Below are 121,896 nucleotides of genomic sequence, written 5' to 3' on the forward strand. Positions count from 1 at the left end.
CGAAGTTCGATTCCTGGGTGTGGTAAAAAAATTATATACTTTTAAAATTATTATTAAAAGATATACTAAAAACTAATGGAATGTTATATATAAATATCTGGTAAAAAGATAAAAGTCATGATTTAAAACCAGTTAAAAAAGAATTTTTTTTTGTTTTTGGAGTTGTTTTTTTTTTTTTTTAATTTCGATAAGACATGTATTAAAGACCTATACAAGCTCTTCCGAAGCTATCTATCAAATCTCAAAGCTTCGGTAGAGCTTCGGTAATTATAGAGGGTCAAACTTTTATAACGTTCTCATTTTTCATTGCCCAATAACCTTACTAAAGTTTAAAAGAAACTGAAATTTAGCTTTTGTAATACCTTAACCGTAGCTGAAATGTTAGTAGGGTGGGTTTTTGGGTTTTCTCAAAAAAAAAAAAAAAAAAAAATCAAAAATCGAATGGCTTTTATCGAGTGTCGTTTTTGTTCATCTTGTTAGCCTTTTCCACAAACTTTATTCAAAATTTAATCACATTTATTTCTTATCATCTGTAGATAAGGATATTTTATATTACAATTTAAAAAAAATGAAGATGAAAGAAGAATTTTGTACCTTAATTCTACATAATGATATTAGGTCTGTTAAATAAATCTGATCCGCACAGAAAAGAACAGAAAAACAGGAAAGATCCGAAAAGTTCAGGTTAGTGTGTTCCATGAAGGAAAATCTTGCCCTAAACTGTTCTACAAAGTGGCATTTTGTGGTCCATGAAGTTTTCCAGCACAGTTTAGTTCATTTTTTACTGCTCCTACTTTTGAGGTAGAGCAAATGAGTGAGAAGTGTCAAGCAGAATCTGATTTGTTTTTTTCTGACAAAAGTTACAATAAAATGAATTCAAAATAATGGAAATTTCTTTAGAATTTTCTTAACAAACAAAATTGAAATTGTAAACAAATATTCTAATTAATTATAATTTATTGGAATGAAGTCATAAAGAAATTTATTTTAATTTTAAGTTTCAAAACTGATAGATAGCAGCCAACCCTCTAAAACAGGAAGGTGTACTTTTCTATTTATTGCCTACAGTTTTAAAATTCTTTGCTGGAGAAATTCCTCTCCGCACCTCTAACGCTTCCAACTTTGTTTTGGAAAATCTTTCACAAGTTGCATGTCCTGTTAAGGGGTTCGGCATTATTTCAAAAGCGTGATAAAATTGAAAATTTTCATTTTATAAAGGGTTTTTTTACTGCCAGATGTAATCACGAAGCAGATCACGTCTCATTTGTAATATTTTTCTAAAATTTTATAAAATCACTATTTTTGAAAGTAAAGGAGGCCAAAACTCTTCAGTATCAATTTAATTAAACATTCTTTTTGGTAGCAAAGTGATATTGAAACCGATATGACAAAGCACTAAACAAAGAATAATACAACAAAATGATTCAACAGAGTATGAAGTGTTTTTTTCAAAAAAGTTAGTTTAACTCTTAACAGTTGATCTAACTTATTTTTATCGTCCTTACAAGTTACAACAGTATAGAAGTACAAAAGCAAACGAACAAAAAACTTTTTCTATCGTGTCAAAAAGCTAAACTCTATTCAAGCTCAAGTAGGTATTTGGTAAACTATTCCATTTCCCCTCTGTCCTTCTCACAAACTATTTATAAGCTAATGGACTTTGTAAATCTTACAATTTACTCAACCAATAACAATACAAAAACTTCCATCAGAGTATAAAGAGTGTACTATAAGTACTTGCTTGATAATCTTAACATCTCTTCACCACAAGAAGGTAACTTTCTTTTATACTCTTCTTCTTCTTCTTTTTGTAGGTATGTAGAAGGAAAAGATTTTCCAGTTTAGTCAAGCATGAAAATTACCTAATCGAGCGCATCCTCTTGGTCAAAGAATTGCAATCCAAAAGGATAGAGAAACTTATATACGTATAGAAGAAGTATTATATTGAGTTTATGTGCTAATACAGGTGAAACAGAGCAGAAAAATGTTTTCTCCCATTTAAAGAAGCTAACACACAGGCGAGGAGATGCCATCTGTTGTCGTCGTATTGGTCGTCGTTGTCGTGGGAATCGCAATAGCAATCGCAATATACAATATAGTTTCGCAGGACATTTATCTTCGAATCTTAAATCTAAATCGATACGTGAGCTTGTTGACGTTTTTGACATCTCATTTACCCTACTGCTTTTGATGTTAAAGTTAAATCTTTAATTCCTAATAAATCTCTATATAGTCTCATCTTATCGTAAATAGTGAAGTTGAAAGGTGAATTTCTCCATTTTAGTTCTACAGTTTTTCAACAAAAAAAAAGTAGTTGTCTGTAAAAATTATTTAAAAATTATTTTTTTGTCAACTTATTTGTGAAAAACATTATAAGATATTAAATCTTATTAAAGTACTTATTACCTAAGCTAAAGATTAAGACCTTACATATTTATATCTGTATGTTTTGTAGAAAAACGGAATAATTTTTTGAATCCAATCATAATTTACAAAAATACCGTTTTTTCTTTTCCCATTATATCATTTTTTTTATGAAAAAAGCGAAAAAATCACTTCCATCACCCAAAAATCTATTTTTTTATATGACCACCTATAATAAGTTTTATATCAGCTGAAAGCTCAAAATCATCAGTCATATCTGTATGAAATCTACAAAAAGAGCTAAAAATGTTTGAACCCAATCAATTTTCATCAAAAATAGCAAGAAAATCAAAATAAAGTCCATTTTTTATATGACAACCTATAATAAATTTTATATCATCTAAAAGCTATTTACCTCAGCTTTAATATGATCCTTCAATAATATCTGTACGATGCCTGCCTACATAAGAAGTAAGAATTTTGTAAAGCCAACCAAGTCGAAATTTCAAACTGAGATTACGGTACTTCCTACACTGGTGTGGTTGGTCATCGGCAACAGATCTCCACAGGTGTTTTGTGGTATTTTTGAAGATTTTAAATTTAAAATTGTGTAGCTTGTAGTGAATATACCGTTGTGTGATACATTAAATGAAAGGTAACATTATCAATAATCTAGATCAAAAGAAGTGTCGTGTAAAAACCGTTATCTCAAAATTGTAAAAACGAAATTGATGGAAATTTTGTACAAACAAAAATATAGTCCTGCTTGTTATCCATCTATAGTATAAATTTCATTTATTTATTTGTTAAAAAAAAAAAAAAATTAAAACAAAAAAAAAAACTATTAAAAACAGTTAACAAACTTGGGACAAAAAAACTTGTTCTTTCCGTTATTCAATCAAAAATCATTTTTTAATTCCAATTTTTTGCACAAACATGCACAAAATTCAAAAAATTGCAAAAAATAAAAAAACACAAAAGAACCCCTAAAAACCACCACTTTGTCAAAGGTCTACCTCATATTTAAGTTTTAAAAAACCATTCATAACTTGGTTTTGAAATTATTTAGAATTTTTCAATACGTTTCAGCTTAACAATTAATTTATCTATTGATTTAAAAAAAATTCAAGTTTCAACAACGTCACGTTTAGAAAATAGTTCTTTTTTTTAATGATTTTAGGGCCAATTTATTGAGCCTCCATTAAATTTTGAAATTTATCGTTTTAGTTAACAGCGTCGTTAAACTATTGACGCCTTTAAGGGGTAATAACACCTTGGAAACCACGAAATCGAGCGTCATTTTCATTAGCCTATAAAACAAAGAAGAAATATTATTTTCTTTTGGTGTTTGTCTAGTTTGATTAAGTATATTAATAGGTAACAGAATGGGCTAATGTTAAATTTTTAAATGATGTGAAATTTTTTAAATGGCGGTGTAGTTCAGGATGATAGTAAAATCCTGTGCTCCCATCGGGCGACCAACTAACTCCTACAGTTTTTAACCGATTGGGCTGAAATTTTGTGTGGAGCTTAAAAATACTATTCTCTAGTGAAGTACGTTTGAAATATTAATTTTTAAAGAAATGGCATTAGTTTGAAAAAATTATTTCATTCCAAAAACAAAATTCGTTGAAAAAAAGACCATAAAATCGTTAAATTTTAATATTTCAAAAAAATCCTACGTACTTCACTAGAAAATAGTATTTTTAAGCTCCACACAAAATTTCAGCTCAATCGGTTAAAAACTGTAGGAGTTAGTTGGTCGCCCGATGGGAGCACAGGATTTTACTACCATCCTGAACTACACCGCCATTTAAAAAATTTCACATCATTAAAAAATTTAACATTAGCCCATTCTGTTACCTATTAATATACTTAATCAAACTAGACAAACACCAAAAGAAAATAATATTTCTTCTTTGTTTTATACGGTGATGAATATGACGCTCGATTTCATGGTTTACAAGGTGTTATTACCCCTTAAGTATACGTCATTAAAAATTCATTTAATTCACTCTACTTTAGTTAAGGTCTTTTCTTTTAATGGAAACTTTAAATTTAAAACTCCATTAAAAATATCCTAGGGATTTTTTAGTTTTTGAAGTATAAAACTGTCAAAAGCAGAAATTTGTCAAATCAAATCTTTTTAAATTTGAAGATTTGAGGGAAGAAAAATCAATACAAATAAAATGCACGACTGGTGCCGCACGTACTTGCTCTTGTAGTTCAAAGTATCTATATCTTAAATAACTATTGGAAATTAAAGATTTTCGTCAAATTAAAAAAAAAAAATAAAAGTAAAAAAATTCCATTTAAAATTTTTTTTTCAAAACTTTTTTAAATTTTTTTTTACAATTTACACTTCAAAATGACAAGAAATATTTGTCTTCAAATTTGGAAAAAAACTGACTTAGCGTTCGATGAAGTATACAAAATATATCAATTTTGCAGAAAACGGCAACGCCATACTTCCGTTCTCCGAAATTTTTGTGCAAAACTAAAAACGCAGTTTTGTTAGAATCACTAAGACTGTAACGAACCCCAAATTTAATCGAAATCGTTAGAGCCGTTTTCGAGAAAATTGCAATGAGTCATTAACGATACACGGGAAGAGCCGACATTAGCCATTTAAAAAAATAAATTATCATATTTCCACTATCCGTATTTTTTGAGAAAAACTAAAAACGCAGTTATATTAGATATACGTACAGCATTACTTGTGCCAAATTTAATCAAAATCGTTAGAGCCGTTTTCGAGAAAATTGCAATACCTCGAAAAGTTTGTATGGGAGGTATACGTTCTAGGCGAGATATTAAAAAACAAAAAAAAACCAACCTTGGAAATTACGAAAAAACTATCTGTACCAAATTTCATGAAAATCTACCGAACACAGACCGACGGACGTCATGACGAAACCCACTTTTTTGGACTTCTCGATTATCGTAATGTTAGTTTTGATTAAAACCTCGAAATTTTTTTTTGACACGAAACCAATACTTGCCCTATAGAGCAAGTAAAAACATAAGAGCTATGGCCCGTAAGTATTTTGGAGCCGTAAAACGCCAGGCTAAAGCACACAGAAGAGAGTAACGATATATCATCAGTGGTAACCAAAGACTGTTACAATTGCAATGTTTTGGGATGATAACATTATGCAGCATCTCAACCCTGATTAGTTTTACCTCGTGATTCTTTTAAAGTGGAGAAAATTATCTAGTTTTTTGATAGATCTATTACTATATGTGCTTCTTCTGTACTCGGCGAAGTAGATGAGAAAAATCTTAAATGAAGTGTTGTCTATTTAACCCTCATACGTCATACACATAGAAAAAGGGACGTGGGCATTTTAAATTGTAACTTATTTATGGAAGAAATACCTATGTATGTCTCTACAAAAATATTCTATTCTGGACTGTTATAAATAACTACAAAATTTTTGTTTTTGTTTTAATGATTTCTTAGCTTATTTCACGAACAATTTTTTTTCAAAAAAAATAATAATCAAATAATATTATATGAAAAGACATTTGACGCTAACGGAGAGTGAATAAATAGAAATCCTTTTTTAAACCTCCATTTGCTCTAAAAATCCCTCTTAAAAGGTCGAATTCGGCTTTTTTAACTAAAAAGACTTTTAAATTTAATGCTCAATTAGTTAATGATGTCAAACTTCAAAAAAATCCTTAACAGAGACGAATTTTGTTTTTAATTTTAAAATTCCCATTTTTAATGGCGATTTAAGTTTAATGGAGAGTCAATAAATTGGGTCTTAATGATAGTTTCTTTTATTTAATGATTGAATTTTTCAAAATCCTTTTATTCACCTTAAGGTTATTTTATTACCTTTTAAATAAGCTATAGAAGATTTTTGTATCTGCTAAAAGTTTCAGGCAGAACTGGAGAAAATGGCGGCATTTTTTGTAGATGCTGCAATGGTTCATCGATTTATACGACGTTATCACGTCAAAAATAGTTCCGTGCATTCCACGGTCACGTTTAGAGCAATCTGCTGTCACGTACAGACAAAGCAGTCTCGTTTAGAGTAATTTCCTTAGATTTTTTTTTTGTCGAAGACATCTTTCAGCTTCACTAAACACAAAAAATGAACTCTCTTCTTGCTTTATAATAAAAACAAAGAAACGACACGTACAGACAGCAAATTCAAATAAGAAATTGTATAAATGTCTCAGAGTTAATGACTTAGCAAATTTATAAAATTTATTGTTGTATTACTTAGAGAACTATTCTAAGCTTAAGCTTATGGTGCATATTTTTTTAATTAACTAATTTGAACTGTCACGTACAAAAAAAAACTTCCGTTCCTCTGTAAAATGTGATTAAACAATTTATCTAAATCTTATATTCAGTGATTTTATAAACTTGACTTATTTCTTAAATACCATAAACAGAGTACCTTATCTGAATTTATGAAAATATTTCACATCATAAGCTTTTCAATAATCTGTGTGTTGGTACTTACATTCATTACCTTTCAAAATTTCAAGGTTATTACCTTGTTTATATTCAAGAACATCAGTTCAGACCCTTAGGGCAGCTTACCTAACCGTGGTGTCCTGATTGTGGTTAAGGAAAAACAACTCCTTTCTACTTTCACATTGTACGCGTTGCTACAAGTCTAAAATCTCTCCTCTAGAAGAAAATGTAAACCGAAAATTCACTGTGAAAGCCTAAAGACAACATAAAATATCCTTCCATTGACAAAACACGTCTTATCTTATCAGTAACATGCCCCATCCGCTGTATAATTTTAAGTGAAGTAGGTGTATCCTTTTTCACATCATCACATGAATGTCATATAGCGAGAGGAGGAAAAGAGAAACAACATTTAACCATCACTTTAAACGCGAAGTAAAAAAAAAAAAAAACATATCAAATCTACTTAAATGGTAATTTGTATCGAGGACACGTTTTTCCTCTTCTCTATTTGATGCTCTGATGTTCACCTGGCGTGTAACTTAGCATGAAGTTTATACTAAATAAAAGGTGAGTAGGTCTTCGTTTTGAAGACATATTTATGTGAGAAGAGCGAAGGGTGTGAGAAGCCCCTTTTGTGCCAGGTGAATATAAACAAAAACAAGTGAGGTAAAATAATAGTATTTTGTGCGTTTTGCTTGCTTACACAAAAATTCAATTTAATGAGTGAATTTTGTTAAGTCTCTCATTTAAATCAAGAAACAAACGAAACATCTCCAAATGCGTTGGAAGGAGTATTTCTGTTGTCGTCAGAAGGTCGTTGGAGTAATACCGATGTTGTTTGTGTCGTGTCGGAGTCCTTGCGTTTTAAGGCTAAAATTGAATTTTCTTGGATCTTTTATATACATTCTGGGTCTCTATAAAATAGGTCATTCGAATTATTTCGAGTAATTGGTTCCAGAATCATGTTAAAAACTAAATTTTTTGAGTTAGAGAGAGGAATTTCTCCAGGACAGAATTTCAACATGGTATACCTACCGTAGAATTAAAGCCGAAAACTCTTTTTACTTCAAATGTTTGAATTATCGAGCCCTTTCCCGACTCAGGACAACACGACTTTGTACACCCCGACCGTGCCAAACCGTTTCATGGGTGCTTATGCCAATGGAGCACGAAAAAAGCAGAATAAAGCAAAGCTTCTTGAACTCTGCAAACGACAGATGGTCAGCTCTTGAAACCTGTCGTGTTTCAAGAAATCTGTGGCCGACCATTTCTAAGAACAAAACTGAAACCATACTTAAGCTAACCAGGCCTCAGTTGTCCCTATTGATTGGTATCCTTACAGGTCACAACTCAATGGGAACCCACATGAGTAGAATATGGGTATTGTCTCATCAGACTTATGTAGAGGGTGTTAAGACGAAGAGGCGGAGGAGGGCTCATACCACTTCCTTTGTGAATGCCCCAGTTTAGCAAAAAGTAGGAAAACAACTCTCGGAGATTACTTCTTCGATGAGTTAGATGACGTCTCGTCCTTGCCACTGAAAAACGTAATGAAATTTATCCAAATTTCAGGATGGTTTAGGGAGGCCCCTAACACTAATCCCAACACCTAATTCCCAATAAACCCTTCCCTTACCCATCCTCACTCCTGCCCACCCTAACCCTGGGGATCACAATGGATCCATCGAGATCCGAATAGGATAACTCGACTTGTCGGGTTATCACCCCGTTCAACCTAACCTAACCTAACACCCCGACTCACGACAGCCCGATTCAACTCATAGCCCGACTCAAGATAACCCGACTCATCGCAACTCGACTCAGGTCTAGTTCTTACCTGAGTCGAGTTGCGATGAGTCGGGTTATCTTGAGTCGGGCTATGGGTTGAATCGGGCTGTCGCACAGTGGAACGAGTGTATGGGAAAAACGGCAAAATTAATATCTTGGGAATAAAATAAGAAATTCAGCCAAATATGCTTGAAATGACATGACATGTCGTGAGTCGGGGTATACAAAGTCGTGTTGTCCTGAGTCGGGCTCTCTTAAAACTCTTTCCGCCATACCAATTTTTTCATGGTCACTGTGGCGTATGTGTAACTTTTATTTGAAAGCATTTATTGCTATTAAAGATCAAGCCAATAAAGTTGTACAGCTGACAAGTTCCTCTGATTTTAAACAATAAAATATTTGAGAGTTACACCGCTATACCTTATTAAACCCAGACAGAACCAAGGTATCACATTAAGAAAAAATCTTGCATTACAAATTTTTTTTAGGTAGTAGATACAAACAATTTCCCATTAAAAGCCTGTCAAAAATGTAAGCATTAAAAACACACAATCAAATTAATGAATATTTTTTTGATGCGATATTTAAGATTTCGGCACTTGTTTGAGAAGATTTTCCAAACCAAATTGAAATAAATATAATCACGTGAAACCTAGAGTTGACCATTGTGGTATGAGAGCTTGTTTAAAATTCTTAAAAACAGTCGTCGGGCGTAAGAACCTGAAAATATAAAAACAAATTTTTGTTATTTTCTCGTTGATCGATTCGTTGATAAAAAAAAGATAACATCAATAGCTTTTATATGCATACATAGCTGCCAACAAAATATCTCAACTTATCTAAGCTTCATGTTAAATTCAATTAATTTCAATTACTTACGTCTGAATGAATGAATTTCATTATAAAACTGAAAGCGCATGCAATCATTTCATCAGAATATAAAATTAAAATATGAATTTTAATTATTATACTACATTCTACATGGAACAGGATAGAAGAGGATAAAGCATTTCTAAATCCAAACACAACTTTTATTCCCGAAATCATTTTCAAACATCCATTTTTTTTTTGTTGAAAATTTCATATAAATATTAAATTTTTTAATTACGAGTATAACTACTGTGCTTACATTAAATTTTTAATGAGTCTAATTATTCAATATAAATGCTTATATGCTCGGGGTTATTAAATTAAAAAAATTAATGATTTTATTGAAATACAAATACGAGTAAATATCAATTATATAGTATTTTTCGATTTAAGTATGGAATTTCTCTTAAACTATCAACATTTTGTAAAGAAACTTTTTGTCATTAATCAGACAAAAGACAAAAATAAAAACGTTAGTAATAAATAAATAAAAAAATAAGTAAAAGTGATGAAAAGCGGAAACATTTAGTCACGCAAAAATCATTCCATGCTCACTTTACTACAATTTTATATTCAAGATTATCTCTATCCCATTTACTATGATGTCCTTGTTACAAACAAAAAGCCATCTCTCATCTTTTTTTTACAGGCAAATGGATGGATGGATGGAGGAACGTTCTTCGTCGTTATACTACTGACTTATATCCGTACGTACTTGTACATCAATCATCAATTCAAAACATTCAAATCAATATACTCCAAGATGCGATAGCGAAAATACGATAAAAATTATTTCAAAACAGGAGCGGACTTATGTATGTGAGTGGTAAGGCGCATCCAATTATTTGAAAGGGGCGCTTTTTATAAAATTGAAAAAGCCACAAATAAAAAACCTGGAAATTAATCGAAAATCGAGTTTCTATACTTTGCATTATCCAGTTAGCAGAATCTCATCTAAAAACTCTCCAAAGTTTGATGATCGGTGAATTGCCTGGAGAAATTAGTTAGAAAGGTGCAGAATACATTGAGACTATATAGCAGGTATTGGATTGGTAGACCACACTTCTACACATTTCTACTCTTTGTTCAAAACATGGGCCTTAAAAAAACTGACAAAAATTAAAATCAATCCGGCCCTGCTTTATCACAGAACCACTTCGTCCTAGTTCGTAGTTCCTGATGTTTTTTCTTCAATTTCAAAATATTTACATCCCTAAGCTGCTGATAAAGAGGAGGTGGCAGTGGCAGCATAAGGTTTGGGTTGTGGAGTTTCTGACAGCAAGTTCACATAATATTGACGCCTTATCCATTTTTCGAATGTGGATCAGATTGAAATCGAGAGAGTTACGTGATCAATTTGTCACTACGCACCATCCTTTGAGATGTCGATTGAAGGAGCAAGGAAGCTAGAATTTGAACTTTTTGCTGTTTTACTTTTCTATAGACGAGGGAATGAAAATGAAATTAAAAAAAAAAGAGGGGGTATATGTATAGAAGAGGAAAAAAGCAAAACGAGATCTTTTCTGTTTGACTGCTCTTTGTTCACGTATTTTATTTTTATTTTTATTTTTTTTTTTTTTCTGTTCACTTTCTTTTATTTTCATTTAAAATGCTGTCATGTCATGAACGATTTCAATGGATTCAGTAAAGCTTGCAACAATTGCATACCTTCTTTGTAGCTCACTGATTCTATATATAAGAAGATGATATGTATTTAACATTTTTGATATCTATGTACTTATATAGATATATGAATACATAATGTAAAATAAGTTAAGGGAAATAGAGAGAGAGAGAGAGAATAAAAAATGATTTGGCAAAGAAATTGAAAATGTCATTGTGTCAAATTTAATATTGAATGATTTTCTTCTTCTCTTAAACGAACGCACTTACACAAGCTGTGATTGATTTATGCTTTTAGTTTGGAGAGATAAAGCATTTTGTATCTGTAAAATGGAATATCTACCATCATGGCCTTTATGGGGAGAAGATGTTAATATAATATGATTGTTGGTTGGATATAATTTGAGAAATCAGATATCGGAGTCTTGGAATAAAATATAGAAGCAAAACTATTTAAGTGATACACATATTTTTTTTAAAGGGGAGTTCAGTTTTGTGATGTTATTTGACATCAATATGGGTCATAAGGATAGGTTGGTTATAATCTGGGTTGGACCTTTCTTTCATATTGGCTTGCCAAACAATTTAGTATTAACAGCTGGTTGTCCCATTTTTTTAAATAATTTTGTAATACCTAGTTTTTGTTGGCAGAAACATCAATCTTAAGATGAGAGCAAAAGCAAATATAAGTACATATACACTATGCATAGTAAAAAAAAATAATACTTGGTAATATTGAGTTATGTTATATAAGATGTATAATGATACAATCATTAGGAGAAAAATTATTTGTATATAAAAAATATTCCAATAAAAACGTACGTATACGCCATAGTGTACAACTTATATTAGTGTAGATTGTAAATTATTTCTATGTGAACAAGGCTTAAGACAGCAGTTTTTATATTTTTAATTATTTATGTGGTTACACTAACGTGAAAGCTATAATAAACTTAAAATATATTTCTTTTGGGGTTTTGTATATTAGAGTTACATAGTAGAAACAGAGCAGAGATGTTTCGTTTTCAAATCATGAGAAATCAGTAAAAAAAATATTTGACAAAAAAAAAACTTTAAGAAGAAATGTTCGGAAAATTGAAAATTTCGAGATTTAAACAGATTTTCTTGCGAACCTACCACTGCTTTTTTTTAATTTCGCAGAAAAAGTTTGACACCTACGAGGCAAAAACTCAAAAACCCGTACACAGATATCAATATTCAGTATTCTTTCCAAGAAATGTTCTTCTTTTCATCTTCTGAGGGTTTTAATTTTAAGTCAGTTTGCTGTACCAGAAAAAAAACAACATCAAATTTAATAGAGTTGAAAAAGTCTTTTGAAAAGTTTGCAGTATGTCTTGGATATTTATCCTTTTGGGAGATCCATCGAAAAGGAATATTAATCTTGGCATACGGCAGCATGAAAATCTGCAATATGTTTCTGACGTAAAAATGGATAGTAATAATTGTTCTTTTTATTCAAAAAAATGTTCGCAGTCCATAACAAGAAAAATACGCCCATTTATTTAATACTATTGTGACTATATTACCATTTAGTCTTAATCAATAAGTGTAATTTTCTTTTTTTTATTATTAATTACCTATTTTCAAACACTTATTAAGTTTTTCTCAACCATATAATCTATGTATTTAAATGAACTAATTCACACAAATATTTTGAAAAATACGATGATTCCTAAAATATTATACTACTATAATATATAGCGACTATTTATCATATACACTTTACAACCTCGATGCATCTGAACACTTTTTATTTCGTCGGAATCTGCCATATTTTCAAAGGATACAGACTTAAATTTCTTGGTAACTACATGCTCTCAGCTCCTAAACATCCTAAATAATGTGAATTGCTATAGTAATCTTTGTCTTTATTTAGAAGCTGCACTCAAATATCGCTACCTCATTTTAAATGAATTTTCTTAAACGAATTAACTCTTAAGCTTAATATTTTTTAATGTCACTTTTTTAACGTGACAGACAAACTAATTTTTATATACCAGCTAAAGCCATGTTTTTGTTAATCACTTTTCATGAAAATAAAATCATATATCTATTTATCATTAGGAAAAAAAATATTTTGTACATATATAATTAATTATTCCAACAAAAAGTACGTATACACCGTAGTGTACAACATTTCCTTATAAGTAATTCTTAACGAGACTTTTTTTAGTGAATAGCTTCTATTAAAAATTTATATTTATATCAATGTCGTTCTAATAACGCAAAAGATAAGTAAAACTAGATTTCGGACCCGAAAGTTGATTTATAAATCTTTTTTTACCATATTTGTTCATAGACTACTTCTTAACCCTATACGGAAGCAAAGATAACAATAAAAAGTTTGTTCCCTTAGTGCCAATTTCAATGTTAGGTTACGTTAGTCAGTTAGTAAGTATCGTCGCTTTTACGGCAAAGTGACACAAGTCCAATTCGATGATTTTCAAGAGAGTCTTTTAAAGTATTCAGAAACATAGGGTGTTTTTTGAAAATTGATAACTCCACTATTTTATATGGTTCTTCCTTCACACGTGCTTTTAAGTTTATGACAGTACCTCTAATGTGCTTTCAAAATAAATTATTCCATACAAAATTGTCTTGACTTGATTTTATTTTTAAATTTAAATTTTATTTGTTTCTAAGCAATTCGAGTTCAAAGATAAAATTTTACACTTGAAATGCTTGTTTTGTATAATTGTTTGCATAATAACATATTTTTTGTTGCAATTTACATAAAATGTATGTAGCTGCTCTAATTATATCTAATTTGTATTTTTTTATGATATAATGTTTTGTTATTAGTATTGTTTCTTTTGTTTTTTTTTAACACATGAGATTGTTTTTTATTTAAGGCCAGTGAACACTAAATCTTAATATTAACCATTTTATTTCAATTTTAATATTAATATTTTTTTTTTTTGTATTTATATACAGGGTGTTTTTTTTCTAACTAAAAGCAAGGTTTCATTTCTTTATATTTTGATTATAAAAATTCTCTTTTAGTGCACTATTTATAACTACATAATATAAATATAAACTCTGCTAGGAACAACTACTCATATGAGGTTTAATATTATAAATATTATTAATTATTAAACAGTACTTCAAAAGGTGTATAGTTAAGAAAGAACTTTGCTGTAGTTAGTTTGAAAATTGGTTTGAACATTTTAAAAAGGAAAATGTATTGGCGCGTATGTACAGCAGTGATATCCTTCTTCTGACGACATACGTCGACGACGGAACACTATGTTTTCTTAAAGTTCTTATTATCATATTAAGCTCTTTTTTTGTAAAAACTATTTTTCAATTATTAATGTAAAATGTTGTTTCTGTTTTTTTTTACAAGTATAACACAGCAACACCCTGTATTTCATTAGCTTTTAGTTAGGAAGAAAAGTGTAGATAAGGTAAATCGTTTGAAAAATTGTGTATTAGAACTAAGTTCTAACATTTGAATACTAGATGTTATTAGAAATCTTAAAAGTTTTGTTATTGGTTTTGATAAATTACGGAGAAACAATTTTAGTTGAAAAAAAAGAAGAATTTTATGCAATATGAAATAAAATATAAAAAAAAACACAATAAACTTTAAAGAACAATCCTTTTTGTTTTATGAAAGTTTGAATTTTGTGGAAAATGAAATTTTTAACATTACCAAATCGTGACTATGATGAAATAGAACCCCACAGGCGGATCACTAGTGTGAAGCAGATACGTGGGATAGTTATGATCCCCTCGACATCGAGATCATAACAGCGCCGAGCAAAGGAAGAAGAAGACTATGATCAAATAGAAGATTTTTTGCTCAATAATATTTCTTGTATCGCCTTAGATGGGTTGCAACATAACTTACCATGGTATAGATAAAAGCAGATTTTAACTATGTTTTTGTCTTAACACAGCACTTAACTCAGTCAAATTTTGCACAGTAAACAACAACAAATGATTGCTAAGGATAAACAAAAGTACTAGTTTGTTGTATTATCATGCGCAAAACATTTTAACAAGATCAAAATAATTGATCTATAAAAAAAAATTATTAAAATTCGCACTTGAACTTAAATTACATTCAATCGCTCTACTTCAAATAAAAAGAATTTTCATTATTTTTTTTAATTAAGCTTTCATTTCATAGGATTCTTTGTTCTCTAGAAATAAATTCCGAGGGAGATTCACGATCGTACACAAAATTCCGAGGGAAACACAATTCCCCTGGAGATGGAGTCATTCGAGGGGAATTCACAATATTCTCGGTATCGAAATGAGGGAAACTCCAAACCCTTGCATTTATAACATTTCGTATTTAAATTTTTTTTATACATATGTAAGTCAATAAAAAAGTGATTTTAAATTTTGCCGGGGGCGTTTTTTTTATGGACTCTGCTCGATTTTGTAGAATTATATTGGTAAACCTACTTTTTGTCCCAGGTAATAATTTATCGGTGTATATTTAATTTATAAAATAATTGCCAAGACTGGTGTTCCCCGCTCTCAACTTTCATTTATTTTTTTATTTAAATATTTGAAGTTATACATTCATTTGGGCATCATTAAGTATAAGTATCTCGAATTTTCTTACGATTTCATTCGAGCGAGGAGTAAGCGGGTAGCCTAATTGGGGTTCGTCTTTAATGCGGTTTGTTTTTAATAACGTAAAAAGCTGATTATTTTTGCACAGTGAATAACGAATATGAGGGTTGTTAACCGCTATAAATGTTTAAATAATAATTTTTTGACTTTTTCTTAATTGTACAGGAAATTAAATCACAATTTTAATATTTATCATTATCATTTTCAAAGCAAAGATTAAGCGCCCTATTATGACTCGCGAGTCGAACGTTCGAATCAAGTCGAACGATTTGGGAAACACTCATATTGTGTATACCGAATAGAAAACTACGACAATACACCCGAAATTCAGTCAAAATAAAGAAAACGATTAAAAAATATAACTTTTAAAACGCTTAATGGCTTGTTAAAGGATCAATAACTTTGATTCGACAAATTTTTTTTAGCGAATCGCGAGTCATAATAGGGCCCTTAAAGAAAGTTGATGATGGCATTTACATGATATAACAGTATTACTAAAATACATCGGCAGTAAAATTGGTAATAAACGAAAATATTAAGCTTACGTTTTCATACTTGGAGCGACAAGACATGCATGTGAGCAGATATCGATGGAAAGTTCTTAGATTCCGTAAAAATGGTAAATAGCGATAAAGTTTAATTCTTAAAATGTTTGAAAAACGCAAGAGTTTGATATTCTTGTAGAAAGTTATAATGTCTTGAGAAATATAAAAGAAAGCAACCCAAAATTTAAGGGGAAAAAGGACTGTCCATAAATACATGATAATAAAATAAAAACATAAAATTGTAGAATATTTTATGTGACTTTCATTATTTTTTTGATAAAATCTTTTGTAAACAAAGTTTTCTTTTTTTTTTCATTTTTGTTGTTTAACTTTAATAAATTTTTAAACATTAAAAGCATAAATTATATAACTAATTTTGTATGTTATAAAATATTCTTAGGTTTTTAATACTAAATTTTACTAAGCAGCAATTAAAAAAGTGTACATTGGGTGTTTTGTTCATTGTGATTTTGATCTTTTCTTGATGTTTGTAAATTGTTGTTTTTTTTTTTTTTTTTTTTTTCGTTTTAGAAAAAAACACAAATGGATCCACAACATCTTTTTTTTTTAGTTTGCTGCCAATTATTTTATACTTAAAGAGATTTTCCTAAGGGAAAATTAGGTTCACAAAAATATGTAAATATAAATAATAACTTGTGTTTTTGTGTGTATGTGTTTTGTTTTGTATCGAAGGCTTAATTTGAAAGAAATTTCGGAATATGAAAGCAAAAACTTAAAATTAATTTTAACTTAATAGATAATTGGATTGGGATCTCGCGGTTTGCGTGAATACTTTAGGCCCACCGAATCACTAATTTCATCGATGACTTGTAAGGCGTAATCTAGCTGCTCTTTGGTGTGAGCCGCAGATAAGCAAAAGCGAATGCGTCCTTCCATGATTGGAGTGGCTGGAAACCCAACTCCAACAACAGCTACTTTGCGGAAAGTGAGAGTACGAACTACAGCTCTATAATAGAAACATTAAGTTAAAATATGCTCATTAAATTTAAGCTATCATGTACTTACCCAATTTTGGAGAAAAGATAGACCAACATTGGTACAACTGGCGAATCTTCATGCCCATAGGTGATGACACCCATTTGGGCCAGTCGTCGTCGGAAATAACGAGTATTCCGAGCCAGTTGCTCAATTTTTCTACGACCAATATCTGAACCATCTTCTCCCATAATCATTTTCATTGAAGTCATAATCTGTTGTGCTATTGGTGGGGACATTGAACTAGCATAGCAGTGGGCATGACTGTGCACTCGGATAAAATCAATTAGTTTCTGAAAAAAAGATTAAAGAAGTTAATTTTTTTTTGTTCAGTTAAATTAATTTAGGATTTGATAACAAATGGCAAAAAATTCTACTAAAAGGCACTAAGTCAATCTTGAATAATTTTAAACAAGTTACCAAAACCGTGTTTAATTCAACGAAAAAACAATTTTTTTTCGAGAGTAAGAGAAATTTATATAATTTATTCTTGCGCTTTTGAATGAGGAAATCAGATTTCCATATTGAATGAATTTTTCTGGCACTGATATTTGCATATTTTTGGTATACACTTAATTGCTGAATATGCTGCTAAATATTATATCTTGGAATTATTATTAAAGCTATTCCATGAGTTGAAATATTGCCTTATCTGAGACCAAGAATATAGAAACAAAAATGAACATTAAGTTAGTTCGTAAGAAGAAGCAGTTTTCCATGCTTGAGCAATTACACAATTGCATCTTATTTACGTAGAAAAAAATGATGCAATTTTTTTTTTCAAAAGAGGGGTTGTCCGATAAACAACTTTATTGAGCTACTTACTAAGTGCTTTGACAAATCTAAAATTTGATAGGGCTTTTCAATATCTAGGTTCTAGGACAACAAAAATTAACTTGATTACTTCAAGCTCTATTCTACAGTACAACTTGAATTTACAGGTGAAATTGTGTTACAGAACATACACCAGGAATATGAGCAAAACCTTCAAGAAATTGGAATCACTCTTCTTTGGACCTTGGAAAATTTGCGTTCTGTAAGTCAATAATCTAGTGCGTAGCGCTTAAACGATAGGTCTCGGAGCATTTATTAGTGTTTGGATGCAACATATTGCTCATTTACTTGAACACTTTCATAATTCAAAAAACTTATTTTTTTTTTTTTCAGGAAACGAGTTTTAAATTTAGCATCGTTCTAGTAAAAAGTTAGTTTCAAAAGTGCTCCTCCGTCAGTTTTTAAAGCTAAGAAATGGCTTTCTGCAGGATTAAAGATTACATTATTCCAATAACTTCTGCATCAATAACTCAAAAATTCGTGATTTTCAAGTAAATGAGCGATATGTTTTCTGTTCAATTTAAACGAAGTTTTTAGGAATTTATTTCATTAGCTGTGTTTTATTTTCCTCGTGATCCAGATCAGACCATGAATTTATTTGCGAAACAATAACAAAACAAATTTTGTTGTAAAGCTAATAAAAACAATGATCTGATCTGGATCACGAGGAAAATAAAACACAGCTATTATCACACTAGAGCGGGGTTATAAAAACTCAATACAAATAAGTGCATTAAATATTTTGTTCATAATATTCTTCTAATTTCTTTTATTTTTGACTATGTTTTAATAGTTGAAATAACTAATGAATGCACTTGTTTTTTTTTATTTTATCTACATAGTTTAAATTATTTATTTATTGGTAGGTATCGTTTGACGTTTTTCTATTAAAAATACATTGGCTCATATGCAAAAAGAATGAGCTTAGGGGCTAGTTATGGTTATCATTGGTTTTCGTCATTGAAATCAATCATTGGAATTTCAGTTTTCCTGGTTGAAATCCAGCCGATAAATTTTATCTGACAGAAATGTATCAGTGAAACTGTGTAAAATTGAGGCAAAAATTCGAAATGGAACGATTCGTTTCATTTTTTGATGTTATGAATCAGCTGTTCAGGGAAATAATTTTCCGGCCGTGAAAAAAAAAAAAAACACATTTATGCCAAATAATAACTATTCAATTAAACTTTTTTTTCTCATAAAAAATTATTTGTACGATTTCCAATCGATCAATACATAATTTGCATTTCTAATCAAAAGGCAACACAGTAAAATATCATAGGCACTTATCTCTATATTTATTAAATAATAAAAAAAAAAAATATGTTTGATTACTAAAAACATAATCTTCACAAAACAAAATTACTTTGAAAGTTCAAAATAGCTAACTAGTTAATTTCTACCTTTAGTAGAATTTTTTGCAAGTAAATTCAACTATAAGTATTTGAAAAGCCAGGCAATTAAGCGGGGAAGGCAGTTAAGCGAAAGGTACTTAAAAGATGAATTTTATATGAAAAAATCCTTAAAATTTTGGTTCTAAAAAAAACAAAGGTACTTATGCGGGTTAGGCACTTAAGCGAGAGGCACTTATCCGGGTTTTACTGTACATCTCAAGAAAATGTACTGAAAAGTGAAATTTTTATTGCATACGATGATCCATTGATAAAAAAAAACTTCAGAATCAAAAAAAAAAAAAACTAATTTTTTTTGGTTTGGTATTCCGCAATTTGGACAGTTCTAAGAAACGCTATAAACATGGGCAAAAATAGAAGCATACACTGAAAATGCTTTTTCATTATGCACAATTGCGAAGATTTCACGTGAGTCGAAAGAAAATAATAAAATTGTTCAATGCGTTCCTATGTAGCCATTTATATCGTGAGCCTTGGTAATGCCAGATAACAATAACATATTATTTTCATAAAGTTTGACATTTTTTAATAGAATCTCGGTTGTAATTACATATTCTAATAAGTGCGCTATTTTGATTTTTTTAAGCCTTGGAAAAATAGACAGAATTTGGATTGAAATGGCCCCACACTGGGACCACCAACTTTCAAATGCAAAAAAGAATCATTAAAATCGGTGCAACCAGTCAAAAGTTCTAAGGTTACAAACAAACAAAAAGTACAGACGAATTGAGGACCGCCTCCTTTATGGAAGTACCCCACGGAGGCTCTAAACGTTCTCTTACACCTCTTACCCATAGACCTTCATATTAAATACCAGGTCTCTTGTAGCGTTTTAAGGCTAAAAGAAACAGGTAGTTGGAAGGCAAAATCTTTTGGTCACAGTGACACAACAAATTTAATACCATCGGATATGCTTCTGGTACCCACGGACTACTGCACCCCTATTTTGAATACTGTAATGAATTGCAAGGTCAGCTTCCCGTCGAGATCAGACTGGGAAGAGGGCATTGTGACGAGAGACTTCGACACCTGCATTTTCACTGATGGCTCAAAAATGGATTGTGGGGTCGGTTCGGGTGTCTACTATGAATCCCTCAATATCACAAAATCCTTTCGACTACCAAACTTTGCCAGTGTTTTCCAAGCGGAATTGCTGGCAATTAAAGAAGCTTGCAAATTACTTAGAGTATATCCAAATCAAAACCAAAATATAGCTATACTAACAGATAGTCAGGCAGCTATAAAAGCAATTGCTTCGGTCACGACATCCTCCAAATTGGTTCAGCAGTGCAGAGAGGAACTCTCATTGCTGAGTGGAAGCCTCACAATCACTCTCGTCTGGATCCCAGGTCACAGTGGTTTTGAAGGCAATGAAAAGGCGGATGAACTGGCCAGGCAAGGATCAGCCCTTCATGAGTCACTAGCAGAAATAGTTAACATTCCCATAGGAGTCATGAAGGGCGATATCTTATAACTTTAAACGAGCTAAAATTGTTTATATATATATATATACAGGGTGTCCCACAGTCACCGCCCCAAATGAAAACCATGGATTCCTGAGATCATTTTAAGTCGAAAAACTTAAGAGGTAATTTTCTCGTTTTCGTCCCGTTTTCGAGTTACCACGGTTTTTATGATTTTTGTTCTCTTGTCCTTTAACTGGCCTTATCTTTGCCAAACTACGTTTGATTTGAAAGATTTTTTTTACAACCAATCAAGAATTTATTACAGTTTAAGTTTGTCTCAATACTTTTTTTCTGCGGACAACCGTTTCACCACAATTTTGCATCAAACACAATTTTCTTCGTTTTTTAAGTTGTTTTTTACACTTTCAAATCATTTAAGTCAAAAAAACACGTTAATGAGTATTAATTTTTTGTGCTTTTTATTAAAGCTCAGTTTATTTCCATAAAAAAAAAAATTTTATTTCATAAAAAAGGCTACTGAAAGTAATTAAAAAAAAAACATAAACAAACTGAGTGAATAAAAAAAAAATAATTTATAAATAAAAAATTAATTTAAATGAATTAAAAACTTTTTCTGAGCTATTGTGGTTAAGAAGAACAAATAGATAAAGCTCAGAAAAAGTTTTTAATTCATTTAAATTAATTTTTTATTTATAAATAATTTTTTTTTTATTCACTCAGTTTGTTTATGTTTTTTTTAATTACTTTCAGTAGCCTTTTTTATGAAATAAAAGTTATTTTTTTTATGGAAATAAACTGGGCTTTAATAAAAACCACAAAAAATTAATACTCATTAACGTGTTTTTTTGACTTAAATGATATGAAAGTGTAAAAAAACAAGTTAAAAAACGAAGAAAATTGTGTTTGATGCAAAATTGTGGTGAAACGGTTGTCCGCAGAAAAAACAGTTTTGAGACAAACTTAAACTGTAATAAATTCTTGATTGGTTGTAAAAAAAATCTTTCAAATCAAACGTAGTTTGGCAAAGATAAGGCCAGTTAAAGGACAAGAGAACAAAAATCATAAAAACCGTGGTAACTCGAAAACGGGACGAAAACGAGAAAATTACCTCTTAAGTTTTTCGACTTAAAATGACCTCAGGAATCCATGGTTTTCATTTGGGGCGGTGACTGTGGGACACCCTGTATATATATAAATATATATAAAATTGGGATCTCGGAAACGGCTCTAACGATTTCGATGAAATTTTCAGGGTTTGTTCATCTAAGCGAGTAAAAAATTTTGGAAGTATTTTTGGAAAAATCCGCCCACTGCCACGCCCACTTTTTTAACATATAAGTTTTTTCAGAAACGGCTCTAACGATTTCGATGAAATTTTCAGGGTTTGTTTATCTTAGCGAGTCAAAAGTTTTGCAAGTTTTTTTTTGGAAAAATCCGCCCACTGCCACGCCCACTTTTTTAACATATAAGTTTTTTCAGTAACGGCTCTAACGATTTCGATGAAATTTTCAGGGTTTGTTTATCTTAGCGAGTCAAAAGTTTTGCAAGTTTTTTTTGGAAAATCCGCCCACTGCCACGCCCACTTTTTTAACATACATATAAGTTTTTTCAGAAACGGCTCTAACGATTTCGATGAAATTTTCAGGGTTTGTTTATCTTAGCGAGTCAAAAGTTTTGGAAGTTTTTTTTGGAAAAATCCGCCCACTGCCACGCCCACTTTTTTAACATATAAGTTTTTTCAGAAACGGCTCTAACGATTTCGATGAAATTTTCAGGGTTTGTTCATCTAAGCGAGTAAAAAATTTTGGAAGTATTTTTGGAAAAATCCGCCCACTGCCACGCCCACTTTTTTAACATATAAGTTTTTTCAGAAACGGCTCTAACGATTTCGATGAAATTTTCAGGGTTTGTTTATCTTAGCGAGTCAAAAGTTTTGCAAGTTTTTTTTTGGAAAAATCCGCCCACTGCCACGCCCACTTTTTTAACATATCGCACCCCCGGTGGAACAACGACGTAAGTGCAAATTTTGAATTTTCTGAGTTAAGTATGCCATAGTTTCAAGAAAAGGTATTTCCTTCCGATGAAACAAAGACCCAATTGAAAATGTTCTATTTGAATCCAGGGGGCAGAAATTCCTTTGGACCGTTACATTGTTTTCAAACGTTTTCAAAATGTTTAATCGAGTTTTCTGAAGAATCAACATTTTTGCACTTACGTCGTTGTACCACCGGAGGTGCGATATAAGTTTTTTCAGTAACGGCTCTAACGATTTCGATGAAATTTTCAGGGTTTGTTTATCTTAGCGAGTCAAAAGTTTTGCAAGTTTTTTTTGGAAAATCCGCCCACTGCCACGCCCACTTTTTTAACATACATATAAGTTTTTTCAGAAACGGCTCTAACGATTTCGATGAAATTTTCAGGGTTTGTTTATCTTAGCGAGTCAAAAGTTTTGGAAGTTTTTTTTGGAAAAATCCGCCCACTGCCACGCCCACTTTTTTAACATATAAGTTTTTTCAGAAACGGCTCTAACGATTTCGATGAAATTTTCAGGGTTTGTTTATCTTAGCGAGTCAAAAGTTTTGGAAGTTTTTTTTGGAAAATCCGCCCACTGCCACGCCCACTTTTTTAACATATAAGTTTTTTCAGAACGGCTCTAACGATTTCGATGAAATTTTCAGGGTTTGTTTATCTTAGCGAGTCAAAAGTTTTGGAAGTTTTTTTTGGAAAAATCCGCCCACTGCCACGCCCACTTTTTTAACATATAAGTTTTTTCGGGAACGGCTCTAACGATTTCGATGAAATTTTCAGAGTTTGTTTATCTAAGTGAGTAAAAAGTTTTTAAGTACTTTTGGAAAAATCCGCCCACTGCCACGCCCACTTTTTTAACATGGAATTTTTTTTTTGGTAACCACTTTAAGGATTTCGATGAAATTTTCGGAGTTTGTTTATCTAAGTGAGTAAAAAGTTTGGAAGTATTTTTGGAAAAATCCGCCCACCTCCACGCCCACTTTTTTAACATGGAATTTTTTTTGGTAACAACTTTAAGGATTTCGATGAAATTTTAAGGGTTTGGTCCCCTAGCCGAATAAAATGTTTTGGAAGTACTTTTAGAAACATCCGCCCACAGCTACGCTTATTTTTCTCACATATTAGTTTTTTGGTAATTGCTTTAAAGATTTCGATAAAATTTTGAGGGTTTTTTCGTCTAGGCAAATACAACATTTTGAAAGTATTTTCTCTTACATTAGTTTTTTTTCGCGGAGACAGATTCAACGATTTCAATAAAATTTTGAAGGATGGTTCCATATTTTACGCATTGTTCTTTTTCTTTTTGTTACAATAACTAAACAAAAATTTTTAGATCATGACTTTTTTGATCATGTATTGAAACTTTTAAGTAATTTGTTAATTAGGTATCACACATTACCTTTGTCTTACGTTTTTCTTTTGATTAAATGCAACTATTGTTAACGTATAAAAATAAAATAACTCACAACAAGCCGACAAGGCTAAACTTGAAAAAAAGATTAACTTTATGTACACTATCCAAAACTTTCTGACCCGTAAATTAAAATTTGAACAAAAAGGGATCTCATTGCTGTAGGCATTTTCGATAATGCAGATTCCTGTAACCCTTCTATCCATTGCTGATCGTCGTATGTGTATTCAAACGTAAATAAACTGGATTATAAAGTGGGAATGTGGTGTTTTGTAACCCGCGAAAAAACTGGTCATTGCAAACTCAAACCCACTCCAAAAAATTGCTGTTTACATTTGACTTTTTTCACTGAAAGTTATGACATTTAAAGATACCGAGCAAAGCTCGGTCACCCAGGTACTCTTCTTAAAATACCTAACAAAAGCTAACAATAGGTGGCACAACTTGACTAGCTGCGTCATATCCAGAAAAATCTGGCCCACCTATAATAAATCCAAAACATATGACCTAATCTCTAGACCCAGAAAAGATATTAGCAGAATCCTTGCGGTGTGCACAGGACATTGGCCGATAGGGGAACATGCAGCAAAGTTGGGTCGCAGCTGCTTGGAAGAGCAAGAAAAAGAAACGGTCTTCCATTTCCTATGTCAATGTCCCGCCCTTGCTGGGAATAGAGCACTCTCTCTGGGGAGTGAATTCTTTAATGTCATAGATAACATCTCAGAATCAAAGATCAAAGATTTGATCTCGTTCCTAAATGCAACAAAGTGGATTTAGGACTGCCTAACACTTGTTTTTCCCTCTTTTAAAACCAATTAAAAAATGTATTTCAAATAAATCCAATTATCACTCACAGGTTTCATAAGTTTTGGTATCAAAACGGCGCATCCTGCGCTAATTGGGTCAATCAAACACGGTTTGCCTTGACCGCCATCTCTACCTACCTACCTATATTAAAACATGCATGATTTGTGTACATTTTCGAGTGATATTATTGCAACTTCTTGGCTGACGGCAAAAGCCAATGCTATATTTTGTGTTTAAGTATGCATAATGTAACTCAATATTTTGTTTTCAATAAAATCACACTACTACTACTACTTATTGCAACTTCTCATTTTGACAAGAGTACATCAATAAAATCCCTACAACATTTTGCGATGAAGCGCCATCCTTTGCCACTATGAAATGCTAGTATAACCAAGTGATGAATTTACCAAAGATCGTCTAAAACCAGTTGTGCCAGAAAACATCGATGCTGTCCACTATCTTTTAATGAATGTCATGTGACATTCTGTTTGATTGAGACAAGTAACACAAGCGCTTTAAAAAAATTGCATGAACAATTGAAAAATTATTCTAATTAGGTCCCGCATGATTGACAATTGCGGTGTTAAAAAAATACAATCACGTTCATACACAAAATGTTTACCAAAAACGTGACTGGTGACAAACTATTGATCAATTCGTTAATTGCGTTGAAAACGGTTTTATTGAGCTGAATAGGCGATCGAAGGTTTCAAAAGCCATGTTTTGTCGGTGTCTCAAACGGAATGAAAAAAAAAAATTTCAACAAATGGTTCCAACACATGCAAAAGTGTATTGATCAATAAGGAATATATGTATTTATTTTTAAAAAACTATTAATTTATTATCTTGGATGCCTCGCTCAAAAAAAAAAAGAAAATAAACAAAGAAACAACGAATTCACGATTTCACGATCTCAATCGTGATCATACGAATTTGGTATTTAACAACAAATTCGTGAAGCAACAATTTTTTTCTTATTGAAATTGAAAAACTTTTTTTGAGCTTCGGCTCCGAAATTTGGTTAAAATCGATTATATTTTAGAAGTATGCATATTAAAAAGATGGCCGAAACGCACTTTTGAACTACGCAACTGAGAAAAAAAATTTGAAAAAAATAAATTTAGATAGTTTTTCACAACCACATTAAAAGTTTAAATAACTAACCTTAGATCCAGCAATATAACCACCAGCACTGCCAAAGCTCTTTGTAAATGTTCCCATCAATATATCCACATCTTTTGGATCGGCACCATAGTAATCGACAATTCCACGACCATTCGGTCCCATAGCACCAACACTATGTGCCTCATCCAAATACAAATACGCCTTGTACTTCTTTTTCAATGCAATAATTTCCGGCAGTCGCACAATAGATCCTTCCATACTGAAAACTCCTTCAACAATAATCATAATTTTAGTCCATGGCTTGCCTGTTTTTGGATTGCCATTAACAACATTATGACGCAACACACGCTCCAAATCTTTCATGTTATTATGTTTGAATACTTTTGTAGTGGCTCCCGACAAACGAATGCCAAGAATAATCGATGCATGATTCTTCTCATCACTCACCACCAAACACCCAGGTGCAAGTAGTGATGGCAGATTGAGTGAATTCGTTGCGAATCCCATTCCAAATACAATAGCATCTTCGGCACCGATGAATTTTGCCGTCAATTTTTCAAGTTCCACATGCAAGTAGGTAGTTCCTAATTCTCGACGGGAACTGCCTAGAGCCAAACCGTCTGTTCTGCAACGCTCTGCAGACTGATCGGCACATGGACCTTCGGCCGCTGCAAATCCCAAATAGTTATAAGATCCCAGGTTAAGACATTTTGTTTGTGTTCCAGTGAACTCAAATGTCCAACCGTAGTCTTTGGTTATTCGGTCTTTTAAAGTGACTTCTGCTCCTGGGACACTAACAATTGGACGATTCCAGCAATCTCGAACTCTTCGATAGACGTATCGCGAATAGAAACTCTCAAAGGCATCGTATAGCGTTACATAGCCCTGAAAAAATTAAGTACAATCAGTTTAAGTATTTCAAAGCTTAAGTTGCTTCTTACTATCATCTTCATCTTCTTCTTCTTACCTCTCGATTTTCTTCTTTAGCTATTTTGGGGGCACACATCAATTGATTGATGTAGCCCAATATCATAAGCAGGTAAAAGCCAAGATATGTTAGGCAGGCTGTGTGTAGTGGGACCTCTTCGAAGGAGGTTTTGCTTCGATAAGGATCATCATAGAATCCTATTTCTCCTTTGCTCTGTTGTGTGTTTTCCTCTTTATTGTATACTTTTCCGTTTGGAACAGTCTGGGTAATAGCAATCGACGACGGCGTTTTACTCTTGACATTCCCATTTGTGATAGCAAAATTCTAAAAAAATATAAAAAAAGAAATAAGAAAGTGAGTGGAACGTGTCTTCTTAATTGAAATTAATTAAATTATTTGTACTTTGAACTCGCAATTGTCTAGGAGACAAAAATTCCTAATAACAACAATAACGGTTGTTGTCAACACCCGGAACCTCTTTATTGCAATACAATAGAGAGGAGAACAAACTGAATTGAATTCATTCCCTTTTGAGAAATATTTTTAGCTCTGCGTACGCGCAAGTTGACAAAGAATAAGGTAAGACAGTTGATTTGTTAAGATTAATAAAAAAAAATAAAAATCTAGTCCGCGCGATCAGAATGATTTGTGTATGATGATGGCAAATGAGGTTGTGGGTAAGTGGCAACAACGGGCGGAGCAGCAGCACACATGTCTCTCAAAAAATATTATCTCCTCGTGCAGTTTATTTTTATCAACCACACCACAAATGAATCTAATAAACTTGCATTCTTGTTTTATAAATATAAACACACAAACAGAATGTTTGTACGAGTACAAGTAAAGAAAAATTTATGACAAGCTAAAGATTACGTAGAAGCCAACACACAACGACCTGCTATAGCTATAGCAAGCAAATTGTGAGTCGATTTTTCAGAGAGATTAGAGATATGAAGACGCCAGCGATTAAAAAAACATTACGTCACAACTCACAACCAATGTCAAGGCTAACGAAAAGTGATTAAAAAATTGTGGAGGCGCGCCTCTTGTGTTATTTAATTTTTGCCATTGAACTTTGGCAAGGAAATGGAATGCATTCAGTGAGTCGTAGAAAATGATTGATTATGGAAATACTTAGTTTAAAATTTGAGAATAATTTAAATTACACTAGTTTACAAAAAAATGTTGTTTTTTTAATGATTTCAGCACATAGAACTCGAAAATAGCATCAAAAATTTTATCGATAGTTTTTTAGAGATAGAATATAACATTAGTTTAAAATGACTTGAACAAAAGAATAATTTAAACCTGGGCTAAGATGATTCCGTAAGGTGAAATTTATATAAATAAGGAAATTAAAATGGTTTATCTCCTAAATTTTGAAAAAAAAAGCACAATATAATTTTAAAAGTTTTATGCGAAAAGCCTATTATAGTAAAATAAAGTGAGCATAAAATAATTTTTAATAACATCGATTATAAGAAGTAAAAGCAGAAAACTTTTATTTTTTTATTTTTTAGCTCATATCTTCGGCACAGCACCAAAACCGCGAATCTGCATTTTTGGACATTTTCACTTTAATGTGTAATTTTACTTGTTATCGGTCCCTCTATTCACTGCGTCGATCCCAATCCTCCATCTGTTGCCTAGAAGTCTAAAATATAAATTTTTGTTGCACGAGTTTCCATAAGATTGCATGTGTTTCCAAAACTTTAAAGCCGTTTTTCTCAAAACTAAAATTTAGCAGATTCGTGGTTTTGGCTTTGTGCCCACGATATCATAGACAGTGTCCACATTATGTTGATATCACAAATCAAAACGCTTGAATAACAATATGTTGCAGACCTGAACGCAGCCCGGTTGAAATCGGTAAGGAACAAAGATTGTAATAATGAGTGCGTAATTATTTCAATTGTTGACAGTGAAATGCCAAAGTGAAATGTGAAAGTGAAATGGCAGTTGAATTCAAAAATAAACCTTCCAGATATTCAACATCAAATACATACAAAATTAAATTAAAGTATTTTCAGGAACTTTGAGGGTTTATTATGTATAGTTTACGCCTATTAAGTAACGATGTCTTCTAAGCAAGTGATAAGAACTATTAAACTATCGAATATTGCTTAGTATTCATTTTTTATAGTTCTGCTGATAATCAAATTACGTTAGTCGTTTGTAATAAAACGATACAAAAATGACTCGCTCTGGACACCAAAATTGAGGCTTAAGTAAAGAAATTATCATGTAGGGTAGAAGAGAGCGTAGAAAACTGCGAAGTTTAATTTCTTATTTAATACAGATTGGTTTCTAGAGCATGTCGTTTTCTTGCCGTTTAGAAGTTTAAAATAACTACTTAAAGCCCGATTAGGATTACAACTACATAATATTAAAATAAAAGTCACAAAAAAGAAATAATTTTTTACTTGCGATATAGGTACTATATAGTCTAAGAGCCAGCGACCTAAAGTTTGCAGGTAATTGCTTAGTATTCACCCCTATGAAATATGTTTAAGGACATCCCCAGGCATGTTACTGCAAAAAAAAAAGTCTCGTGAGACGTGGCAAAAACGGTCTGCCAAGCACTTGAATGTGAAAAAAATTTTAAATTAAGAACTCGACCTTAAATCAAAAAAAAAAATATTTAAAGAGAACGGCAACACTTACAAAACTAAACGATACCTTTTTTTAAAGGTAAAAAGTTATACTACTTTTTGGTTTTTATATAAATGTTTTTTGATGAATAGTTTTTGAAACAAAAAATTTCAAACACAAAATTTTGAAAAAAAATTCAAAAAAAGTTCAAACAGTTTTTTTTTTTCATAAAATTTACCCAATCAAGTATTATTTTTTTTTTGTTTTAATTTCTCTTATATATTTTGAGTCAAACACCGAAAACTAAAAGTCAAAATCTCTTTTACTTTTCGAGAAAACTGAAAATTACCAAACCTTCTATTTTTTCACCAACGCCAAAATTACGGCTATTAATTATGTCTTTCAGAAAGGAAGTAAGATGTTCACGGGTTTTATTGCAGGAATCGTTCAATGGGTTATAAAAAAGATAAAACCGCGGAGTGCTATTAAATGAGAGGGTGGGAACTGGAGATAGGGGTGCAAAAGCCCCCTTTTTGGTTTTTTCAATATATCTCGTAAACAAAGCATAATTTTGAGATATTGTTCTTAATAAATTTTGTAGAGAATAAAATTTCCTATAATAATAATGTTTTTTAAAAATTTATAAAAAAAATTTCCTTACCAAAACAGTCAAAACAAACAAAAAAAAAATCAAACAAAATCAATTTTTTTCGTTTTTTTGCTTTTTTGGTTGTGTCTCTTATTTGGGCTGAGATAGACATTAACATTGCTCTAATAAAACATAGAAGAGTAAATTTTCTTTGAAATGCTGGTCTCATCAAATTTTTTCATTGAAAATTAACCAAAATATGCCCATTTGAACCTATCTTTTTTTCGCAGATTCAGTTTTTCTCAAGTAAAAAAGAAAAATTTGAGGGGAAAGTACTATAACTTAGCAACCAAGAATTGATAGCGGTTTTTTGTAGAAGGGTTAAATACAATCATTTTTTACTATGGGAGGGGGTGTCTATCTTCCCCCGTTTAGGCGGAAGGGGTTATTAAAAAAAAGAAAAATACTTAAAATCAAAAAAATTTATTAAAAAACAACGGTAACACTTACAGTTATGAACGATACTTTTTTCGAAAGCTAAAATTATACACTAAATTTAAATTTTTAAGTTAAGTTATTTAAACCGACTATTTCGAAATAAACGATTTCAAAGTCAAAACTTTAGAAAAAAAAGTTTAAAAAACACGTTGATTACTATTTTAAGAATGACTTTGGGTTTCAATACGAAGTTTATCCATAAAGTAAACAGCATCAATTGATTTCTTATCAAAAACTGAAAATCATTATGTTCCTATGCCTTCTTGTTTTCCTTAAAAAATTAAAAAATGCAAAAACTACTTTCTTTACCAGGCTCATTCATTTATTTTGAAAACAATTGATTTAAATAACTTAACTTAAAAAATTTAAATTAAGTGTATAATTTTAGCTTTTGAAAAAAGTATCGTTCATAACTGTAAGTGTTACCGTTGTTTTTTAATAAATTTTTTTGATTTTAAGTATTTTTCTTTTTTTTAATAACCCCTTCCGCCTAAACGGGGGAAGATAGACACCCCCTCCCATAGTAAAAAATGATTGTATTTAACCCTTCTACAAAAAACCGCTATCAATTCTTGGTTGCTAAGTTATAGTACTTTCCCCTCAAATTTTTCTTTTTTACTTGAGAAAAACTGAATCTGCGAAAAAAAGATAGGTTCAAATGGGCATATTTTGGTTAATTTTCAATGAAAAAATTTGATGAGACCAGCATTTCAAAGAAAATTTACTCTTCTATGTTTTATTAGAGCAATGTTAATGTCTATCTCAGCCCAAATAAGAGACACAACCAAAAAAGCAAAAAAACGAAAAAAATTGATTTTGTTTGATTTTTTTTTTGTTTGTTTTGACTGTTTTGGTAAGGAAATTTTTTTTATAAATTTTTAAAAAACATTATTATTATAGGAAATTTTATTCTCTACAAAATTTATTAAGAACAATATCTCAAAATTATGCTTTGTTTACGAGATATATTGAAAAAACCAAAAAGGGGGCTTTTGCACCCCTATCTCCAGTTCCCACCCTCTCATTTAATAGCACTCCGCGGTTTTATCTTTTTTATAACCCATTGAACGATTCCTGCAATAAAACCCGTGAACATCTTACTTCCTTTCTGAAAGACATAATTAATAGCCGTAATTTTGGCGTTGGTGAAAAAATAGAAGGTTTGGTAATTTTCAGTTTTCTCGAAAAGTAAAAGAGATTTTGACTTTTAGTTTTCGGTGTTTGACTCAAAATATATAAGAGAAATTAAAACAAAAAAAAAATAATACTTGATTGGGTAAATTTTATGAAAAAAAAAAACTGTTTGAACTTTTTTTGAATTTTTTTTCAAAATTTTGTGTTTGAAATTTTTTGTTTCAAAAACTATTCATCAAAAAACATTTATATAAAAACCAAAAAGTAGTATAACTTTTTACCTTTAAAAAAAGGTATCGTTTAGTTTTGTAAGTGTTGCCGTTCTCTTTAAATATTTTTTTTTTGATTTAAGGTCGAGTTCTTAATTTAAAATTTTTTTCACATTCAAGTGCTTGGCAGACCGTTTTTGCCACGTCTCACGAGACTTTTTTTTTTGCAGTAACATGCCTGGGGATGTCCTTAAACATATTTCATAGGGGTGAATACTAAGCAATTACCTGCAAACTTTAGGTCGCTGGCTCTCGGTCTAATAGGGCAAGTTTAGGATTCGTAAAAAAAATCGAACTCGAGATAACAATTTTACGATGATGGAGAATGCCAAAAAAGTGGGTCCGGCAATTCTGTCTGTCTGTCCGTCTGTCTGTCTGTCTGTATGTACCTAGAGCTACAGCCTAAACTATTCGAGTGATTTTGTTCAAACTTGGTAGTTAACAGTTTTGGGTGATTCCCTAGAGGACAAATTCAAATTTTTTTTTAGGACCAAAACTAACGGTACCTGTCATATAACGGAAATAGAAAAGTTAATTTTTTTCAAAAACGGCTCTAACGATTTTGATTTAAATTTTTGAGTGTAGTATTACACATAAGAGCCAACTTTCGAAATAAAAAAAAAATATTTTTTTTACCGTTATTAACGGTACCTGTCAGAACGGTTTTTTTTATTTATGAATATCTCGTTCATATCAAAATTTTTATACAAAAGCGATTAGGTGAAGGTGATATTAAAATTTTAGAAAGTTATCAAAAAACTAGTTTTTGGGATTTTTAAAAAATATTTCAAAATTTTTTTTTGAAAAGTCAATTTTTTGAAAACGGGTTTATGAAAAATTTTGAAATTTCGTTTTTATGCGTAAATAAATTATTTCTTCAAAATGGCATACCAACTTTTTTTTTGAAAAATGTTAGAAAATTTTTATATATAAAAAATTATTTTTTTTAAAAAAACCGCTCTAACGATTTTCGAAAATTTTTTTCTAAAAATTCCTTTTTATACAAGAAGTAAACATGCATACTTTGTTTTTAGCATTTAAAAAATTATTATAAAAACAGATTTTATTTTTTTTAATTTCTTGAAAATATCAAATTTTAAATTTTCTTACGGCCGATTTCTTCACAGAGTCCTAGCGCTAGTACCGGTCCTAGTCCTAAAGTTAGTACTCAAATCGGTATCAACTCATTTCTTCACTCAAGTACAAAGCCCTAGAACTGTCAATTTAGGACCGAGTACTAGTTAGGACTTGGTACTAGCTAGCTCCTCAAAATCTGCTAGTACCTGGTTATTATACCAATCGTTAGTACTCAAATCGGTGACACTTCTTGATAAAACTTGAGTTTTAACTTTTTTTATTTTCATTTTTTCTTCTTAGGTCTTCTTAAGCGTCATTATAATTTTTTTTAATTATTTTTTAAATGGTGATTTCACTAAATGTAAACGTTTTTTGTCTATTTTGTTTTGTTTGATTTGCTGAATTATCAAAATAATCTATTTAAAACTTCAAAATATTGTCAAAATGACAGTTAGACCAGTTTTATACGAATTAATTCTTAGGACTGCGTTGTGAACTTAGATCAGGTCCTATAAATGTGAAGAAATACTCAGGTACTAACTTTTCGTTAGGACCGAGTACCAGTGCTAGTACCGGTCCTAGCTAGACCGGGTACTAAGCTGGGCTAGTATTCATGTGAAGAAATTGGCCGTTAATTTTCTTGAATAAAAAGCTTTAACATTAGAGTAACTTTAAGCATAAGACCAAGTACGTGCGACCCCAGTCGTTTTTATTTTTCTTCAAATAGTTTTTTTTATTTATGTCGGATTCTATTTAACCACTTGCATTCGATACTATACTATACTTTTTGGTTGTTTAAGAAATAAAAAAGTAGCAATCTCTAAATGGACAAAAGTAATAACTTAATGAATGGTCGATAGTTTTTATTTGATATTAAACTCATAGAATCATTCAGGGAAAATATATATTTGCTGTGGAAAAATGCACTTGAAGGTTATTAATGCAAAAATATCTCCTACTGATGGGTTAAAAGTAGTGATGGAAATTATCGAACGATTTTTTTCTTAAACGGCTGTGAAATATACGTCTCTATTCCATTAAAAAATCGTATGAGTTTGTTTGTTTAATTTTCGAGCGAATTGAATTTATAATAAAAAAAACAACGCTTTCTAGCAAAATTGAATAAATAATTCAAGAGAATCAAATTTAGGGTTACGCGTTGATATTTATACATTAATAAATCAAATCGAAGTACAGCTTACGAAAAAAAAATTAAAATGTACAAGCAAAGTGGCTTTAATTTACTGAATATTTATATTCGAATATTTTGAAAACGCGGCGTGATAGAAAAATTCTAATTTCAGGTTCAGGACACCAGATTCTAATGAACAATATTGAATAGTTTCAAGAAGAATTTAAATTCAAATTAGTGCAATAATGTATTTTGATTTTATATCTACAATTTTTTGAAATATCTTATCAAATCTTAAGGATTGACCAAATATGAGGCACACATTTTAATGGTTATTTTTTTTTTGTTTCTCGATTTAAGCAAAAAAGGTGTAAAAACTGATTTTTTTTTTAATATATGCAAAATCATGATTGATGGTCATAAAAGTACGACATTTGAAGTTCTAAATATCATGATAGCAACATATTCAATTTACTAGTTTGTACTCGACAGAAGATTAACAAGCATTTATTAAGCAATAAAACTTATGATTTATAGATACAAAATATTTCACAACACAACATAATCTAAATTACAATTTATTAATCAGGTAGGTATTTGAATAAAAAAATATAATCTTATTATTTTATTAAACAAAAATATAAGTATGTTGTGGTTTTCATTCATATTATTGATTGAGAACTTAAGACCATGGATGAACTTATAATTTATCAAATTTAAGTACAAGTCAATATTATTTTCTATTATAAAAAATGTTATCTAATCAAAAAATAGAATTTCTTGACTTTGTTTGCAAACGAAATACCAAAGTGAGTTGTGTTTTTTTTTTTTCAATTTGTATTTTAAACAATGATATCTTATTTTATGAAAATAAATAATAAGTAGTTAATTATTTTGTGATAGCATGTCTTGAAGGCAGCGGTTCAAAGTTTTTGTTGTAGTCCACCTACATTGCATGTGAAAATCTCATATTTACTAACTTTGGTCGTAAAATCTTTTAAAGTACCACATTGTGGTAACAAATAGAACAAATAGTAAGACAATCCCTAAAATAGTTAATTACTTTAAAGCATTAAGTTGAAATTCTTTATTATGGCGAGGTGGCTAAAACGAAATGAATCATCAGTTTGGCATTTTTAAGTGCAAGTATGAGTAACACCCTTGAGTTGGTTTATTTTTGACTTTCTAGTCATCCAGTTTTCATACAAAAACCATTTTTTTTATAACACTTTTGACTTAATTAGAAATTGTATCAATGATGCAAATGATATTTCCCATTTCCAATCTAAAACTTGGTAGTATCTACAACAAGTTTTTATAACATTGCCTGCATGATGTCCAATAATATTGTCGCTAGTCTTAATGACACTTTATTAACATGAGAGGCATCATGTGCCATGTGCACGGTGCACACACTGCTGCTGTTAGTTCATCACTGAGATAATCAGTCAATTAATTGCATGGTTGGCATTCTGGTCAATTTTATTGCACTGTTTTATTATCTACAACCTCTTATTAGGCATTACGAATGGGGGATGGGAGAAGGTTTAGACCAAAAACAAAATATATTACTGTCTATATTTTTTGTTCGATTGATTGCTAACTGCATTTACAAATAAAAATGTAGTAATTTTATCTTTCTACTTTGAGTGATATGGTAGTAGATTAATAAAAATTAAATTTATGAAGTAATGTTAGAAAGAATATTTGCTTATTTCGAAAAGCATTAATGTTAGTCTTTTTGTTTGAATGATTTTAATCAGATAATAAATAAAGACTTATTTTTGAAGTGTTAGCAACTTGTCCCCCGTTCATTGCAAGATAAACATATGCAAAAACATATGCAAAACTATAACTAGGACATTATTATTTATTATTTTGATAAGAATACCAAAACAAAAATATGAATATTTCACCAAGTCTAACGTTAAACTATTGAATATATTGAAATAAAATGAGTCAACTGAATTTTGTTTATTACAACAGTATGACACACACAATTATTTGCTTGTTTATCTTATCAATCCGAAAAATTAATATTCATCAAAAATAGTAAACGTGGATAGGAATAGAAGCTATGTACACCATTGAAATAAAATACACATACATACAAGATTGGGTCATACGTACTTTTTTATAATAGGAAATGAAACATTTGCGATTAGTTAAGGTTTTATTAAGGACCTATTAAAATTTAAATGTATATGTTTCATACGTCAGTCAGAACAAGTTCGTTAACACTTTCTAGACATGTGAGGATTTTTATCAGAAGAACCGACACATGATTTTTTATTCATGTGGTATTGCTAATCTCCTCTCTTTCGAGTGCATCACGTTACCGCTGTTTGTTGTTGAAATTCCCAATAAGATTCCATAACATGTATACATAGTGTGTAACCGCCAAATTCATTGGCTGGAGTTTATGCTTCTCCAAAAAAGAATCAACGATTATAAAATTATTTTCTTATAGACCGAGAGCCCACAGCAGATTTTGGGAGTGGAGGTATAACCGAAAATGGGTCATACGTATGTGTAGGTAATAGCGTCCTGATCAAGAATTCGAAAGTTTGGCAGGTTTATTTCACGGCATTCTATGGTTTATGAGGATTTGAAAAATGCATTTTTCCGATTTTTGTGTGGAGTATATAAACACTTAAATTCATATAAAGCCGATTTCTGGGAAAAGTTTATAAGAGTGGTAGACAATTTCGTGACAACTATGTATGTTTATTTGGCATTTCTATCCGCAGTTGGCGTTTGAAACAACACGCAGATGCCGATAGGAATATAAGCTAAACCAAGCTGTGGATATAATTTTGTCGAAAAGTTTTCAAAATTTTTGTTCAGTGTTGATATTTGGGAAATTCTACTGCTTATAGCTTTACAAAAAAAAAACACGCCTATTTTAAGATTTATCGATCTGTTGATATGAAATTTTGAGTTCTGAAGAGAAATGTTAATTTTTTTTTAATATTTAACGGAAGATGTGCAGAAAAATATTTAAAAAAAAAGAGAATTCGTTTATGAAGTATGCATTTCAAAATACAAATATTGACATGAAACAGCTTAGTTTTTACAGTTGTTTTACTAACTTCATATTCCATCGAGAAAAAAGCACAAATTACTAAGAAGCTCCAAGAGTACAGTTAAAGCTGAATAATTCAAAATTGCAGCTTAATAGTACATTAAAATAATAAGTTATAATACGCGACCGTTTTCCCATACAAGCTATCGATAATTTGTATGGGATGATTTTTAGCTCGGCTAATTTTTTTCGATACTTTGTATGGGAGCTAAAATTTAGCTCGATCTGCGTACTTTTTAAGAATAAAGGCTCAAATTCTGGAGAAAACATGGCGGAAGCAAATATGTGCCCCAAATATTTTTTTACTAAACCCATTTTATTAATCTAATTTTGAACTTGTTTTTCTTACATTAAAAAATATTTAAATTTCAAGAAAAAATTTAACTATCATAAAAAAATACTACTACCAAAGTATTGCGAACCATGGAATTCCCCAAATCATGGGATATAAAATCTGAGCTCATGGTATCGATAACAAGAGTACGTCATACGTTTGAGTTTAAATAAATAAAAAAAAACACAAAACAGTGTTAAGGCGCCAAAACCTTCAAAATATTTACTTTCACCGATATTTTGCCGGTTTTCAATGAAATAGCACCTTAATGAATCAACATCCACCATTTGGCCTAAATTAAATAAACAAACAAACAAAAAAAATTTGCCATTTGCCAACATTACTAATCAACAATTAACAATGTTGGTATATTATTAAAAACAAATTCATATTATTTCTCAATTGGTTTTTTTTTTTTTTTTTGTATTAACAAATAAAAAACTATTAAAGGAAGGCCCCCCGCCATTCATACAAAAATTTCAATGTATTTTTACTTGCGATATAGGTACTATAGGGCAAGTTTAGGATTCGTAAAAAAAATCGAACTCGAGATAACAATTTTACCAGACATTACGATGGTGGAGAATGCCAAAAAAGTGGGTCCGGCAATTCTGTCTGTCTGTCTGTCCGTCTGTCTGTCCGTCTGTCTGTCCGTCTGTCTGTCTGTCTGTCTGTGTGTACCTCGAGCTACCGCCTAAACTAATAGGGCGATTTTCTTCAAACTTGGTAGTTAAGAGTTTTGGGTGATTCCCTAGAGGACAAATTGAAATTTTTTTTTTAGGACCAAAACTAACGGTACCTGTCATATAACGGAAATAGAAAAGTTAATTTTTTTCAAAAACGGCTCTAACGATTTTGATTAAAATTTTTGTGTGTAGTGTAACACATAAAAGCTTTCTTTAAAAATAAAAAAAATATTTTTTGTACCGTTATTAACGGTACCTGCCATAGAACGGTTTTTTTGATTTACGAATTCCTAGTAAACGACTTAACAGATTTCGACCAAAATTTTTATACAGAAACGTTTTAATAATCAATATTTGAAAAAATTTAGAAATTTTCAAAAACCACGTTTTTGGATTTTTAAAAAATATTTCAAAATTTTTTTTGAAAAATCAATTTTTTGAAAACGGGTTGGTGAAAAATTTTGAAATTCCATTTTTATGTGTAAATTAATTTCTTCTTCAAAATGGCATACCAACATTTTTTTTGAAAAATGTTAGAAAATTTTTATATATAAAAAATTATTTTTTAAAAAAACGGCTCTAACGATTTTCGAAAATTTTTTTCTAAAAATTCCTTTTTATACAAGAAATAAAATGGCATACTTAGTTTTTTGTAAAAGTTCATTTAAAACGGTATTTAATTATTTATAAAAACTGATATTATTTTTTTTTTGCACCACTTATGAAATTCTGTAAAAATATCAAGTTTTAAATTTTCCTTTATTTTGCCCAATGAAAATCTTTAAAATTAGAGAAACTTTTACCATAAGAGCAAGTACGTGCGACCCCAGTCGTGCAATTTATTTTTTTTTGTTTATTTATTATTTACAAAGTGCGTAACAGACTATTACTACTTCACCAAACCAAGACCAAGAAACAGATATACCAACATCGTGTTGATCCCACAACAAAAAAACAACAAGTAAAGGAGGAACACCTAATCAAATTAACTTGCCGCACATGGAGAGTATTGATAGTGAAGTAAATGTATCCAATTACGTGCCGAGTTATTTTGTCATGAAAATATGATTGAATCTTTTTTCCGTTAATTTGTTGTTGCTTTTTAAGAGGGGGAGTGAGGTGAAGTGTGTAAGAGAAAAAAGGCAGAAGACATAACACTATCAATTAAATGGTAGAACTATATTCAGTTAGTTTAATTATAAGATAGAGAAGCAATAAAATGCACGACTGGGTCGCACGTTCTTGCTCTTATGGTAAAAGTAGCTTTTATCTTAAAGTTTTCTATGATGAAAATTATAATTTAATTAAAGAAATTAATTTCATCAGCAATTTAAAAAATATATAAATCTGTTTTTTTTAAATTAATGAAACACCGTTATAAATGATTTTGATCACAAATCAAAGTATGCCATCTGATTTCTTGCATGAAAAGGAATTTTTAGAAAAAAATATTTTATACATATTAATATTTTCAAAAAAAAAAAAAAATTGGTATGCCATTTTCAAGAAACAACTAAAATTTAAAATTTTTTCACCAACCCGTTTCAAAAAAATAAAAATTGAAATATTTTTAAAGGGTTGGGGTCAAAATTCTGTGTGTGCCAAAATTCGGATTCTGAAATTCTCTATTCCAAAATTCTATATTTTAAAATTCTGTAAAATCAAACTCTGTATTTTAAAGTTCTGTAAATTCAAAATTCTATATTCTGAAATTCTGTAGTTACAAAATTCTGGATTTCAAAATTCTGTAAATGATAAAAGAAAAATTGTTTCGATAATGAAAAAAAGTGGGCATTTTTTCTCATTATCAAAACAATATTTCTTTTATCATTTACAGAATTTTGGAGTACAGATTTTTGGTATTATGCTTTCCAGAAAATGCTTTGATTGAATTTGAATGACATATTTTGAATACCGAAATACTAGTAACATTTACGGCCATATTATTCACTAGTTTAAAAAATACATCTAGATGTACAGAAATTAAAATGTCAAAAATAATTGGATTTATTTTTCATATTTGACAATTTTACATCCAGATATATTTTTTAAACTAGTGAATAACATGGCCGTTAGCCAAGAATTTTCATACATATACATTTTTCATTATTTTGTTTTTTGTTATTTTTTATTTGTTTTTGTCTTTTTTTGTAAGGTCTTTTAAGGCCATTTGCTGAAACGAAACTTAAATTTGTATGAAGAACATAAACTCTTATTCCCTAATTTTTGCCTCTGCGTAAACTGTCACATAAGGTTTTATGTAGAACATAAATCCTTAAGTTTCGTTTTACCAAACAGCTCTTATACACTCTTATACTTAATTTGTTAATTGAATATAAATTGTTCAACAAACAAGATAAAAATGTTTAGGTTTGGGATATACAGAATTCCAAAAAGCAGAATAATGGATTTGCAGAATTTTGAAAACAGAATTTTGGATTTAAAGAATTTTGAAATACAAAATAATAGAAAAGCAGGATAATGGAATACAGAATTATGTATATTCACACAGAATTTTTTATTCAGATACAGAATTTTGGTCATACAGAATTTTGGAATACAGAATAACAATTAGTTCCCATTCTTCAAAAATCCAAAAATGTGGTTTTTGAAATTTTTTTAAAACTTTTATATTAAGCTTATTAAAACGCTGAAATCGGGTTAGTTGTGTACGTGATATTCAAAAACCAAAAAAAAAGCGTTCTATGCAAGGTACCGTTAATAACGGTTCAAAAACTATTTCTTTTATTCAGAAGGTTGGTCTTGTTTTGTAACATTACACACAAAAATTTTTAATTTAAAAGAAAGACAGACAGACAGAATTGCCGGACCCATTTTTTCGCAATGGGCAGGGGGGTCATTCCGTATCTCGATTATCGTCAGACGTTAACGTTTGGACGATAGAGTTGCTTCACGTAAAATTAAAAACGTCTATCGTTTGGACGTTCACGTTTTCGCTATTATTGTTTTGCTTCACGGAAGACGAAAATCGTCTAAACGTACACGCAAAAACGTTGACGTTTGGACGATAGCTAAATAGCTCACGTTTCCCATACGTTTATAGTTTTTTTATTTTTTCAAGGCTGTGCTGTGACCAAATACAATTTAAGATTCGAGTTTGTTTAGTATTAAATACAAAAAACATCAAATGATGGTTAATTTTTGGGGTTACTCTAAAAAAATTTAAATGACGAGTTTGTCCTAACAAACGTAATGGTTGTATGTATTATATTTACATGTGCATATAAAATATAGATATACATAAAATAATTGTTTTTGCAAGAAAAATGCAAATAAGAAACAAAAAAATTAAAACAAATATTTATTTTGCATTTTTCTTCTATTCATACCAAAACCCACCACCAAAAAAAAAAAAATGACAGGACAAAAAAAACAACACAAATATTAAAACAACAACGCATCTTCTCCCTCTTATTCGTAATGACAGACAGAGTCAGTATGACATTTAAAGCAGTTTGAGAATTTCTGAAAGCTCTCAAACTGCATGAAGAAATAAACGTAGACGAAACGTATTTCGCTGAGTTACGTGAAGCAAATTGTGGACGATCACGTCCACGATAAACGTTTTGACGATAAACGTTTTGAAAATTACGGAATGACCCCCCAGGTTAAGTAAATTTAAGTAAATTTCGCATCTCTGATTGGTTAGCTGTCAAATGAAATCCATCCAATTTAGTCAAATTCCCTAACTCGATTTACTCGTCTACCTAACTTTCCGTTCAGAAAATGGGCCGTATTGCGAGTGTCGTTGAATTTTCGATACGATAAAAGTCGATCGAATCCATGATATAAGAAAAGAAGTAAATATCATAAGCAGAAAGTCTGTATCGAGAACTGTCAGATGAAAGAAAAAAAGATGGCTTCCGAAAATGGTAAACGAAAAAGATCGAAAGATTGAACAAAAATATTCGTTCACAATAGAATTTAATATCACCAAAATACATTTTCGATAATCTATTTTTGACAAAAGTCGTCTATCGATAGAGATTCACAATACCAAGTCATTTTCGATGATCGACTGTAGACAAAAGTTGTTTATCGATAGACAAACGACATTCGAAATAGGGGGCAATGATTAAATATTTAGTCCCCAACGTTTCCTGAACGTGCCCATTCTCCATCATCGTAATGTTATGTTTGATTGTTATCTGGATTTCGATTTTTTTTTCGAATCCTTAACTTGCTCTATAGTACATTTTTATCGCTAGTAAAAAAAATATAAAATATGAAATGACGAAATGATTTGAAATCACACAATATCATTGGCATTGGCGGTAGCAGTCGACCTATTCATTGACTTGAAATTTTTTCTCAATCAAAACAATTAAATTTAGATGGAAAATGATAAAAAAAAAATAGAAATAGAAAATCAAACCAAAGTCAGCGCACCTAAAAAAAACTTAACAAAACTGCCAATCTACTAGTGCTGATGTTATCACTCTCCAAATCAAATCAAATCAACTCCTAGGAAAAAGATGACTCGTCTACGTACCTACTCGATGCTCGTGTGATGTACTCAAAATGTACTGATAACGAAAGCACTTCCATCACACACAAACTGATAACAAAAAATATAGCGAAACCAAAGATAATCGCCCCAATGTCAATGAGTAATTTCGCCGGAATATTCCCACAACTAAAAGTAAGCTATTCTCATCAACCTAATCAATGGAACTTGTGGTATATCGAATGAGTTGGCTTGGTTCTAGCTCTGACTGAATAAAGCCGACCAACAATTCGGAATATGTACATTAATTATCGCTTGCATAATGAGTTTGGGTGTAAAATTAGCACGTTTTTTGCGGTCGTACTTACAACTGAATGACTGACTCCCTTCGAGGTTCCATTTATATGTACAGGAAGGAACTGTCAGTCAGTCAGTATGGCAATATTGTGATGACACCCACGCTAGACGAAGATGTCAGGCGGGATAGTCATTTGCTCTTGGTACAGAGAAAAAACAACAAACAGTGGGTAGGTTTTTTTTTAGTGGTCAGAATAGAGGGCGTGTGACCCAGTTTATAGGGATTCCAGTCAAGACAGTCTAAAGAACGACCACAAAAACCACCACCAACTATACCCAAAAACCACTGACTCAGTAAGAATAGAAGGCAAACATAAGAAGAAAAAAAAAACTCGAGGCAGGTTTCTTTTCTTCTTTGCTTTGATTGTAGCGCGATAGAAAGAAGAAGAGACTCGACTCGAGTTGACCATGAATAGGCTGGTTGGCTGGCATGTCAGCCAGTGTAAGGGAAAGGGATAGGTTTTTTTTTGAGACGACAAGAAAAAAAATTAATACTAAATAAATGTGAGAATATGAACAGATTTGAATTTTTCATATGCAAACTTACCCCATTTGAAATTGTGCCATTATTTGTATTTGTAGTCGATTTATATCCATTTAAACGATGACGCACTTCGATATGCTTAATAATATCAGGCGATGCAGATTCGAAATTTTCAGATGGAAAACTTAATTCGGCTTCGCCGTCGATGCTAGCAAATTTACCCATTCTGTCAAGTCAAACGATTTACCAAACACTGCGAAAAACGATTAATAAATTTTTTATTTTTTACAAATGAATTTCCATTGGAAGTGGCTTGATGTATTTTGTTTTTGTAAAATTTATTTTACATGGATGAATTTTTTAAAAATGGATGGTATTGGAAGTGGTTGAGCTAGTTGGAGGTAGATGGCAGAAAAAGCTATGGGGAAGCGTTGGTAGAGTTTGATCTTATGGCATTTTCCTATAGTCCAAAAAAAATCTGACATTGCAGATTTTTTAGCCAAAAATTATAGAAATAAGCCTGGTATGAAGATGAAACGAAGGCTGAATTCATAAATGAATCACTGCTTTTGCATCACAATTTTTCGTTTGGAAAGAAAACACTACCTTGCCTACAAAGTATCACTTAAGTGATGCAAAATTTTGCACCAGAAATATTTTTGATTCAAGTTTTTGATGCGTTACTGAACTCAATCAAAGTCTTCGAACTCGACAGTGAAAATGATAAGGAAAAAATATCATGGGGTATTAATGTTCCCGTAATTTTTTTATTAATCAAAAACTCTCGGATCAAAATTATCAAGAAACTTATAATACCTGTTACTTACGACTTGCGACTTGTAACAGGTATTAGAGGAGCATTTTGTTTTTTAAGCTGATTATTCGCCTGAACTACAAATATCAAAGATGAATTTTATAACAAGTAACAGGTATTTTATAAGTTCCTTGGTAATTTTGATTAAAGCCTGGTACGCTGCTCGCGCAAAATTTTAGCTCCCATACAAATTATCGAAAATTTTTAGCCGAGATAAAATGGATCCCATACAAATTATCGATAACTTGTATGGGAATTTTATCTTGGCTAAAATTTAGCGCGAGCAGCGTACCAGGCTTAAGCAGATAACATAACTAACATTTCAACTTCGGTTAAGGTATTACAAAAGCTACATTTCAGCTTCTTTTAAACTTTAGTAAGGTTTTTGGGCATGGAAAAAGGAGAACGTTATACAAGTTTGACCCTCTATAAGGATTTTAAACGAAGCTTTACCGAAGCTCTACCGAAGCTTTGAGATTTGACAGATAGCTTCGGAAGAGCTTGTATAGCTCTTTAATACATATCTTATCGAAATTAAAAAAACAACTACAAAAACAAAAAAGAATTCTTTTTTAACTGGTTTTTATTTGAATTTAAATCTTGAATTTTATCTTTTGACCTGAAATTATACTAGTTTTTAGTATATCTATTGATAATAATTTTAAAAGTATATAATTTTTTTAGCACACCCAGGAATCGAACTTCGTACCTACTTGGTGGCAGTCCGCCACTCAACCCACTCGGCCATTCTAGTATATTCATTAATGAAATCAAAAACTTAATCAGTTCAAATAGCAGAAATGTCAAAAAAATGTCTGAGCTAAATTATTCAATGTCAAAACCAAAAAGTGTCCGAGCTAGATTATTCAATATCAAAACCAAAAATCAAATACTAAACTTGGTAATTTCTGTAAAGCTTCCATAAATTCACTAAGCAGGCTTTTCCGAAAACAATCTTTTTTCGTTTAAGTTTCTTTAACAGTATTTAAACAACTTATTAGAAGTCGTTAAACAAGTTCGAACTTCTATAAGCAATTAAATTCTGAAGCAAGCTCAATACAAGCTGTATAAAAAGAAGTACCTGCGAGATCTCAATTTATAGAAGCTGTTGTGCTAGTTGAGAATTTTGATCCGAATAACAGGTATTATAGGAGCATTTTTTTTTTAGCAGATTATTCGCCTGCAAGTATCAAGGCTTGGCCACACCGGAGGGTATGCGGTATAGCGGTAACGATATTTGTATTAAAAAAATTCCACACCCGAACGTTGATGTGTCAGTTTGGAATTTTTTCCATACAAATACCCGTACCGTTACCTGTACCTCTACCGCGTACCCTCCGGTGTGGCCAAGCCTTCAATCAATAACTTTCAGAGCTACCAAAATAACAGAAAATGTCTAGTTCAGGCTCAGAAGGACTTTGGAAGCACAGAGCTATTAAGGATAAAAATTAATTAACAGGCAGAAAAATGTGTTTGTTTTCTCTTCCTTAAGGCTTGACCACACCGGAGGGTATGCGGTAGCGGTACGGGTACCGGTAACGATATTTGTATGAAAAAAATTCCACATCTGAACGTTGATATGTCAGTTTGAAATTTTGTTCATACAAGTACCGTTACCTCTACCCATACCGCTACCGCATACCCTCCGATGTGGCCAAGCCTTTAAGCCTGGTACGCTGCCTAAATTTTAGCTGAGATAAAATTCCCATACAAGTTATCGATAACTTGTATGGGATCCATTTTATCTCGGCTAAAAATTTGCGATAATTTGTATGGGAGCTAAAATTTAGCGCGAGCAGCGTACCAGGCTTTAGTGTAAATTTTTTTCACTAACTGTTATTTCAGTAACAGGTATTTATACCTGTTATTGTAAAGTAGCAATAACAGGTAGTAACAGTTATCGAAAAGTAGCAGCTAATCCCATCCCTACTAAAAGCCATTTCAGTTTATTTAATGTGCATTTTTGCCATTGACCTATTATATATGGACTGCCAGGACCAGGTTCAAGCTATGGTGGCGCCGCTTGGTAGGGCAGCGGGAAATAGTAATTTGACATCTAGTTTTGTGACTTTTGCTTGTCAAAAAAAAAAACAAGAATTTAATTATTTGCAGAAATTGTCAAAGGAATTTTGTTTCCCAAGAATAAAAAGGTAACAAAAAATTAAAAATATAGTAATATATTCTTTTCAGAGTTTTATTCCAAGTTTTATAATTTAAATTTTTATTCTATTCTTTCATTTTAGAAAACAATTTAACAAAAATGGACAATCAAATCAGTTTTACCAGCAGCAACTCAATAGGAACCCTCTAAATCTCTCAAAAGAAAATCGGACTCTCCAAAGGCAGCAGAACTCCAAACCGAATATGCAGAATAAGCCACACCCGAATTACGGGATGAGTTTTACATCAAACGTGAAACGATGAGACATCAATTCATCTGGTATTCCAGGAGCAGGAATAGTCGTTGTACCCATCTTGGATCATCGGCTGCAGCAAGTTACTCTTGATGGCAATGCCAGGAGGACATCATTGGAACATCAAAAATAACCTTGGGCAAAATGAAACCTGCTCATGTTGTGGCTGGATATATACACAATGTGTTGTGGCTAATGGAATACCAACCAGCTCTAACTGAACACCTGATACAGGTGTTGGTTCAAAAACTGCTCATTCTTGATGTGAATGCACCACGAAGTGAAATTGAAGAAGCTGAATTTGAGGAAGAAAACGAAGACGACATGGATGATGATGAAGATATTGACGAGGAAATGTTTAAAATGGAAGATGCAACAAGAACCACAACAACGACGCCACAAGAAACTCGTGAAATTCTACCAATGACCCATCCAACCGCCCATACTTTTGATATGTGTATGGAAAAGATGTATTCATTCTTTGATCAATTCAATCCAAAGAAAGAACTAATTGGAGATGAAGGTGATAAAATCCTCAAAACACTTTCTCATGCTCTGGAGTCATAACACGCATCATGTACAATTTTTAGTATTTTATTCTTGTAGTTTTAAGGTAAGTTCCATACTCTGAAATGTTAGAAAGAAATATAACATTTTTCTTTTCTTAGAATAACCTTGGAGAGAAATTTCTTGAATTTCTTTGGAATAAAATGAAAGATCCCAATAAATTGGCAATAATACGGATTAAATCATCAATGTCTGACGATGAGCACATTGAACCGCCCGCCTTTAGTCCAGCTACACTTGGTCTACATCGTGTCGGTACCTTGCCACCTCCAAAACCTCAAACCTCACAACCAATTCAAATGTTAAATGCTCGTGGAATGCCCGTTCGCGTTCGAAAACGTAATCGTCTATTCTTTGACGATGAACTGGTAAATTATAACAAAGCTCTTTGTGTTAAGCAATCGCCTCGCAAAATTACCATACCACAAAAACAACCAAGAACACCAGTTAAAACTCCATCAAAAGCTTTAAAAAAGAGAAAAACAATCGGCGGTACACGTTATGTGCGTTACGAAGAAAAGCAACAAACACCTCCCGAAAAACGTTCTCCTAGCAAATACTTTTCGTCCCCGACAGCATCAACATCACGAAATGCACTGATACCAGCCGACAAGCTTATGGAACAACAAATCGGTTTACGTTTACGAAATTTGCTTAAGCTACCCAAAGCCCAAAAATGGGTTATATTCGAATGGTTCTACTCATTTGTAGATAAGCCTCTTTTTCAAGGTGAGAACGATTTCCAGATTTGTCTTAACGATGTAGTGGTAGCGTTGATGCATTCGACTCCCTCAGCTCTACTTATCGGGTGTCTTTTAATCGCAGTGATCCATTGTTGGGCCAATAGCAATACGACAGTCCGTTCAAGAATCCAGTTATTGAACGTGATAATATCGGTGGCTTCCTAGTGAAGCTATTAGAGACCATTGTTCGATTGAAGCGAGCAATTGCTATAAAGAAATCTAAACTAAATCGACTGAAAGAAATGAATTCAGAAGCAGAAATTAAAAATGCAGCAGCAGCTGCATCATCTTCTTCATCGTCCGGAGAGGTGAAAGCTGGTCTGTTGGATAGCGATAATGTTGAAGTGTTTCAAAAACACGTTCAAATCCATTTACACCATATTCGACTTGGCACTGGTCAATTGGCTATGTCACCGAGCATAAATGTGCAGCAGCACAATGCAACTTTGACTTTAACTTTACTTTAACTAACCAAAATCTATTTAATTTTACTTTTGTTGTATATTCAAATTTTCTATTGAATTAAACATATTTTTTTTCTATCCCCAAAGAGGCAGTTTTTTAAAGTTTTTTTTTTATTGAAGAATCATTAAGTTAAGAAGAAAAGAAAAAGTATTTAATCGTCGTTTTCTTCTTCACTGCTGCCTTCGCTGGATTGACCTAGCCATTCTATGAGTTTCTGCAATGGTGCTTTCAACCACTCTGAATCATCATCCAACTCATTGTGCCACATGCGGATAGCTTCTTCAGACACAAATTCCTTATCATAGAGATAATGAATAATCTGGGAAACCTTGGCTCTCAGAGCTGGTTGTTCTTCACAGTATTCCTAAAAGTTTTAAAAGCAATACAAAGAAAAAAAGGTCAAAATCTTTTTTTAAGAATACAAAAACTTCACACACGACTTACCTGAATTGCCTTCAAACAATCCAACATAGTATCATCGCTTTTTATATTATTTGAAACAACCATACCCAAGCGACCCAATACCTGATTGTTGGCACTTAAGACATTTGTTGTTGTTGCCTCTTTAATTGGATCTAAACTGAATACCGCTTTGACGATATTGAAATTTACTTCCTTTAAAGACATATTGTAGGCATAGCGAGATGAGTTGATTTCAAGAATCAAGAAATCCGGATTGGATTTGAGTTGAATTCCACGAACCAAAGAGTCCAAGACTTCGGATAAAAATACTGTAGATGAGGTGCATGCAAGAAAGGAGCCACGCTATGATTAGCAGGAATATAGTTTCTATTGGTACAAGGTGATTACTATTTGCATCATCAGGTATTGGAGAGCCTTGGTGTGAATCATCATCTTCGTCACTGGTTGTTGAATTGTAATCGCTTTCGTCCGCATTGATTAGATGTGATAGTCTCATCATTTTTGGAATTTCTGTTTTTGTCGATTGCGTTGGTAATTCATCTTCTGAATCGGATGCGAAGAGCTAGCTTCTGTGTCGTTGTTGAGGATGTAAGCTTTGACTCCGATTTTTTCTGTTTCATCTGTGTGTTTCATCTCTGAATCGGATGCGAAGAGCTCTTCTGTGTCGTTGTTGAGGATGTAAGCTTTGACTCCGATTTTTTCTGTTTCATCTGTGTAAAAACTAAATGGATGATTCAATTCATCATAAATACTTTTTTAATAACTTACCATTTTCCCCATGAGCTTTTTTAACAAGAACTTTCTCTATATTCGACTTCTGTGGAATAACACAACCATCGCCATAATAGGTCAATGATTTTTGCCCATACAAATTTTTTTACCACGTTAAAATGCTTAGAACAAAAATTTATAATAAAACATGAAATTTTGCTATGTAAAGCCTAGTACGCTGCTGAAGCGAAACGAAAATTTCCATACGAAAATTTCATTAACGAAATCTTGAACGAAGTTAAAGGAGAATGGACAAGTTTGTATGGAACGTGGACGTTACGCGGCCAGGAATGAATTTGTTATTATTTTTTGATGTAATTAAGGTTTACAAAGATTGTGCAGAAGTTTTATCCTTGTGACGTACTTCAACAACGGATAAAATGCATTTTTGCATTTAACACTTTATATAGATTGCCTCAATATTATAAATTAATTGTGTATTTTAAGTGCAAAATATGATACTCTGTCATTTTCCCTGAGTCTGAAGACCTTTATCTTGAATATCCAATCCTCCATAGTAAAAGTTTTTCCTAGGTTATAATTCTTTCATTTGATACCAATTTCATTGATGGCCGCTCAACGTCCAAAATGCCCATTCTCCTTTGTTTTGTTTTTGCTTTAAAACTTATTTTCTGATGTTTTTTCTTGAATTTTTATTATTTTTACTATGCTATAATACCCGATGGTATTTTTTTGTTAACATGTCCGCTGTCGACTTTGGAGACTTCAAAATTTTTCGTTTCGCATCAGCAGCATACCAGGCTTAAAATCTCAAGTTTTCTTGCCCAATTCTACATTTTCCCGAAGTTGAGAAAACTAGAAGTTGATAAACTCTCGAGTTGAAAATCGAAAGTTGAAAACGTCAACATTGAGTGAACAAAAGCACATTCTATAGTTGAAGATAAAAATCCTCAAGTCATGTTTGAATAAAATGAACAAATAATTAAATCCTTGGATTAATGAAAGATTTTAGGATTTAATGGATTGGATTTAAAGTTAACTTTAATCTAAACTAAATCCAGAGTGTATAATATAATATAATATGGCCGTAATAAATCGGAGATTTAACTAAGTAGATTTAGAATAAAGCCAAATAACTACAATGACCTAAAAAGTAAAAAAGTGGGATATTTACAAAAGTAAAAAACTACAAAAATTATTTTTTAAACCAAAAAATAAGCTTTCTGCATCATTATTTTTAATTTTGTGGTCAAAAAAACTGTCATAAAATGAGTTTGAAAATTTTCACTTTTTGACTTTTTACAAAAAGTGGCCATTGGAGTTAACCCAACAAACAATTTTGGTTCTATAAAACTTTACAGATGCAATTGTTGCTTCTGTAAAGCCTTATAGAAGCAAAATTTTTAGTAGGGAAGGCTTTTAAGCCTAGTATGCTGCTGATGCGAAACGAAAAATTTTCCAAAGTCGACAACGAAAATGTTAACGAAAAAATATCATTCTGTCAAAGTCAAAATAAAAACAATTCATAACTAATTTAAAATCAAGAAAAATTAACAGAAAATAATTTTTAAAGCAAGAAATAAATGAATTAAAAGTGAAAGAACGGTCAACACTTCTCTTGGAGCCAAGAAAAATGCACAGTACAGTAAGAAGTAAGTGACAAATGAGTGAAAACTCTCCAATTTTTGGCTAGAGCTGCGTATTCAAAAACAAAAAGCAAAACGAAATTTTTCGTTCAAGATTTCGTTAACGAAATTTTGTATGGAAAGTAGTACGGGAAGGGGTGTTTATCACACCAGAGTTGGTGATTGAAGCCATAAAAAATAAAAAAAAAATTGTAGTTAATCTCTCAAAATTTTTACCTTATCTGCCAAATTTCGAGCTAGTTTTCCAGGGGCGAAATCACTTTTATTGGTGATGACCAGGCGATGCAATCATTGATCGCCAATGTTTCAGACAACCAATGATGGTGTAAATATAATTTCCAGTCTATTTTTTGTTGAGAAAATAAAATTGTTTATAATTTGATTATAATGATGATGAACAATATTACGACCAGACATTTTTGCTGGTGCCCCTTGGGTTAACTATTTATCTGCACTCTGACCCTTTATCAATACATTTGCATCTGTACACCCACACTAATAGAAAAACGGCTTCACTGATTTGGAATAACACTAGTGAACTTAAGTTGTTTTTGAAATTGCAATTTTCAATTATACAAAATAATGATAACTCTGTGAAAATGATTCAATTCAATTTATTAAAGTATGTATCTTATTTTTCATCAATGTTTTCATATGACTTTACACGTAAAATAATAACACGGTGCGACACTGAAAATACACCCGAGAAATAACATAGTGTAAGCTGTTCGTATGGTCGAATAATGCATAAAAATATTTTTGTTATATTTTTGGAACCCTCCATTTTTTTTTTATTTACAAAAAACCATTTTTACAGACCTTACGATGTAATCTATCAATATTTCAGTCATTTTTCTAACAACTCTCAATATGTTATATGTTTTTGGAAAGAGGATTTCCAGACCTTTTGAATGATGTATAGAAGTCTATTGTTTAAACAAATTAAGTGTAGGTTTTTATCCCACAAATCTTGAAAAAGTGATTTTTTTCACAATTTTTTCAACTTTACCCAATTTTTTTTGCAAAATAAAACAAACAAAAAAATTAAGTAAGGTTATATTCTGAAAGAATATACATTTAGGCACAAATTGGCGTATTTTTTTTATTGAATTTGACCAAAACTGCGGAATCTATGCTATTTTTTCGTAAATAGAAAATGTGGTTTTTCATGATGTGAATTGCAAGGTGCACAATAGGGTATTCGTTATTTTAAAATAATAACAATTTCTATGCTCCTAGGATCTTATAAGGTTGGAAATAAACTAAAAAAAAATATTCCCCAAGTTTCAAGTCTCTAACTTAATTCTAACCCGTGCCGCCAAGCGGTTGAAGTTTCTTATGGGAATAACATGGGGTTTCTTGGACCTTGTTCCATCAATTTTAAATTCCAGCCAAACCATTCGTTCAAAAAATTTAAAACTTTACAGACTCAAATTTAATAAGTGTAGCTATCATGTGAAAATTTTTCAGATTTTTAATTGTTATAATTTTAGAGCTTGGTATAAAAATTCTTTTTTTCAGACTTTTTCAAAAATCGCTTTTTACCCGTTTAATGTCAAAAAATTAAAAAACATACATTTTTATTCACTATTTTTATGCATTATTCGACCATACGAACAGCCTACACTATATTATTTCTCGGGTGTATTTTTTTTTTTTTTTTATTTTGTAGCACAGTGTAATCAGTAAACCAACTTTACAGACACAAACATTTGTTTATTTTAGATATTTCGTCATACTTCTCTGTAGCTACTTCAGATTAAACTATCTCGATAAACTGACTCAATTTATTAAATATTGATTAACTTTGGTTTTCCGCAAAAACTACGACTGCAAAACAAAAACATTTTCATATTTTCTCTTCCCCCTGTTTTTCAACAAAATACCTACGCCCTTGTACAAAAAAATCCTAAAATTCACGATGAATTTTCTGATTAGAAAAATACTGGAATGCAAATGATTACAAAAGTATTCATCCAATATCTTCCATTCCACTTTTCCATAAAATAACTACAAAAATATGTCTTTCTTACTCTTTGTTAATCTCTCATATTTCCCTCTAAATTTTACTTCTCTCTCATATACAAGATATTCTACTCACTCACTCACATTGCGTCATTCATCTTTTTTTCCACACCAACAACAAAATCCAAACACTATTACTATCTCTCTCTCCATTATAATCGACCGGCGCTTTTGTGTGCAAAAAAAGTTTTTTTTTCTCTTCTTCTTCTTGCTTTTTCCATCAACTCTACTCACTCACACACACACACATTCTCAAATAAACAAAAATGAACTTTTCTATCGATATACCAACGAGAATGAAACTTTTTTTTTCTCCCCCACATGCACCCATCAAAAGCAAAGCAAAAAAGCCCAATGCGATGACGATGAAACACAAAATCTCCGAGACCACCGCTGAGGAATTGCTTTTGCCTCTGCTGCTGCTTCATGTCTTGACTGTGTTCATCCAGAGCACACACACCAAAAATTCATTCCGTTCTTGTTCGTTGACTGTAAAAGAGTTTCTCCATCGGTGTTCTTCCACTTCCATCATCGAGAATTTAGAAAAAAAATTTCGAAAGATAAAACTTGAGCAAAAGACAGAAAAAAACCATAACCATTCAAAGTGCTTAGTAAACTTAACTTTGTTAAAAAGTGACTAAAAAGCTCAGGAGCAAACATAAATCACCTGTGTGTCCTCCTCCTCTCCGGGTTCGGGAAAAATCAATCAAATTTAAAAAACACTCAAAAAAAACCTATTCCCCCAAAAAACACACACAAATCATGGACTTCAATTTTTCCGAATTGAAGCAAGATACCCAAAATGCCATGAGCAATCCTCTCGATCTTAATTTGGGGGTTGATAAGGTCAATGCTGCAGCACCACCTGCAGCTGCAGCAGACCACTCCCCAAAAGACAATTCAGAGGGTAAAAAATCCACTGGCAGTTCGCTAGACGACGACTGGCTAGTGCATGTCGATGATTCCAAAATCACCGAACAAGCTGCCGATGATTTTGGTGATTTCATCACTACCGCAAAGCATAATGTCAATTCAGCTGCTTCTGACTTTGGCAATGCTTTCAATGAAAAATTCGATAAGGCTGAAAAAGCCGGAAATACATTCATGTCCGATATGACTCGGGATTTCATGAATGCCGAACGTGGTATGTTTGGTTCAGCTCCGGCTACAGCTCCAACTCCAGTTGTCATGGAGAATAAAGTTGATATTAAGCCAGAGCCAATAGTATCCGAACCTAAAAACGATCTTAAACCAATTGTACCATCAGCTCCGGTACATGATGACGATGAATCCGATGATGATGATTCAATTAAACCACAAAACGAACAGAAATCATCTGTTGGTGGTAGTAAATTCTATGATGATTTCGCTGACAACGATTCACCATCGATTTCTTACAATCCATCACCAATTAAAAAAAATCCAGTTGCAACTGCTTTGAAAGAGCAAGAGAATGAGAAATTTATCTCTTCTGAAGATTTATTGGGTGATTTTAAAGAAGAACGTACAGCAACACCAGAATTTAGTCAATCGACTGTTGTACCAGCACAAAATCCAACTTCTTCCGGTTTGGCTGAAGAAGTTAGTGATTTGTTGGGTGATTTTAATAAGAAATCTCCAATTGTTGATGAGGTTAAGAAACCAGAGGTAGTTCCAGTACCAGCTCCAGTTGCTGTGGAACCTATTAAACCAGTAGCACCGAAAGTTGAGGAGAAACCTAAGGAATTGCCGGCTTTGCCTAAGACAGCTCCTACAGTTCCAGCTCATGCTACAGCTGCATCGTCGTCAGTTCCTCCAGCTGTGCCGGCTAGGAAGGCACCCACACCCAAGCAATCGCCAACTTCGTCGGGGCCGACAATTGTCTCGGTGGAAGAGATATTCTACAAATATGGTTTAGGTGAGTTTTTTTTTGTTTTGAAAAAATTACGTCATTTTTTTTGCGTTTTTTCTGACTGGTCGAAGGAGAGAGACTTCCAAGGTCAGCAGGTAGAGTTAGCCTCCTTCTCGTTATCTTTTGTCGTCATATAATCATCGTCACCTGGTTTGTCTGTCTTTTATGTGCGTTTGTCTCTAATCTATTTGTGTTGGCTTAAATGAGTCATGTTCAGTTCACCTCATTAAAGCTGGCGATGGCGACTATCTTGGAAGCCTACTCTCTGCTCTGGCCGGTCGAGTTTTTTTATTTCCATTTTTGTTTAATGTTTGTTCATGTTCATGACTTGTATTCATTTGTTTTTTTCTAATAATTTCATGTTTGTTTGAAATATTAATGTTTGCCTGTGTGTGTTGCCTCTTTGGCGACATTGACTTGGTTCTCATTCCCTGCTCGTGATTCACTTTCATTGGTTTTCATAAATTTTTTTCATATATTTGCATGCAGTCATATAGTAAGTCAAAAACAAAATGATATACAAAAATATACAAGAAATGCGATGTACCTACAAACCTACTACAAGTTACATGCTTTTTTGAATTGGTGCAAAAAAAAGCTCTTTCGTTTTGTTGATATTTTGTTCGTTTTTAAATTTAGAAAATGCCCTCACACTTTTTTTTTGTCTAAGTTTTTTTTTTTTAATTTATTTTGTTGATGATGTTTTTTTTCTGGCAAAATTACTTCCAAATTTGTTAGTCATTTCTCTCATTTAGAGGAACAGAAACAGAGCTTTGCATGTGATTTATTTTATCGATGTGTTGCTCTGTATGGACAGAGTCGGAGAATACGTATTTAAAATTATTTTTGCAAAGCTAGTTTTAGTTGTGGACTCATAAGATTCATAAATACAGAATACAAAAATGATGATGATGAGGTTTTGTGTCTAACAATTGGATTTGTCATTGAGACAGTAGAATCCGTTTATATGAAATAGGTATTCTTTAAGTGGAAAAATCGATTAACTGAGAATAGAGAAAATAAATTATAGACACGTGGGGAACTGGGGTCAAGTGAATCTCACTCTTGGCCTTTACTGGGTGCGTATTCTAAGTTGGCATTAATGGAAGGGATTTCAAAATTTTTGGCGCAGGTATACGAACTTCTAAGATAAGGGCCAATTGCCCCATGAAATGAGTTATACCTACTATTGGAAGCTTTGTCAAGTAAATCATTTTATCCGAAAAATGTACTTATAATTTTTCGAATGCCGAATTACGGCAAACGTTCGTTAACGTATGGTCGCTATATGTCCCTATCATATGATCGTAATCGTGTGCCGTAATTCGACCTCTTGTCAAAAATTTACAAAAACATATGGTCACATAAATGTCAAATTCTTTGGTGTGTGTGAAAATGCGTGTGCAAATAGGTGTAAATCTCTTTAAAATTCGAGACCTGGAAAATTGAGCCTCAGATCAATAAAAAATGACCACTTTTGTCAAATAGAATTTGAGATACCATTGTTTTCCTTTTTGGGCGAGACTTTCATAAAATGTATCACTTTCATTTGTATCACGCTTTAAAAATGTAAAATTTAAAAACTGTTTGTTTTATATATACAAAATACGATAGTTAAAAGTGTTCTACAATGTTTGATAAATAATTATTCATAAAAAATGGGCAATTATCACGCCCCTGAGTATAAAATCTCAAATTTGTAAATGTTTTGTATTAACTATCAGATAATTGTAAGATAGTCAGAAGTTCTGTTCAATGTTCATCAATCATCTCTCCATAATGTTTAATAAAATGGACTGGCTATAAAATATCAAATTTTCCAATGATCTCTTTGTATAAACTACCAAACTTTAATTTTTTTCTAAACATCTCTACCAATTTCAATTAAATTTGATGTATTTAACAAATCGTTCTTATTCTAACAAAACTGTTTTCAGTTTTCTTGAAAAAAAGAAGTTGTTTTGCGAAAATTTACATATTTTTGTTTTCTCCATATCTCGCAAACGACATTAAATTTTTTTTTCAGACTTAAAGCCTGGTACGCAGCTCGAGTTAAATTTTAGCGCAGCTGAAATTCCCATCCAAGCGATCGATAATTTGTATGGAATCCATTTTAGCTCGGCTAAAATTTTTCGATAATTTGTATGGGAGTTAAAATTTATCTCGAACTGCGTACCAGGCTTAAAAACGAAGTTTTACTTCAAACTTGGTACATACATAGATGGCAATTTTTTTTTAAATTGCCTAGGAGCATTGAAATTTTCTTTTTCGGGCCAAAGTTGAAGTTAGCTGCTATTACTACTTTTTTCAAAAAACACTCTTACAATTTTGATTAAAATTTTGTTGTGTATTAACGGTATCCGCGGTAGAACCTTTTTCTTGATTTCTTACTCCATCGTTGATGACTGAATCGATTTTAACAGAAATTATTGTACAGAAACGTTTGAGTAACTGAAATATTTAAATTAACAAAAAATTCAAACAATTCTTTTTTAGATTAAAAAAAAAGAAACATTTTTTTTTTGAAAAATCATTTTTAGTATAGCAAATAATTTTTTTATTGTTAAACAAAAACTTTTTGCTTTGTTTTTATGTGTTGATTAATTTTCGCCCTAACAATTTTATTTTTTTTTTTTTATTAAAATTATTTGCTATAGGGTCAATGTAAACAATTTCATGTCTTTTTTTTCTTTTGACTTTAGATTTTAATATGTTTTCACGGAACAACTTCACAGGTATCTTTAAATGCAAATATGAAATGATGGCAATTCTTCTTTATAAATATAAACAAATATTTCCCTAATTGTTGAAATTACTGTAAAATATGGCATGTTTACAAATACCCCACCATGTTTGTGTTTTTTTACAAATTCGGCATAAATGTGAACACTGATTTAAAATTTAGAATTTCCTTTTTATCATATGGATAACGACTTGAAAAACGTTCAAGAAGGTATTTGACAAAAACTTTTTCAAATTCCAATAAAAGTTTTTGTATTCTTCCTTTGATTCTTTATATAGGCACCCAATATGCATCCTGAGCAGGTCTGAACGTTATATTTTTTTTTGGTTTTACGTCAAAGACCGATTTTGCATCATCATCCACTGAAGATGATGAATTTGGCTACTTTTAAATGTGACTCCACGGCACTTTAGCAATAGTAATTGACTAAAAATACTTTATTTTTATTAAAACAAATAATTTTAGCAAAAATATATGTTCATATTTACCCCCAGAATACGTTGTTTACATTTACCCATTATGAAAAATATTCTGGGGTAAATGTAAACACATGCAAATCGACATAAATGTCCTGTATTTTAAAATTTTTTTGTTTCACATAGAATCTACATCAAAATTCAAAACTAAAAAGTATTTGCAAATTATACTGACCAAATTGAATCTGCAAGAATATTGAATATTTCTGAAAGACTAACGACTTGTTTGGCACTTTAAAAAATTATCTTTCACGGAAAACAACCTCGTCGAATGAGTTCTCCTTTGACAGCATTGAGTTTGACGTATAAGTTAAAAGATGCATGCGTCCGCGATTTGTACTTATGTATGCGTCAAAGAGACTTTAGTGAAGCTTGTTATCAGCCATGTTCTCATTTACCCCTGTTTACATTTACCCACATTGACCCTACCTACAAGAAATTAAATGGTTGAAGGTCAAACTATTGAAAAAGATATTTTTGTAATTTAAAAAAATTCTTAAAAACTTAAACTTAAAATTTTATTTATAAATTTTTACAAAAAAAGTTTTAATATTTATTCAACCGATAACGTGAATTTTTTATTGTTCAAAGAATAAAAAAAGATTGGTTGCAAATAAGCGGAATCGACTGTACTTACTCGAAATTCATATTATTTTTAATTTTTTTTGTATGAAAAGGGATGAGACATGAGACATAAAAAGGATTATGGTGTGTTCCTATTTTATCTAACTTCCTCAGCTGGTTTCCAAATTCTAATTAGAATTAGGTAGAAAAGGAGAGAAAATAACACGAAAAAGAACCTTTGTCGTCATAAAATTCCCATCAGGTCAGGAGAGTTTAACAAAAACAAGTTGATTCTGTTGTTCTTGTGTACTTTTAACTCAACTCGGTATATCGGTCAAAGGAGTTTTTTTTTTATTAATTAAATAACACCGTAGTTAAAATACTAGAATTTAAAAAGGTGAACATTTATTGAATCAAAAATTTAAAAAAAAATCTCAACAGTTCTTATTTGACAGAATTAAATACCATCTTTTGATCCGTTCTGTTGAATAAAACACGTGTTTATAATTTTTTGTTGCAGCCTAGTTTGTTTTTTCCATGCGCAATAAGCATCTTAAAATCTCGATAGATTTCAAGAGGAAGTCTTCAAACGTTGATAATTAACCCAGTTCTTTTATATTTAACAAATGTTGATTCAAAATATTTATGTTTGCCATTCATTATTCATTTTCTTCAATAAGAATTTCTTAATGAAACAAAGTAAAATTAGATTCTATGAAAATTTAACTTCACTTCTTTGTGTAAACTTAAATTTACAAACAAACTTAATTGCCTTATCATTTAAACAGAAGTGAAACAAAACAAGAATTTATACAAATAGACTATCAACATAAGAGTATACTTTAAGTTCATAAATCTCTGGACAAGCTGTTCAAATCACAAAAAAAAAGAGAAAACAATCAACACAGATTGGTTGAATGAATTGTTGAGTGCATTTTTATTTGCTTCATAATCTTGAACTTCTTTGTGATGAGAGGAAAAATTAAATTATCTTTTAAAAAAATATGTATTTATAAAGTTAAATAAGTAAATGAGATGATGGAATGATGAATAAGGCTTTGAACTTGATAATAATTATGAGAAAAATTACAACCTGGGTCATGTGATTATTACAAGTAGTGTTTATATTTTTAATTCAAAAAAATGCCAACTTGTACCTACCCACTTTCATTTATAGTTGAAGGTTTTTTTAAAATGTTTCTTTAATTTTAGGTTTCTAGACAAGTTAACTTTACTAAAATTTTGACTAGTCAAATAAGAATTCAACCTCAGTATATGTAAATGCAAATAGGCTATAAGCTTTGTGAATATACATACATATGTCTGCAAGTTCCAATTATTTTTTAAGCCTAAACTGGAATTGCAGATTTTCAAAATAGAAGAATTATGGACACGTCACATGATTGCAGGGTAATTTAAAGTAATATGAAAAGTCCCAAAACGAAGATCGTGTGATTTGGTACATTTGGAGTATTTATTGTTTGGCAATTCTTAAGAGCCAAAGCCAATACATATTTATTAATCCATGAGTGAAATTGAGTTTTGTAAAAATTCTGGGTGTGATATTTTATTTGTGTTTGAAACTACAAATAAGACACATTGAACATACAAAAAATTCTTCGACATTTTAATTTTAAAGTGTTAATTGTATGACTTTTACTTACTAAACGGACTCCCGAATCATGAACGATTTCTACATAAGATAGGTCGGCTTCTTGTCCACGATTACCTTTTATATTTTTAATTCAATAAAGTGGCACTGCAAGATTTAAGATTTTGTGTAGCAAGTGATTAGTCTTCCTAAATAATGAGTTTTGAATAAGATTCGTTAGTCTTTTTGAGTATTCGACCTTTTGTGAAGAATATATCTCTTTTTGGTTTGCCTTGCCGAAATCTTCGACTTAAGTCGGTTTCCATTGACTAGTAATTGCCAGTGGTCATCGTTAAGATTTAAGTTATCGGTCGAGGCACTGAGGCATCACAGAGTTGAATGATTATTTCCAATAAAAAGTCGTTTAAACATGTTTTTTACTTCTAAGGGTCTATGCGAATTTTTCTCATCAATGATTTCACTTCTTTTGCAAAAGGTTTTGGTTAACTGTATGGTTTGACAGCAATTTTTATCATGAAGCAATGAACTTTGTTTGGTCTGTTCCTTGGGCAAGTTCGTGATCGGGTACCAATCCTAACGGTCATATTATTCACTCTGGATTTTGTCAGGATTTAAGTGAATTTTAAATCCAATCACTCAAATCCGAATTTAATAAATCCAAGGATTTATTTTTTTGGATTTTATTAGTGAATATTATGGATTTATTTTTTGCATTTAAAATTCTTTACATCCAGGGTCCCAATTCCGCAACAGTGAGTTTTTCTGTGTGAGTTTTTCTCTGCCTTGTTCTTAAGCCAATTTACACGTTTTTTTCGTATACACGGAGGAATTTACTCTTGCGAAATTCGCCTCCAGATGTACATATTTTTAAACTAATGAATAATATGGCCGTTAGGTGATATTAACTTTTTTAAACCCCTCTATTTCTATATTGCATTAGTTGATTATTTTTTATAAGTAAAAATGCGAATACAAATTTTGGTTGATATACAAGTTTATTTATTTTAATTTTTTATTATTATTAAGTTTGTTTGTACCATTCTTGGGTTGTATTCACTGAAATATTGTATTGGGTCATTTAACCTACTTAACACTTTTAAGCCTTATTTGATTCCTTCCAAGCGTGAACAAATATTGACTTTCATTTGAATTCATTTAACTTCACACAAAGTTAAAATCATTTAATATGATTTTCACAACTTATCTCATAATTTTGGGATTAAAAAATTAATGTTTCTTTCCGAATCAAATTTAAACAATTTAAGAAATACAAGGAAAAGTGTGCACTGAACCATTCGAAATTCGCTTGAATGAACCTTTATATATTTGTGGATTGTGTAAATTGACTTGGTATTTTTGTCGATTAGGCATCTTATTTATATTTTCAAGCTTGAAAGCCATTATGCCTAATGAATTTGACTTCTGTTAAGGCTTTCCATTTCATAATGATTTGTTATTAAATTTATGTTGCAGACCTTTCTTTATATTCACCGTTCTCTTATTTTCATCTAAAGAGTTGCGTTGGACTTTATAAATTGGCTTTTTGTAGAAAAGTACTTCAAAATAACAAATTCTAAACAACCACAGGAATTAAATACAAAACAATTTTTGAATTTTTTACTGTTTAAAATATTCTAGCGATGTTATGTTAAACATTATTATGTCATGGTTGTTGTTGTTTTGTTCATAAATAACTTCCATTTAGCCGTACAGTTGTTTTATTCATGTCCAATTAGAAAGCATATTTATACCCATCGCGTTTTTATGCATCATTCCATTTCACTGCACCTAAATTTTCGCTTTGCAATAAAATTGCATTTTTAATATAACAAAGTTGATGTAAGTCGTAAAGGAATGAGAAAACACTTTCCACTGTTTTTTTAATTTAATTGATTCCTATTTTACTCCCCCAGTTGTTGTTCTTTATTTGCTCCACGAAACAATAAAAAACATGGGGTCGTCCAGTGGTGATGGTCTTTTTTTGTAACTTCCGCATTGTGCTTCCCTTCAGGACAACACGTATCACACATAGAATGAAAGGAAATAAAACTATTTACATCAGGGGGACACTTATAGTTGTTACTTTGTTTCTATAGGGTTTATTTTTATTTCTCTTCTTTTTTAGTTTTATATTTTTTAATTATTATCATTAACAAGTTGAAGGTTAATTAAGTGCAAAGTTATTCATTCAATCAAGTGGAATTGTTTGAAAATATTATAACAAAGAGAGTTTGCCAAGCTTTTTTGTTATTAGTGTCGTCGTGGGTGTTGGTGGCCATTAGGGTGTCATTTGGTCTTTTTTTGTTTTATTTTTCTAAATGGTATCCTTCGAGAGGAAATATTGTGTGTGTGCGTTTGAAAATTTAATTGAATAATTTTAAATGCAAATTTAATTAAGGGAAAATTTAGATTTTTTATTCGTTTTAAATTTTGTGCTATAATATTTAATGGATGTTGGTTGCGTATACACAATTGCAATTTTCATAATTAAATAATATTTTAATTTATCAACAACAAAATGACCTTCCATGAATTTAAATTTTTTTTGAATAAGTATAAAATTATAAGCAAAAAAAAATAATATACCGTAAAAGGTTTAGTTAAATGCGAAATTACGCTTAGACCCGTTTGCTGAATCGAAACTTAAGCATTTAAGTTATACATAAGTCCTTATGTGACAGTGAATAAGAGTTTATGTTCAACATAAATTATTCAAGTTTTGATTCAGCAAATGGCCCTTAGGATGTAGGCTAAATTTTTTGTATATGGTTTATTTATTTGGTCACTGTGGCGTATGTGGAATATTTTTTGAAAAAAAAAAATACACTAGCTCAGCAAATATTAACACCAGTGACATTTGTTGACCATTCAATCACACAAACAATACCATTGTCCACAAAAATTTTAACTTAATACCGATTTATATGCTTGTATATGCAATGTACTTAAAATGTACGGGCTAAATTAACTTCTGATTCGGAATCAGGGCGTTGCATTACATAAAGATAGAAAGACCCGGTCAAAAGTATAGACCACTTGTTTTTGTGGCCGGTGTTATCGGACCAATTTTAAAAGAAAAAGGTTTTGTTTGTTTTGCGTGTGTTTAACAAAACTGTTTCATTTTGTTTGTAAAGAAAAATCTTTACAGGGAAAAATGTTCTCATCCGTTAAAAAATGTTCTTTAACTTATATTTCGCTTGCCATTACAAAAAATACATGTGCAAAGTAATAAATCTGGTGAATATCTTAGCATGTATCTCAGCACATTGAACGTAAGATATTTTAAGTACATAACTACATAAATATATATTTTAAGTTATAGCTTAAATGGTCACTGTGGCGTATGTGGAACATTCTGTTGATTTTCAGTAAACAAAAAGGATTATGTATGTTTATTGGCACATTATCCGTACAATCCTAAAAAGGTACAATCACTATTTTTTAAAAGTTGACGATATTGGATTTGCATTTGGGAAAAATTTAAATAATTTAAAAAAAATAAAATAAAATAAAATAAAATAAAATGATGATTAATTTTAATGGTTGTACTAAATACATATAAAAGAAAATGCTATTTAATATGGTTGCAATAACAAAACCATGTATTTTCTTTAAATTTTGTCTAGACATGTTTTTGTTTTTGTTCAACCACTTGAATACCAATAGTGTCTAGACTAAACAGAGATCATGAAGTCTATTGACAAGCCATATCAAAAAGTTGGGAATATTGCCAATGATTTATTTGCGAAAATAAAGATCAATTTTCGAAATTTCAAAACAATCGTTAAAAAAAATAAATATTTTTGAAATATATTTAGTGAAGCACACGACTGCACTGCATGAAGTTTTTTCTAAATCAGGAATCGATATTTCTCTTACATTTTCTGTGCTCAACAAAATACTATGATTATAGATTTTCACAGATTGCAATAGATTACTTTCTGAAAGTATTAAAAAACAAAAATTATAAATTCGAGAATATTTGTCTTAAACGGTGATACTAGGAAACCTTTTCTCTTTTATGTCATTTGATTTCGGTAAAAATAATAAAAATGCCTAACTACTTTTCTAAATATACGTGTTTCATTAAAATAATCTGAAGTAGAAGTTAATTTTTCCACAAATTCTTATATGGCCTTTTAGTACCGCATTGAAAATTCGAAACTTCGCATGAACATTTGAGCCATATTAAAGGTTTGAGAATGGTCAACAAAGATCAGCTCATCTGTTAAATTGCCAAAAAAAAAATTAAATAATTACCATAAATTTACAATTAAGTAAAAGTTACACATACGCCATAGTGACCCTCTTAGTTAAAAATAAAAAAAATAACACAAACAAATTTACTATCGAATAAGTTCAAATAAAACAAAAACTACGTTGTATTTGCAACCAATTTAGCCCACGAGTAATCTTAAAACACAATGGTGGAAATTGGTTTAAATAATCATTTACTAACATGATGAAATGCGAAGATTTATTGGTACGAAATTGATAAACATTATTTCCAGTCAAAGAGGCACTTTGAAATTTTATTTAAGACAAGTTAAATAGACATGTTGAGATTTACGTGTTTTTTTTTTTCAAAATAGCGGATGCCCACAAGACCAAACTTATAGCTAACTGAGATTTTTATTGAAAATTAACCCCTCATCTAAATTTTGCTGACGTCACAACGTTTTCAGAACTGCTTATCACAATCAGCTTTTTGAGTTGAATGCCCCATTTGTGAAGGTTACATGCTTGTTTAGTACCCTCACAATTATTAAGATGAATAATGAATTCAATTTCATCATGAAAGTTCTATTTAATATTAGACAGCATATCGCTGTTACCTAGGTCACTTTTAACCTTTCTCCGTTTAAAATTTTAATTTACCTGAGTTGTACAAAACAAAGACTTTTTTTAATTTCCCTATTCACCATTTTCCGTCTCACCCTCTTCAAAAATTATCGTCATACCCGATTCAGTATATATTTTTTTTTACTCAATCCTAGAATGTTGATGAATGCGTACAATGTCTTCCTGGTAAATAAAACAAAGCCCGCGAGCTGACCCATACCCAGAATTGAAGTTTATACACTTTCAAAAGCTCTCCCACGCAATTTCCAGTGGTTGACAGTTTATTGGCACAGAAATGGGTCGAAATGTGTACATAGTTGAAATTAATTCTATAAAATGTTAAATAACTTTACGAGGATTCTTCTGAATAAATAACCCAATGGGAATAAATCAGGAACTGTAGGTTTTTAAAGTTAAATAAGTCCTTAACAAGAGTTTACTTTTAAAAATGACCTGACCTAATCAATTTGAAATTTTTTTGAATGCAATTTTCAAAGAAAGAAAACTTTTTGACCATTTCTCTTTGTATCAATAAATCTCTTTCATAAATTCTCTTTGTCAATTGAATTGCAGACTTTTGTGTGACATAAATCTTTCAAAGCAAAGTTTCCAAATTATAAAATAGGTATGACTGCATTTGAAAATCAAAAAAAAAAAAAATAAATCTTTAAAGTCCTTGAAAATGTTGGCAAATATTTTCATATATCCTTGTAAATTTTATATATCAATTTCATAACAAATTGAAGAAGCTTAAAATTATGTTTTTTTTTTTTTAATAAAGCAATTCTCTCTCAACAAAAACAAAAGCAAGAAATAAAGGAAAAAACACACAAATACTCATTTCTGCGTGTTTCCATGGGAAAAATGAGTCATTTCAAATCAAGTCATGTAGAATGAAAAGCAACAATTCCCAATTCTTCCTTAAATACACACACATTACACACATTTACACACTTAAAACATGGGTCTCTAGTATGAATAACTTGAGGGTGCTGAAAATTGCTTTGTCACACAACATACAACAACACAAATCTTCACTTCAGCCAGCTTCAAAAATTCATGTTGCCCAAATAGGCAAAATGGCAATATAAGTAACAAAGTCCTTTTTTGCTTTGCTTATAGAGAGTACACGAGTATGTATCTGATGATTTTGTAGTTTTAGAGGTTTTTTGTGTCTCTCTGGGGATTTAGTGCGCCAGATCGGATTCTTTATTCTCTATCAACTACTGTCTATTTCTCTCTCATTGATATCTAAATATGAAGTTGTATCCTAGAAATGGATATGGACAGCAGCAGCATGGTAATGAGTTATCCTTTTTCATATGTCTCTGGAAAGCTCGCATAAATAAGTGCGCAGGCTCAGGTTTTACACAAATTTAACAAGACCAAAAAAAAAAAAAAACTATATCAATGCTCAAAAAATTTTGTAGGAAACTGCATTATTCATCTGATGAGCTAAAGGAGATTTTTTGAAGAGCATTATAATAGCTTTGACAATGTGTTTTGAAAGAGCAAATACGGAAGTGCATAGTAAAAATATACAAATTAGTAGTTCTTTGATAGCATGAAATATCAAGTCCAATGGTTCAAGTGGAAAAATTATATTTTGGCAAAATCTAATCTCATTCGTAGATTAAGGTTTATGATTTCATTTGAATTCTAAAATTGCATTGATTACCTAATTTTGTGTAGAAACAATTTCGTAATAAATTGGTTGAATTAATAACATTGCAATCAAGAATAAAAGTTGTTTGTTATACAAAAATAAAACTTCTGATATCATTTGGACCGGACTTCGAACCTGATGTGCTAGTGGACAGGTTTGATTTCAAGAAGAAATTCAAGAATTTAAAAAAAATTTACGGGATATTTTAAAGGTTTTTCAAAATTAGCAAAACTACATACATATATGTATATAACAATAAAAAAAATTTAGTAAAAAGTAATAAAAGCGATATCTTAGTCGAAATGAAGCTAAATTCCAAATTAAGTCTTATAGCCTGTTTTCACTACAGCCAAAATGAGATAATTTCGCATATTATCTCATTTCGAATGTCAAATCCTATAGAAAAAAATTAAATTTGAAATTTGTACTGACCTAATTTGCGAAATTATCTCATTTTGGCTGTAGTGAAAACAGGCTATTAATTTCTTTCTGTACAATAATTGTTACGTCATCTAAACGTACCATATTGTTGGCTTCTTAAAATAGTATTCCTCTGACATATCGATATCGTAGATTGAAATGATATGAATCATGGTTCATTTGTTCATAAATTATTAATTAAGTTTTGAAGGTATTTCAATATTAGCTGTGTTTTATTTTCCTCGTGATCCAGATCACATCATTGTTTTTATTAGCTTTACAACAAAAGCTGGAATTTGGTTTGTTATTGTTTCGCAAATAAATACAATGATCTGATCTGGATCACGAGGAAAATAAAACACAGCTAATATTGAATACCTATAGTGTTTTTTAAACAAACAATTTTTTTCAATACATTTTTTTTTTTTGAAATAATACTTTGAAGTAATTATAAATAAACAGCTAGAAACGAATTTTAGAAAAATTGTTTAAAAAAAATCATATTTGTTTTTAACCAAAGAAAAATTGTCCCATTTATTCACTTTCCATTATTTAAAGTCGCCATTAAAAATTGAAACTGTAAAATCGCATACGAATTTTAAAATTTCCCATTTAAATGGCGACTTTAAATATAATGGAGAGTGAATAAACTGTCCCTAAGTATTTGAACACATTTTCACTGGTTAACATTTAAAAAGAAAAATTACTTGTAAAATACGAATTCCGAAATTATTATGCTGCAATCCTAGTCAAAACAGCATACAAATGAATAGAAAAATGTTAAAAACATTAATAATAATTGTTTGTCGATGATAGCTATAATAATGTAGTCTGTGTCATTTTTGTAAGCATTTGTAATTTTCTGTAAAAAAAAAAAAACAAATTCTATGAAAGAAAGTGTTTTTTTTTATTGGGTAAAGTAAAGCCCGTATGATACCTACTTAATTTGACGGTTTAAATTAACATAAAAAAATCATAGTGAGATCTTAAAACTTTTTCCATTTTATGTATACATACATTGGGTTTACAAAAGAAAACATTTATAGATCATTTAAACTACATTATTAAAAAAGCTAATAAAATGCTAGGATTTATAAAGAGATTTGGTCGCGATTTCCGCGACCCTTATGTTCTAAAACTGCTCTTTGTTTCTTTTGTAAGACCAATACTCGAATATAGCTGTGTAGTGTGGTCACCTTACTATGCCACTCATATAACAAGACTTGAATCAATTCAGAGAAGGTTTTCGCGTTTCTGTCTTCGTTTTCTTCCTTGGTCACATGATAATTTCCTTCCCCCTTACTCTCAAAGACTAAGATTAATTAATGTTCCTTCACTTACTGACCATAGAAAGTATTTGTATTTGGTCAATATCATCCCCATCGGTTCTAAGTCGGTTAAATTTCAGTTACAGTCGCACAAGTATAAGGTTACGCCAACCATTGTGCCTTATTTTTAGTAGATCGAACTATGGTGCAAATAGCCCCCTCAATCAATTGATAACAATATTCAATAAACTTTATTTTTGTATCGAGTCTGTTAATGACAATTTTAAATGCATTAAGTTCAAAACTATGTTTTTCAATAGTTTAGAGTAATAAATTTAGATTTAAGTATTATGTATAAATGTATAAGTATATTCACGTTAGTATTTAACGAATTGAAATAAATAAGAGAATAAAATAAAATAAACTTCAAAATGGTGGTAAAATGTTTAGTTTATTTTTTTACTAAACAGCAGGTATTTTATTTTTTTTTTTTTTAAAGAATATTACCTTTTTTATTTTCGAGTATTAAGAAACGAAAAATATTTGTATGACACAGTTCTGAGAATTTGACAATAACAAATTTTGTATGGAAAGCTTTTATTTTGATAACAAATGTACATAAATGCCCTTAATTTTCAAAAGTACTCGAAAAACTTATAATTTTCAAATTGTGAAATAATACGTTATAAAATGGAATGGAATTGCTTTGAATTCGAGATCAGTTCGAGTTCTTGTGGCAAAAAAAGTTTAATTTTGTTGAACAGTTTTACCGTTAGTACCAAAATGAAGTATGATGATTGGTTGAATCGGGTTTGTTCTTAACTGCATTTTATTTTTTTTCTTAACAAATTGCTCGTTCACTACAATTTTATCAACAAATCGAGGTTTTGTCATTTTTGTCAATTTCTGGTAATTTGAATCTATCCCTTCGGTGTAAAGGTTTTTCATGAATCAGTAGCCTAATGTTCAAACATTCAAGATAGAGAGTTGGTGAAAGGTCACAATGTCTCTTTCAAAGATAACTCTTCTCAAATAAAACACTTGTTATCAAATTTATTAAAGTCACGTACAAAGGTGCAAAGACTTCATTTAATCAACAAGCTTTTTTCTAAGATTCTAAACTTGTTATCCATATCGTAGTTTATTGTACCATCATCCACCTTTCTTTTTTTTTTTAATTTTATGAACAATCAATATTACCTATGACGAAGCAGGAAGAAGAAAAAAAAGCCCCGAGACACAAACTTGAGTTTGTATGCTTTTTCGACAACAACGTTTCTTTTTTCTATTCAAATGAGTAGTTTTTGTGCCTTCTGGTATCAGAATGGTTGCTAACGAGAGAAAAAATAGGACCTAAAAACCACCAAGAAGAGAAAGATATATAGAAATTGAGAGCTTGAGAGAATAATAGACCCCGAAAGTTGCTCTCTCTCTAAACTGATAAAGTGCGCATAGCTTAACTTTTTTTCTTCAATTTTTTTTGGGTAGTTCAGGATAGGACAAATTCGACCAATACTGCTGTGTGTACTACCCAGTATTACATCCTTCGTTACGGGGTTTGGAAAGTGTTTTATATTTTGTAAGCCATTCGTGTTATTAGTCTCTCTGTAGAAAAAAAAATATATTTTACAAAAAAATTGTCAAATTAAATTTGTCAAAAATTATTTTAAAGTTTAATTTTAACTGAAAAAAAAATAGGAATAAAATATTTAAAAAAAATCTAAAAACGAATTGAAAAAAAAAGAAACAACGAAAAAACAGTGTCGACGTCGCGTGTTTTTTAAAATACGGTTTTAGTGTTTTTAGTGAAACACGCAATTTGGTGAATTCAATTTTCTTCGATTTTGATTTAGAGCCGATTTTTCAATCTTCTAATAAACAGTCAGTTAACTGTTCGACGTATAAAGTTATTAGGCTCATAAACAACCAGATAACAACATTGAATTTTTCAATCAAGAATAATTTATTCTACAGAATAACAAAAAAAAAATTGTCAAATTCAAAAATATTTCAAATTAAACGTCATTTTTATTCATGATTGTTTTTGTTTTCTTGTTTTCCACTGTATTTTTTTCAAAATTCTTTCAAAACAGCTTTGACAACTGACACAATATTTTTGTTGAGATTATTCCTTAGAATAATTTTTATTCGTCTCTGAAAGAAGCAGATAGTTTTATTCTTAGGAATAAGCTATATCTGCTTGTTGAAAAATTGATTTTTTCTCTATCCTTGGGAATAAGTACTAACTGACTGTTTAACTGACTATTGAAAAATTGGCCCTTAAAGAAATAAGGAAAAAAAAATATTCGAAAAAATGGTCGAAGATAATGGTGAACTCAACCAGAATGGCGTTGTCAAAACCCGGCCCTTACTCTGCTGCCTTTTTGATCCCAGTAAGTTTTTGTTTTTATGTTTTTCATTAAATTCTTAATTTTTAATACTAAATTTAATTTTAAATTGCTTTTTCTATCCTAACTTTTTTATGGTGCATGCGAGCCAACTCCCATCTTTATACATGTTCTTGCTTCTCACTCACTCTCTTAAGTTTCCTATATTAATCTCTTATCTCATGTTTCATACTCATAAAAGTTGCATTTTAAAAAAAAATATATCTATATAACTTTTTTTTTGTATATACAAAACAACAATAAAATTCGAAAAAAAAAATAAAATAATCAATAAATCCGTAATTTATTCTTTCAGATGTTTGGTTTAAGCCGGAACGCTTGCATCCAAGAGGTGAGTACACTTGTACAAAGAAGAAGTGTTGAGAGAGGGTTGTTTCCATGTTCTTCGTTCTTCGTTAAAAAAAAAAAAACCTTAAGAACTTAGTGCATTGATGTGTAAGTGAGTTTGTAATGATGGTTACGAACCACCAACGACTACAGAACGCTGACGACAAAACTCAATGAGGTCATACCGCATTTTGAGTGCAGAAATTGGGATATCGCTTGAGCAAGTACAGAATCAATTTTGAAGGGTATTGGTTAACCTTCTGGGTTTTCATTCTATCGTGGGGTACAAATGAACTGTCTAAACAACCCCCTTCCCGAGGGGTTTTTGAAAAGAAAAATAATGACGAATCTTTTTAAGTGGTGCTGACATTTAAAAAAAAAAACATGAAAAACGTCTCGCATGTCAAATGTACATATACACAATTTGATTGTTGTTGGTGTATTACATTCTGTACATTATGTACTCTATATCATTTCTTGCACTTAGTGGTTTTTTTTATTTCTAAGAAAATCAATGGTTTTTTGTTTTTTTTTTTTTCTTGGTGCATATAGAGAGAGGGTTTTGGTAAACGAACAGTTTAGGTCAAGTGTCTTTTACTTAGCCTAGTTATTAGATTTGAAATTAGAGATTATAATATTATGTGGTAAATTGCTGTCAATGTGTAGAGTACTTCTTTTAATAATAAGAAGTATATTTATATTTATAGTTATGAACATGAACATGGTCTCAAATATGACACCCAGTACCTATTATCCCCATTTAGTACCTATAAACTGTTTTGAGGGAGTATTTTTGTTGTATTGATGGAAATAGTAGACACGAAGAAGAAAAGATAACGAGTGATAATTTATTCATGTAAAACAACTTTGTTAGAGTGCTGCTGCTGCTGCTGCAACATAAGAAAACAACTGAGACTGCAGATGGAAGATTAAACAAACAGTGACAGCATAATTGGCGTATAGTGTTGAATTTTTCTATAACGTTGATAACATTATTATAATGGTGTAAGAGGCGTAAAAGGTTTATAACCTTTAAGAGTTCAAGTTGCAAAGTTTGCGGAAGTATTAGTGAAGTTTAAGGGGACTTTTACGTTGCCGTACTCGCATCAGCCAGATATTTGTGTCCTTTGGAATTTATTGAACAATATTTCTTGTTCAATGGCTCATTTTATTCTGTTTTAGTTGATCAATTTGTTAAGTGGTGTCAAAAAATCGCGTTTACACTGGCAAAAACAAGTCGCCACGTTTAGTTACATAAGAGTTTTTCCTTCTCTGAATTAACCATATTAAAATCTTGTCAAATCTAGTAGTTATAATTTTTCTTTTTTTACCCAAAAGTTCGAAAAAAAGCAGTTTTCTGAGCTGTTTCTCAATTTCAACCCAAATTTGGTACAAAATGAAAATCGTCTCTGAACTGATCTCTGAAAAGGGTTTCAAAAACACTACTTTGCTAAATTTGTTAATTTCTTTGAGCTCGGAAATTTTCAGCAATATTTTGTTGCTTCAATGAAGTACAAAAAAAAATTCTGCTTTAAAAATGCATAAAAATTTACAAAATTGCAAGCATGTGATTTCCCGCAGTAGCCCCTTACATATTTATTAAATATTTTTCCGCTCTTGAAAGAAACGGCTATAACGCGAAGGCAAAGGGCCAAAAGTCCACAAAAAATTTTTGTGTGAATCTGAATCCAAATCCGTTACCCGTTTCACTGCATCGCTTAAAATTGTTAAAAATTGCAAAATATTTTAGGTCGCCGTATTGGCGGTATGGTTAGGACTGTCAAGTCGGAGATTCTGGATTCTAATCCAGCATGTACATTTGTAGCACCTTGACTTTTTTCCAACCATGGTTTTGTTATCTCTGCTAAACTGATTAGTTTTCATTAGGCAGATATTTGAGAGTTATCTAAATCTACTGAACATTTAAAGCGGTGAAAGTTATAGGCCTTTCATAAGATCACCTTTATTATGATTTTCAATTACAGTAAGAAAAAGTGATCATGAGTAATTTTTGACATTTTTGGGACCAAAACTGCAAACATAAAAAGAGGTAGGCATTTTCGGTAATAGCGGTAAAAGAAATTTAAAATAATCCTAAGTTTATAGCCTAATTTTGTTCAAAATATTCTCTTTTCATTTTTTGACGAGTATTACTGAAAAAACAAAAACCTGTTATAAAGTGATTCAATTTAGGATATACGTTTCATTTTCTATGAGAACCAAGAACCAAGAGAAAGCACAAAAATATTAAGATTGAAAGAAAGTTTTTTAAATTATAAAATAACTTTATTTAGAACCCTTAAAAGAAAATAAATGATGCCAATTTGTTTTGCTAAGGTGAAAATTTCTGATAATACCTAATAATTTTTATCAAAAAACAAAACCGGCTTCCATGGCTAAAACTGGGTTTTATGGTTTTTCTAATAGTTCTTATGGCCAGAACTGAACGAAATTGAATTGGGACAGATGGGAGAATTATCAAAATTGGTTCACTCAGTGCAAAGTTATGAGGTAAAAAAAAAAAAAAAAAAAAAATACAGTCGAATTGAATACCGCTTCCTTTTTGGAAGTCGGCAAAAAAGTCAACAGAATTGACAAAAAGGCCAAATATGAACATTTTAGGTCCATTTTCTTCACTCGGAGTTGAACAAAACTTTAGAATTTTTATATTAAAAATTCTCAAGTTATGTTCAACTCCGAGTGAAGAAAATGGACCTTAAAGAAGTAAATCATAGATTTCCCCCCATATCAATTAAATCTTTTAAATTTTTGTATTCTTGGTGAATCTATCATTTTTACTTTTTTTTATTAGTCCACAATTTTTTTTTTTTTTTTGCAGATGGCTTTTCTACTAGTTAAACAATTTCACTTCCCACTTAAAAAAATTAAATCTCAAAATCCTATTTTAAAATACTTGGATTTTTTTACTTTTACTCTGAAAAAAATTTCAGGGGCCAAAAAAACGCAATAAAATAACTGAAAACTTATTTAAATGTTGACACTTTTCTTTTCGGTCACAAAAAAATGAATAGTTCTAAAAGACTTTTAAAAGTTCCTTTCAAATACCTATAATTCTGTTTAAAAAGCAAAGGCATTTTGAACTTCAAACCTTCGTCATCGCATTACACTTCCACCAGCAAAACCAATAATATTGTACAATCACTATCCCCTCAAGATATGATGTAGTTTTATCAAATCCACTGCGCAACATTGTCGAAGCGCATCTCAATTGGATTGCATAAATGCATCAGCCATCCCCTTCCAAAATAAAAACAAAAACGAAAACTCGGCTGCTGATGTCGGTTCTCATTTGAATTGATTCTTCCGCGCTCATAAGCTTCAGCTAACATTGATGCCACAGATGCACAGACTTATTAATATGAATATGAATAAACAGCAAACATGCAATGCAACGAACTACAAAATCTCACAAGTGGAAATTCAATTGTGTTTATTTTCTATTCGCTTGGAATATTAAAACAAACCGACACGACACGACTATCATCGTCGCCTTCATCGTCTCGTCGAATATACCATCATCATATGGAACCTTTTTCATTTGCGTCACATGCTCACAAGTATCTAGCCTGGAGTATGTACTCGTAGAATATGTTAAAACGTAATCTTATATCTAAGAGAAAATTCTGCAGATACCGTCCCCGGTGTTATAGACTGATGGCCACAATAAGACGACGACGATGAAGACGATGACAAGTTATCATCGTTTTTCGTTTCGGGAGACTTGTCAAGAATTATTTTCCACACCTCCCACAACCTTCACTTATGAATATGTAGGGTAGGTACTTTTATTATGGTCACCACATCATCAGAATCGTGATGAAAGAACTCCTAACTTCAATGAATAGATATTGGACATTGGAAGAAGTTGTTTAGGTTTTATTTTTTTTATTCAGCAAAATCATCTTTCTTTTTCAATTAAAATCCCACTTTTCAAGTCTCTCCTCTCGAGGAAAAGAAATTTACTTTTCAGCTTATAGCTATTGCGGTCAATGACCGCACGCGAGCTAACTCAATAGAGTTCCTCCTCCGTCCTCCTTCTTCCCATATCAACAAGACACCATCACAGTGATTTAATAGTTTGCTTTATTTATGGTCTCCCTGGTGGATATAAGCAAAAAGGAGGATCGTGCATAGCAATTGAACTCTAATGATGTCATATTGCTGGTTAATATTCTTCGTCTTTTCTTCCTTTCGTTTTTTGGAATGAAAAATCTATTTCTGGCCAAAGTGCGGAGGTGGTATTTCAACAATTTCAATGCTGATGGTGGTGGATGTTAGTCATGATTTGAGGCTCTTGACTTGACAACCCAGTTGTTTGTTTTGGAAGTTTTAATTATTTCAAAGAAGAAATTATTTTTCTGTACGTTGTTGTTGAATGTTGAAATGTTATCATTTTAGACTGTGACATGTTTAAGGAAATTGTGTGTTCTAAGAGGAAACATAAATATTAAGTGGATTTTTAAAATTGAAATATTTTTCTCATTTTGATTAATGAATGAATGGAGAAAAAATATAGAAAAATAATATGTTCACAGCTTTTAAAAGCACGTATTAACTGCGTCATTTGACATATTTGAATAATTTTGAGCAGATGTTCAAATCAATTTATCTGCATTTTTCTAGAAGAATGATTCGTTTCAAAAGAATTTAACATTTTCTTTTTTTCTATTAGAAAACTTGTGCTGTTTAGCTGTAAAAAAAAAATCTGGTAAATGGTCTCCTTGAACCTTGAACTTTAGAAACTTTAGAATCATTCAATTTTTTTTAGAATCATTCAATTTCATGCATTCAATAATGTAAAAAACGGAACTTGCCTTAACGGTAGCAGAATATGAAATATTTTTTGAAAAATCTAGCGAAGCACTCGAATATGGATAAATTTCAAATAACTTCTAATATTTGGTGAGACCAAATTTCTAATTTGGTCGAACTACGAAATTGGTACTTCCACAAGTCCACAAATATGAAGAATCGACTCGAACCAAATTACTACATATCACCTTGTGCCTACGGTGTTGGATGTTTTAGCTTAAAGATCTTTGATATAAAATAATGAAAGGTTTACAGATGAAATATTTTTGATCACCCGGAAAACTATTGTGAGTTTCACCCGAAGGGAAGTTACATTTTCCTCCAAACTTATTTCTTGTTAACCCCTCAAATTTAAGTGGGAAAAAAATCTGTCGACTACCTCGCATATTAACGAAAAAATTCAAAATTCGGGGAGTTTTCCGAACGTGAACAAATTTTTCCTCGGAAGTCGGAACTCACAATAGATGAATAGTGAAATTCAATTTTTCCTTGTTAAATCTTTTTCATATGAAACTGACAATGAACTTGACTAAAAAATTAAGCAGGTCCTTTCATAGTGATATGGTAACAAATACCTAGATTAGCCTGCCAGCATGTATCGCCACAACTTTTCCGAGAAAAAGTGCAATAACAATGAACTATTTTATAAGATTACTTAAAACATACGGAGGAGAAGACTCCCAAAATTTAGTTTTTGGACTTTAATTTTTATTTCGAATGAAGACTTAGGTACTACTAATGCAAAATGATGAGGAAATAATCATTTAATACATTCGTATCAAACAAACTTTTCCAAACTGCTATCATTTTTAAGTTTATTATCAGCAGGGCAAGGATTTTTATGCACTTAAAAACCCAAAATATGTGCATAAAATATTCACCTTAAATCTGAAAATATGCATTTAAAAACACATTAAAAACCAAAAAATTAACTGAACTCCGCCAAAATATAAACAAAATAACAATATAAATACAAAACATAAAATCTTCTAGAATAAAACACCCAAAACATTTAATTTTTTTTTTAAGAATTTAATATAAAGTTTACTTATAGATATTTTACCCTCTATAGTGTTGATTGTTGGTTTTTTCGTAAAACGGGGTTTCTTCGTTGTCCATTATATCCTCGAATCGGTCGTCTGTGATGGCTCGAACGTTAAGGTAGCGATGGCTGGGCTCTAGTTGTTGCTGGAGTAGTTGTTGCACTTCTAAATTCGGATGGTGTTCCAGGTTCCTGATGATCTTGGTTGATAGCTGCCGCATAGGAACTATCAAAACTGCTATCATTTTTAAGTTTATTATCAGCAGGGCAAGGATTTTTATGCACTTAAAAACCCAAAATATGTGCATAAAATATGCACCTTAAATCTAAAAATATGCATTAAAAAACACATTAAAAACCAAAAAATTAACTGAACTCCGCCAAAATTTAAACAAAATAACAATATAAATAGAAAACATAAAATCTCCTAGAATAAAACACACAAAACATTAAACTTAAATTACATATGTACATGCAAACAAACCATACATTTTTTACACCAAAAAATATTTCCTGAATTTTTTAATCATAAAATTCTGCCTATTTGGCCTGACATTGCTTTTGAACTTGGAAAATTACTGTTCAAATTCAAACAAAAAAATCTTCCCTGTTTTTAAAAATATGACACAAAAATATGTGTTTATCATTAAAATATGCACTAAAAACCGAAATATGCATTTTTATGCATTTAAAGCAAAATATGCAATAATATGCACTTACAAATAAATGCCATTTTAAAGGAAATTACTTGATTCCAAAAACTGTCTTATTCCAATGCTTCTATTATTGCGAAAAAAAAAATATGTTTTCACATAAGAATCCTTGCCCTGATTATCAGCAAACAGTCGCACAAAGAACATTTAAGTATAAGCTTCTTCAAAAAACAGATTCTCGATAATTTTCTGTGCGTCTTGAATTTTTAACATAACATTTAGTTAATTCTTTTCTTAGAAATTGAAACTTAAAACAAATTTTTGTTCAAAAACATCCGTGAAAGTGGGAGGGTTAAAAAACACTCTATGGAGGAATTATAACCAAATCCATTTTTTAACCTTTTCGTCGTTACTCAAGTCAAAAGTAACGTTGTAGTTGGCCCTTTGCTACTACTTGTTTATTCTTACGTGAAGAAAACCAAAGTTTTTGCCTATGAATACGTACTAAGGCAATCCTGAGAAAAATTTAAATAGTCATTAACTAACTGCAATGAAAACTTAAAGACTGAAAATAAGTTTTTCTCTCATTTTTATCAACGTGATAAGAAAATATCATTATAAACTTTTGTCTCAAAAAGTGTTTCCCAGTCTGAAAAAATGAACTCTAATTTTTAATGTTTCATTCATCTCTCTAGGTATGCTGTATAAAATGATATCGCATTGCACCCTATTATGTACATTCTACTTAAATTAAATTTTATTCATAACTTTACCACTTAGACTATAAGAAAAAGTCAATAAAGTTTTGCCGGTATTGAAAACTGTAGACGGTAGCGTTAATGGATGAAAGAAAGTCTACATACTGTTTCTGAATTTCTAATTTACATATTTAAGTGCAAAATTAAAATTAGTTCTTTCAACAAAATTTATTGTTCTTCCTCCAACTTCTTGTGTTCATGTGAAAAGTTAATGAGGTGTGCATAAAAGGAGTCTGCTTTCATTTGGGTTAAGAAGTATAACTTGTCAGTTATAATAATCTTTGAGTTGAAAAAAAGAATTGTGAGGTATTGAAGAGTTTTAAATATAACTATAAAGTTATAAATTTATTATTATGTATTATTATTTTTTTAAGGAATATTTCAAGCATGAAGCAATACGAATTCTCGCACTTAATTTTGTGAACTGTTGGCTTGTTAAGAATCTAATTGGAACTTTCTTAAAAAAAGAATTTAATTTCTAAAGATGTTTTCAAATTGTTGAGTTTTCAACAAACTTTCAAGCGTGTCACGAGGTTGAAAAAGAAGTTGGTTTTTATACCTACTTTTGTTAGGGTTCTTTTCTTATAAAGTTTTTCCGACTCCAGGAAATTTTAACTTCTCTTATTGACCTAATAAAGAACCTTGCACAATACTTCTCCTTCATTTAGTGTATGTTTTTTTTTTTTTTTTCTAAGCTACTAGGTGTGGCAACATTAACCTGGATGAATTTAAGAATGTGTATGCCAGCTAGGCTATATAACAATATCATGACTGTGACTTAACCAGAAAAGACAATAATAAAAACCCACGTTGACACTAACAATTGTGGGTTTTTTTTTTCTCTTTTTTGTTTGAACAAAATTTAAATATGTCAACAAGACCTAGAGGAGCGAATAAGAATTTCCTTAGACAATACAAAGTGTCATAAGCCCACCTCCTTATTTCTTTTTTTTTTTTAATAATAAATTTGCACGTAAATATATATTTTTATGTGCGTACAGTCTTTGTTCTTATATTTCAAAGAAAATATCTCGTCTGTTGTGGGGATATTTGAAACAGAGATGCAACTGTAAGGTATTTTTTAACTAAAACTTAATTACATAATTATTTTTGTGGGTTGGGGTCGAAATTCTGTATGTTGCAAAATTCTGTATTCAAAATACTGTATGCCAAAATACTGTATGTCAAAATTCTGTATGTGTAAAATGCTGTAGGAAAAAAATTCTGAAACTCAAAATTCTGTATAGCAAAATTCTGGTTGATCAAAATTCTGTTTTGTAAAATTCTGTACGGCAAAATACTGTATATCAAAATTCTGTAAAAATGCTGTAAAAAAATATCGTTTTGATAATGTAAAAAAGTGCGCGCGCACTTATAAACATTATCAAAACGATATTTTTTTACAGCATTTTTACAGAATTTTGATATACAGTATTTTGCCGTACAGAATTTTACAAAACAGAATTTTTCATGTCAGTATTTTGTTCATACAGTATTTTGACGTACAGAATTTTGTATTTACAGTATAATGACGTACAGAATTATGGTATTACAGTATTTTGACCCTACAGAATTTTGTCGTACAGAATTTTGACAAGCAGAATTATGACCCGCTCCCTATTTTTGTTTTCACATGAAATTTTGAAGAATTTTTTTCATTTTCATTGTGAATAAAAAAATTTTGGTTGTCCGATTCACAAATGTCCAGAAAATCAAATAATTTAAACAAAAAACTCAAATTATTTATGTACATTATATTTAAAATTAAGATTTTCATTAATTTATCTGTAACACAATGTACCTAAACATTTAAAACTCGAAATAATACCAGATGATATCATAAAAAGTCGTTCCTTTAAAAAATATTAATAAAAATCTGAAAATAAAATAATTTTATACTGCTTTGTGACTAATTTATCCATTTAAATTGCAAATATCTTTCTAGTAGAAATTAACGGAAGAATACCCATGCATTCAAGCAGTCTATTTTTTATTTTATTTTTAAGATAATTAACAACAAGATGTATACAGTATAAGAATTCAAATTAGCACACTTATACTGCAACAGCGCAGTACTGTCTACTGCGAAAACGATAAACAAATCTTCGGGATTGCTTTTTCAAAGATACATTAAAGCAAATTGTAAACAAAAATGAATCTAATTATACCGGATCGTATTCTGCAAATAAAAAAGCAACTACTCAAAGTACATATTGGGTGTTAAAAAATATGTACAGTCAAGTCGAGATTAAGTAAACAAAACTTCTTAAGTAAATTTGAATACAAACGAAATTTTTGAAACTATGATAAAGTACCTACCTACTTATTTATTACGGTGCTTCTTATATGGTCGAAAAAATATTTTTTTCAAATTTTTAATGAGACACCCCTGCATTATGTTCTACCATATAAGCACAGTATATTGTATTTTTTTCCGATTTTAATATTAAAATTTAGGGGTCGCTACCATTTACTAAAGATTTAAGTAAAAAAAAAGATCAATTTCAACAAAATTTTTTTGTTACAATTCAAAGTACGCTTAAAACCCGATTTTTCAATCTTCTAATAAACAGTCAGTTAACTGTCTGTCGATGTGTCGAATAAAGATATTAGGCTCATAAACAATCAGATAAAATCATTGAATTTTTCAACTAAGAAAGATCACTCAGTTAGCTATTCTACAGAATAACACAAAAAAAAATGTCAAATTCAAAAATATTCAAAATTAAACTTCATTTTTATTCCGCTGTATTTTTATCAAAATTTCTTTCAAAACAGTTAAAGATTTAATATAAAGTACTTAATTCTGATTACAAATTTAAAAATTTTCTGAGAAAAAAAAACAACATTTGCTGTATTTTTCAAAACTTTGAATTGTGGTAGCGACCCCTAGAGTGTATTTAAACTGGACTAAATTTTACCCAATTTATATTTAAGGCAGGAAGAACAAAATGAAAGGGTGTCCCATTAAAATTTCGAAAATTGATTTTTAAGAAGTACCCTATTATTTATGGTTTCAAAAAGAAAGAAAAAAGAAAATTTACCCAACTATACAAATGTTCTCAGAAAAAAGAACACACTTGTATTAAAAAAGAAGCTTTCAAATTCTTAACAAATCTAACAATTTTAATTTTTTTAAAGTCATATTATTTATTTTAAACTTCCTGACATTTCTTGCCAAAAGGTCCTTCAACTTCAATCATGGGAAATGAAAAAAAAAAAAAATCAATAACATTAGACATGAAATGATGTAAGACACTGCATTACATAAATAATTTATAAATGTATCTTCTCTGTCACACTAATGTCCGCTCCATTTGGATTCCATCCAAAATCAGAAAATTCAATTTTCTCTGTTTTATTGTTTTCCAATAATAATTTATATGGACTACAGTGCGACTTCTGCAATATAAGTTGAATTCTTATCATCATAAAAGCAAGGGATGACATACTCGTAAAATTCAGAAATTTATTGCAGTTATTTTAATTATATTTCTATATAAAGAATATATGTAGTTCACATCTCATGACTGAGTCATTTACTGTAACAAGTCTCGGAATTTAGATAATAATTTATATTCAGCTTACAGCTATAAATGTAACAATAGTGATTATTTCACACTTCTAAAACTGAATAATGCAAGATCGTAACTTTTCTTTTAAGGCAGCTCTTATGAGTTTTTGAAGTTGCAAAAAATAGAATTACAGTCAATTCACTTGAATTCGAATCTCTTAAACTATATTTTAAAGCTAATTTTTGCTCTTTTTTTATAAACAATATAAGATAATTAAAAAAAAATAGTAATAGTAAGTACAGTAATCTTATACATAAAACCTTGTCTCAAATCCAGTAATTCTGATTTTTGGTACAGATGTTTTTAATAAAGGCCCAATGAAAGTCATAATTTTTCGGATACGAGCCAAAAATAAAAAAAAAAAAAATACTATTTTTTCGCATATCACTATTTTCAATATTTTTAACCATGAAAATGGAACGCATATTTACTGTTTTACAATATTTTATAGGCTCACTTAAAAGAACGAGGCCAGAAGCCAGAAAACGGAAATCGTAAAAACCCAAATTCCGAAATACCAGAATCTTATTTTTTTTTTTCTTCTTAATTTTAGCTCAGGGAAATTAGTCAAAATATGGGCATGAAATCGCATTTTTCGCGGGACAAAATTTTTTTCATGGAATGTGTTCGGGTGGTTGTCCTTATCATAAAAGTCAATTTGTTGGGATAATTGGAGGTTGGGAACAGCCGCCATCTTGGAAAAGAGATTGGTATCGTTTTTATTGAATAGCTCCATTGTTATTCATTTTAACAAAAACTGACAAAGGTAAGACTTATTAACAATAAAATTATCTAAAAACTCAGATACAAAACAATTCCGTGAGTTGATTAAATAAAATTTTATAGTTGGTCAAAGTGCGTGTTTGTATCGCAAGGTTGGGACAAAATGACATTTTTTCATATATCTGACGAACTTTTGATTTGTTTGGATAATTCTGCAAAAATAAATTATAGTATTTATAATTATCTATAAAATGAGACCACAATCGTTATTGTGACCATCATATTTTAGAAGTAATCTAACTCCGAAACTCTCCATGTACTAGTCAAAAGTGAGAAAAAAGCTAGTTTTTTGCTAGTAGGCCGAGCAAATTTTGGGAGTAGAGGTACAACCAAAATATAAGTACGCAGTTTTGCAGCCATACGCGTCTTAATATCGATTTCAAATGTCTGACAACTCTAATTTTGTGCTTTATACGGTTTTCGGGGGGTTAAATAACTTAACTTTTCCACTTAATGTGAATGGGCTAAATTTATACTTTTTGAAATTATAAATATACAAGCTGGTGCTTTATTATTTTTTCTAAATCTAGACACCCCAATCTTGAGGATGTGGCCAATAGAACTCAAGATATAAGCCGTTGATGCGATTATGGTTTTAGAGGCTTTTTTGTTTAGATTTTGTTTGTTTATTTGAATTGAAAAGCGTGATATGGTTAGTTAAAAAAGCTTATATCGTGAGTTCTATTAACCCGATCGCAGAGATTGAGGTGTCCAGATTTAGGAAAAATGATAGAGCATCAGCTTTTATATTTATAATTGGAAATAGTATAAATTTAGCCCATTCACATTAAGTGGAAAAGTTAAGTTATTTAACCCCCCGAAAACCGTATAAAGCACAAAATTAGAGTTGTCAGACATTTGAAATCGATATTAAGACGCGTATGGCTGCAAAACTGCGTACTTATATTTTGGTTGTACCTCTACTCTCAAAATTTGCTCGGCCTACTAGCAAAAAACTAGCTTTTTTCTCACTTTTGACTAGTATGGAGAGTTTCGGAGTTAGATTACTTCTAAAATATGATGGTCACAATAAAGATTGTGGTCTCATTTTATAGATAATTATAAATACTATAATTCATTTTTGCAGAATTATCCAAACAAATCAAAAGTTCGTCAGATATATGAAAAAATGTCATTTTGCCCCAACCTTGCGATACAAACACGCACTTTGACCAACTATAAAATTTTATTTAATCAACTCACGGAATTGTTTTGTATCTGAGTTTTTAGATAATTTTATTGTTAATAAGTCTTACCTTTGTCAGTTTTTGTTAAAATGAATAACAATGGAGCTATTCAATAAAAACGATACCAATCTCTTTTCCAAGATGGCGGCTGTTCCCAACCTCCAATTATCCCAACAAATTGACTTTTATGATAAGGACAACCAGCCGAACACATTCCATGAAAAAAATTTTGTCCCGCGAAAAATGCGATTTAATTTACTAATTTCCCTGGGCTATTTTGAGTTTTCGGTTTTCGAGGTCTCGTATTTTAGGGATTCATAGTTTTCTGAATTCAAAACTTTGGGATTGTGCCTGTCTCCCTTAAATAAGAAATACCAATTTTTGGAGTGGTCAGGTTCCTACCAAGCACCATTGATATGTACAATGTTCATTTGTATTTTTATCGGAAATTTGGTAAATTTTAATGAAAATAAATTGAAAAAAACAAAATTCGTTCTTCAGACGAAAAAAACAACATCTTAAATGAAACTAAGTTCCAAAAAAGTATGCAATGTAACTTCTTTTTTTAAGATGCATTTTCAAAAATTTTAAAATCGTTTCAGCCTTAAAAATTTTTTAAACAAATACCTAAAAACAAAATTTCAAAAAAGTTCAATGTTCCGTTTACGAAAATTTGATTAAAAAAAATGTTATCAAAAAATATCCTTTTTGAAAAATTTGATTTATATTGAGGCAATGAGATCTTTCATATTTCATAAGTCGCAACATTTGTGACGAAAACAGAATGCATAACGAAATCTCCATTATTCTTTAACACTGGTTACCAGTGATTTAGTTTTCTTAAGTTAAATATTTGATTCTTGTTATATTTCTGTAATTGAATTCAAATTAAAATTTTTGTTTGGGAACGACTCTTATTTTCAGAATCTTCTATTTTATCTTATTCCACAGTTTAAAGTGTTCTTATCTACCGTCAAAATTATTCTATTAACCAAGATCTAAGAAATTATCGAACCTCGATGAAAAAACAAGAGTTGTAATTTGTATATGTCAATGTCCTGTCCATATTTCAAAAAATGCTTTGTTTTGATTTAAAATCAAGAGTTAGTAGGAAATGTAAAATGTTAACAAGGATGAAACCTTTGGCTTCAGCATACTAAAGTCCTTATTTTGTTCGAAATGACCACGAAATACGAAATGATTTTTGATGCCGAAAAACAAAGTCAGATCACAAATTTTCCTCAAATTTTGCTATTCCTGATAATAAGGCAGATTTATTGTTTGTAGCACTGTTACCTCCTGTTAAATAACTGTTTTCTTTAATTTTCTTTTTCCAGAAAATATATAGAAAAGTCAAAATTGCCCTTCAGCTAATTTCTCAAAATTATTCATTAAATATTCGAAAATAGTAACTTTGCAGTTATAATTTTAAAAGAAAACAATGTAAAATTGCTAATGAGTATGTAAGTTTCTCAAGGAATAAACAATGATTACAAATTCTTTCATCATCTGTGAGATTGTATAATTTGTGAGAAAGAAAATTTTTGCCAGATGATACACAAAACAAATAAGAATTCTAAAAGTAAATGATGCAAGAAGCCTTATTTTCTATTCTATACCTACAAATTATTTTACAGTCTAATGACTTAACAAGCAGCTTTTTTCAAATAACATCCATTTGAATCACCCTCAAACAATCGGTTCGAACATATTCCATACACAGAGCTGCCTTATTAGATGATAAGTGATGAAAAAAAAAGCTTTCAAACCAATTAACCTTGAAAGTGCGCAACAAAAAAAAAGCTTTTTTTCTAATCTTTTACTCTCTCTCATTTCTATTCTAATTTTCTTTTGTTTTCTCTTTCATAAATTTTCAATAAACTTAAAATTTTTTTCTAACTATACCCCACCCCCAGTTCCGGATAGCTAAGAAGTATAGTTTCTATAATGGCTAGAAGACTATCTGCGTATGAGCTGCCCCGAAGACGTCTGGCTTTGCGGCGCTTTGCCGTGTTAAACATTTTTCTTTTCCCCCCACGTTTCGGGCCAAAACTAAGAGTTTGGCAAAGAACATGAATTCTTCTATTAATAGGAGCTTATGGCGGCTGCCGCTGCCATTAGCCGACAGCATGGCTTCCATATTAATTCCCGGTACACGAACTTGCTTCGTACATACTTTTGTAGAAATTATTTCTTTTTGGTCTTGAAATTAATTTTGAAATTTATTTGTTGCAGAGATTAAAAATTTTGAAAGCTCTCATTTATTAAATTATTTTAGGTAAGGTTATTTTTTGGGGTTGTCGTAATGTATCTTTTTTTGTATCTAAGAGGCTCCAAACTATCTTTTTTGTTGTTGTTTTGTTTCAAATGAGCTTGACCTGCCTCTACATAGGCTCTCGACTTTCGAGTCACTCGTTAAAATGGATTCAATTAGCTGAGTTTGATGAAAACAATCGATGTCGCTTAGGGGGAGCAATTTTTTTTTATTTTTTTCATCCCAATATGGTTGTTGTGTTTACATCATCATTGCGATGAGTGTGGAATATTTTTTCAAAAAGGAGATTGTTTCAGCTTTGTATAGGTATCTTCTATACAAACCTGGCCTATGTAGATATAGATACAATATACTTTTTTTTTTGTCTCATTTTTTTTTCATTATTTTTTTTCTTGTTGTTGATTACTTGTCTCACTGTTCAGTGAACTAAGTAATAAACTGCGCACTTTTTGACGTAATCGTCGGTGTATCTTTTGGAACGTAGATTAAATAGGTGTGCAGTTGATAGATATTTTATACCTACTTGTTTTTTTAAAGCTTTTTCTTCCAAAAAGTGATTTTTGTTTTATTTTATCTTTTGGAGTTCATTTGAAGGATGAATAAAAGATTACCATAAAGCAATTAATTTTGAATTGATTTTTTTGTATATTTTTTTTTGTTGTCGAATAAATGATTCAGTAACAAAATATCAGAGAAACAATATTGAATTAATTAGTTTGAAGAGTTTTCTTGATTTAATGAAGAAGTTTTCTTTTTCCTTATTTATTAACATATTTTAAGAGAAAAATTTTTATTTCAATAAACTTTTCTTGTTGATTTGTTTGAATGGATACAAATTCCAGAAATATCTCTTTCTTTATGAAGATGTCATAATTATGATTCAAGTTTAGATTGATAAATTGCTTATTTATTACGTAGACTTCTTCTGATTGATCTTCTAACACACAATGATAAGAAATCCAATCTTAATTTTTGTTATCATTATTTTTTTTTTATAACACGAACATGTTTTTGTTATAATGACGAACGTTTTTTCTTATTTTTTTTTTATATATTTGTTTTGAAGGTCTTTTCACCGGCTGTGGTGATTTATTACCTTGCCGAAAATAAAATACATGTGGCTTATCAGTTTTACTTTTGGCTTTATGATGATGATAAGAAAATGTGATTTTTAAATAAATTAATTAAATGATAGTACATACACCTACGGTTTAAAGAAATTGTTTTCTTTTTTAATTTTATAATTTATTTAACGGGGTGATTCGAATGATGTCAATTCCTAGTTTATTTTTCATTATAAGCAATAAAAGAAGTGAAAGGGAAGAAGGTTGTGTACCTAGATATTTTTTTTATAGAAAAAAGTTGTTTGTTTACGAAAGTAAGCGCTTGGAATGAGAGTAAGCGACATGCGTCAAACTCTTTATTTCTTTATTTCTTAATTTTGTCTTTACAGGCTGTCCAACAGTCACCCCTAAAGACGAAACCATGAGTTCCTGAGGTAATTCTTGTCAAAAACTTTGTTAAAAAACGAGTTATAAGGGTTTATATGTTTTTTTAGTATTGTTTACTTTAAAAAGCTTTAGTTTTGCTAAACTTAAACAGATTTAAAAAATGTATTCAAAAGAGAATTAACAACAATTTAAACTTGTTACACATTTTCTTCTTGGTCATCTAAAGGTTTTCCTGGAATTTTTTTATCAAAGAGGATTGTAATAATTTTCAAGTGTTTTTTTTTTGCATTCCTACTTTTTTTTTTCTTTGACATAATTTTATTCACAAAAATGCGTAATTTTTTTCTGAAATGAAATAAAAAACAAACAAACTCATAATTTTTTTAGAAATATATCAACTGTTTAAGCATTAAAATGCTTAACACATTCGTTTTACACATTCTTTTAAAACCTATGAAATGTAGCCTAGTTATTAGATAGAACAAGGGATCAGATTTTATTTTTGAAGAAATTATAAGAAGATATTTCATACCAAATAAGACTCTATTAATTCAATGAATTTTAAATTCTTAAAACTTCTGGTATTTTTTTTTTAAATGTATATACAAACATTATAAAACTGAAAAAAAGCTGTGTCTGAGCATATTCGTTAAAATCGTCAGTATTAATGTGTAGTTGCATATAAGAGTGACTCAGTACCTTTGTGTGATCACAAAACCACACAGGTACCTGAGTGTATTAGTGTGTATTAGATACGATTAAATGGTATCTACGAGTATGGTACTAATCATTCCATGACACACTATTGTAAGATAATCTTCTCACTTCGCCTACAGTAGAGATCAGTTGATTAGATATAGAAAATAAATTCGATAGTAGGTAACATTTTTTTTTTTTTTAATAACAAACTAAGTTGAAAACGGGGAAAAGAACTAAGAGAGCTTTTATAAATTGTTCTAAGCTCCTGTTTGGCGAAAGCGAAACTTTCAATTCAAATGTTAAACACAACTAGAGTTGGAGTTGAATTATTGTGGTACCGAATTTAATCAATTTAAACATTTTGCAAAAAAAATCATTTATTTTCGTTCAAGAATTAAAAAATTTTAAAAACGAACCAATGAATTTATTGAAACGTTGTTTTTATATGTGTCAATTAATATTGCATTCTAAATGGCATAGCAAATTTTGTTTAAAAATTTGTATAAAAAAAAACGACTTATTTAAAAAAGAAATACACATAGTAGGTATAGGTATAAGAATCATTTGCTATACAAAAAATTAAACAGGGCATACTTTGGAGGTCAACACTTTTAGGTTAAATAAAAAAAAAATCTTTTATGAATTTTTGAAAAGCTTTAATATTCCAAGCATATTTTAACATAAGAGCAAATACGTGCGACTCAGTCGTGCGTTTTATTTTATTTTATTTTATTTTATTTTATTTTATTTTATTTTGTTTTATTTTATTTTATTTTATTTTATTTTATTTTATTTTATTTTTTTATTTATTTTATTATTTATTTTTTTTATTTATTTTATTTTATTTTTTGTTTTATTTTATTTTAAATGAAGATTAAATCTAAATTTGGCTCTAACCCAAAAAATCAGTTTTAAACTTCGGTAACTCTAAAAAATAATGAGGTTTTGAGATATTTTAAATTCGCTTATAATGTTTTCCGATGGAAAAGAAAAAAAAAATAGTTCCAAAGTTAATTTTTTAGAAAACTAGCTATTGATTGTTATACTTAAATGAAATGATTTTGTTTTATTTCTTTTTACAGGAAGATATAGAGACTTTACAGGATTTTCAAAACCTTTGGTATAATTTAATTAATAATAGGTATACATATTAGGGTGGGTCAAAAAAGTCGAAATTTTTTTTTTTGATTTGGTACTCCGAAAAATCGATTGCTAGACCCCTCTAGAATATACACACCAAATATGAGCTCTTTATATTAATGGGAAGGTCCTCCGCTTTGCAATTTTCCATTTTTACATCAAGCTTCTACTAAAAAAAAATAATTTTTTTATTAATTGAGTTTTTAGCAAATTTCTTTTCATATTCTTGTAGGAAATTGAACGCTCTACAAAAAATGCCTTATACACTTTTTTCGTTTATCTAACCGTTGAATAGATATTTGAGGTCCAAAAATCGAGAAAATCTTTAAAAATTCGTTTTTTGTTCTTAATTTTGTAACAAATTGAAAAATTATAATGATCAAACGCGCAAGACATATTCTTGTTGAAAATTGATTGCTCCACAAAAAAGGTCTTATTAACTTTTTTCATTAATCTAACCATTCTAAAGATATTCGAGGTCAAAGTTAAAAAAAAATATAAAAACATTTTATATTTTTAAAAAATTTCTAATTCACTGAAACTTCATTATTTTCAAATTAGCAAGATATATTCTTGTAGGGGCTTAAACGTTCTACAAAAAATTCCTTGGAATGAAGTTGATTGCTTTAACCGTTTAGAAGATATTCATATCCAAACCAATGCTCAATGATTTCAATAGTTTTCTAATGACCCGTATGCATTGCGATTTGGATACGAATATTTTCTAAACGGTTAAAGCAATCAATTTGATTCCAAGGAATTTTTTGTAGAACGTTTAAGCCCCTACAAGAATATATCTTGCTAATTTGAAAATAATGAAGTTTCAGTGAATTAGAAATTTTTTAAAAATATAAAATGTTTTTATATTTTTTTTTAACTTTGACCTCGAATATCTTTAGAATGGTTAGATTAATGAAAAAAGTTAATAAGACCTTTTTTGTGGAGCAATCAATTTTCAACAAGAATATGTCTTGCGCGTTTGATCATTATAATTTTTCAATTTGTTACAAAATTAAGAACAAAAAACGAATTTTTAAAGATTTTCTCGATTTTTGGACCTCAAATATCTATTCAACGGTTAGATAAACGAAAAAAGTGTATAAGGCATTTTTTGTAGAGCGTTCAATTTCCTACAAGAATATGAAAAGAAATTTGCTAAAAACTCAATTAATAAAAAAATTATTTTTTTTTAGTAGAAGCTTGATGTAAAAATGGAAAATTGCAAAGCGGAGGACCTTCCCATTAATATAAAGAGCTCATATTTGGTGTGTATATTCTAGAGGGGTCTAGCAATCGATTTTTCGAAGTACCAAATCAAAAAAAAAATTTTCGATTTTTTTGACCCACCCTAATACATATAGTAAAAACTTTTCACAAAAAAATTGCTTTAAATATATTTATTTATATTATATTTCTATGTTATATTTTACAAAATTCGACATTTTTTTTACATTTTTTTATTGAGAAAGTAACTTAATATGCAATTTCGTGCTCCAGATTCTAAAGCTTCATTTAACCCAGTTTCTTTGGCATTTAAAAAAGGACGACTGAATGCCATCGTGTAAATAGTAAACTGACATCATTTCAGTAATTTTGAAAGGAATAAACAATAAAAAGTTAAGTTGCTAATTTTTTCTGGCAAAAAGCCAATAGAAGAACAACAGCATTCAGCTTGATGAATATAAACAGTTCTTTCTCAGTTTATTTTTTTAAATACTTTATGACACCTTATGAAAAGTCTTTTTATGGTCTTACATAAATTAACTTTCTTATAAATTAAAGTTAAATATTGTAATGATGTTATGACGTCATAAGCGGGTCTGTGGTGCACGGTCAAAGTGTTAATTTTAAACTACATACTTCGGAATACAACTTCGATTTTGCACTTAAATACTAAACATGACCTAACCGCTTGAATTCCACTGTTGTTGTATATTGTTAACCATCAAACTATATAAATCATTGCTATGGCTTGAATAGTTCCAAAGTTATCTATTCAATTATATTACAACAACAAAAATAAAAACGAGAATTTTCTTATCTGTTTACTGCCGCAGACTATTGATGCATCAGTCAGTCAGCACAGCGAAACATATAACGCACCCAAATGCACTTGTCAATTAGTCTGGCATTAAGAAAAAAATAAATATACAAAAAAAAAAAGTCATCATGTATGGCTTCTCTCTACTAAAAAGCAGGTACCTACACATTATTTCTTCTCTATTCTATAAGCGCATGTATACTAAACGCAGCAGCTGCTTACAGATCAACAATAATAAAAAAATAAAAAAAAAATAATAATAAATAAACAACAATAAAATTACAAAAAAAAAAAAATCAAATCAGAAAAAAAAAACATACGTGCACTTGCCCCTCAATGGAGACAGCAAACCAAGTGGATGAAGAATATTGTGTTGTTTGCGATAGTTTAAAATTTTCAGATTTTTAGTGTGTAAACGGGCATTATTGGACCGATTCGTTAGGTTTCTCGTTTGCCTGCCTGCCTCCGGTCGTTGTCATCATTTTCTGCTCGAAAATTTTTTCTGTGACCTCGCCAAAAAACACAAAAAAAAAACTATCTTACAGATATTTTGTTGTATTTATCTACTCGTTTCTATAAGATACTTTTTTGTATAAATTTAGATCCAAAAGGCACAAGAGGGTAGGTAAGGTAGAGGTAAAGAAGGTCTTCTCTCGAAAATTGAAAAATAGTTTTTCCTTCTTTACGTGCGCTCTCAGTCGGTTGGTTGCCGAAACGATTCGGTCGTGTGTGAGAATTCTTTCGTCGTCGTTGAATTTTCCAAATCGTCTTGATTTTTTTTTTTTTTTTTGTTGAATTTCACGTCTCTCCTCACGGACTTTTTTCTGAGCAGCCTTTTATACACCAAAGGGCTTTACAACAGTCTTTCCATATATATCTTGGATAAGGTGTCATTGTGTCGTGATAAGGCATATCACTATCCAACAACACACTGCTGCAAAAGATAAAGTCGTCGACGAATTCACTTTAGTCTCGCTGTCAATTGATCGAGATAGCAGCACAAAAAAAAATACAAAAAAAAAAAACAATATCAACCAGCAAACTGCCCAGAGATTAAAGAATTTGCTCAACCGCGAAGCTAGCACATCGGTAAATTAGTTGTTAACTAGCCTTAGCAGCGGTACGAAGCGAAGTTGTTTCCAAAAGTCCATAAAGTGAGCGCGTCCGATCCGATTTTGATTTGATTCCGATCACATTGCTTATAGATTTGAATTCGAAATTGATTTTTGTCCTTTTCGAAACAATCACCTTTTTGTGTTCGAAAAAAAATTATATTTTTTAAAAAAGAAAAAAATTAATTAATTTTTTCTTTACGACTAAAAAGATAGTGTGACAAGTTGTTTTGTGAAAATTTTTAAAAAATACAAAAAATAAAAAATGGCCGCAGCTTTAAAATTGGAGGATATTAAAATAGCTTTGCTTGAGCTGAAGAACACCCCGTGGAACAAGCAAGAGTGTGAGTTGTGCCCCCAACATTTTATGCATTTATTTTTAGAAAAGTCACGTTTTTTTTCGTAATTTTTTTCTTTAAATGTTAAAATGGCAAACATACATAGTTTTGCATAAAAAAATTACAAAAATTAATTAAAGAACATAAATTTTTAAATTTATAATCCGAGTTGTGTTGTGTAACAAACTTTATTTTTGTTTTGATTTTTTTTTTTTTCAAAAAGGGAGGAAAAAAAATCAGTTTTTGGCACTTGCCCACGTAGGCCAAATGCAATTGCAATAAATTTTTGTTTTTATATAAAAATTTTTGCCTCTTACATAGTTTTCTATTAATAAGAATTTTAAGATTATTTTTTTTTTTTTTGATTTTCATTGTTTTGTTATTATACGAGCGGGCGCTGCAGCAGCGGCGAGTAGACAAGACATATTTATTTTGTATTCATTTTTGAAAGCAGCTGTTTAAGACCTTTACACTTAATCTCAAAAAATAAAATTTCAGGTACAATGTACAACATAGAAAAACAGATGCGCTAGAGAGATATTAAATGAGAGGGGTAGTTGGTTATAGTCTGGTAGGTAGGGTTGCAAAAATGTTTGAACTTACAATGACTTTATTTTTTTAGTTTGTTTTGTTTATAAAACAAAATAACGTACACAGAGAAAAATAGACCACATAAAATAGAACAAAAACAATAAGATTTCTCTATGGTTTTCATCCAAGAAGGAAACCTTATTAAAACAATCGGGTTTTCCTTATTGTTTTAAAATCTGCAAAAAAATAAAAAAAACGATGACCAGGCTGGGAATAGAACTGGAGACTTCAAATCATTAGTCGCCCACCTTACCACTTGAACCAACCTGCCATGAAAATATTGATCGCGATTTTTGTTCTAGTTCTAAGTTGCAAAAAAATCAACTTTTCAGTCAAATTTTAATAAGATTTTCTCTATAAAAATAATAAGAAATCTCCTTAAAAAAAACCTTATTAATCGTTGATTTTAATAAGATTTCCTTATGAAATGTATGGACGGTAAAACAATATGGCAATCTGTTAGTTTTTAGCGGGTCATATTTTTCTCTGTGTAACTAGCCTCGAACTTATTTGAAATAAACCTTCATTAATTCAAAACGGCTCATACAATTTTGATATGCATTTTTTAAGCAATTTAGTTTCAAAAACATTATTAGGAGACCTGTCACTGAACGACCTTTAGTTTTATTATGTAGCTTTACCGACGTCCAAAATTTGTAAATATAAAAGCTTTTAAATATCTTAATCATTAAAAATTTTCAAAACAAATTTTTGTTTTAATAAAATATATTTTTTAAATTTGAAAATCAATACATATTAGTAAAACAAATATTTTTTGAAATTTTATTATTGCTTTAAAATGGACAAAAAAATTATAAAATAATTGTTTTTTCGAAACGATTTTAAAAAATATTCTTCTAAAAAGTCTAAAACTTAAATGAAAAAGTGGCTGCATTTTTGGAACTCAAAATAAAATCAACGAGAATTGACTTTCTTTCAAAAAACTAATTTTGTCTGATTAAAATTAATGTTAATTTTGTGGCATAAAAATTAAAAAAATTGGTTTTCTTTCTTCGTCAGTTTTGATTGAAAATTATTAAAAACGGTAGCCAAACTTCCATAACTCGAACTTTCTTAAGTCGAAGTCTCTATAAGTCGAAATTTTTTTGCGAACTTTGATTATAAAACAGCAGGTTTCCAGTTTTGGTTTTTGTTTCTTTGAGTCGAAGTTTTTCTAACTCGAATTTTTCTTCTTCCATTTTGAGAATTCGACTTATAGAAGTTCCACTGATTTATAAATTTTTGCTTTTCAAAAAATCATTCAATAGAAAATATTTTTTTAAAACCGACTCGAACATTTAGTTTTTTTTTTTTTAATTAATTACACACAAAGTTGCGACGGTCCCTTAATTAAAATTAGTATTAATTTCCTTTGAGAAACAAATTTTATGTAATTTGTTAAATTCAAAATTAAAGCTATTTGAAGACCCCGATGTTCTGTGTTTATTTATTTTTAATAAAGCTTTAGTTAGTAGTTAAAAAAAAATATAACAATTTTATGACTTCAAACCCAAGAAAAAAGTGGAAAGTTATATTATCCCTTATGAAAAATCAACTCTTAATTGATTTATCATTTTATCAATTTTAAGTGCTTGTTTTTCGAACTCTCTTATTTATTAATATCGTCATTTAAAAAAAATTTAAAAATCTTTTTCAATCTGAAACCAGCAAACAAATGTTCCTACGTAAGCCCAAATGTCAAAATATTAAAAATCATACATTAATTGAAATATTAAATTTTTAAGGAATAAAAGTTTATGCCCATTTGAGAGTAGAAATGGCGCCAATAGTCCCCAATTTTCTTCTAAATTTTGGAGTATATATCTTTAATTGAATGTTATTATATTTTTGGCATGTGTATGTTGTATGTTTTTTTTTTAATGAAATAAAGCCTAATAAAAAAAAATTACTTCATACTTGATTTAAATTTCTGCAAAAAAAATATTTTTCATTTTAATGTGTTAAAATTTCAATATTTCTATGCCCATTGGACAAACTTCTTAAGTTGTTCACGTTCAATGTTTTTAAATGTTATAATTGCCGGCATTTCATGTTACCTTTAATAATGAGGGTGCTCTCAATCAAACATTATGCACAGCATTATTTCTCTGACTACACAAATTTCATATATGTAGGTTAATTTGTAATTTAATTTTTTTTTTGTGTTGAGAAATTAAATTAAAAGCTCACTCATCTGCAATGATTAATGCGAATGAGAACAAAAAACGAAATCTAAAACAAAAGTGATGAAGCTTTTTCTCGTTATGATTGATAGAAAAGCAGAGAGATTTTTCCGAACCGATTCGCTCTATTCCGTCCTACTTTATTGTTTTTTTTTTTTTAATTTCTATTCTAAATTGTAAAAGCTTAACACTCAAAATGTTGTAAGATTAATAATTATGTAGTATTTGAAGCTTTTTTTGGTGCATTAACCAATTAATCGATGCATTTATTGAAAACCATTTATTATATCAATTTAATGAATGGTCGACAATTTTGTATTGATTTTAAATTTTGTGAACGATAGAAACTATTATTTTAAATGAATTTCGCTATTTAAGCGATTATTCAATTGAAATAAAAAAAAAAAAACACAAAAGTTACTTATAATAAATAATGTGTATAATGATTTCATATTTGGATGCAGTATATGTAAAGATGAGAAGGTACTTTAAACAAATCACAACTAGGAAATCTTACAGACAAATTTTGACATGTGTTAGGATCGTTTAATTTGAAATCAAGTATTTACTTGTTTATTTATACGATTTCAAATTATTTTTTTTTTTTTAAATTCTGCTGTGACAATTTGCGCAATTTTTGAATGGATAAATTCGGGTCTATTACTAAAGGGCAGTGCATTTTTCTTCGAACTACATAATTATGATATATAAACAAAAATGTATTTTGTTTTTTTTTTGTTTGCATTTTTTTATAAAAATCTTTTAAGTTGTTTATGAAATTTTTTTTTAGCCCTATAAGGAAATAAAAGTTTGAATAAATCGTTTAATGGCGTTTTCGATTGGCAGTCCGGAAGCGTCCGGAATCATTCTGAAAAAATTTTATTCACACAAAACTGTCAGTTTTGTACGAATAAAACGCTTTCAGAATGATTCCGGACGCTTCCGGACTGCCAATCGAAAACGCCATAAGTTTTCATAATTAAATCAATGTTTTCTTTAAATTTAGAGAATTTTTAAAGATAAATAATAATACTACCCATTACCCAATCAATACGAATCCTTAAAATGCTGTGTATAGTTCCTAAACTACATTGTATCCAAAGTTTTTATTTCTTTATTTCGATAAACCCTAATCCTGTTTCAAGGGAATTTTGAACTTATGGCTTATTTGATTCCAAGGAATTTTTTGTAGAACGTTTAAGCCCTTACAAGAATATATCTTGCGAATTTGAAAATAATGAATTTTCAGTGAATTAGAAAATTTTGAAAAGAAAAAAAATGTTTTTTATAATTTTTTTTTAAATTTTGACCTCGAATATCTTTAGAATGGTTAGATTAATGAAAAAAGTTATTGAGACATTTTTTGTGGAACAATCTATTTCCTACAAGAATATGTCTTGCGCTTTTGATTATTATTATAATTTTTCAATTTGTTACAAAATTAAGAACAAAAAACGAATTTTTAAAGATTTTCTCGATTTTTGGACCTCAAATATCTATTAAACGGTTAGATAAACGAAAAAAGTGTACAAGGCCTTTTATGTAGAGCGTTCAATTTCCCACAAGAATATGTAAAGAAATTTGCTAAAAAGTCGATTTAAAAAAAATGATTTTTTTAGTAGAAGCTTGATGTAAAAATGGAAAATTGCGAAGCGGAGGACCTTTCCATTAATATAAAGAGTTCATATTTGGTGTGTATATTCTAGAGGTGTCTAGCAATCGATTTTTCGGAGTACCAAATAAAAAAAAGAATTTCGATTTTTTTGACCCACCCTAATGGATATCGATTTTTTTTATTTAGATTTTTGTGTTTAGATTTTGATTTTTAGTGTTTAGCTTTAGCTACGTAGATCCAAACGGACAAAATTTAGAAAAGTCAAATCGAAAAATTAAAAACCTCACAGTAGGTAATGTTACTAAATTTTAAATAAAAGCATTAAATTAATGAACAATTGTCAAAACTGTACTTCTACTAATCTACTTATAGGTACACCAGTACATTTTTAGAAGATTGTGTGTTTTCCAAAGTTTAATTTTCAGAATTTTCGCGTTCGTGATTTTAAATTTTTAAGTTCAAGTATGTGGGTTTTTTTTTAAAATTTAAAATTAATAGTGGTTGAAAAAAGTCATATAAGAAATATTAAAAAAAGTATTCAAAACTTGCAAAATATACCTCCCCAATTTGTCAAATTTACATGCCTGTACTTTTGGTTCAATAAAAAAAACCTAAAAATTGGGTGTGGTAAGAAGTATCTAAAAATGCAAACTACGATCAAAATCCAATACGATGAACTCATCCTTTTTAAATAATTCATTTTATTATCACCAAACTTAAAAAAATTAACAGTTGCAAATTAACCACATAAATTACTACCTCATAACCCACCTATCTACTCCTCTTTCTTCTAATAAATTCTTGACCAATTCGCATAAACAATTCATAAATTCTATTTTTGAATGATATCATTTCTACTTGAAAGTCATTAATTTATTCAATCCGTGATGTAATCGGTGCGAACTCCCGAACACCGTTTGACCATAAAGTGTTAGTTTCAGTTATTATACTCGTAGTTTCCTTCTATTCAATACTTTTTTTTGATTTAATAAAATGATGCAATCATAGAGAAGTTTATTATATTTTTTTTTTTTTGCTGAGTAATCCAGATATGAACTGAGTATGTGTCTATATAAAGTGAAAAATCGATAAGAGCTATGCGCACATAAATTGCGTTTCTCCGAACGCACTCTAGACTGCTAATTTAATATAATTATTATTATCTATCATTCCCCCTATAATTGTACAAAGTTATCATCGCTAAAATCCGTGACCACTAGACAATAACTTGAATTTCGTTTTTGGCTTCACATAAAAATGCTTTGGGGGCAAGTAATGGATTTGTGAAAATTTGTCAATTTACATGGATTTCAGCGATTTTTTTTAACTTTAATTTTAAGCTTGCGAAAAACCCTAAAATTTGTATTTTTTTAATAATTAAAAAAAAAGAAAAGTGTAGACACAGGGTGTTTCAGATGGATGACGACCTAAAATTAGACACAAAATTCTAAAAATACACTTTGAAGTATCACTTCTGTGAGCTTACATTTTTTTGAACAATATCTCTTAACCAGGCTTTCGAAGATAGCACAAGTCGGTTTATTGTTCTAGTGTGAACACAAAAACCTGCGTAACTTTAAACGATCTCTTAAAATAGAATTATTATAATTCCTCATGTTAAAGAGGGCGTGTCATACCTCAAGCATGACGTCAAAGTATTTCTATGCGCGCATCTTATTGTTTCTATTTTGACACCTATAAAGTGGCCATCCTCATGTGTCAAAGTATTTATTGTCCACACAAAGTTTAAGGCTAAAACACATGGCAGACATACTGGGCGAATGCATATTTATTATACTATTTATTTTAGCCGTTATGAAATGCAAAAAGTTGTGTGTAATTGAATCCGCCCTGGAAAAAAGATACCTACTCTCCAACGTGTTGACGTTGGTCGTTTTGTTTTGTATTATTATTATTTTCTCTGGTTTATGAGTGACTGAGTCACTTCTGATTGACCTCCCCCCGCACTGAATTTTTGTCCTCGGCTTAGAATTATTATAGTGTATTGCATTTGTAGGGCGGTAGATTGGTATTTCAACTTGCAACTTGTCTAATGTTTCCTCAACCCAGAATATAATATAATAGTATACGGGTTTGTGGTGATTATTTGTCCCCCTTTTTTGTGGGGAAATAATATTAGAATCACGCAAAATGTATACAGCTGAGTTTTTCTCAGTTGAATTTTTCAAATAGAATAAATTTTAATTTTGAAATGTTGCATATGACAACAAAACGTGGGAATACATAGATTGTTTTTGTTTTGTACTCGGCTCTCAGATGGGTGCAATTTAATTAAAACAAAGATTCATATTTGTTTACGTCAAAACTATGTACATATTTATATTTTTCAGAATTGAAACAATGAGAGTTGGAATCTCATATATATCTCGTTATTCATTTGCTCGTTGAATGTTTTTGATTCCGCATCATACAATAAAATGAGATGCATTTTCAATTAGATAAATCTAAATCATTAAAGCGTTATATTTTGGTTCAGTTGAGGTTAATTTATTACTTGTGTGCTGATGAATTCTAACAATCGGTTAAAAAAAAGTTTATATTCATAAAAACTATGAATTTTGCGAGGAGTCTAGCGGAGCTTGAAAATAAATAAAATAAGATGTGATGAGTATCTGAAAGGATGCTCAAGCAGTTCAAAGCCCAGTATTTTTTTAGGCATGATGACAACCGCGGCGGAATAACATCTTAGGTACATTTACCGTCACGTACAGACAAATCTGTCTTATAGAAATGTTTCAATATTCAAACTGCTCGTTTAAATTGGTTTCTATTGGTTGACAGCATCCATCTTCAACGAACGTAAAACATTTTCTCCCCACCCCTCTTTTATTTCTTTTTCCATTGATTTTGAACTTATCGTCTCTGTAGAGGAAAACCGTGCGTTAAATCTGGTAGGTAGGTACTTCTGATTTTTGACAGGATTTTTTATGACTATAGCCCAATGAACATCCTAAGTGTTCAAACAAAAGTGTGGAGAAAATACTTGATTTTATCAGTCTTTGACGATCTAAACCTGAAATGATGTTCACGAAAATGATGTAAAACTGCTTTTAAACTAATAAATAAAAAAATCTGAAAAAATATGACATGCATCCTTTAGATTCCTTATTTTCATTTTAAAATCAAACGGTAACTCCAAATTCTACCACTTAAATATTATTTGCACAGGTAATTTTTATCTCAAAAGATTTATTTTAAGCTTTAACACTTTTGATAAAATTTTTTGTTTTCGTAAAATGTACTGGTTCCGAGTTAAATATAATTATGATGAAATGCACTTTTATGCATCTTTGATTCAAAAATGGTGGATCTCGCCCTCCCTTGATGTTGAAAGATTACAGTTTTCATGTGAGTCGTTACCCAAGCAACCTGTACAAAAACTGGCCCATTTGTTCTAAAAACAGTATTCGATTTCGAGTATTCGAAAAGCAATATTTTGTATTCTATATGCTTACAGAGACGGTTTTAGTCATGTCATATGTCATTAAGAATATCGTGATTTGAATACCTCAAAACCTCAGCCTGGTACACGCAAAAAATGATCGGTTAAAAACGTAAAACTCGTGTAAAATTAACAGAGGGAGATTGTTAATATGGCACCTGCAAACTAACCCGGCTGAAACTACACGAGTCGACTCGGTTATTCAAAATTGTTTAATCTTACCCACTTTCCCGGTTAAATTTAACTAATATCTCAAATTTTAGCCGAGTTTCTTGATCAATATAAACAAGTTGATCGGTTGAAATAACCTTCTAAAATGGTAATTTTAAACAATTTAACTTAACCGAGGCGACTACGTTCATTTTAACAACGAGAATTACGTAGTTTTTAACACTTTTTTTAACCCACCGAAAAAAACCTTTTTTAACCCACCGAAAAAACCGTCCATTATTTTTCAGCTTGTAAAGCCGTTCTTAAGCCGAATAAATAAATTGGGAAAAACAATGTAACATTTTCTGGAAAACATATTCCAACATAATCGCAAATATCCCCACTGATTGGGCTACTGGGTTATTATGATATTATGGCACATATTGATCAATCTTTTCAATCTTATGATAAGTTTAAAAAATTCTGACAATAAATAATGCAATGTCATTTCAAAAGATATAATCGAATGATTAAACAAAATAAAAACTGCCATTTCATTCCATTTAAAAATATTAGTTTTCTGCAGATAAACCAAATCAAATTAAATACAAAAAAAAAAATTAATGCATTTTTATAGATAATAATATTTTAAGATATCACATTAAAAAATGGTTTACCTGAACTTGATCTGAATTAGTTTGTGTTGTAGTACAGTAGGCTTTTGACAAGTTACTCGCGAGTCCTAATTTTTTTTTACTAGTAAGTAGTCTTTTTTATTCTTCATAACTTACTTATTTAAGCTATAGAGAATATAGGGCCTCAACTGTATGTGAATTAAGGAATGCGGCGAAATTAGATCACAAATGTGCAAAAATTCTGCCATGGCTTCTCCAAACCCCTCATTTTTCGCGAACTTTGTAACTGAAGTAACCATCACTTGAAATCAAAATTGCGCAAGTCCATAGTAGATCAAACAATAAATGTTACAAACGTAATAAAAATGAGTTAAAAAGCCCCCAAGAAGGCAACATGAACATCAGTGAATTCACCAAATTGAATTCTTTAGTAGTGCCAAACTTCATTAAATTATTAAATTCTTGAACTTCCACAGTCGCACTTCCCGTAGTTGATTACACTAGTTGGAAAAAAACAAAAAAAAAAAAATCGTGAGCAAGAATTTTGTTTTGTGATTCTAATTGACTGTTGTGTGCTAAATTCAAAACTGTTTATAGATTTATTCCATCGTGTTTAGTTTTTGATCTTTTCTTATACAAATTTTCTGCTGTACTAAAAGATTTCAGAAATCTGTTGATCGAAATCTTTCAATTAAGAAATGTGTCTAAAAACCACCATTAAGATCAATAAGTACCTACTAATGCAATGTGCCCAATTTCACGATCATAATATTTTATAAAACTCTTGTTAGAAGGATTTGTTTCCAGTCAAATTTTGTTGTCCATGTTTCGTCGTTCCGGTCGCCAAGGTAACTGATATCTTAAGAACCAGTTCACCCTTATCAGTATTTTTTATAAAGGTAGTGCTTAATGGTATTTGCTTCTTGTTTGCATGTTTTCAAGGTTCTGTTTTTTCATGTTTTGTTCAAAAAAGTTGAATTTCAAATAACAATTATCTACGTCGCCACTATATTATTACTTTATCTACTCCTAAGTTAAAGTGGAATATTTTTTTTTTTTCGCTAGACATTTATGCAAACACACCTTCGCATTAAAAAACGGTAAAAAGATAACATATGCTTCGAAAAAAAAAAAAAAATAAAAAAAAAAGAACAAACATAAACCCTAGCAACTACTTACCGTTACCATCACACAAAAATATCCACCACACTCCTCCCCTCCACTCCCATTCAATTTAATCGTCAATTTGAACGTGTTAATAGAAAAAGCCTACATAACCAGCGAGCAATGTCATAGCTTCAACGACAATATTTGTACCTACAAAAACCAACTCATTTACAACAAAACAATTGTGTCCCCAAGTAAAAAACTATAATAATTTTAATGAGCAAGCATTCACAGTCACTGTCATCTATAAGATTGCTTTGCTTGCGTCTACGTCATCTATTTAACCATACGGTTGGTGGTGATGGTGGTGAAAAAAAAATTACAAATAAACTCGATTCAAGTTACCCACTCTCTTACGTATGGCGTTGCGGTCTTTCATAACAACCATAACTTGGGGTCTTCTATGAAAAAAAAAGTATATAACAGTGTGTGTGTTGGTTAGGAAACTCCAACTTAAAAGACCTGTTCTTTATTCTTTAAAGAATGAATCAAGCTTCAATTTCACTCCGTTGTTAACGTTGATGTCGTCCCCCCACACTCTCTTTGGAGACTTTTTATAACAAAACTCAAACTACCATACAGTCATCATCGACTTGTGGTGTCTTTTCAAACACACCAAAAACCTCCTCATAACGACGATATCAGTAGACTTTCAAAGAAAAAAAAAAAACTGGTACCCTCTCCCCCACTCCATCATCCCTCGTTAACTTCACAGATACACTTTTTTTGAAGAACACTCAAAATGAGAGATGATGGTATTGGTGTAGTATCTCTGTGGTGGGACTCTAATGTGTCGTGGCCGAGACGAGATACTCTACTTCAACTGTCTCTATACTCTAACTACTCTCCTGCTGGAATCATCTTTGGCTGTTTTCAGTCTTTTCGCGTTCGTAACGAATCGTTGGCGGTCAGCAGAATCGGCAGCGTATTTTCTTCTTTTATCATTCACATTATTTTTTTTAGTTTTATTTATTTTGTTTATTCCCGTTTCGTTACGTTGTGTGCCATTAAATAAGGATAATCCGTGAGATATCAAATTGACAACGAGTTACAAAAAAAAAATCAATAGAAGAAGCCATATAACACGAATATCTTTCGTGTCATTGTCCTTTTTCCTGTTCTCTTTACTTTTTTGGTATCTAGTTACTATTGTTTAATTAAAAAAAAAAACTACAAAAAATTATAAAAAATGGCTGGAGGAAGAAAATCCGCTCGTATCTCAAATGGAAATGCTGTTCAGCTACCCGAACGTGGTCCAGGTAAAAAATACAAAAACAACAAAAAAAAAATTGATAAAAATCCAAAAAGATACAATTTTTGCATGCGTAAGCAAAAGATTTACTTTTAAAGTAACCTACACGACACAAGAATGACAATCCACTACCACCACGACTACGATAACGATGACGATGACAGTGGAATTGTAGAAGACAAAAAGACACGGCCAACGTGTCATGATTATGATTTTCAAAAAATTTAAGTCAATACCAGTTGGGTGTAGGTTTATTTCTTTGACGACAATAATAGCTACCTTTTCTTAGCCACGCGTACAAATTTAATCCACATACGTAGACTTAAAAGCTAGACATGCGCGCAAGAAGCTAGCACATGCCAGTAGCTTAGCTATAATTCTTATCTATACATAATTCTAATTTAGTGGATTTGATAACGTTGCAAGTGCAACTTTATAGCTGCACACGCAAGTTTCTATGAGAGGAGAGTTCATCACTAAGGTGGTTTTTGTGTTTTATTGAAATTAAATTTTTTGATTAATTAACAATAAATTATTTATTATTAATGAAAGGTTATCTCGATTTTTGATAATTTTTGAATTTTTTGAGATGGAAATATTGTCGTCATGCGAGGACTTGAGATTGTGGGAGATACTTTCATTTTCAGCTGTAGCTATTTGCATTTGATTATGAATTTCAAATTTTTAATTTTTTGACACCTTTATCTAAGAACACGTTTCTTGATATTTTATGACCTAGAAGTTAAATAAAAGGTAGGTAAGAGAAGGGAAATTTACCTACCTACTACCTGTCCTGCCCTAATTACTAAAAGAACTGGTTCTGAAAGTTACAGATATTTTAAGTTGTTTTGGATGAGGGACTTTCTTTTTTTGGATTGTTGTTTATTTTTTTTTAAGTGTCGAATTCAATCGAAAATCAATGAATTGTAAATGAGTAGGAGCTCTTCTTCAGATTGCCACTTCTTCAGATTACTTTCTAAAAATTGAAAAAAAATAAGAGAAGGTGATTAAATGATTTTCATTTTTATTTTTTTTTTTTTTTTTGTAATTTAATTGGATCCATATGGTAACTCTGAGTTGAGCTTAACTGCACGATTTCAATTTGTGTAACAACAAAGATATAATAAATTAATACTTTTTACTTCTTTTCAAGTTGCAAATTAAAAATCGTGCATTTATAGTTGGATGCTTAGAGTTTAGTATAGGTATAGTAGATATAGATACGGATTCAATTGGATTCAGATGGATGCACTTTTATTGCATGCGTGAAGGTGGTTTAGGGTTTTTTTTCTAATGTTTTTTTGTATAAAATGTATGAGTATTCTTGTTTAAAGATAAGATCAATTTTTTGTTCACGATTGTGAGTTGTATTCATTGTGGTTTTCTGATATTTTCATTGAAAATTTAATCAAAAGAAATACAAGACTGAGTGACACGTATTTATTTTTAAAATAAAAGTAGTTTAAAATGTTTTCAAATGGGTATTTATACTGTAGCGGGTGTAACATAAAATCTTATATATTTTACATTTTACTCAATACATTTTTTAAGACCTTTGTTTTTTCTGTAAATAAAATGTTCATCAAATTAGATAGAAAAGTGTCTGGTGCATAATGAGAGGAGCATTTTTTTTCCCAGAAATTGACTTTAAAGACAAAAAAATTCGGAAAATAACAACACTTAAATTTTGTATCTTCAGATCGAGACATCCTTTCTTTCAATTTTTTTAAATCAAGTTAATCTAATAAACGGTTTATACAAGAATAACCTACAGTCTTAGAATTTCAAAAAATTCTATAGAAAAGAAAAGCTAAATTATTAAAAAAAAAAAAACGAATGATTTGGAGATATGTTTTGTAGTTTAAAAAAAATATATTTGTTAAAAAAATATATTACATATGTATTTTCAGGAAAAAGTTATGATTTCGTAATTTTTAATTTTATCAAAATGTTGTAAAAAATTCAGTTTTTTTTTCGAAAAATATTCTTTCCTAAAATCAAATTTTGAAATAGAGTTTATTAAAAAAAACCGGCGATTTTTGTTGAAAACATTGGCAAACCAAAATCAAAAAGTGGTGTGAAATTTTTAATATCGGGTATCGTTGTGCGTTAAACCAGTATTCAAATCAATTGTATTCGGAAAAGTTTAAACTAACAGATTTTCGTTGCTAAAATATTGTTCTTTGCATACCCGTAGAACTTTTTTTATAGTTTTGGATCGTACTTTTCACTTGTTTAAAATTTGTCTGTTTTCAAAAAAATATCAAAAAACCAAAATTGATATACCTTATTTTCTTGAAAAGAGGTGGTTTAATAAACAATGAGCTCTGGAAATCAGATTTAAAACTGTCTCTCTATAATATTTTTTTTAATTCAAAACTTATTTCTAGTTCAAAGCGTTTCAGGTCCTAATCGACTGTTTAGTTAGGCATTAGTCACAATGAAAGATCTATAATTTTTAAAATAAATATTTTGATTTTAGGAAACGTTGTTAACTTTAAACAAAACTGACTTTGCATTTTTAAACGAATAAAAAATCAATTTTTAACACATTTTTGTGCATACATGTACGAGCTCTCATTTTTTTAGTATTTATTTTCTTAAGAGTTTCTTAAAAAAAAAAAAAATAATTCTATTCTTCCACCCACATCCGCATTGCATGATGTTATAAATTTAATATTTACACACATTTATGGAGTTGTTTGTTGAATTTATTTTGTTGGGCATATTCCGATGACCGGATTTCAAAAAGTGATGAGCTTTAACTTATTCAGGCAAATTCAATCGAAATGCAATCAATAAATTGCCTTCAATTGAAATCGATTCGATATTTGAGTTAATTTCAAGTCGCACTTTATTAGGAGGGCTTAACTAATAAAAGTCCTTAGTAAAAAACACATAAAGAGTGGGTTTTGTATTTACTTAAAACTTACTTTGTTATATAAAAATTCCAAGTCTTGAATTTATCTGGAAAATCGATTGAAATTTCGTTTGGCACGTTTCATACATATTTGTGCACTTTCATGTGTATTGTATGCATATATCGACGGGATAGAATCCAGTAAAATACTTTTATTCTTTTAAAAGTGCGCAATACCAAAATTAAATTATCTCTCCTTGAATATGCCAACTTGAAGAATATTTTGAACAACCAAATTCCAAATTGTCTTTTTCCCAGAAAAAAAAAAAAACTTTTCTTTTTCAATCCCATTATTTTCTGAAAATGCATTTTCAAATGTCAGCACCCGTCTCTCAAAAAATAGAACACAAGATTTACTATGTGTAACTTTTCTGTCAATCTCACTTTTATTTTAATTGAATATAGGAACTATACCCAATTTTTCAATTCGACACGTGAATTTGAGAAAAGCCATCGACTACATAGTCTACTGCTTCTGCCTCTGCTTGTGTTTTGTGATCGATTAATTGATAAATTAAATCGAACAGTCCTCCCTCTTTTCTGCCTACAAATTCGACACAAACATGGCATCTCTTTGTCTATTTTGGTTATTCTTCAGTGTTGTTTTCTTTTCAGAAAAGTAAAGTGAAGAAAAAAAAAATTCCTCCGCATTCTCTATACTTTTATATGTAAAGTTTAAACAAAAATGTGTCTGTCTCTTCTGTAAAGATATTCTTGAGAATTGAATGATGCTTGAATCTTTGAATTTTTTTTTTTGGATTTTCTGTAGCTACTAGAATTTTTCTTCTTGGATTTTCTTTTATTTTATTTTAGTTTCTTTTTTGTTTTTATTTGTCTTCTTTTTTTTCCGTTTCATGAAAGTTTTCTTTATTTTCGTATTTAAATAATTTTTTTTTGTTTTTGGATTTTCTTCTTTTCTTTTTTTGACGAAGAAGATACATACATACCATACGACTGTGGTATGTATCATTGACGTTGTCATGCTGAGTTTTTCGGAGAAATAATGAAAATAGAATACCTACTATAAACGAGTAATACAATTTCAAATACGTTCAATCTGAACTTTAAAATTCTTTGAATTTTTCATTTTAGAGTCTAGACTTGACTCCTAGGCTCTTATTTGGAAAATGACTTTTACTTTCAATAAAAGTTGGAATTTATTTGACTAACTTCAATATAACATATTAATTGTATATGTTTCCTTTTAATGTGACATACTAACTGTATATTTATGAAATAGAAGAATTTTATTTTTAAATTGTGGTCAAGCAACACTGTTTGCTGTCACCAATTTTGATTTTTGAAATGATAACTGATTTCTTTTAAACTAGTATCACTTTTCAAATGCAGAAATTTTAAAACTGTTAAAATCTTTTAAACTGCATGAAATATAGCAACAAAGTTAAGAACGGTAAGGTTGCAATAAACAAAACGCAAGTAGTGTTACGGGTGTGACACGGTTACACTTAATTGTATGAGTCATTACGTCATTTCAATATAAATATAATTCAACTCAAAATGTTTAACTAATTGATAATATATATGTACTTGATTTAATATCATTATTTAATTTAGTTGCGTAACTGGTGTGACCTTAAGAATATCTGAATAATAGCTGTGTAAGAATGTTACCCACATCTTTTCCAAAATGTTATTTTAATGATTTTCTTGAACACAAAACGATAAAAAAAACTATTCAAAACATTAATTCTAATACTGTTACGGGCGTGACATTAAAAAAAATTAGATCGGGCTTTTTTCAAAACTTTTATTTAAAATCTTATAATCATCTAAAATCTTATCATTAGCTGGAAGGTTTGATCTTATGATGGAAAACGTAAAATACTTTCATGTAATAATTTACATTTTAGTTTGTTAACACATTTTTACTTACTGTTAAACAAAGCCTTGAATTTGTATTCTATTTCCGTTTTCGGCTCAAGATTTTCAAATATTCGAGTACCAATGGTGTTTTGAGGTCGATTTTTAATTTAAAAAAAAAATTGTAACATAGCCCATACATTTTTTTTTCCATACATTCTCAATGCAAGCTTGTCGAGCAATAAATATATGCATAAACTTTGAAAATATCGAGATATTATTGTTGTTCAACAACAGTTGTAAGCTTATCTTGAATTTTTTTTGTCTTCTTTAGCTTATTCAACTATGTAATACAAAAAAAAGTTAAAATCTTCTCTTATTTTATAAATAAATACATATTAATATGTTATTATTAATATAAAAAATTAAGAAGTAAAATATAAAACTGCTTTCTTTCTTTACCCACACCATTTAATCAAACAATTCATTTATTTTTATTTTCTTCGCTTGAAAAGAAATTTTACAACACATTTACTCTTCCTCCTTCTATTCAAAGAAAATAAAAGTCCGCAAAAGTAAATTGTCAAAATTTTCGTTTTTCATGTTAGCTCTTTAGTATTTATACTTGCGTATAAATATATTTCTCTTTGGTTTTCGATAGAATACCGAAAATACGCTTTGAGAAATCCCCCATCTTAGTAGTGCATCGAGAGTTTTCATCAACGTGACTATGTCAACTCGCTCAGTGTGACAGAAAAAGTTCTATCTAATTTTCTCAAAATATCCCACGCACGATCTTTTATATATGTATTTACTTTTCTTTTTACAATTTTGTATAAATTGAAAAAAGGCATTTATCTAGTACAAATTTTTTTAGTGTATTTCCGGGCTTTTGAATCCTTGAAACGTGTGCATTTTTCAAGTCTTTGTGTGTTGTTTTATATAGAAAGTCCAATATAACAAATACGAACCGAAAATGGCAAAATGTAATTAAATTTCATTCTTAATGTGCATTTTTATTTATACAACTAAATAAGATATAAAATGATCATAGTTAGTACCGGCTCTTGAAGTGTTCCCTCTTTCTTATTTTAAATTGTGGGTGATTAATAGAGAAGTGCTTCTATTGCATAACACAAATCCCCCTAATCCAAGGCATAAAGGAATTTTCTTGCCTCCAAACTAGAAAACATTGCCAAGCAAGAAAAAAAAGAAACTTTCTGCTTTAATTATAATGAACACTTCCAAAATGCTACCAAAAGATTAAATTTTTGAAATTGAAAAATTGCTCAAAAGGTTTTTTCTTTGTGTTCTAAATGAATAATTTTCACTTTTCATTCATCGGTAGCATAATTTTTGAGATTTGCAGAGAAATAATCTATTTTTATATATTTTGTCCATACAGCTGCAAAGTGGTCTATAAATTTCTTTTTTTTTTTCTATTCTCTATTATATTTTGTTCTTTTTGTGATTTTTATTATGTATTATAAATTATTTTAGAATAAAATTATAAACAAAGTTTTAAAGCTTAATCCAAAAATCAGGTTCTTGACTTTCGCTAGAAAAATAATGGAAATTTATTCAATTTAATAAAAGCCAAAATACGTATGTTTTTTTTTTATGTGCAAATGGTATTTAAGGAGTGATCTCAAATACAATCGGTGACAAATTGAAGCACGATCCCAATTAGTCACATGGCTTAAAAGTGTTGGTTTCCTTTTCGTACAAATTGTCACGCCTGCATGTTCTTTGAAAATGAGACTCTTTGGCGTAAAAAATAAACTCGTTTGTTACATATATGTTGACATGCAAGATTTTCATTTTGAATTTCCTTGATTTTTTCTCATACATTTGAACTTCATCTCATATTGCGACGTGCAACTGAACTCTCCCTAAAAACTGCAGAGTTGTACTGTGGTTTGTTTTGGTTCGAATAAAAGCGGTATAAAATTTGAAATTTACAATATAAATACTGGTGTCTGCCAAGACTCACGTTTTTATCTTTTAAATTATTTCTTGTCTGAAACTTCTGATCCATTAATTTGTTGTTGTTTGTTGAGAGTTATTCAATTTTATCAAAAACTGCTTTGTCTTTAAAGCGAATTAATTAAAAAATATTTTTAAAAAACTGTTATCAGTTCATAAACTTTAATCTTAAAAAAAGGGTCACTGTGGCGTATGTGTAACATTTTTTTTCTATAGAATAAACTTTTTTTTCGCTCGGCAAATAATGACATTAGTTCTTATTTTTTTATAAGTTTCTAGGTGGCATCTTCGCTCTTGATTCTAATTTATTACTTGTAGTAGTTCATTTTCACAAGGCTTTTTTTGATACCTTGAATCCGGTCTCAAAATCAGCGCTTTTTTCTCTTGGACCTACTTCTAATAATCATTAATATTCTCCGGTAGGAAACTTCTAGACCATTAAATTGTTTTGAGAGCATTCTCACCTTTTTTATTTGTTTCTTAATTCTTATTCTTGTTCATCGAATGGCTCTTGACCGTATGATATGATTTGTATATCTTAAAAATAATTTCCCATTTTCACTTGATTTGGGGCTAACACAAAAAAAGTAAAATTACAGCTCGGGACGTCTTATTTAAACAGGTATATTCAATAAGTAAAACTGGTTTTTGCCCAACTTCCACTTTTACCTAGATTTATTTTTTTCCAATAATTCACACTTCAAAAATCAAAATTGAAAAATAAAATCCAACTTATTTTTCTGAAAATCTTATCCTGTTACTTTTAAGAAAATAGTTACGATTAAATTTATTCCTTTAACTCCACTTTTAACAACGTAAAACTAATTTGTATCTAATTTTTTGTCTCTTTCTAGTGGAATCCCTAATCTACTGGCGAGATGTGAAGAAATCAGGAATCGTTTTCGGTGCTGGACTGATAACTTTATTGGCTATTGCATGCTTCTCAGTAATCAGTGTATTTGCATATTTATCAATTCTTGCATTAGCTGGTACAGTATCGTTCCGTATCTACAAAACAGTGATGGCAGCCATCCAAAAAACATCAGAAGGACATCCCTTCAAGTGAGTTTTTTTCAAAAATTTTATAACAAACAAATACAAATAAATAATATTTTTTGTTTCTTTTTAAAGGGAATACCTCGAATTCGATTTGACCATCTCACAAGAACGAGTACAACAAGTGACTAGCGTTGCTGTTGCACATGTAAATGGATTCACAGCTGAATTAAGGCGATTATTTTTGGTTGATGATTTGGTTGATTCACTGAAATTCGGTGTTATTCTGTGGTTCATGACATACATTGGAGCTTGGTTCAATGGCATGACATTGGTGATGTTGGGTAAGTTTTTACTCAATAAACATCTCGTTTCAATTTTTAATATTTTATGTTTGCATTGTTTTAGCCTTTGTGTCACTCTTCACTTTGCCAAAATTGTACGAAAGCAACAAACAATCAATCGACTCATATTTGGATTTGGTACGAACCAAGGTGACAGAAATTACCGACAAGTAAGTAGAATTTAATATCGATTTTTTTTTTCATATTTTTATTAAAGTCTGACATGTGGAAAAAATGAAATTAAGACAATAATTAGTCCTTAATTGATCAATTGATCAAAAACTGAAGAAAAACTTAACTTAAGTCCTTAGCTTGTTTCAATACTTTATCCTCCGAAATTTAATAACTTACAAATTAACACTAAAGTCATACCTTGCCCAGTAGTAAAAGATCAAAAATCAAATCCAGATTAATAACTAAAATCTGAGGATTGACTTTCTAAACTATTTGTTCTATTTGTGCATTGAAAACGTTTTTAGATAAAAGGTAAATCTAGATTTAATGGAAAATGACATTAGTCGGTTTTTTTTAACCTTAAAGTGTTTTATTACAAATGCACCGACCCTCAGAATAAAAAAAGAATGTCTTATTGCTTGTTTCGCAATTTCAATTCAAAGCCAACTCTTATAAAATTACGAAACCTTTCATTTTAGATTTTAAATCGTTGTATTTTATTTTTTGTCTATCTTAGTTACGGGTTGCTAGAAGGTACTGTGAAGGAGACTGGTCACATTAAGATCATGTTATGCTAAGTTCTTACACCACGTGGTTTCAAGAATGATTTCTTATAAAAAAAATGTAACCAATTTTTAAACTTTAAAGTCAAACGGTCACTGTGGCGTATGTGTAACGTTTTTCTTACAAAAAATTTATCAGAACAAAATTTTTTAGGTAAATAATGAAATAAATTGACCTAAGTTTCTGGTTCTATCTTGTTCCTAGTTTATTACCTGTAGCAGTTTTTTTTTTATAAACCCGTTTACACTTCAAAACCATTTGTGACAGCTCATTTTTGTATTATTTATAATTGTGAGCAGCTTATATATGAAATATATAATCAAATTTCTTGTGCTCAAAATGGCCGGGATAGATTTCATATTTTGTTGAAAATCAACTTCCTCGAGCTTAATATGAGTAAATGCCAGGTCATAAAATATTCTCGTTAACGCGATCCTCTGCCAAAAACATCATTTTTTTGTAAATTACCAGCCTGCAGTGAATTAGATTTGCTATTTGAACTTTCACTCTCATATTGATAGTATCGTAAATAAAACTAATTCCAGCTTAGGATTTGTTAAACGGTGTCCAAGGAGTTTTATTTATTTCTGGTATTTCATTATTTGTCGATCCTTTGTAGTAGACATCTAAAACAGTTCGCTCACATGTTCGAATATCTGTCAAAGAATTAATATTTCGACAGAACTCAGTTTAAACTCACTTTTTCTGCTAATCATTCAACACCTGACGTCATAGAGTAAGGTAGCCTGAGAATGTGATGAACATTTGTTTTGAGTCAATATATTTTTGAGTACATTTGCTTTTTCAAATTAAGAAGCAGTGATTTTCTCTTTCGAAAAGGTTATAAAAATGTCATTCGCTTCCGCTTATATGCACTGCTTGGGGTTGGCTGCAACAACACGAATACACGTTTGTCGAAATATAAAGAGTTTTCCAAGGGCTAGATGTTAAAAGTGACTGAAAAAAGTTATGTGTGAGATGTTCCAAGATATTTTAATAAATTGGTAATCGTGACTTTGCTGAGTGCGCCCAACCGTGTTCTAAAATTTTAGATAGATCTGATTAGTGCTATTGCATGCACCGATTTCAACGATAGTCAAGTAAATAAAATACAAGCATAATCTATAAAATCTATGTTATTCTAAGTTTCTATAGCCTAGTCTAGACTATAGACAAAAAAAGTTAACTTCATATATTTTTATTTTGTGTGATAACATTTCCAAATATAGCTTTGTCACTAAAACGTGATACATATTTGTCACAGACAAACACTTCAGAATCATTTGCTATGATTTTTTAAAAAGTAATGAATCAACTTTATCACCCCTATTTTGTTATCTGACGGTACTAATTTATATTTATTAGTTTTTTTTTTTTTTTTGCTGTAGTTGGAAGTAAATTTGATTCATGTCGATAAATGTTATAAATTATATATTCCAATTTTTAAATGATAAACTTCAGAAAAGCCAATTCGTAAGATTATTATCAGTCAGTTCAACGCTAGAAAACTTTGTATCAATTTTTAAAATTCAATTGATCACTGTGGTGTATTCGTAACATTTTTGTTTTTAATTGAAACATTTTGAAGGTAATAAATCTTTTTATCGCTAAAAAAATATGTCTTCCAATTTTTTGCTTCTTTGGTTTAAATACATATGTACATATCTCATGTATAGAAAATGTCTCAAAGATTTGTTGTTTCCATTAATTTCTGTACAAAATGTGACATAAGGGAATTAATGCCAAACAAAAGTTCTACTCTTAGAAGTGTAAAGCCTCTTTTCATGGAACTTCAAAATGAACCCAAAGAATGTCAGATTAATATTACAAAATTAACATAATTTTAATATTCAAACTTATCCAATCCATTTTTTTAAATGTATTTCCAGGGTCAAAGTAGCCATCCCAATCGGCAAGAAGGCGCCAGTTGAGTCCGAGAAGGACAAATAAATCATTTTCGAAGATTTATCAACACACAAACAAAAATAAAAAAAATGTTGAATTAAACAAAATAAAAACATAAAAAAAAAAAAACAATTTAAAACATTTAACTATAGGATAAAAAAAAACACAACATTCAACAACTATCAGCAGCAACAACAACAACAAAAAGAATTGTAATATAAGTTGATTACAAATATGTATTACCATCCATACTCATAGATATGTGTTTCTATAAAATTTCTTTTGACGATTCCTCTTATGAATTTAATTAATTAATAAAAAAAAAAATCAACAACAAATAAAAATTAATTAAACAAAAAAATACCAACAACCAATTTTTTTCTTTTCTTTCTAAGAGAGAGTCAATTCTTAACATCTGAATTTGAAATAAAAGAATTTAATAAAAAAAAATAAACTATTATTGTTACTTAAAGTTTATTTAATTTTTTTTATTTTAATTTGCGCTCTTTACCTTGATTTAAACAACAAAAAAAATTTTCTTGCAAAAGAGACAACTTTATTACCTTTTTATTATTTTTTGTCCATTTAGATATTATAATTATATTATGATAATTGTATCTTTAAAAAAAATAAACAAAAGCAAAATTAATTTAATTTAATACAAAAAAAGAAATATAATAAAACAACAACAAAAAAAAAACATTATAAATATATTTATATTATTCTTTTCCTATATATTATATATTATTTTGTTTTTAATTTTTAATTAAAATTTGTTTTAATATTAACATTATACAATGTAAAAAAAACACAACAGTTAAGTGAAATGAAAAAAACAAAACAAGAGTATTTTACATTGCATGATTGAACTTTATTTTTTTGGGACAATTTTAAGTAGACAAATGTTGATATTTTGTGAAAATAATAATAAAAAAAAAACTGAAAAAATATCGAAATCATGAAATATTTAAAAAAAAAAGTGGCTTTGTTTATTTTTATTTCTTTTTTTATTTTGTATCGCTTATTATTATCAATATGAAGTAGCATTTTGATTTGGAAGAATATGAATAAGTGAAGAAAGTTTGACTGATGAAAAAAGCACTGCAGTGCCAGAGTCCTTTTGCAGCAACTGAAACATAAGTCAATCAGACAGACATGATTCTTAGGGGCTTTATGCATGAATTGAACAAAATAAATGATTTTTAATCAGCTTTCTAGTTTTATATTTCTTGGAACGTTAAGATAATTTGAAAGTAATAATTTGGGCTGTGGGTGCGAGCTTCTGTTAGGCAATCTACGAACTATTCAGGGTTACATCGTCCCTCATCTCACGAACTGATACAACTGGGCCGACGCTAGAACTAAAAGCATTTAATTTGGTTCAATTAAAGGTTTTAAAAAACTGTCGTTTTAACCAAACTATGAACTGTCACTCTTCAATTGTATCAAGTTACGTGTTCAAACCCTTGCATTTTTCATGTTTTTTTTTTTAAATATGTGTGGTAAAAGTTTTAACTTTAAAACATAATTCCATCGTGGAAAAAGTCAAATAGTATAGAGAACATCTTTCCATTATTATCTGATCGTTTGCGTTAAAAAAAATATTCAGTAAGCAAGAGTGGCAAGTTTACTAATTTTGAGGAATAGCTTTGCCCAAAGTTTATCAATTGCTAAGAGCTAAAAGTTATGTTTCATGATGAGGGATGACGTTTTATTCTAGAGTTTCTCTCAGAGGAAGAATAAAAATAAAGTACATATCGTCGGTGAAACCAGAAAAGTGTGTAACTCCATTTTAGCAAATTTTATAGGAGAGCAAAAAAACAAAATCGTTTTGAAGGCATTTGTATGAGTTTTCATTTTCTAATTTGCTAATAAAATAAAAACTATGAACTTTAAGGGGATTATGAGTTTAAGGAACGGTAGATATTAGGTTTGTCTAACAGATGGCATTCAAATCTCATTTTCAGAAAATTTGGAGTTACACACTTTTCTGGTTTCACCGACGATATGTATTATGTATGTACATAAATAAATATGAAAACATTATATTGGTCTTTTCTTAAGAATGGACTAAATGGATACATGAGGTTAGATTTAGGATCCAAATTCATATTTTTGGAATATTCGCTTTATGTGTCACAAACCCTCTTATAATTTCTAAAATCGTCTGCATCTGTAAGGAGTTAGTCGTTCGTCATATCGGTTGATAAGCCAAGCTTACAGTTATCAGATCGTAAGAAAAGTTGAGAATGTGATTGATAAAACGAGGGTGGTGTTATAGTTTGTAGTATGACTGGTTGATCATCAATTTTCACTTAAAATTTTTAGATCTATGAGCTATCCAATATTTGAGTGAAAATTACATGGATACATAGCTCTTAACATTTTTGCAAAACAAAAATGTTGTATAGCGGAAAATTCTTGGACAATTTTTTTCTTTTTTGGGAGAATACAAGCATGATTCATATAGAATCTGAAAATTTTCCGTTCGAAGTAGGTACTTATCCTATGGGAGTAATTATATTATTGAAGAAGTTGTTTCAAATTAAGCGAGAATCTTACATGAACTGCAACTTGAAACTCTTCATAAAAGTTCAGTCATTTCGGGCCTTAGTTTGGGTGTATGTACATATGTTCTTTGGGCGTTGAAAAGTATATTTTAATCTAATGTAAAGGCTTTATGGAAGTTCATCGACTATCGTTAATCTGCATCGTGAATTTCCCTGGAAAAATTTTGTTCCTCCGGAATTTTTTGCTAAATAGTGAATTTCGCTCGAAATTTCATTCTAAGGAACAAAAACTTATTGCCAATACCAAGAATTTCCGAGGGAAATTTAAAGAAATTTTAATTTCCATATGCGAGCAAATGAAACAATCCCAGGGTAACTTTTATTTACGATAGCCCCATTAAAACATCAAATACTCGGACTCGGAAGTAACTGGGTAGTGTAGCGTTACTTGAATCACTTGCGTTCTGTAAAAAAAAACTTATGATGGCTTAAGAAATTTAAATAAATTAAAGCTATATTTGAAGACTTAAAGCTATGTAAGAATTCGTGTGGAACAGTTGAAGCTGGAAAATAAAAAAAAGGGACTAGCACCAGATCTACACTTCTAAGCTAAAAACGATGTAAGTACCATCTTCACTTCTTAATTGTCATCCAAAAAATCTTGTGAACTATTAGGGTTTTTTACCGCATTGTTTAACTCTTGCTTGTTTCATTTATTGTTTTATTGTTTAACATTTTGTATTTAATTTTGAACAGTCAACTTTTTTTTAATAAGAAATGGAAACGATTTTTACGAGATCAAAACTAATGAAATGATCTATGTAGATTTTATTAAAATAAATCTGTTGTTTAAATATTAATACAAATTAAAAATGAACAAACAATCTTTCGTCCTGAAAAATGCTTAGTAAAAAAACATATAACAGATTTTCTTCCTATAAAAAAGAGAAAATACATTTATAAATAATACAATCGCACATTTATTTTTCTTTTATGTTATTAAATAAGTATATATTTATTAATGCTTCTTAAATGCGATTTTGTTGTATTTGATATATTTGCATATATTAATTCAGAAAAAAATTAACAATTGAGATTATATCAATTAAATTATAATAATATACATTTAGCTTAGCATACATAAAAATAAAGAATTATTATTAAAACAAATTGATGTTCTTGCAAACGCCTTTTTTAATAATATTTATTATTAAATGTCCTTATTTTTTAAAAACATTTAAAATAAAAAGTAAAACAAAATATTTATTAATTAGCAAAATATTGGATCAAAACGCATAGTATATTTACATTTAATAAATCCATAAAAAAAAACATACATATTTATGCAAGTGTAAAGAGTTTTTTTCTAAACGAAAATTAATCATAAATAAAAACTCAGCTTTAACAAATTTATTTTTCTTCCATATATGTTTGCTTAGTATTCGTTAATAGTTTTTCCCTTTCATCAAATAGGGGGAAATGTGTATTTTTTAAGTAATTTAATTAAATGTTTTAATTTGTTGTTGCTTACAATTTTGTTTAAAATAAAATGAAAAAAAAATATTAAAATTAAGAAATATCTATTAAAAATATAACAAAAAAAAAACAAAAGAAAAATGAATAATTTTTTTTAGTGAGTAAAAACTTAATATGAACATTTTTTCTAAATAAAACTTTTCTAGATATTTAAAACAAACAAAAACAAAAAAAAATAAAAACAAAACAAAGGATGTTAAAAAAGAAAATGTTTTTATCAAACAAAAAAAAAATTATATTATCCATTAACGATATCAATATAAAAATAAATTCTATAATTTATTAAATCAAATGTGAATTAGGAATAAACACGTTTCTGTGGTTGTTTTTATTTCAATTTGATTTGCGTTAAAGTAAAAAAAACGACAAGTCTTTAAAACAAAAAATCATGTTTAAGTACTATAATTTTCATGAGAAATAAATAAAAAGAATTTAAAATAATTTTATGATTACGAGTTTTTATTCTACGATGAAAAAATCCAAGAGAAAAACATTCCCAGGATTATTTCCTCAAATCTATGCCATGGCAGCAACCTTAGAACGTTTAACGTTTTGTTAATTTCTAGAATACACCAACACATTCTAAATTTGTGTCTTAAGGAAAACCGATGGCCGGTGGATGGTATAGTAAAAATGAAAACGTTTTTTATATATATTCTATAATATTTCACAAAAAAAGGATTTAGGCCATCTTTACAAAATAAATCTTAAAATAAAAAGATATGTTTTTATGTTATTCAATATTAAACAAAAATCACCCTCAAATCAAGAACTGTATAGCTCATTCCTTTTTTCCGAAATAAAATTAAAGCCATAAAATCTAGTTTTTAATAACCCTTGAAAAAACACCTTTTTTCTTTAGATATTTGAATGATCCCTTCTGATTCTAGGTTCTTATGTCAAATGAAGTAATTTAACTTGATATTCTATATTTCATGGGCATAGCAATTCATTAAAAGGTTCATTTGGTTTTCTTTTACAAATAATCTTATATATCACATCTGTTACAGCTGATGTCACACACCATGAAGATCGTTGAGCGAGTCTTGGGTAGCCGACTGCGAAAAATAATAAGGCTATCTGATGACCAGTGCGGGTTTGTTGCGGGTAAATCAACCACAGATGCAATCCAGAGTATCAGAATCATTATGGAAAAACATCGAGATTCCTTGGAGGATTTGCATGTGGTATTGGTTGATTTTGAAAAAGCATTCGATAGACAACCACGAGATCTGATATGGGTGGCCCTCAGACAACGAGGAGTTCCGGAAACCTATGTGCGGATAATTATGGACATGTATGATGGAGCAGTTACTAAAGTAAGATGTGCAGCTGGAGTCACCGAAGAATTCGAAATCACAGTAGGTGTACACTAGGGAAGCGTCTTGAGTCCTCTGCTCTTTATTACCGTTCTTGATTACCTGCTCGAAGGCAAAGTGACGGACCCAAAAGTGCATCAGTTATTCTTTGCTGACGATGGAGCCATCATAAGTGAAGACCCGATATCCCTGCAACGAGCACTTGATGTATGGGTGGATGTTCTAGAAGGTAGTGGGTACCGCATAAGCGCGAAAAAGACAGAATACCTATGCTGCCCATTTTCTGATCCACACAGGCCTATTCCTGACATTTATTTGTGTGCTTCCCAAGTGTGAAAAGTTTAAATATCTGGGGTCTATGATAAATAACGAAGGTACTTGTGATGACGATATCAATCATCGCGTAAGCGTAGGGTGGATGAAGTGGCGGGAAAATTCTGCTATCTTCTGTGATCGAAAAATGCCCCCTAAGCTGAAAGCAGGAGTAACAAAGCTTGATAGAATTAGAAGTACAAAGATCCGAGGAAGCCTTCATGTTAAAAATACCATCTCCCAAAAAATTGAACACGACCGACTCAGTTGGTATTGCCATGTTCAAAGGAGAGATCCTGAGAACCCCGTCAAAAAAGCAATATCATATAACGTTCCAACACGAAATAAAAAGAAAGGTAGGCCTAAAAACTCCTGGTACAAGCAAATGCAAAAACACCAGCATTCAGTTGGCCTCAGAAACGGAACAATACAAAACCGGGAGGCTTGCCGCCGATTTCTGAGGTCAACCCGGCGAACCCCACAGGCGGATCACTAGTGTGAAGCAGTAACGTGGGAAGGTTATGATCCCCTCGACATCGAGATCATAACAGCGCCGAGAAAAAGGAAGAAGAAGATCACATCTGTTACATAATCTTTCTCTAGCT

General features: G+C 30.2%; 5 protein-coding genes and 1 long non-coding RNA gene across 12 annotated transcripts; 4 read left to right on the forward strand and 2 right to left on the reverse strand.

Moving 5' to 3' along the window:
- Positions 1–15,593: 15,593 nt before the first annotated feature.
- On the reverse strand, positions 15,594–44,191 carry LOC129917699 (serine palmitoyltransferase 2). The gene is made up of 5 exons (XM_055997766.1): positions 43,979–44,191; positions 27,250–27,534; positions 26,322–27,167; positions 17,266–17,528; positions 15,594–17,206 (listed from the first exon to the last, which is right to left on the reverse strand). The coding sequence occupies exons 1-5, from the start codon at positions 44,138–44,140 to the stop codon at positions 16,990–16,992; spliced, it is 1,773 nt and encodes a 590-aa protein (XP_055853741.1). The 5' UTR covers positions 44,141–44,191; the 3' UTR covers positions 15,594–16,989.
- A 2,522-nt stretch (positions 44,192–46,713) lies between these two features.
- Positions 46,714–47,774, forward strand: LOC129905356 (RNA polymerase I-specific transcription initiation factor RRN3-like). The gene is made up of 2 exons (XM_055980827.1): positions 46,714–46,879; positions 46,973–47,774. The coding sequence occupies exon 2, from the start codon at positions 47,288–47,290 to the stop codon at positions 47,708–47,710; it is 423 nt and encodes a 140-aa protein (XP_055836802.1). The 5' UTR covers positions 46,714–46,879; positions 46,973–47,287; the 3' UTR covers positions 47,711–47,774.
- Positions 47,775–47,822: 48 nt separating this feature from the next.
- On the forward strand, positions 47,823–49,019 carry LOC129907168 (uncharacterized). Its single transcript, XM_055983255.1, has 2 exons — positions 47,823–48,477; positions 48,558–49,019. The coding sequence occupies exons 1-2, from the start codon at positions 47,854–47,856 to the stop codon at positions 48,918–48,920; spliced, it is 987 nt and encodes a 328-aa protein (XP_055839230.1). The 5' UTR covers positions 47,823–47,853; the 3' UTR covers positions 48,921–49,019.
- LOC129907042 (translation initiation factor eIF-2B subunit epsilon-like) lies at positions 48,953–50,183 on the reverse strand. The gene is made up of 4 exons (XM_055983085.1): positions 50,110–50,183; positions 49,729–50,051; positions 49,363–49,649; positions 48,953–49,282 (listed from the first exon to the last, which is right to left on the reverse strand). The coding sequence occupies exons 2-4, from the start codon at positions 49,838–49,840 to the stop codon at positions 49,070–49,072; spliced, it is 612 nt and encodes a 203-aa protein (XP_055839060.1). The 5' UTR covers positions 49,841–50,051; positions 50,110–50,183; the 3' UTR covers positions 48,953–49,069.
- Positions 50,184–54,161: 3,978 nt separating this feature from the next.
- On the forward strand, positions 54,162–116,455 carry LOC129907827 (reticulon-1-A). Of its 7 annotated transcripts, none has more exons than XM_055984205.1 (6): positions 54,162–55,641; positions 71,930–71,965; positions 112,486–112,693; positions 112,763–112,971; positions 113,036–113,141; positions 115,599–116,455. In XM_055984205.1, exons 1-6 carry the CDS (start codon positions 54,507–54,509, stop codon positions 115,657–115,659), a joined length of 1,755 nt encoding a protein of 584 aa, XP_055840180.1. In that variant the 5' UTR covers positions 54,162–54,506; the 3' UTR covers positions 115,660–116,455. The 7 variants fall into 7 exon arrangements, with proteins under 7 accessions (XP_055840180.1, XP_055840181.1, XP_055840182.1 ...); XM_055984207.1 differs by lacking the exon at positions 54,162–55,641 and adding an exon at positions 71,513–71,619; XM_055984206.1 differs by lacking the exon at positions 71,930–71,965.
- Positions 59,547–71,081, forward strand: LOC129907828 (uncharacterized). Its single transcript, XR_008771183.1, has 2 exons — positions 59,547–59,815; positions 70,925–71,081. It is a non-coding gene; the product is annotated as an uncharacterized LOC129907828 (long non-coding RNA).
- Positions 116,456–121,896: the final 5,441 nt, after the last annotated feature.

Source organism: Episyrphus balteatus, chromosome 1 (assembly GCF_945859705.1).
Source record: "Episyrphus balteatus chromosome 1, idEpiBalt1.1, whole genome shotgun sequence".
Lineage (NCBI taxonomy): Eukaryota > Metazoa > Arthropoda > Insecta > Diptera > Syrphidae > Episyrphus > Episyrphus balteatus.

Excerpts from the sequence above, each read along its gene's own strand:
- LOC129907168 (XM_055983255.1), top strand. The coding sequence starts at position 47,854 with ATGAAAGATCCCAATAAATTGGCAATAATACGGATTAAATCATCAATG. Across the intron at positions 48,478-48,557 it reads TTTGTCTTAACGATGTAGTG|CAATACGACAGTCCGTTCAA; the intron begins GTAGCGTTGATG and ends TTGGGCCAATAG.
- LOC129907827 (XM_055984205.1), top strand. The coding sequence starts at position 54,507 with ATGGACTTCAATTTTTCCGAATTGAAGCAAGATACCCAAAATGCCATG. Across the intron at positions 71,966-112,485 it reads GGAACGCTTGCATCCAAGAG|TGGAATCCCTAATCTACTGG; the intron begins GTGAGTACACTT and ends GTCTCTTTCTAG. Across the intron at positions 112,972-113,035 it reads CATGACATTGGTGATGTTGG|CCTTTGTGTCACTCTTCACT; the intron begins GTAAGTTTTTAC and ends GCATTGTTTTAG.
- LOC129905356 (XM_055980827.1), top strand. The coding sequence starts at position 47,288 with ATGAAACCTGCTCATGTTGTGGCTGGATATATACACAATGTGTTGTGG.
- LOC129917699 (XM_055997766.1), bottom strand. The coding sequence starts at position 44,140 with ATGGGTAAATTTGCTAGCATCGACGGCGAAGCCGAATTAAGTTTTCCA. Across the intron at positions 17,529-26,321 it reads GTTATATTGCTGGATCTAAG|AAACTAATTGATTTTATCCG; the intron begins GTTAGTTATTTA and ends TCTTTTTTTCAG. Across the intron at positions 17,207-17,265 it reads TATCTTTTCTCCAAAATTGG|AGCTGTAGTTCGTACTCTCA; the intron begins GTAAGTACATGA and ends TTTCTATTATAG.
- LOC129907042 (XM_055983085.1), bottom strand. The coding sequence starts at position 49,840 with ATGATGAGACTATCACATCTAATCAATGCGGACGAAAGCGATTACAAT. Across the intron at positions 49,650-49,728 it reads AATACCTGATGATGCAAATA|TATTTTTATCCGAAGTCTTG; the intron begins GTAATCACCTTG and ends CCTCATCTACAG. Across the intron at positions 49,283-49,362 it reads ATTGTTTGAAGGCAATTCAG|GAATACTGTGAAGAACAACC; the intron begins GTAAGTCGTGTG and ends TAAAACTTTTAG.